The 144,179-nt window shown below is 36.2% G+C and overlaps 2 protein-coding genes across 7 annotated transcripts; both read right to left on the bottom strand.

The window, feature by feature from the left end:
* Positions 1-1,816: 1,816 nt before the first annotated feature.
* On the bottom strand, positions 1,817-14,502 carry LOC128991950 (oligoribonuclease). 6 transcript variants are annotated; one of them, XM_054415254.1, is made up of 7 exons: positions 14,348-14,502; positions 13,726-13,879; positions 11,547-11,698; positions 10,406-10,567; positions 9,897-9,990; positions 7,894-8,020; positions 1,817-2,656 (listed from the first exon to the last, which is right to left on the bottom strand). In XM_054415254.1, the coding sequence occupies exons 2-7, from the start codon at positions 13,823-13,825 to the stop codon at positions 2,485-2,487; spliced, it is 807 nt and encodes a 268-aa protein (XP_054271229.1). In that variant the 5' UTR covers positions 13,826-13,879; positions 14,348-14,502; the 3' UTR covers positions 1,817-2,484. The 6 variants fall into 6 exon arrangements, with proteins under 6 accessions (XP_054271229.1, XP_054271228.1, XP_054271226.1 ...); XM_054415253.1 differs by lacking the exon at positions 1,817-2,656 and adding an exon at positions 5,391-5,962 and having other exon boundaries at positions 13,726-13,840; XM_054415251.1 differs by lacking the exon at positions 1,817-2,656 and adding an exon at positions 5,391-5,962 and having other exon boundaries at positions 13,726-13,876.
* A 9,669-nt stretch (positions 14,503-24,171) lies between these two features.
* LOC128991541 (uncharacterized) lies at positions 24,172-102,122 on the bottom strand. Its single transcript, XM_054414517.1, has 5 exons — positions 101,966-102,122; positions 29,916-30,131; positions 29,115-29,252; positions 28,481-28,620; positions 24,172-27,818 (listed from the first exon to the last, which is right to left on the bottom strand). The coding sequence occupies exons 1-5, from the start codon at positions 101,972-101,974 to the stop codon at positions 25,526-25,528; spliced, it is 2,796 nt and encodes a 931-aa protein (XP_054270492.1). The 5' UTR covers positions 101,975-102,122; the 3' UTR covers positions 24,172-25,525.
* Between the last annotated feature and the right edge of the window lie 42,057 nt (positions 102,123-144,179).

The following is a 144,179-nucleotide window of genomic DNA, read 5'->3' on the forward strand; positions in this document are numbered from 1 at the left end:
GCAACCACAGAAAAATAAAGTGGTTTAAATACCTGCATAAAAGTTATCCAAAATGTTGCTCACGGCAACCGGTTTCAATCCACAATAGGGATCTTCATCAGGCCGATCAGGATGTCAAAACATTTTTTCTCTTCTTGCGAAGGTCGTCAAAAGGCGTAAAAAACATGCACACATTGCTTTTTACGCCTTTTGACGACCTTTGCAAGAAGAGAAAAAATGTTTTGACATCCTGATCGGCCTGATGAAGATCCCTATTGTGGATTGAAACCGGTTGCCGTGAGCAACATTTTGGATAACTTTTATGCAGGTATTTAAACCACTTTATTGAAATATTGGTTATCCGGAGGCTAAATCACAATGATCACAGAAAAATGTCTTTTTGTCAATTATATTCTTGAGTGTGGCAGATTGCGTGAAAATATAATAATAATATCTATGGTTCTTACCGTCAACGCAATCAGGGGTAATATTCCACTACGGCCGTTTCGGAGAAAACATTTAGAGCGTGTGCACGGCTTGAAAACTGATGACCGACTTATGAGTCGGTCGTCAGTTTTCAAGCCGTGCACGCGCTCTAAATGTTTTCGTTTTGTGTTTTTGTGTGTCCGTCCTGTACATATATGTGTATTATTTATTCAACCCTTGACGCAATGCAAATGAAGAAAACTCGTGTTAAATGTGACAAGACTATAGTTTAGTGTACCACTACGCACCTGACGATGGAGTCATCTCCGAAACGGCCGTAGTGGAATATTACCCCTGATTGCGTTGACGGTAAGAACCATAGATATTATTATTATTTTTGTCAATTGATTAAACAACATTTCATTGGGAACTTTACACTGAATATACCTTACAGTGTATCGTATTGTACACTTTTAACGGACAAATCTTAATAGAGTTATCTGATTAAAACATAGGGAATTTGCCAGTAGTTAAGGAAATTAACAGGAAAGCAGGCTTATTAATATCCTTAATAAATACATCTTAATAGAGTGTGTGATTTAAAATATACCATTACAAATTTTTAATAGACTTAACAGTATGTGACACACCCTGACATTAGAATCTATGTTCAGTTAGTTTTGTGTAGATATGCTGTAGGCAAAAAATAAACAAACGGTATCAGCAATCTGACACATACTTTCTCCCATTAGATTGTCACCTTTATCATGGGTAAGCAGTGGAAGTAACCACGATATTTTATAGGGAAAATCACCAATGTTTCAATAACTTTTGAACCATACTTTTTACAGCAGTGGTGGTTGCACGATTTTGTTTAGATACATAAGGATCATAATATGTGATGTTGAAGGGCTGTCAATAGAAGGGGATGAAAGGAGGTGAGGACAGGAGAGGAGTATTGTAGAAAACTGGAAACCAGGTTCTCTGATCATTCTCATGACCCTATTTAATTGGTCCTAAATCTCACGAAAGCGAGCCAATTAGGCATAATTTATTTTTAAACACAGTACCCCAAGATCAAGCTGTATTAAACAGAAGCACTGGTCTCTCCATGGAGGAAAAAAATCAATTGGAACTATTTGTCATCGTTCTTAATTTGGCTTAATGAGAGGTGCACAAAAGATTTAGCCGTACAAACAAATAATTCATTCAACAAATAGGTACAGTAAAGGTGTAATTTGCAGGTTAGTTTCCATATCTGGTGAGCTTTAACACCTAGTTGAGCTTTGTATATCAGCTAAAGCTCATGTGCGTTTATTTCTTTGTTGGGTTGATGTGCTTAACGGAGTATTTAAAAAAGAAACCACAAATGTTCAGCTATACATGGGCAAAAACAAGACAAAGTAGTACAAAACATGAAAAAATATTTTAATGGGTTACAAGAAAAACGTATGGACAAATGCATAATATTGTAGAGTATAGTTTACATGCAAAATAAATTAGCTCGCTAACAAACTTTTAAGATAAAACAAGAACACCAAAAAGGACACAAAGCGCGGATGAAGAAATGCCAAGACAGTAACAAACTTTCTTTGAGGAATGAGTTAATGAAAAATATACAAAATACTTTTAACTGGAACAATACAATTGGAAAAATGGTAACTTTTTAAGTCAGTCTAATGTTTACATTCGTTCAAACTTGTATATCTGCAGAAAAATAAAATACATTATCTGGTAAAATACAGGTACTCATTTTAGGTATTGTAATGTTATTTAGGTAAGGAAAACTTAATGTAATATTTTGATATTGGGATCTAATATTTATGTTATAAAATGATCAAAAGTAGTTCTCACAATGCTAATTCTGGAGAAAACACAGAAATTGATTTCCTTAATTAAAATAGGCTACACAAAATTTTGTAATAAATAATATTCTAGGTTTAGGTTGAGAACGTTGTAAAGTTAATTTGCACTGAAATAATGATTAAATTGATCTTTGAAAAATACTTGAGAGTACCGGGAATGTTTAGTTTCGAGGCACTAATAGTAAATGTTTACGCACAATTTCTCTGAAACGTCTCAACACCATTGCAACTGAGCGTTGACTGCCTCAGGTGAATCAATTTTTCTGAATATATGTTCTCTGTAAAACTTGAGTTCATCGATGCTCATTCTGATATCTGCTAAGGCTCGATGTTTTGCTATCTCCTTCTTGTTGGGTTGCTGATTATATATTCCAGGGTACCATCGGCTAGAACAGACAAAAAATTATTGGTGCTGGTAAACTAATCTTAACTTAAGGCCCACTAGATCGCAGCCACTAGATCTGTAAAATAGCATTGAAGGCAGGCCATCGGTGGCAGCGACCTAGTCACCAAAGAACTACGACGCAAGTTGATAGCTGCCACCGTGCTTTTTCAGTGACCCAACTCGTAGCGGGTCATTGTAATATACCAAGCCCTTCACATTAGGTGGCTGCGACCTAGTTCTCGGGGATTTGTTGTCTGACTGCCTTTCCTATACACCCCTCGGTCACTGATGTCCATTTGTTACAACCTACACACAAACCTGTGATACTTACTCGGTTCGTGGCTGTTTGTTTTGAGTTATAACATTATCTAGATTGTTTTGATTTTTTTTTTTCTTTTGTCCTAAGGACGCTAGGCACGAGCCTGGGATTGTTTTCCACATTACTTCAGGCTAGACCTAGGGGTTGCGGCATTATCACTTAGATAAAATCCATTGGTGACTTGGCGGGGATCGAACCCGGGACCTCAGGGACTGAAGTCCCGCGCTCTAACCACTACGCCAGCTCGCTCCCCGATTGTTTTGATTGGCTTATGTTTAATTGCTTGTTAACGATATGGATGAATAGGGCAATACAATTCAGGATAATTCAAGGGAAGTTTTTTATTAGCAGCATGTAGGCTTAGTGAATCAGAATCTGTTGGTAAACCAAAGAAGAAAGAAAACGTCCCCAAAGAGGAAATAGGAAATAAATTTGATTCCATCTTGGCTACTTTTTAGCGAGAAGGTTGCAGCTACTTGGTGGCAGTCACCATGTGTGAATTGACAAGCAAGGCTACGAGTTGTACAAGGCAGTGGATGCCATCCAGTGGCTGCCACCCTAGTGGGAAAACGGCCTAATACCTATCTCCTGGACTGAATAGGCTGAAATTTTACATAAAAGTTGATCTTGAAATCGGACTTGCCTAGACCAATTATATGTGTTTAAAATCTCCCTAGCCTCACCCTCGAGAAGGTTTGATGCAAATAGATGTATGCATATAAAAAATTGAAAAATGGTACAATCTCTTTATAACAAATGCTGTTTTTGGGTGCAGAAAATATCAAAACAAAAACGTAAATCGGTCCCGGGACCACCTAAGGTATATAGTTTGTTCCCTAATGGGTAATTTACTAATATTTCCTAACTGAAAAACTCGCTCAAAGCCATAATGTATAGAACTACTTTGTATGCTCGCCATTTCATTGAAAAGTATAAAGTAAAAAAAAAGCATCAGACTCTACTTAAATTTTTTTTTACATTCGGTTGATAATCGTTTTACTCTGCCATAAAACTGATTGAACTATGCTGAAGAATATTTCCAATAATTAATTGGTACAATTTAGTTAGTTTCTGTAATCAGGTCTGTAGGTATCTTCTTCCTATTCCTGTTGTAGGCACAGAGTGTTTGCAGCATTGATTTTTAAATTCAAAAAAGAGGAGTAATTTATGCATTGAGCCGAATCAAAGAAACACAGAATGGCAAATTGAAATGGAGGCTAACTGCCCGTTGTACAGGATTCCTTAATTATCGCTCCTTGGTTGCCTAAGGTTGCTTTTCTTAAAGTCAGGGATTTCTTCAAATGGTGTACTTAAGTGTTAAAAAATTGTGTTTTACCTCATGTTTGCAGGTCTTATAAAAAACACTACATATTTTTCGGCTTGAAAAGTAGTCTTACTCCTGGTTTTCATAATTTAATTAATTGATCTGTCAATAATAAATTAACATATTGTATAGCAGGGTAGCTGAGTGAATATAATGCTTGCCTTATAATCAGTAAGTTGCCGGTTTGATCCTGAGAAGTCAAAATCTTTTCTAAGGTTTGAAACTATGTACAGGCGGAATCGTATCACGTCGTAGCAGACCCCAAACACAACCGGAACAGTCTAGGGACAACCACAAGTGAAGTTTCCGATGTTGTGGCATGTCGTCGACAGACTCTTAGTATGCAGATCTAATGTGAATCTGATTCTAAGGTGTGCAAGCGGATCGATTTTCAGCGGCCCATCCCTTTTGAAATTCTGACTGCAAAATTGTCAGTTTTAAGGTTGGACTAGTACACATTTGAGTGAGTACCCTGATTGCAGTCTTACTTGCTTTTGTGTCTAATATATCTTTACAGTTTTAAGAATAGCTTGCTTTGTGGTTTGTATTTGTAACATTTTTCTCGACAAAAGCAATAATTTGAACCAGTTTGAGTATTTTTCTCTTCAACAGGACTTGCCAGAGCAGAAACCTTCGTCTTGACCAAAGACACATTAAGACGGATATTCACATGAGTAAAAATGCTAAGAATTTAACAAGGAAGATTTTTGACTGATAAACATCTTAAAAATACACCCTATAGGAGTTTTCTTCTTTCTTTTTTGACAAATAACTATGTACGGTAAATGAATATTGCAAATTTATCTTAATAACCTGATAATTCCATTGTTACAAAGAGAAAATTAAAAGAAAAGAAAGAGAAATTATCAGATGGAGGACACAACTTGGCGAGTTTTAATTTTAAATCAGGATAGAACCAGAAACACTCTGATTTCCAGGCAAGCATAATTTCCTCTCAGCTACCCTCAGAGATGAATAAAATCAAACTAAGGGTAAAAAATGACAACATTTCTCATTTCAATTAAAGCATTTCACTTTTCAGGGTCTGTAAAAATACAAAGTGATATTAAATGAGTTTGAAGACTTAAAATCTCAACACGTAAATAAATACTTTATTATGTCTAGTTATATATCATCTTTCTTTACAACATGTGAAAGTAAATTTTTCCCTTCTTTTCATAATCACCCATAACTGATCATAAACTTGAGACAAAAAACATAAAAGAAATATTGTTTGTTTTTTAGGTAGTATTACAAAATTGCTAATTTAGCAATAGTGGTATTGCATACAAAATAAAAAGTTACATCCCGAAAATAGGATGGGGTCCCAATAATATCCTATATGTGAGGTAAAAAAATATTTTCTCTATTCTATTCGTCAACAACCTCACAAATAAATTAATTGAGGTTAATTGAGACCAGTTAAACATTTTGGAAAACAAAGCTACAATGTTCAATAACTGATTCTTTCTAAAATTCTTCTGTTTGAAAAGCTTCTGCTTGTGGTTCTGTATTCGTTCATAACTTGATCGTAAGGAGGACGGAATATTTTTTTCTTGTAATACTTCAGCATTTCAACACTATTTTTGATGTCGTCCATAGCTCGGTGAGTCTGATTCGAGTAACCGATTTTAGCTATACACATTCCCTCAGAATACCATCTCCTAGAAAATAAAACAATTGCATGGCTTTAAGTTAAATTGTTGAGTATTAGAAGCGATTTTATCAGCGATAAATCTACTGTTGTTTTCTTAATCGAGGATAAGAGTTCCATGTATACGTATACAAAGATTGATAGGAAATATTTGACAAGATCTGTCCAAAATCTGGTGAAGGGTAGCTGACAAATAATAAACTAATTGATTGATTGGTTGATTGTGTTTAGAAACCAAAACTTACTACCAAATATCTTATTTATCTTGAAAACATACCCTATTGGAAATTTTGTTTTTGAATCATGTACAGAAAATATATTTAATTTTTCCTGGCATCAAGCATTTTTAGCTGTGTTTTTAAAAGTCATTTTATGAATATGAAGAGTGTCAGAGCATTAACTTTTGAATAGTCTTTTGGGATAGTAGACTTTTCAACAAGTGACTTTGGATACTGCAGGTAGACTTCTTATCCTCGTCAAAATCTGAAGCATCCCTGTTTTGATTTGCTTTACATTCAGTTACATTTGTAGGTGTGGTCGACTAAATGTTTATTTCTTATTTCAATACGGTGTGTGTATACTCTCTGGTCATTGTACAAGAACTATCAACAATAGTTCACATATTAGCTTGTTCTGTTTGGCCACAATGATTAAACAACGAGCTGTAATTAAAATAACACAATAATTAAATAACAGAAAAACTGAGAATATATTAAAACCCAAATATGACTCGCATTTCCTATTGAAGTGTTGATCTACGACTATTGATAGCTAAATTATCTGTATTGTTGTCACTGTTAAGTAAAAATAACCTCACACTTACATTGTAGTATCAAGTCCCGTGGCTCGTTAATTGGATAGTCTGTTTTAGAACAAGGTAGTTTTTTTCGTAAACTTGATAACTTAATGTTTATTTTACATCAGGGTGATAGCACTCATACCTTGGTAAACACATTTTACAAACTTATAATCGTTTAAGTTCAGGTGTCCAGCAAGCCTTTAAAAAACAAAAAGGGCTAGGTTCAAAAGTTTAAGGTGCCAAGTTGTATGTGCTAATCTCTTATGATAACGACGACATCAGGCTCCACAATTACAACCTTGAGTTTTTACTTGGCACGAAAACCCCGATGGAATGCTGTTAGGAATAGACATGTTCATGTTCACGTTTGGCAAATTCCCGATCCCATTTGAAGTTCTGAGACTTTTTCCAGTTCTTATACATTTTCAAATTCTTATACAGGTTCAGTGTATATTTGAAAAAATCTTTATATAGTCCTTAGTATGACATATTCAATTGGGTAATACCTTTGACTATTAATACAACAACTAGACATTCCATCCCCATGTTAAAGTTGTAGCCAGGTTTTTAATCAAATTTGTCTTAGTTGATGTGAGCTACCTACAGATTGCACTGATCTAAATTACTGATTTCTGCCGATTACACAATGGATTTACCAAGTCAAACTGATAAAATGACTTATTATGAGTTTAAAAAAAAAAAAGAGGTTGGCGGCCTCTTTTAACCTTGCATTTGCCCGTCCACATAGACTATGCGCTCGTGCGTGGATCGTTTACAGCAAAGCAAGGAGTGAGCCGGTACAGTACAAAGGTGAACTGTACTGATAAATTTTAGTGGCAGTGACCAGGATCCGAACCGACGACATCGCTGCCTTGGGCTTAAAGTCCGCCACGCTACCGACTGAGCCAACAACTCACTATAGCAAACTTAAACAACTAGCTATAGCAACTGTTGTGACCCAGCAACTATGCCAGTAACAAAAAATAAGGTACAAAATAGAGTTTTAGACACTAGCGCAATCTGTGACTGGCTCACACAACTACGTTCTTTTTTCGTAAAAATTTGGCGACAGCTGATCCATATAGATGGGATGTCTTCTTCTGTATCCAATAGTCAATGGTAATACTTGACCAGTTTTCTACCTGCATATCTCCTTGACAGAACTGACGTCAATGATGCGGTAATGCATGTGTTGTTCAAACTCCGGCATGTACTTCATTAAGAATATGCGATCCATGTAGACAGTGTTACCTCCCAACGGACATTTCTCTGTAATTAGATAGATGAAACAGCATTAACAAATACCTTATACAAGTCCAACTTTCCAAACTCCAATCATCCAAAACACAGTAATAAGAATCGTTCAAGAAGACAGAAGCAAATTTCAGCAAACCCAAAACCTCTAATGTGGTTGTGTACACATAAAATCATAATCATCCTCCAAAATCGCTGCAAAAGCGTAAATTTAATCTTGTAATCGCAAAATCTTTACAGACATTACAGGTAATAGTAAAAGCTAGGTTTGATTCCGACTATTTTCTGTAAAATGTCCCAAATTTCGGTAAAAATCCAACTATCCAAATTTGTGATCATCCGATTATCAACCAGGACGTGATTGAGCCATGCGAACGAGCTCATCTTGAAAATGAACGAGCATTGACATAAAACCACATTAGGACAGGACGACGTCTGTCGGGCCAGCTAGTTATTACTAAAATTGGTTTACAATGTCAGAAAAGTCAACTTGTGTTACTAAATTTTGTAGCCTACTCTTCAACTACAGTAGACTCCCTCTTATCCGGACACCTTTTAACCGGACATCGGCTTAACCCGACTATACTCACCGGAAATGACATCTCTTTAACCGGTTAATTTTTATCAGCACATCGGTTTAACCGGATTAGATCAGCAGGAAGTGGACGGTACTGAAACGACTGTTCTTGTGGGAAAGATTTCAGACCAGTGATCACTTGTCCAAATAGGCCTACGTAATAATCATTATTGGCTTATACAGTAAGCATTTAAATGGTCCGTTTTAACGAGTTTTTTGAGGACATCGGTTTAACCGGAAAACCGTTATCCAGACTGGCCTCAGTCCCGAGGAGTCCGGATAAGAGGGAGTCTACTGTATCTATATAATTAATACTCGACAACGAAATTTGTCGGTTGAACTCCTCCGCCATTTCTTAACCGATTTTATCCATTGACATCTCATTGCAATGAATGTGTTGCGTAGATTTGCAAACTGACCTTACATTTTTGAAAAAGTCCCTTGGGCTCTGCCCCAGTGCTTTTAAAGTTCCCATGTTATCCTTATGAAGAACATATTTGTTAACATTATGATCAGCTGGATATTTAATTGCTGCTAATATTTAAGCTGCAATTCAAAGAAATGCGCATACAAAAATGTAATCTTTAAAATTCAAATCATTGAAAGAACCCATTTGCAAATTATGGATACATAAAAAGTCATAGAACGCCGCCGACTAGAAGAAACAGAGATAGTATTTTTTTAAAGAATTTATTATCTATAATTTATTACTGCTGATGACAAGGGTGGTACCATGCAAAGGTTTATCAACAACGAAGATAAACATGGACAACCTTATGCGGCTATAATTGAGGAAATGTTTGTAGAAAACATTAAAAAGCAATACCAGGTTATGGAATTTGATAAAATATTTACAGGAAACGTTGATTACTGTTATGTACATCGCGAGTATCTCCATGAGTTACACACCGGTAATCTTTGAGTTGACTCTTTAAAAACTAATTATAAATAATGTAAATATGACTGTTATTCGTTTTGAAATAACTTCTGTAATACTTTGCAACTGCTCGAATTTGAGCAACATGTACACTAGTTATCAATAAAAACAGGATGTAATTTAGTTTTTAGTTACTTGACTTTTAATGAAGCTGGAAATTTTATTCAGCCCATATCGAAGAACATAAAAGTATACATGCAAAATATCTAATGAAAAAAAACCATAACTATGAGCCACTTAAGCAATGAAAGAACTTGATAAGGTTAAATAAAAAAATTGTATGTATGTTGGTTATTAATGAAATTTTTTGCCGAGACAAATAATTGTTATAAATAGCAACTATATATTTAAAATGTATTAGGGAATGTAATACATACTGAACGGTGTCCATTCCCGGACAAAGTTGAGAAGCTTTAACTCTGCTTCTCGCAGAGGAATTCCATTTGTCTGGCACTTGCTTGTCAACCCTGACTGAACAATTCATAATTATTCATCTGATTATAAAACATACAAACTACATATGTACAACTAGTACCGTACATACCACGTCATAGTACATACAAACTATCAGCTGTTTCGGAAAAGGTCCTAAAAGAACAGTTGAATGAACAAATCACGGAATACGCTACAATCAATTCTTTTTTCTGCCTTAGTTTTTGTCACTTAGATTAGAAGTGCCATTAAAGGATGCTATTAAAAAAAGGTCACCCTATAAGTTAAATAAGTTTGAATTTCTTAAAAATAAAAAGTCAATGTATTTGACAGTATTCAGCAAGTTACATCAGTTTTCTCGATTAAACTACATCCATTTTTATCAAAACTGGAGTCAACTTTGGGGATGGAATAGCTTCATAAATAATCAAAGGTAGGCCTAGAACACACTGACCTCTCCGTGCTGTTTCGTAGACCACTCGTTCATGGACGACATCACCTCAGGAGGATGGCTGATGCAGAGGTCAGGGCCCTCGGCTAAGATGTTCAAATTTCCGTCCGTCACCAGACACGCTACTTCCAGCACATGGTCTTTATTTGGATCCAGTCCTGTCATCTGGCAAAACATGTGAATTGTTTATAAAAAATGTATTCATTTCAAAAAGTGTTCATAAGGTTATTGGGAGTCACAAGCTGTCGTCTAACAAAATAAACCACGGGTAAATAAAATATGTTTTGTAAGATTTGTATTAGTGTTTTTTTGTATCAAACTTCTATTCAAACTGAAGAAAAATAAACACAAACATGTTCAAACAAAGTGTTACGAAGGAACACATAACTTAATGGAAGAATGGAGACAAAAACTTTGTTTACTATAACTTAATAGAAAGAATTAATGCAAAGTAGAGATACAGTAGAATCATCCAAATCAATTGGGAACGTTTCTCTTTTGAATAATACAAAATTTGGATACTGTAGTTGCATTTTTACTAATATTATGAGTATTTTACAGAAATTAAGCCAAGTCATGCCAATATAGTAGATGTCTGCGAAGATTTTGCGATTGAATAATTTGAGCTTTAGCCGCAATTGGAAAGAATGATTATCCGTGACCGCAGGAGGCGAAGATGATGATCACGTCCACTTGTTCGCGGAAAACATTAAGGTTTGGTTGTGGGAGACTTTGTGAAAGAAAAACGATGATGATGTTTCCGTTATGGCGGGAGACGATGATGAAGTCTACTTGATTGCGAGAGGGGTGTTGGATTTTTCAACGATCATGGCTTCTGACTTCTTTAATAACGATTCTTATTAGGCCTACTGTGATTTTCTTTTTTTAATTATTTCAGTAAGCCAAAGCGATTTGAATAATCGGCAATTGGGATAGTTGGGAGTTCTGATAATTGGAGTTCTACTGTAGGCTACGTAATTTTATTTGATATAAATGTCAGGGATATTAAAAAAAAATCTTAAGAGAGTGGTCCAAACCTTTTCAAAGTTTAAGGATTGCTGTACGGGATATCAGGATAGTGTGAAGCAATATTTAATATTACTGTGCATAATTCAATTGTAGGAAAAGGGATATTTAACATTACCTCCATATCCACCCAAACAATATTCTCTGCGCCTGTGCTGGGCGGAGGTTTGGGGACTGTGTACGAGCTCGAGTACTGGGGAAGTTCATTGTTTGTATGGTTGGTTGTATGCATGTTGTTCATCGTCCCTACTACTGCGCTGATCCCAGTCACTGCAACCAATCATCAAACTCACATGAAACTTTTAATTTCACACTGTATAACAGAAAAGAAGCTACTAAAGTATCTCTTCTGTTTATTCTGGATGTTACATAACTTATCATAAAGGCCAATTAACAAAGTAAACTATGTAATCTGACTATATGATAACAGTAATGTGACGTAATATCTGAAATTGTTAGATATAATAATTTACAAACTTAGAATAATGAGTATTTTATCAGTAACCAAACGAAAAGAGTGTTAGTGAACTTTACAGTCTTTAGAAAAAACGAAACTTGCATGTTAAAATAATACATAGGATATTTTTTCACATTAACTTTTTTTTATTTAATGTGTGATGTTTTAAAAACTTAGCTACGCAGACATTTTAAAAATTATCTGCGACTAAGCATTTTGTCAGAGGACAACTATCGCAGATTTTGTTTGTCTGCTAGAACTTAATGTTTTCTTCCTCATGCAACTTTAACTCTTTAATTTTCTATATGACTTTTCCAACAATGGAAAAAAAATTGGCAGACTCACACTGGACACTGGACAAAGAAGCAAAAATCCTGATTTGAGTTTCTACTCAAAGAATCTGCCTAAATAAGCTTTGCCATACACAGATGGACTCAATAGGTATTAGCTTCACACCCAGAGCCTGACTTGGGCCCAGTGCAAGCAAACAATCAGAGCGGGGCCCCTTACTATAAAAAAATTAGTATCCCAACAATATTAGCCAAAAAAAATACCAAAATGTAATACTAATAATCCACCTTTTTATGTTTTCAGTATTGATGTAAATTATAATTAATTTGTATATTTATACTAAACGGGTCTGAGGTGCGGGGCCGCACCTTTTTTATTTTGACAAAAGGTCAACACGAGAGAATAAAGGTTTTGCATGTGCCTAAGGCCGGTTCTGACACGTACCAAACCAGAACAAGATGGAAGTTTGACCGTCTTTTACGGTGTTATCTTCTGGCTGGAGAGGAAATGCTTTAGACCGTTCCGCCATTGAACAAACCTAGTGTTCTAGCACACTACTCTGGTCAACCTAAAGCCCAAGTAAAACTCAAGTCCTAGGCTACAACATATGTCAGGTAACTTAGAGCTTTCACCCGTTTTTGATAAGTAAAACAATACTTAAGTTACATAGACAGTTGTAAGTGTTTGGTTACCCATGCTACTCTTGAAGGACAAATAATGTTCAAACGTTAAGGCTACTTTTAACATAGCCTAGCCACTCGCTAAGATCAAATTCATTCAGTTTTATAGAATCTGAATGTGCTAACCTCTACGGTATTGATTTTACAAAGATCCACAATATTTTGGCAAAAAAGAACTAATGCACTCGTAAAACTAACAGAAAAATGGGCCTAGTTTAATCTTTAACAAGACAATAAGTTTAAGTTAGCTCTTTGATGGTACCAAATTGCTTAGGTATTGATGGATTCCTATCCTGCATCAACTGGCTTAAAAATCGTATTTTAGTAGGCCTACACTTTTACTTTACCCTGATCATAGTCATTAACAAAGCTAGGGTGTCTGGCTGTATTCTACACTCATTTTACGTTAAGATATGAAATTTAGTTTTTTTCTGTCAATGCCTAAGTTGGTCAACTTAACTTAGGCCTAATGATGAAGTCAAAATAGGCCAATCGTAAGAATACAAAAATGTTCCTTTTTAACTTTGTTTAGAGTTTATAAGTTGGTCTATTTTTTTAATATATAGGTACTTAAGACTAAAAGCTTTTGTCTGACAGGAACGGATATTATTCAGCGTGCACTAAGTTGGAAGAAAGATTATTTAGGCTAGTAGGCCTAATCAATGGCCTAACTTTAAAAAAGAATCATGAAGGCAACCTGTACCGAATGATTAAATTCCTAGCTCCCACAGCATAACTTATTTTGGAGTTGAGTGACACAAATCTTATTTATGTTAGATTAAGTTAATTGAAGTAAATAATTAAACTTATGCTAGGTTATAACTTAGTGAGCTTTAATAAAAATGTTTAAGTTTACATTTCCAGATCACCTGTAAAAAATTTTATATGCCACAATCGCCTGGTAGTCTTCACATTAGCCAGAGCTTCTCGACCTGTTTTAAAGTGCTTCAATCCTCTGGCAAGAAACATTTTGGTCGGACGTTTCTGTGAGCAATGTACTTAGTGTGTAATGCTGTCAGCCTACTGAATCAATTTGACAATCAATTTTAAACAAATATTGAAACACTATAAATCAACTCATAAGTCTTTATTGCCATTCAATACAACAAGTACAATAGGCTCGTCCTTTAAATAAATAAAACATGCAAAATCAAATCTATCAACAAACAATTCAAATAAATAAGCTCAAGTCAAAAAACAAAACAAGAAAACATGCACAAACCATGCAGGTGTAGGTAGGCTACCTGAAAATGGCTAAAACGGTTACCACCAGATTGCTTCCAATTAATACTCCATTTAATATCAGGCCAATAAGTTATTATTTACATCAGACTAATATAAAATTAGAAACTTTGATATTGTTTAAATACAATATGGAACTAGGCCTCTAGGCCTAGTTAAATTAACTTAGTTAGGCTACAACACACACACAATAACAAAAATCTATAACTGCAAAACTCAAAAGGAATAAGTTTTATAATTTATAATTACCCAATAGCGAAGTAGATAAATTCAAAAGTTAAGCAATTTATCCTAATTCTAGTAAATAATCAGCTTGTTATTAAATACTCATTAAGGTTAGGTTACATTCAGGTTTGTTATGAAGGGAAGGGAAGGAGGAAGGAGTGTCTCCGTTGTTTTGTTCCGTTCCGTTTCGTCCACTGAGCTAAAATTATAACTGGAGGTAGCACTGCCATGGCAGAAGTCTGTCAAGCAAGAGCGTGTCGCTGATTTTGTTAGGTTGGTATAGCAGTGAGTTTTTTTTAACCAATGACATGGCTTCTATAACTAGGTCTGTATAGCAGTGAGTTTTTTCATCCAATAACATGGCTTCTTTATAACTCACACCTCACGCAAACATGGCGGCTGGCGACACGCATCTTTGACATTCAGTGCTACCTCCAGTTAGAATTATAGCTCAGTGGTTTCGTCGTGTCGCCTGGTCTTCGACTTCTTCTTCTTCGGTATTTACTCAGGGGAGGTACGGAAGAGGCTACGATGACAGCTGTGGGCTTCTTATTAGCTGAGGGAACGCTATTACCGTAACAATACGGTTTGTGGACAACGGCTTCGGTGGGTCTAGTGGCTAGAATGCCGGGCTGGCGTGCTAAAGGTCCCGGGTTCGAATCTAGCTGGTTGCATTAACTTTTTGTCTCAGATTTTTTCATTATCAGCAAGTTTGGTTGGTTTGGTTCGGTTATGAAAGTTTAATTTTATTATTAAGTCATTATAAAATTTTAATTGAGCAATTTCTAGTTTTATTTAATAAACATAATTATTTTTTCTATTACTAATCTTTTTTCTATTATTTAATTATCAGCAAGTTTGGTTAGTTCGGTTAGGTTATGATAGTTTAATTTTATAATTAAAAAATTATAAAATTGAATTTGAGGCATTTATAATTTTATTTTATGAACAGAACTATTTTTGCGAATAGTAAACCTTCATTGACAAAGTGCTCTCTACTACAGCGCTGTTCGCGGAGGAATTTTGAACTAAATGCCTCATTCGTACCTCCCCTAAGTCAGACCCTTCTTCTTCTTACGTAAAAACTAAAAACAAAAACAACTAGGTAACAGACAGGCCACAGAGATACCACACACGATACACTTAACACAAACAGTCCCAATGAGTAAATAATGTGATCAGGATCAGATGGCAAACTAACGCCATTTTTATTAGCTACTCTTATTCGTAATATCAGATATATTAATATATTTACCATAAACAGCAATTAATTGCTAATAAAAATAAAGATCTAGTTTTTTGTTGGTTGTATAAAATAGGTACCGGTATTGCCATTTTCACATTTTTGTACTAATATCTAGTCCTCCTGATACGGTCAAAATATTTTACTCGTATTAGGCATGGTGGAAGGAAAAAACATATGTGTGTTTTGATTTGGTTGTTATTGTTTTTATTATTGTAAAAACAATAACAACCAAATAAAAACAAATACATATACTAATTTGACAGTTACAATCAGTGATGATCTTTTGTTTGCAATCCGAGTGACGTCAGAATATGTGGGAATAGCACACCTACGTTTTTTCCTTCCACCATGCCTAATACGAGTAAAATATTTTGACCGTATCGCGAGAGTGATCCATCCAGGACTCGTGTCTGTGATAAAAAGCTCTTTCTGGACCGAAGCCATCGCTCGGTCTATATTCTTTAGTTTAATTTAAGCATAAGCATAGGTTTAGCGAAACACAATAACTTAATTTACCTAAAGCTTCTATATATATAACATCCAATGTATGTTTGTATGTTTGTTTGTTTGTTTGTCCTTTATGGACTCCGAAACCACAAGAGAGATTGTAATGAAACTTTCAGTCATTATTAAGCATTATTCAAGGATGGTTTGTGTGAAGTCTGGTGCAGATCCGTCAAAAGGGCTCCACCCCAGTGGCTCTGGAGTTTCCCATGTTAACCTTATGAGTACTCATATTTAAATTGAATTATCTTAACAGCTGGTTCAACTAAACAATATGATTCTGTTATGTTCAATAGCATAAAATTAAAAAGTTAAATAGGTTTACCAACAGGGTGCAGCAATATATTTTCACTTAATTTATGACAACACCTAATTTGCAACCAAAAGGTGAGTGAGCGTAGCGAACGAACTTCAACCAGGACGTGATTGAGCCATGCAAACGAGCTCATCTTGAAAATTAATAAAAATACCTATCGTGATATTAAGTCCAAGAAGCCGAAACCTCCGGACAACAGGGCTGCTATATAGGACCAGGTCCTCTTCAGCCAGTGAAAAAGATTTATGTGATGTGTTCACTTGACAATTTCCATGAACTTATTATTTATAAATGGTAGTTTGTTTCTGTACCTTGATGATTTGATGTTATAGTACAGGGCAGTTATGCAAAAAAATACCCTAACCTAGAACAAATTCATTCAAGGGTAAACTCTTCTGGAATCTGTTTGGGACTTTCCACTTCAGTGAAATCCGCCATCTTGGAAAATGGCGAATCCTGTCAAACTTGCAAATCAAACAAATCAAACTTGCAAGGTTTTACGGACAATGTTATAACTACAAATTATTTGACTTATAATAGTCGTGTGGACTAAAGCTTTAAATTTCAAACAATAAACATATCTTTGATTATTTTTTGAGATTTTGTTATCTACATAGTAATGTTAGCTGTATTATTTTTAAGTAAAAAAAAAACAATGTAATTATGTATATTATGGGAAGTAAAATATCATTTCATTTCATATAACTTATGTGATATTATACCGACAATCACGCCAATGATAATAGTTTGAATGCACCAGTATGCGCGAATACCAAATGCATAGTATCGTATCAGTAATATGTACGTAATAGATTATCACAAACTTGTATATAAACACACACTATTGGATATTATTAATGGTGACCCGTATAGAATTACCCTACTATGCTGTGTAATCAAGTAGCTTCACAAAAGTCACTGCCAGTATCAAAGGATACTGAGTATGATCTGGTATGATCATAGTAAACAACCACTGCTTTAAATCGCAACAACTCTGTCAGCGAGTGGATGCATAGTAAGGTTAAATGTTTATAAGCCAATCATCGGTCTCAGGTACGAGACACGACTCTCAGCTTTGTAAAGAATAACAATGTTGTTTTAGTTATTTACTATCGTACTGGAGAATAGTCAAGTAGCTACTCAAAAATCTCTGCGAGTATCAACGGATACAGCATTTTCATAGTAAACAACCCCTTGCTTTAAATCGCAACAATTTACATTAACTTATCACTTATAAATCGTAGTTTCTTTCAGTTTAAGCAACATTTGTTTTTTTTTCTTGATAATTTGTTATTATTGTTTAATAAACACACATCTATAGATTTAGGCTCAGTGACACCTAGTGGTGACTAGACGAACTGTTGCGCGCTTTAGTTACGGGGTTACATGTTAGTAGCGCTAGCGTAGTCGTCAAACACAGCACGTGCCGATCTTCACGCGACAACGGCTTGTAGACGACGGAACAGTATCAGTAGTACTGTAATAAATTTTATAGATGTGATTGAATTTAACATGAATGAAAACGTGGTATATTTTCTTTACAATATAACAATTCTACATTTGAATCGCTGAGCTCTAAAAGTTTAAAAAATGAAATACAGGTACAGTAGTTGTTAGTAAAACACTATTATTCCATCGTTTTTGCATCTTATGAAAAAAAGACCAGAATACCTTGGCTCCTAGTATTTTTACTATAAATTTTGAACCAAAAAATAACTAGGATTGCTTTCATAGCAGTGAAAACCAGCTGAGCGGAGCAATCATGTTTCAATAAATAACCAAAAAAGTTTTATAGATATAATCGAAAATACAAATATTCCCAAACTCTGCACTGCTAGCGTTTATTACATACTTCCTACGTCGTGGACCATAAAATAAACATGACCGATGATTGGCTTATAATAAATAACTTTATAACTAGACTACTATGAGTTGAGCTGTTTTCGATGTGTTTACAATCTGCGAAACATCATATTTTCAACAGTGTAAGCCACACAAAACCATATTCCATTTAGGCTAGGCCTATTAATGTTCATTAACAGAACAATATACAGAATTACTAAAGGTATTTTATTGAAGCAAAATGAACAGACAGGTAACAAAATTTAAAAGGCCAAGTTAAAATGAAAGGGCTGACAATGGAAAGTGGGCTTAAGTTAAAATAAAGTGGAAGATTAATTTGAAATTTAGGGTAATTAGGTTCAAATGAACATTAGTCTAATTTAAATGGGCTCATCTCAGGGTAGGGTGTCGTACTTACTTGAATGCAAAGAATGAATGAATTAAATAATGTCCAAATAGTCCAAGTGTTTCACTTACAACATTCAAACGATTAAAATAAAATTTTGAGGTTGTCCAAAAGGTAAGCCCAAAATGTGCACTAATTTACTAAGTTTAGTGAGTTAAAATAAAAATGTATACTTAATTTTGGAAATAATGTTGAAACTGAGAACTCTTGAACTGATTAAAAGAACTGGTTTATATATTAAGCTGTTTGTTGATATTAGAGTAGAATCAGAGATGCAATGAAACATATACTGTATTTGCTATTACATTTTTTAGTCCTTGATGCTTTGATTATCATATTAGACTAGCTGTACCCGCGGGCTTCGCCCCGTTTAACTTCATAAGTATTCGCATGGCTCATTCACGTCCTGGTTGAAGTTCGTTCGCTACGCTCACTCACCTTTAGGTTGGAGCTCGTTCGCTAAGCTCACTTGCCTTCAGGTTAGCTCGTTCGCTACGCTAACTCGCCTCCAGGTTGAAGTTCGTTCGTTACGCTCACTCACCTTTAGGTTGGAGCTCGTTCGCTGCGCTCACTTGCCTTCAGGTTAGCTCGTTCGCTACGCTAACTCGCCTCCAGGTTGAAGTTCGTTCGTTACGCTCACTCACCTTTAGGTTGGAGCTAGTTCGCTGCGCTCACTTGCCTTCAGGTTAGCTCGTTCGCTACACTAACTCGCCTCCAGGTTGAACTTCGTTCGCTACGCTCACTCACCTTTTGGTTGGAAATTAGCTGTTGTCATAAATTAAAAAAAAAAAATAGTGCTGCACCCTGTTGGTAATCCTTGTAACTTTTATGCTATTGAACATCATAGAACAGAACCAACTTGTTTAATTGAAACAGCTGTTAAGATTCATTAATTCCTTTTAAATATGAAAAATCATAAGATTAACATGGGGAACTACAGAGCCACTGGGGCGGAGCCCGAAAGGGTTTTTGAGATAAGAATATGCTGTAATGTTAATCGGGAATGTGAGCTATCATCATGCCAAATTTCAGCCCAATCCGTCCAGTAGTTTATGCGTGATTGAGCAACAAACATACACACAAACTCACAAACTTTCAGATTTATAATATTAGTAAGATTGGTCTTAATATCTATATATCTAATTCCGTAAGCCCAAAATTTTACAATGAAATTGTGAGCGAACGGGAGGCTGTAGAAAGCTGGGAGAGGTCTCATTTTAAAGGTCTCGGCATGAAATTTTGGGGAAAAATATTCATTTTTCTTAATTAAGCACCAAAAGGTTGTTACGGAATAAAATAATTCACATTTAAATAACATGGGAATCTAGGTCATGTCTGCTCTGTTTACTTTAAAACATGTGGTTTAACTTTATTTAAAGCATATGGTGATATGTAATATCATTAATAGTCGAAGGTAATATGTACTGTAATGTGTATACTATTATAAAGCTGAAATAGACTTTTCCCAATTTTAAGGGTCTGGATTAGTTAATGGAGTACGATTGGTTGTGTTAGGTGTGTCTGAAAAAAGTGTAAAGCTAGAAGTAATTGCTGGAGTAGGAAAATGGAACATATTTTCATGCCAAAATAAAACTAATATCTACAGATCATTAGTTTTATAAGATAAAGCTAGTTTTATAAGCTTCTTGTAACGGCATAATATGCCGTTTACAAGGATTCAATTCCTATTGCGATTAGCTTTCGCCATTCCTATAATTAAAGCGCAAGGCCATCCCTTCATAAAAGTTGGCATCTATTTGGAAAAAAACCCATGGACAAGTTTATGTTGCTTTTAGCTGGGTTAAGCGGCCAGATGATGATGTTAAAATAGTACTAGAACCAAATAAAGACCAAGGAATCCACCAAAATGAATACTATACAATAAACGTTATTTTCAGAGAGATTTTGTTATAGAATTAGCATTTTACAATTTGGAGGATGACATTATCTTTATGTGTTTTATCGAAGTAAATTTATCTACATTCAAAGAAATATATATATATTTATATTTAATTAATTGTCATGAAGATTATTATTGAAAATGTTCCTTGGTGTTATTATAATTAGAAGGTTCAAGTTCATATTGTAAACACACTGCATGGACAGTCCTTTGGAATTTTTATTTTAAACAGAGCAGACATAAAAATGCATTATGCAGGTATGTAATAACTATTATAATATACAAAAATGTTTAACGATAATTCAAGGTAGGGTAACCCATGAGACTAATAATTTGTACAAAATAATTACTAGAATATATACCTATAGGGGCTATTGCCCCTAAAAGCCACGTGATGTTTACGTATTACATATATTATTAAGTATATATTATTATACATTTTTTATATATCGTATGTAACATATATGTATTATTTATTATTAATATTAAGTAAATAATATAACCCATGAGACTAATAATTTGTACAAAATAATTACTAGAACAAGCCACGTAGAGGTATTGTTACTCAAAATTAAAACAACAGGCGCCAGATTTGGCACGATGAGCATCGGATGAACATTAAGTTATTCCCGTGTATAGATTACCACTTTGATTTGGTGAAATTGTGACGCAAGGCCAAATCTTCACAAAAGTTGGCATTTATTTGAAAACCCCACTACCCATGGTCAACTTTATGATGTTTTTAGATGGGTGGAGGCCAGATGATGTTAATAGTACTAGAACCAAATAAAGACCAAGGAATCGACTAAAATGGATACTATACAACAAATATTGTTTCAAAGAGATTTTCTTACAAAATTAGCATTTTACAATTTGGATGATGACATTATCTCGATGTGTTTTTCTAAGTGATTTTGTCTATATTTAAAGAAATATATATAGATTTAATTAATAGTCATGAAGATTGTTATTGGAAAATGTTCCTTAGTTGTATTATGAGTAGAAAGTTTGTATTATAAACACACCGCATGCACAGTCCTTTGGAATTTTTATTTCAAACAGAGCAGACATCAAAATGCATTATGCAGGTATGTAATAACCATTATATCATAATATACAAAAATGTTAAATAATAATTCAAGGTAGGGTAACCCATGAGACTAATAATTTGTACAAAATAATTACTAGAATATTGGGGCTAATGCCCCTACAAGCCACTAGTAGATATATAGTTTCTTTAATACTTCAAAAGACCATTGATAAGGCACAACAATATTTCTAAAGTTTATAGCACATACAGCTAACTTTAGTTTTGCTAATGATTTATTGTGAGTGGAACTGAAGATGGAAGGATTTGTGATTTAACATGAAGAAGAGTGAAATAATAAAAAAAAATGTTCATTAAAATTTAATAGTTAGTATTTTTGCAACTGCAAAATTGAAATTAAACATGTCAAAATAAAGAAGGTGTCCAGATTTTATCTTGCTTGCTCATCTTAAATTAAAAGGTTGCCATTTTGATTAGGTGTGCGATATTGACCTCTGGTTTGTGCCATTTAATTTCTCATGATAAACTCTTTAAAATGAGGCGTCACATGATAGGTGTTTACATTTGAAAATTTGGGGCTGCACCCAAAATACCCCATTTTGGGGGCTGGGGCAAAGTTGGAACTTTGATGAAAAAGTGCAATTTCTTTTGTTGTTAATATGTGCCGAGTTTGGTTTTCCTACTGCAACGCGTTAAAAAGTTAACTGGGGGGTTCCAGACTTTTGCCTAACCCTGTATATATATAAAAAAAAAACATAAAAAGCTAATACTTTGAAGCTAAAGCTTACTTAAAATATTAGATGAAACTCGATTGCAAATTAATTTTTCCTTTGATATTGATATTTTGAACACATTAGCCCTAAACAATATACTGTTATTTAGTTACTGAGAAACAGATCATAAAAAAAAACAACAGATCTTAAAAACTTCAACAAAATACTAACATAATTATCTTGATTTTAAAACTCATTTTACGATTACAAATAGTGTTATGCAGTAAAACAACAATTTTTAAGCCACAAAATAATGTAAATAGCCATTTATTAGTTAAATAACCAAACAGTAAAGCACAACATTTCATTAACCATAAAATCATAGAAACAAAATTTCGTCCACAATACCCATCAAGTGTCACCAGACATGAACTAGACACGAAAACTAGCTTCAAAGCTGGAATTTTACCCTCTGGACTAGGGTTTAGGCAACTGAAGATATGTACGGCCGGGATTTTTACCCCCTGAATTTTACCCTCTGGCCAGACATGGAAATTGGCGTGAATAATTATTATTAAAATAATAATAGTATTAGAGAAACATGTTTAGGCAGTTAATAGCGGTAAATAATTATAGTTAACTGATTGTACATAAACGTACAAAATATTATGTACAAAATGAATTGTTATCACCAAACTCTCTATCTGGATAGGGCGTAAGATTACCGGGGTAAAATTAGGGCCCGTACGCTCTAGGTTTTATAATTCAATTTGTTATGATTAAACTCACAACCCTGAAAAGATACGTTAATTCTACCTTTAATTTAGCCAACTCATGATGGGCAACTCAAAAGTTCGTGGTCGGAATTTTACCCCCTAGTTTGTGACGTCAATTTTGCTCAGGGGTTAAAATTCCACGGGGATAAAATTCCGCTACCCCACAATTACTGTCTTTTGATCCGCATACATCAGTAATTTATGGAAACAGGAATTGAGGTTAAAAACATTGGATAGACTTGGATATAGAGATCATTTTCATTGTCAATAGTTTTTTTTTCTTGTTTATTAATTGAAATCACCATTTTGACTCAGAACCAGAACTATTAACATGCAGAACAGCATAACATATACAGTAGCATGTATTCTGTCAAAAGAAATGGGTAGAATTAAACTGAACGGTAAACATATAATTTTATTTTAAATTAATAGAACTCGCCTTTTAGAGAATTTCCCATATTTGTAATAAGATATTACCATAAGTCTCATGGTAAGACCTATACCTGGGCCTGCTTTACTTCAAAATTTAATCACACAGTTTCATAATTATTATTTATTATATTATTATTTAGCGCTACTCATATTGTACTGAATAGTCTAGTGAATTTTCATCACTTACCTGAATTAAAAAAATATATACTTTTATTTGACAAAAGCGGTGTAAATAAATTTGTTTCTAAGATTGAAGAGAGTTGTTTAACTATTTCATACCGTAGACTTGAAGAACCAAACTGTTCCTTTCCACGTTGCAAAGCATGGGTATAGCGGTTAGTTGATAACTTGAGTAATAATAATGTAGAGTAAAAATAATGTAATTTTGATTAAATTTTCTGGTCGTGTAAACCTACGTTCATTCAAAAAAGATGAACCTACGTTCACTATTCCATGATTTGACAATGGGATAGTGGTTTTCTGTAGCCAATTAAGTTTACAAATTTTCAATTTCAATTCCATTTGCTGTCTCTTGTACTATGTGAGTTCCCTTCACAACTAAATCAGTTTTTAGGTTAAACAGCTGGAGATGAAAGCAGTGCGCTGTTTTCTGTGAAAAAGTCAAGTGGATAGTAGGGTTGGGAAAAATAACCAATTCATTTAGACACTGTTTTAAACTGTATTTAAAAATGTTATTTGATTATATTACAAATATATTAATATTTTTTCATGTTTGATTTTAAATATTCATTGTATACATCCAAATTGATGTAAGAACAAACAGTTAATGAAGACTATCTTAGCATACCCAACCCAGCGGAACTTAAATCTAGGGAAAAATTAGTTCTACTTTGTTAAATTTTAGTTTATTTCTAGTGGTTTTTGAGATTACAGAAACAGAGGTTCGATAAATCTATTGACTCTAAATTACTAGTTGATTTTTTTGAATCTTAAATTTGACTACCAATAATAAGTGAATGGGCTTTTTCTAACAATCAAATGGAGAAGTTGGTTTTTGTTTTAATGGTAAATACGTTAAAGAAGTGGAAAGAGAATTGCAGTATTTTTGGAAATTCAAACATAATTAATTCAAATATTACCTGAAAAAGATATCAATATTGTACAAGAGTAAGACCACAAATTAAACATACATTTTAAGAATTCTTTGTAATAATAATTTTTATAGGAATTGTCCTCTCAACCTTTAATCCAGAATTAAATAACATAATAATTGATTTGAAGATAACTATTTATTGTTATATAAAACTGATGGGCCCAACTTAAACAAACAATTTAAAATATGATTTTTCTTATGTTGTAATTGGAAACAGTGGAAAAACGTATTGCTAGACAAAACTATACTGTATATAAACCATTTCATAAAATTAAAGATATTTATTTTTCTCATAATGGTAACCCCATAAATTAAAACCTTTTCAGGAATGAAGGTGCTCACTTCCCAGTTCCACTCAGATGAGGCGAGTTACAAAATGAGAAACTGAGCCCTGGAATGGTTTCTAGAACCATAATAGTCTTGTTAATAATTCCATACTAACTAAATCATCTCACATTAAATTAATTATCTTCAATCACAAAGATATCGACCATGTAAAACAGGGTTATCACTAGTGCTCATGTCATGGCAAAACTCTTCAATAAAATTATGTCTCCCTCTTAATTTAGAAGCTCTCGATGTAAAGCTATAATTTATTTATATCTTAAATCATATGTACATATTACATTTAGCTAAAACGTATTGATACATCACTATTCTAGCTATGAACGTTTTAAAAACTTATAAATATGAAATTCATTACAAAACTATGGAGGGGAAATTTACACATAGACAAGCATGTTTGCGGCTTAGCCACAAGAATACCTTCCTAAAATGATTTTGGCACATAAGTTAGTTTTGCATTTGCCACGACTGTTAGTCCCGTGTTACTCTGTCAAGGCTGTGAAAGTGTTGATCGTTCGACACATTCAGTAACATAAACCATTATTGTATGAGTTGCAAGGTTATTTGTAGCTCGCTTCACTGTCTGCGTCTCCGAACCATCCCTGGCTCTGCTTGTAGCTGCTGCTTGTTTCTCGGACGCTGTAGGAGGCCATCGTAGCACCTGCCATCCGCTGACTCCGCGCAGACCGTGGCGAGTGTTCGGGACTGCTGAGGTCCCAGGGACGTCCCCGTACTCCCCATTGTTCCGTGAACTCAGAGGCAGATCTGGCTAGTGACGGTTGACTGACGGAACGAACTAAGCTGACTCCATCTTCGTCCTCAGATCCTCTGCCGTGCCTGATGAGATCGTCATCGTCGTAGTAGCTTCTAGGTCGGTAATACGAGCTAGCGTCACTCATGTTGTCTGGCATGTTTCTCTGAGCAAAATCCACAGTCATCTCACTCATAGATCGTACATCCATTCCATCTGATCGCATGCTGGATCTGGATGTCCGTCTGGATCTGAGGATCGGATCAACTCCTGGAGGTCCGTTAGGGTCAGCTGTTAAAGTTCTCACTGACGAGCCTCCGTCTGAATCGTACTCGTAGAGTGTCGGCAGTGAACTCCTCCTACTACGAGTGTCCCAGTCAGCCTTTCTTCGGTACTTGTTGTTACCTGGAGCCCCCTTTTGATCGTACTGAGGTTTCTCAGGAGGAGCAAGAACTCGAATAATCACATCCCACTTTTGGGGTTCAAAGAGTTGTTCGTACCTCTGATCTTTTCTAATTCTCTCGTAGTCTTCTCTAACCGTAGCCTCTGTTAGAAGAGTTCTCAAAGTGGATTCGGTAGTAATTATCTCTCTCCACTTCTTACGATCTTCGAGAGTTAATGTTTCCTCCACTCGGTAAGTTTCACGGCGCTCTTCCACTGGTTGAATTTCCGGAAGTGGTGGTTCTAGCACTCTGATCAGAACGTCCCAATTTCTCACGTTAGGGTCACGCACTGGTATTTCCAAAGTGCTTCTATAACTTTGCTGTATGTCCACTTCATTGCGATGATGTTGGATCCTGTGTCGCTCTGGCTGAGGAGTGGCATAGCTGGAGAGAGATGATGTTTCAGAGAAGCTCTCCCAATCCGTAGTTCCTTCGTCTCCAGACGGTTGGGCGTCAGGGTTTGGATAGTTTCTAATAGTCACGTCCCACTTGGGTGGCGGAGGTTTGGGATGATATTCTGTAACCTGTCTCCTATGGCGCTCGATATCTTCAATAGTCCGCTTCTCAGTGATGGTCCTAAGGAAAACATCATCAACCACATGAGATGTAATCTCTGGTCTCCTAGAAACGACCTGAGGTTCTATCAACTCCTCAGTATGAACTTCCATCTCACTCGTATACATCTGCGCTGGAGCTATCGGTGGCGGTGGAGGAGCTCGCTTTTGATGTGACCGCTCTACAATTTCACTCATAGACCTAGTCTCAGTCATTTCTGTATTGAGGCTAGTTAGGGAAGGCCTTCTTCTGACTATATCAACGGTATCTTCATGAGTATAAGTTTCTTCAACAATCTTCCCAGGTTTTCTGATCACCTTGGAGTAGATAGGTGGTGGAGTAGTTTTTGCTGGAGGAGGATGAAGTTCAGGCACGTAAGTGAATGTCTGTACATTTGGTTTTGGAATTGATCTAACCAATTCTTCTCTCTCCAGTATTGTAGTAAGGTTTCTTTCCTGCATCCTCAAGCTTGCTTCGGATTCAGAAGGAGGAGGTGTCGGACTTGGAGGAGGTGGAGGAGCGCGTTTTACTCTAACTTGCACATCAAATTTGGGTTCTGGAGGAGGTGGCCTCTTGATCATAGAAGCAGCTGTCATGATTTCTGTCTCACTATGAGCAACATATCCTTCTGAGTACATACTGGAAGCTTCTTGATGAATGAAAGCTTTGTTCTCGTAAGAACCATGAGAGCTGACTGAGCGATGAAGACTCCTGGTATCAATATCCTCGACCTCTGAATGTGCAGAGCTCGGAGATTCTGATGGGTAGTCACTAGGTAGAGTGTCTCCTCCACTAACCAAAGCTGCATCTGACCCAGACGTACTTCCTGGAGCAGGAATTGCATGTGCTCTTGGTATTTTCAAGCCTTCAAACATAGAAATATTGCTGAGGCTTGAACCAGTCAGTTTGGTGATCTCAGAACCAGTTCCAGTTGAGAAGGGATGTCTTCGGACAACTTGAACTCTTCTGCGTTTGAGAAGGTAGTAGGAACATCCAAGACCGAGGAGAACCAGGGAAAGGAACAAGATTCCACAGATGATCAGTAGGATTTGAAATCCCTTCAGTGGAGGAGCTACTGGCAAGAGTGGTGCACTGGGTTCCAATCTGTAAGCAAGATACTCGTAAGAATAATTATTTTCTAAAATCTCATCATATCAATAATCATAGATATAGGTATTCCATAAGTTAAACAGTTTCTTGAACCACTATTCAATAAGTTCATCCTTATAAGATGGATATACATTTTTCCTGTAGCTATTTATCAGCTGTTTTTCTTGTTCGGTGTATTTACCTAAATAATTATGGTTCTAAAGTAAATCTGTGCCTTCAATATCAATAAAAATTGCATCAGTACCGTCTCAGACTATTAATATTTACTCTGAGGTACCATAGGCTACTATTTCAAATCAAGTATCGACTAAAAAAACTGTTTTGTGGATCAATAAGGAACTTTTTCTTTACTCTTGTCTCAGCTCAAGCAATTTTGTACATGATGAAAAAATATGACAAAGACACCCCAGCATCCAATTTAGGAAACAATAATTATATTGTAATTTTTGGTTGAATAACATTAATTCTCAATTTAATTAAATTATCTGCCAAAGATAGCGTGTATTTCAGGACACATGATCAATGCTTTTACATGTGGAGGAAATAATGTATCTTGTGTGATTTAAAACTTTTATGACTGCACATTGCTAAAACCCTAAAACTAATGTAGTCCATATCAATGGGTTTCATGCCATGACAAGTACTGTAACACTTACATAGCCCCAGGTATTCCAGCTGGTGGGGGTGCGACGGGGGGAGGGTAGCGGCAGACGATGGTGATCACTTCATCACCATCCATCTCCAATGCAGGATGAAAACGGACCACAATGTTGTTGGTGAAAACTCGTTGTGGATCCTGCACAGAGAAATTAAGTGTTTAGATACATGTATAAAATGTAGCCTCTATAATTTACTGTTGATAGATCTCCCTTCACAAAATTTAAGAAGGTTTCCTATGGGTTCCTCCACTACTTTTTTAGCTTAATCAGCTGATCAGCTGTCAGCCGTTTGTTAAGGTGAGGTGGAGGGAATGGAATCGCTTCTCCTCAAATCGCCAAATCCTCAAAATTTTGTGAACAGAGTATAGAAGTTCTATTTCCACATTAAAGTTGTAGCAGTTTCAGAATGAAAATGGACATAGTTGGGTTGAACCACCGAGTCCGTTGATATTAATTACTTATTTCTGTCTAATAACATTACTGTAGAAGGATTGTCTTTCCTTCACACTCATTGAGTCTTAGTAAAGTATGGAGAGGTCCCAAGGTTTAAAGTTCTTCATAGAATTCTTCTGTTTAAACTTATTTAGTGTTTTTTTTTCTTCTTTTGCAATTTACAATGTCAAATACTTGCCTGTTTGGTGCCGCATCCTTTCAACGGAAGATCTAGCCTTGCTGTCAGGTTCCCCCGTCCAGAGACCTGGCAGGCACTCGTTCGATCAAAGTCGGCGTACGCGATCCCGTAGAATGGCTCATCAAACTTCAGCTCTATCTGTGAACAGGAGGAAAATCGTCGTTAACACATAGTTAGTTTTGACTCCTGACACAATCAAACTGTAAATTTTGGGTAGCTTGTTCAAATACTTATTCACCACAGGCAAAAAGAAAGTTTTTGTAACTGTAAAATAATCCAATTATTATCTATTTAATTATTATCTATGAGGAAAACAGTGAATGACATGCGTTATTTTCAACAGAAATTCAAGACTCGCTTAGAGACCAATATGGTTTAAAAGATTAAAAGATATTGTCAAAGATGTTTTTAAGCTACATTGAATAAATGGTTTGATTCAATTAAAGGTCTCAAAGAATTCAATTTGAAGATGAGGTGGTCTGAAGTTAGTCTCTTCAGTTTTTGAACATTGAGCCTTGAGAATTGATATTTTTCATTAATGCAAACAAGTGAAGAAGAGTTTCACGAAAAGCTGTTGGCATGAAATTTTTTCTCCAATAGTCTTTGTCTTTAACTAAAAATCAGAGATTTGAAAAATTACCACACTTTTTCCAGCTGATAAAAATCAGGTGACCATCTTGAAAAACATATACACATGTCAATATTCTTTCAGCATACCTTCCTTCCTCTGTTGCAAAGCTGAAAATTGGTTCTTACGTATCTGGATGCTTATCTTAGCTCTAGGCTCAACTCAGTATATACCTGCATGTAGCCAGCCGCACAGTTCAAAGCTGCCTTGGTGCGGTTGAGGAAGATGACGGGTGCGAGATCGTCCAGCTTGGTGACTTTGCCGTCCAGCACTGTAGAGTCTGGAAGTCCCTCGTTGGGGAACTCTATGCTGTTGGCCTGGTCGGCGTAGTTGGACTGCGTCACTGCCCGTCCTGCCATCAAGGCGAGGAGGGTCGTCAGTCGCCACATCTGCAACAAGGTCTACGTTTAGTTTATGGGAAGAGACATTTTGATTGATTTGTAAGCTTTCACTGACAGTGTGAAATCCGCAGTGGTTTTTAGCGTCAACCGTGTCGTCAGTTGGAGATTGCCAAACATTTTGTCAAAATCAGAAGTTCAATGAAGATACCTGAATGAGTAGAGGAGTGAGAAACTCATGAGGATACTTTACAGAGGTTAGTTTAAACTTATGATTTTGATCATTTTACGTCCATTTGTTTTGTAAATAGATTGAACAAGAAAATAGCTTAATTTGCCAATTAGGTGTTACCAACATCAATGAGACTGGCTTTCAATGCAATTTGTTTATTAGGGTATAAAACGATTCCATGAAATTTTGAAATCATATTGAACATACTAAGATAAATTTGAGTACCGTACTTTCCTGCTTAGACTATTACCCAAATTGTAATGTTAGTACACTCCATTCAAATTTTTGTAATTTGCTGACGTTGGAATAACAATTAGTTTAACTACAAACAAATAATAAACAAGTTGTGCAAATAATTAAACCATTTGCTCCGTAATTAAATCAATTTTGATAAGGAAATAAGCAGGTAGGTGTACCTCTAGTCAATGGTAGAACATTGGACGCGAATTTAATTCGCCATTATCGAGATATCCCCAGACCTTCCCGTGCCCGACTTCCAATTGAGGCTACAAAGTCTCGGATAACCACAGTAATAATCCGAAATTATTTAGAGAAAACCATTACACAAGGCCCACGTTTCTGCTATTACACTTTGTTCTATTTTATCTGCGCCGGTTGTGGATCGTTTTGATTTTTCTTATAATAGTGGTTTTTTGTTTTCGCGGCGAGCAAACCGATAATTACAGGTATCGGCGTAACGCACGAGTGGTCGTCCTCGAACTGCATCGAATACCGAACATCGGATACCGAACATCGTATACCGTATTTCGATTACAAAATTTCGAATGTTAGATATCGATACGTCGATTGTTAAATGTCGATAATCAAATTCGATAATGATTGTGTAACTTATTAATCACAAAGCGTGACGTTTGTTACGTAGCAGCAACAATTTCTGTGCTTGGAATTAACCTTTTTAATTGGTCAAATCCGTCTAGATTTGACATGCTTTGGTGCGTAAACGTTTTGCAAAATGGGTTTAAGCGATTTAGTAAGGCCCAGATTTTATGGATTATGCCCTCAAAATGCATACTTTTTAGACTATTTGAAATAGCGAATTAGATTATGAAGTTTACCTAAAAACGTTAGTACGTAATAAGGTAGTAGGCAAAAGTATACGTTTTTATTTTCGTAAAATGTGTGCATTACATCTTTTTTTCTTCAGCTGACTTGTTGAACAATGTCCAGTAAATGATGCTCTTGATCGTAAGCACCAATTATTGCTTTCTCTCTAGACAGGCCAGATCGAATGCAAGTTAAACCAAAGCAATACTAAATGTTGCCTTGATTAAACCGAGAAACTATAGGGCATAAAAAAACCGATTTTGTGATACACGTACGTAGGCTACAGAGATAAAAGCTATTTTCCTGCAATTGAACTTGTAACTATCATTGTCCTTAGCAAAAGCTAGCCTAGCCTACTGTATGTGACAATGAGTCATGAATCTTTGCAAACTTCAATTAGTCATGAAGTTTACATTACTCAAGACTCTCGCTATCTTCAAACCCGAGCTCATGCCGTTGGCCAATTTAATCTTCTTCCACGAGATGCCTCCAGTTGCGTCGTCGTGACAGAGAGGTGTCGGTGTTGGGAGATGACACCGTGGAATGTGGCCATTGTGAGCCCACGTCTTCGCGCACCCAACTATTTTAATCGTCATGTCAACGCTGTTCTTGCTACCTTTTCTCGTTGCGTTTTTAAGACGCTGAAAATAACAAGAAGGTGCCAGTTTTGTAGGCTGCCAATGGTAGTTGCGTGATGAAGTCATGGTTAGACTTCTTAACAGTCTTTGATTCATGCTCTGGCTCTGTTGATAAGTAACTTAAAGTACGTAAACTTAATTTTGTGAAATATAATTTATGGCAAAGGTATTAACCCAAAGAGAGAAGGATGAGTAGAATGGAGTGAGACGCCTTACATAGCTCTGTTATGCAGCTGAGCCCAGTTTTAATTAATTTTAAACTGCTTGGCTTTTACAGGATCGAACCGGCAACCTTTAGTTTGTTTAGCGAGCATTTACCCATTTTGCGACCCAATATGTATTCACTTGATTGCACAAATATGCAAAAAAGAATTTCATGAATTCTATCCAAGAGGGATACTAGATTCCCTCCGGTTGCTATTTTATATCAATAGTATCTTGCAATACTGCGGGTATGTGGGGAATTTAGGCAAAATTAAATTGAAATCTAAAACTTGCAAAGGAAAAAATAAATTTAGTTTGGACCATGGGAATTGGGAATTTGGACTTGGGTTTTCCCGGTAGGCAGGTCCCCACCGATATCACTAGGAACAATGCAAAGTGTTACACCTAAACCTTTCGTCACGTTTCTTCGGTAACACTTGTCGAGTGTTGAGCTGATTGTTGATCAGCTGATAGAAAACATTGTGGGAGAAGAAGGAAAAGTGAGAGTGAGGAAGTGAGTTGCAAAACAGCTGATTGAGACTCCCTCAGTCCAGCAGAGGATGTGACGATGGCCATTAGTCAAGAGTGGGTAGTTTGACTGGTGAGCGAAAGTGGCAAAGGAAGTCAAACTGGACACTCGGAAGTTGACGTAATTCTGAATAGGAACAATAGATTCAAACAACACTTTTAGAACATTTCGTAAATTGGAATTTCACGGAGGTTTGCTGCATGGTAGACCGATGCTTTAAGCCGGTAAGATTATTTGTTTGCTATTAACTTTGTACTTTAAAAACCTGTAAAGGCTCTTGTTTTATTTGTTGAGTATAATGTTAATAAACTTATTCACCTAAGACTTTAATGTTGTATAGCTGTGTTAAGCAACCTTAAGTCTAGTAAAGTAATTTGTTTACCACGGAAGTATTTCCAGGGAAATCCAGAACACTTACAATTAATGCTCAAGGTCATAAGTAAAGCACAAGTAGTGTAGCCTAACTAGAAGGATTAATTACTTTACTTTGTTTGAACATTTAGCAAGGATTCTCTCACGTTAACTCTTCAAACACTGTTCATCAACGAAGTTTCTAAAGTGATTTGACTGAATCCGATAAAATAATCACAATAAGTGCCTACTTATAAATTATGGATTAAATTAAACCTACTCGCAAATGTATACTAAACATTGTCATTAGAAGATCCATACAAGACAGTAATCAATGTTGACACGCATGGCACAGAAATATTACTGACAAAATCACAGCTGAAAACCTTCCTGATTCACAGTTTTCATCCATTCACCATCTCCAGGACAGCGTTGGGCAACCACTGAAGAAGTGGGTCCGCCAGCTTCTCACGCAGCAGCCGGGTTAAAAGGTAATCTTCGGGGAAATATGACTCTCATTAGTCAACCCGGTCCTGATGTGTGGATATAACGAAGTGAACTGCACGATCCGCCCGATGCGATCTCAGATTGCTGCGCTACACGCATGTCAGTTCTGCGCATGCGTAGTGAACAGACACGGCGCGCGTCTGCGCAGATCTCCACACTGATCACACTGCGCTCGCTCGTTATAACCACGCATTAATCACTTTCCAAACCAGTTATTAGTCAGGGTTTGAGTAATTATGTAAATAGGAGGCGTTGGGCTGAAAATTTCGGTAGGAAGGAAGTGGGCAGTTTAAGAGCTGCGTTGAAATAAAATCGGTATGTTCAAACCATTGTAACTACTAGCCCAATTTTTTTTTGTAAATTTTCTACGCAATTCGGATTTTTTACCTGTTGCAAGGGAGTGGTCCAAACCCTTTCCAGATGTTTATAACATCCGGTGAACGAGTTTTTGCAGTAAAAATCAGAATATATTTTACTTTTGGTTCGTGATTTATACTAGAAATTTTATACTAAAGCAATATCAATTAAAATGTACCACTTTCCCACTAAAAAAAACATGTTTAAGGCTTTTGGTCTCATAAATTAAAAACAAAAAGCAAGGCATAAGATAAGTTACTAAACAAAAACACGTCGATTCAATTCTACAGTATATATGAAGCCTTTCAGAAATCAAGGTTTTGAAAACCTTGCATTTAGGTAGTTTGAAGGAGGGAAAGGAAGATATAACCTATTGTCACCCGAATTCAATGAAAATGAAATGGTAACAGATTCTGTGATAGGTGATACTAAAACTGCCTCATTGTCAAGTGATTTTCAAGGTCAAATGTGGTAGCAACTCTTGAAAGATATTGCCAAAATAATTCAAACCAATACTTAAAAATCGTAATAATATTCAATTTCCGTTATCACCCGACTAAAGATAATATGAGACAGAAAACCACAAAAACGAAATAAAGGCACTACGTTTACAATTTAGGGAGCTGATTATGGTATTGAATCAACTCACTGTTCAGCTCAGTTCAAGGAGCTGAGAAAGTGAAATGCCAAGGTGATCAGGTGCTGAGTTGTATTGGTTTGTATAACTGTAATGACGTAAGGTAGATCCATCTGGGCCACCACCTTGAGGTGGATCACTTTCATCCTTGCAATAAAACCGCGATCGTTAAAGATGATCGCATCGAATTGACACGGCTTCTACTCCTAGATTCGTAGCATCAGCGTCCACTAAGCGAGGAAGAGACAGCTTTGGCCTGTGTGATGATCTATGTTTTTCTTCATATTGTACCATTATTTAACAAACTAAGTTAGAAAACGAAAATGCTTTTCATATAAAGATAACCTCTCAAATCAATTACAGACTAGTTTTTGATTTTGCTAATTCAAACAAGCAGCTGTTTAGTAAGTGATTCGATCTTTCGTCTATTAAGATTGTGTTATAAATTTAGGCGGTTTGAGGGCAAGTGGCCCCACTATTTTCATTTTGCTTTATGTAGGTTCGTTTTGACTAACCTCACCAGTTGAGCTATTGTATTTAAGTGTAGGATCAAGTGCCTGAGATAGATTCCCCCCCCCCCTAAAACCACCTAAATTTTGTGAATAGTGTAAATTATACTCTTAATATGTCAACCTATTGAGAAGACTGCAACAATAAGCTACAATCGTTACATAATTTGAATACATGCGATTGCTTAGAAATCGATGTTTACAACAGCTGACCTTTACTCCCTAGGGACTAAACAGGCTTTTATTCGTTAGGGAGAAAAAGAGGAACTTTAAACTCACAACACATGTAATAATAATGCTTTGCAAACAACAGCGATACATACACAAATTAATAGCTGGATGAGTGGTTGGTTGCACAAACAATATGTCACCCAACAATTCACTTTTGCACCTAGCCCCCCCCCCCCCAGGGGCTCCCACGGTCTAGTTTCCACTCCATTAAGGCTCCTGTTCGCCCAATTTGTTTACATAAACCCACCGTGGACACTCCCAATACCGCAATCCAGGTAACGGACGACTCTGTGAATCCTCCTCGGCGATATATCCCGCGCTATTGCTAATCCTACTACACAATCGTGAAAATTGTAGATTAATAAAGTAAATTGTTACAACTAAATATATCGTAGGTATATAGTCGTACAACTTGTCAATAGATTACTACAATACTTCGAAATACCGAATTACGAGAGATCGCAGGGCTATTCAAAAATATGGACGTGGTTTCGTGACTTTGAATCTCGAAACGTCTAAAAAAATCAGTTTTGCACCATTAAGAAAAAATTTCAAAGTTTTATTTACATGATTACAAATGCTCAATGTGTCCCCCCCATGCTGCACGGAAATCATCTAAGCTCTCTAATTGATAGCCGAATTCGTCCCACACATGACAGCATCTCTTGTGTCACTGATTGTATGGATGTTTTCTTTTACTCACACTTCCAATTGAAATTGCCTAAGCCAACGAGTTATGCTTCTTCTAGCCAGTGGTTCAATACCGAATTCGATGCGAAAACCCCGCATCACTGAAATAGTAGACTCAGTTTTTGCAAACTCTGTCACATAGAAGATCTTATGTTGAATGATAGCCATCTTACTTACAATTTATGGTAATACGAAATAGCTGCCCATTGTTGAGATAACTTTTTCGGCCTTTACGGAACTATGGTAAAAGAAACTTTGAAATTTCCTCTTTTTAACGGTGTAAAGTCTGCACGATTTATACTTTTTGAGAGACAAAGCTATGCAGTTGGTCAGATATTTTTGAGTAGCCCTGTGTAAGTGATTCAGTCAAATTGTATGTATAAGGCCATTTAAAAAATAAAAATATAGGTATGTTGCACATCAAAATGGAGCTGAAAACTATTCGTATGGAAAAATTTCCTAGGGGCCCACAGGTCGATTTCCAATGGGCTACGTCTGACATGCTTCCAAAGTTTTAATTTATTTAATGAAACAGCTGGTCAATGCAAATAAATAACTCTTTGTTTATTTACTCGAAAATTAATGTTTGTGATGCTTTATTTAGATTGGAGATGTGAATTATTTTAGTAAGAGTTTGGTTAACGAAAGGTTGTATAAGTTTTGTAGAGTATTGCTCACAGTTTACTTTGTCATTTACATAGTGAAGAGGCTTGATTAATCGAAGAATTGTGGTAAAACTTCTCATTCATGAAGCATAATTTTCAATGACGTTATTATACTACACTAAGGTATGTAGTATATTCTTTTGGATCTATTGACACCAAAGTAGTTTTGAAAGGAAGTAGGAATTATACTTTTATCAGTTTATCTTTTCAATAGTTGCAGCATAGAGTTGCTGTATTTTTAAACACATCAGCACCACACGGAAATGGATGACTAGGTCACATTTTCTTTTCTTCCCGTTGCAAAGCACGGGTATAGCGATCATTGGGCTTTAAATAAATGCTCCTGACTAATGAAACCGCTGATCTTAGTCAGTAACAAAGCTACACAGGTCATCATTGTCAACCATTGTCATCACACACCATTCTACACTCATCCTTCATTCATATTTGGGTTAAAATACGCACCTACTAGTAGGTGTAGGTGGGGTCCCCATCTCAATGATTGATAATTGATAATTGATAATTGAAATTCTTGTATAGCTTGAAGCTGAGGCGATTGGTGAGATTTAACCCGAGTCCTCAGGGTAGAAATTGCAAGGTCTAAGCCAGCAGTTTCATGTTAAAGATATCCTAATTTATTTATTTTGTTGTATTGAAACCCCTAAACGGGTCTTTTTAAAAGGAGGGCGACCACGCTTTTACAGTGCCGTGTGGTGGTTTGGTTAAGCTAGGTTGGTTTGATTCAAGATAAGACAAAAAGGAAACACTTGCAAAATTATCCTTTTTCTAATTTACACGAAAAAGAGGAGCGAATAGGCCTGCCTGGAAATTGTAAAGACCTAAATTTGTATTTTTTCTAAACGTATTGCACAAAATCAGAACTTTTTTTAACCTAAGCCAACCAAACCCAACCTAATCAAATCAAACCAAACCTAACCACCTTAGCACACTGTTAGCGAGTGGTCGTTCTTTTCTTGAAACGATCCCTTCGCTTTTAACTTCTAGAACTACTGAGCTTTTGTTTCAAAAATATAAAAAAGACACATAACAAAAAAGCCATTTCTGTCACTTCTAACTGATCAAAGTGTTTTCTCGAACGCGGTGACACTCCGTATGTGATGTCTTCCCGTGGTAATCGCTCCAGATGCTCGATCAGCTGACCATCGATCACATCAGCTGTTCCCACACTTTCTGCCAATCAGCTGTTAGTTCCCGCCAATTGTTGGACCGTTCTTCCAGTGGCCACGGTGTATTATTGACAGTTTCATATTTCTTGCGGTTTTCAGTAACTGTTTTGTTCATGCTTAGAGATATGATTGTTGAAGATGCGTTATTTATTTAATTGCTTTACTTTGTTTAGTGTTCTTATTTATTTCCTGGCGTTTTTTACAACTTGCAAACACCTCTTATACACTTCCTTATATAGTTACTGTATTATCTTTATGGGTCAGCATGTCAAGGTTAGTTTCGTGCGATTAATGTAGAATGTTTTGTTCTTTACCACATGTTAATTTTTTTAATCAACTTTAAAACTATTTTAACTGAACAGCGAGGGTAAAATCCAAATCGTAAAATCTGGCACTGAGTTAAGAGTTATTGAAAAATAGAGCCACTCAAACACCACCAACATGAAACACACATAAACCCCCTAAAAATTATGAAAAAATACCTTTCATTCGGGAACCCTTTCGTTAACCCTGGTACACAACAAAATAACTTCAACAGGAAAGATTTTGAAAATTATATTCAAAATTTAAAAAGAATAAATTACTGAGGCATTGTGATCTGTGCGACAAAACTGTATACTTGTAAATCGGCACATCCCTTAGTAAATGTATTAAATTTATCAAAAGACTGACAAACAGCTGCCCGGAAAAGTTATGTTCGTGCACTACACAGCCTTGTATCTATTTAACCTGGATTGGAGCGTAACAGAGATATGATATTAATGGCCTTCTAAAACCAATAATGAATTTCTATTGCTGACTTTGCCTTCAATGAACCTCTCACCCCACTTGGTAGTTTATTATCCTCGTTTTTACCGGATTAGATTTGTTCGGAATTACCCGTCTCTAACGAAGGTTGATACAATCACTTCCACGTGAGTTATATTGAAATATATAATATTGAGGAATAGGAAGTACTAATCTGGTTGATTAGTAATGCTCTTTGCAACTGCATTGCATTTGATTTTTTGAAGGAGGTATCAAATTCGAATATCAGCTATGAATACCATGTGCGTCTTTGGCAATACTGGAGAACTGTTTTTCACTTTCGAGAGTTTTTGAATGTTTATGTGTTCCTGATATATTTTCACCAATAAGACTCATTTTTTGATAACTTCGATTAACTTGAAACATTTATTCCGTTATAAACAATTGTGTGTTGATAAAGGTTTTCAGAGTTAACTTATTTTATATGATCGACGCAAGCTTCGATCAAGCTTCACTCATTTGAAACTCATGACTAATCGTCGAATCGTCAGAAATAGTGTGTTACTTACTTGTGATGATACTAAAATGTTCGCAATAATTTTAAAAAAACACTAACTTACCAACATCAAAAATGACCTTTAAACCGAGTAGGTATTTCAGATTTTAAAATAGGACGATGAACATATTTGCAGTACCCAATATCAATGGTTTTCTTGGCTAAATCTATCCTAATAAGGATATACTCGTCTTTTATATCGAAAATAATCAACACGTGAGATGTAGTAAGATTCTACAATATTGGTTTGTAGAGTTTCTAAGAACCATAATGCCTGACATCATTCTTCTGTTAATGGTTGTAGCAGGGAAATGTTGGAGCCATTTCCTTGTCGGGGTGTAAGTTGTTGTTGGAAAGTCCTACATAAAATCCCATGTAAACAACAAACATCCTAGAAACAAGACACAAACAAATCAGCTATCGTGTTATACAAGTTGTCTTCATAATAAAAACAAGTAGGTGGCAGAATTTCTACAAACACCTTTTCAAGTCAATACATTAAATGAAATGAAATCAAGACCGTCTGCCAGGTTGACAACAGTTTAAGACAAACGTTCTTTTAATACGACGAAAACTGTGACACTTTTGTAATGACTTATAAAAAAATATATAAATAAACATTTGGCATGAGTTGTTTACTACAGAGTTTAATCCAAATCAATTTTCCATTTTAAAATTTTTGCAGTGTGGTAGTTTTGTCATTTCAGGCAAATAAAAGTTATAAGTGGGCCTACTATGACCCAAATATCAGAAAAAATGTTATTTGTTACACGAAATACTTAATGGTAAATAGCAAATGTATAGAATAAAATATTTGAATTTGTATTTCCATTTTCCATTGCAAATGGGAGTACAAGAAGTTCATGCTTTGTTATTTCATAGTTTGGTTATTTTATATGATTCTTAACCATACGGCATACGCTTTTATATCAGTTTATATCCTTAACGTACAGTATATGCCTGAAAAGACCGAACTAAAGCTCACTAAAATCTTGTTGGATAAAACAACAGTGATCTTTTAACCCAAAAGAACAAAATATTATAGGTGTTCTGCACATCTGCTGTAACAAGATAAACCTTACACTTATCAAACGTACTACTTTCCGAGGGAAAAGAAGAATACTAACAAAGCATAAACCATAGTCACCAACTCTCAAAACGTGACTGTAGTCACCCTTAACAGTTTTGTAGTGCTCCATGTATGCAATCTGAGGATTGCAATATACACTTACACTCGATTGTCGAGGAGAAAGTACACATTGAGGATTCGCAAGCATTCTTCCCGAGGAGGAAGCGAGAGGATGACCAATTGTATAATCGTAGTCAGTCACGGAGACGTCTAACAGCTAACAACATACTCACGGCGTACATCATTGTATTAGAATATACGGCACATCCACTAGACGGATATGGGAATGTGGTTCTGTGCATAATTGGAATATATGGTCTTTATGACTTCCTTAACGAAGGCCTTAAGGAGAAACCCAGAGCACGAACTTACTACCATGCTATTTCAAATGTTTAATAGCACACATTTTACTATAAATTTGTGGCTAAGTAAGAACTGTTGAATGCAATGTGTATTTAGAATTAGGATTTAAAGTTAATAGTTGGAAGTATAAAGACGAAAAAATCTAAGAAACTTTGGCGTAGAAAATTAGAAATCATTCATATGTCAAAAGGAATTGAATCTAACCAATATGGCTTAAAATTACTCGTAAATTGTACATCCTTATTAAGTAATGAATGAAGGTTTCTAGAGTAACTGAAACACTGTACGTTAGAATTCAAAGATAAAGAGAGTTCCAGTGTAGGCACTATAGGGAAAACTTAAACACAACAGTATCATTGAGAACAAAGATGAAGAATGATGCCACTGTAGACACTATAGAGGAAAATTAGCGCAACTGTATCGTAGAGAGCGAAGATTAATAGGAGTGCCACTGTAGGCACTATAGAGGAAACTGAGGCACAACAGTATCGTAGAGAGAAGATGAAGAGGAGTGCCACTGTAGAAACTATAGGGGAAACTGAAACACAACAGTATCGTAGAGAGCGAAGATGAATAGGAGTGCCACTGTAGGCACTATAGAGGAAACTGAAACACAACAGTATCGTAGAGAGCGAAGATTAATAGGAGTGCCACTGTAGGCACTATAGAAGAATATTGGCGCAACTGTATCGTAGAGAGCGAAGATGGAGAGGAGTGCCACTGTAGACACTATAAGGGGAACTGAAGCACAACAGTATCCTAGAGAGCGAAGAAGAAGAGGAGTGCCGGCGTAGGCGTTATAGAGGAAACTGAAACACAACAGTATCCTGGAGAACAAAGATGAAGAAGGGTGCCACTATAGACACTATAGAGGAAAATTAGCGCAACTGTATCGTAGAGAGCGAAGATGAAGAGGAGTGCCACTGTAGACACTATAGAGGAAACTGAGCACAACAGCACAATAGTATCCTAGAGAACGAAGATGAAGAGGAGTGCCACTGTAGGCACTATAGGGGGAACTGAAGCACAACAGCACAATAGTATCCTAGAGAACGAAGATGAAGAGGAGTGCCAGTGTAGGCACTATAGAGGAAACTGAAGCACAACAGCACAATAGTATCCTAGAGAACGAAGATGAAGAGGAGTGCCACTGTAGGCACTATAGGGGGAACTGAAACAGTATCGTAGAGAGCGAAGATGAAGAGGAGTGCCACTGTAGGCACTATAGGGGGAACTGAAACAGTATCGTAGAGAGCGAAGATGAAGAGGAGTGCCGGCGTAGGCGTTATAGAGGAAGCTGAAGCACAACTGTATCGCCGTGTCAGCAACCATGAATTATTTATGCTCTGCAGTTTAATTGCTGGAAATTACAGCGCGGCGGCGATATTTACTGAAGCCGGGTCAATAATAGTTGCACGTGCGCCTCTCGAGGTTATTGACAGGCGCTCGCTTCTCGCCTGGACCAGCTTCTGCCTGCACAAACATGCTCAGTTGTGGCTGTGCATTTAATTAGTGGGGATAAACAGATGTCTTTGCGTAAGAGAGAAAAGCCAGTAGTTGAATTTGGTTAGGACTCTAAAACCTCATATATTTTTTCCCCGCGCGAGTGAAGCCAGTGAAAATAAGCAAGCTGCGCTAAAAATATACATTTTTACTGATACACCGTTGTATCTGAAGACAAAGGTTCGTAAAAAGCAAGTTCAAAGACAATGACCAAGAAAGGCGCTGAGGACAATATAATGACGAGCAGGTCCACATATCAGCTGTTTTTACCTGTCGGTCTCATAATGCGTCTATTTATTTTTGAGCCGTGATGAGCATGTCCAACCTACAATTTGAAGTAACGATCTCCCAGTGATGCGTTCCGTATGATCCTAATATCCGCTATCTAAATGTCTTTCTCCAAGAGTGATTTCCTCACTTCTTTCTCATCGTGGAGATCATCAAAAAGAATCTTCCAGGAAGACCTTAAGCTGTAATATCCTTCAAACGTTGTTTTGATAAGGGTGATTTACTTTGGCCTTTGAACAAGAGCGTGATAAGTAGGAATGACACACTGAAGTTTATCGCCAGTTGACACACTTGACTTGAGGTTGTTAGAAGATAGGTTTGTCAATTATTGCGCTGCTGTTAGCAAACCATATTTTAAATAATCCACAAGTGAAAAAGAGCATAGTGGTCACCCATTAAAAACTGTGCAAATGTACCTGCAACTAAAATTATTGTTTTGAATACCAAGATAAGTTACCACCAAAACTGATCGGTTTTTCGTTTGGGCCAATTATTGAGCCAAGATTTAACTAGCTGACGTGACAGTGTCGAAAAGCCAAACCTCAAAGCAAAAAGATACATTTAGTCACCAAGGCTGTTGACATTACCGTGAACATTCATCAGTTCCGAGACCGAGATCGAACCATGAATCACCACAATCATTCTCCACGGCCCAAAGTTTAACCAGGGGGTCTGCAAGGTGGTAGTCTAATAATCAATTTTTACTTGGGACACTCGATTTCACGTAACCACCTCTGCGGATTCCGTAACTCTGTTTTCCCGTCTGTGGGCGTAACGGCCTTGGGACCCGGGTCAGCCCACTCACTGCCTACACTCTGCCCACCTCCAACCTCGGCCGCCCATCGTCCATCCGTCCTCGGGCAGATTTACTGTTGATCCTGGACCTGTAATGCGAATAATCAACGCCCCCTGTCTCCAACTGTACAAAGGTTCTACGACCCAGCGGCTGGTGTCTACTAAGGGGCATTCTAATGGGCTCGAATGCACATTGGAGATCGTTGGTGTACACAGGTTATCTTTATAGTTTCGAATTATAGTGCCGTTTCCATACAAATCACATCTTTAGCGAGTATGAACTATGTGAATATACTTAAAATCATACTTCATAGTAATATCTTCCTTAATCCTTATGTCTGTTATCTCAACTTCTCGTTCGTAATCTCCAACAAAAGACGTTTATAATAGTTTCTACAACCATACAAGAAAGTCAGATAGATTATTGTTTTGAGAATTCCCTTAATTTGTCATACAAGATCCCTATATGCTTTATTCTAAACAAAGACAAGTGGAACTCGAGGAAGTTGAAATTTGTGGAGTTGGAATGAGTACGACAAAAATTTAGAAGAAGCTTAGAGTATGGTTATACAAACTCTCTTTAGTTATTCGTACCAGTCCCATGATTGGAAATATATCCTGGCCAAGAACTAATATGGGACTTGAGGAACTAGGTAGAATCAATGGAGTCGAAAGGAGCACGACAAATTTAAAATAATTTTGATCTTTGAAGGATTGCTCTGCAAACTAACATAAGTTCCTCCTGCCAGTGGCGCAATTTCTGTATACAACAATATCCTGACCAAGGACTTGTGTCCTGAACCCCGCTCGTGACCCGCGGCACAGTCAGTCGGTTATCAATTGACCATCGACCAAGCGAGGGCGGAAGTCCAGGTTCTGGATGGTTGTCGATTTTCTGCACGGGCTGCCCCACCGTGACAGGACTCGCACCTGTGGCGCTTTTGTATTTCCATCCTCTTGGGATAATGGCTTTTTGAACGCATTTGACATTTTTCCCACCCTCGGCTTTATTATCATCGTGGTGGTTTAGTGTGTTCAGAGAATATGTTTGAAGGCTGTCCAAGTACAACCTTGTGTTTCAAGGCTAGTTACTGTACAGAGTACCTACGAAAACGATCTATCACAAAAAATAGCTTACAGAGTTCTTAAAACATTTGTCGGTGGGACTTACTTGCAGTTAAAGTATGTTTAGTAGTAATTTATCAGCTATGCAAGCGTTACACACTTATCTAACTCCACATGGCCCGTCAATGCTATTGTCTTTTCGGGACCGGTTCTGGAGCGGTGCCAAGCGCCCAACCCTTAAATTCTAGAACGTACATGACAGCATGTCTGTTTGATTTAGAATCGAAGACCGTAATCTAACCTTTAGCCATTTAATTATTGCGGGCTTAAGAACACTTGTCCATTTGTGTTAATTTACATCGGCTGTCTGTAAAGACAAACGTGCTTGATACACCGTCTGAAAATACTGAGTTGAGTATTATGCATCCATGCAAATATCACTTATATGACTTTCCTTACTTTTCTGAAAGCCACCCACTTCAAACACTTATTTATCCACCTGTTTCTACTCGATACAGACAAACAAGTTGGCTGGATAAATCCAGAGTAACTGTACCATGAACACTCTGATAGTATCAAATTGCAGATGTGATCTTCTAGTGCGGACACGGCCTGAACATCTGGGTTACTCTCTCCCGACAACAGACAGACACAATAGATGTGGAGGTAGTGACCGTGGCCACCAACACTGTCAGCAGAATTACCAATAGTTACGACCGAGGTTCTTGGTAAATGGGCTTTGAAAGTTTTTAAAACAAGAAAAACAGTTACGAACAAGGAAGAAAGGAAATATCTTTTTCAAGAAAGAGCTAGACATGCTGCAGAAACAGTTTAGATATTTCGGCGTTGGTGATCAATATTTTACCTCTCTGTCCTCAATGTGACGTCAGGATTGGAAACGGCAAGCACTATCAATTATGTTGGGCAAATTTAAATCGCCTCGAACTGAACTCAGATGTTCTTGATCATTGCAGTTATAATAAATGACCCTGACGTAATGTAGCAGGTTCTTGCCCTGGCTAAAGAGACAGCTGATCTTAGATAGTGTCAAATCTGTCATTTCATTCGACACCTTTGCCTCACTCATTTTTGCCTAAAATTTCGCATACTGTTGTAGTGGCATTGTATGGATATACTTCAGAAAGCATGGCAAGATGCGATATGAGCAAAGAAAACTTTTTAAACTGGAATATATTTTAACTTATTTAAATGCAAGGATAAAATGCAACTCTTTGTAAACCGCTTCTAAGGCAACTGATTTAATAAAGTCAATTTTTGGTGATTAACTTGAAAGTACTCAAATTCTCCTTGTCTACTAAGAGCATTAAAAAATAAACAGACTATCCAGAGATCACCGGATGTGTCAACCAACACAGATCAAATAAAAAAGGAATGTCACAACTTACAGCTGGGAGTGTCAACATCGGTGAGGCACATACCTGCAACAGAATATAGGTATTAGCATGACATTAACACACGCATCCTTGCAACACGACAGATAACAGCTGGCCTCGGTATGTTGGCCTCAATACTGCCTACACTCTACACAGAACATCGCGATGTATTGCAGTTGTAGCTATGATGTTGCCAACATAGTGGCAGAGATTAAAATATGTAAGGAGATACAAGTTGTTATCAAGTGTTTATTAGAGAGAAACCTACTTTGATACATGAAAAATGTATGGTTGTAAGTTGTAAGATGAAGTGGTTTTGGAGTTCTTTGTACATGCAACAATTGACAATTTTCCAGCATACAATTTTAAAAGAAGTTAAAAACTCTAAGATTGAGTTGGTTGGTAACGATTAATGTTTTTCTACATTGGAATTTTTTAGGGAACTGTCCAAATCGTGATCTTATTGTCGTTACCTAACGGCGACCTTTTGTTAGCATCATTATTTGTTAGTCCAATGGTGTCTGGGTCCAGTATTGTCTCCACTCGGAATCGAACCAGGAACCTTCAGAAATGAAGCTAACTCTTAAATCTGCCCTGCTATTTTGTGTCATTTGTCCCAACAATATTCGGTTTGTTGGCTCCACAATAAATAAATAAACATTAAGTTGTATTGAGCGTCTCCTCTTTTCATGAACAACAGCCAAAAGTGGGTTTGGTCAGAGATGCGCCATGTCAACGCTATTTTCCAAGAGTCGCAACCTTGCCATGATTCAGGAGTTCTGTACGCAACGGCGACCACATGATTGCGTCAGTGCAATGCACAGATTAGGAAACCTGCTTTAGTAGGCAGATGTAGGAAGCTTTGCTTAACACAGCTGCAGATGTTTGCCAAGACTGCTTCTTGTTGGCAGCGGTTTAAATGTCCTTCCACGGGATTTAATTTTATGACACCGGGAAGTCATATGGAGTATTACTTTCAGCTTGATTGTGGTTAAACATTATCAGTTTGGGCCATGCTTACATTTTGCTGCGTCGTACAGTACTTGGATAGTGTATGAAATATTTTCATCCCTGAACACATAATATATCGTGAAGGATCCCAAAATATGAAGATTTAAATATATTTTCATACCAATGCTACGGAAATTTTTTTTGGAGGAAATGTACCCTTATTTAATTTTATGTAGAACATGAACAAATTATGGAAACCCATTGGTACACCTTGCTGATACTATATCTAAATGGCATTGTCTTGTGTTGTGGTATCTCAAGCATGAACAAGGTCAGTTTACGTCAAAGGTTTTGTTTATATTTCACAATTTGAGTTGGTTTTTAAACTGTTTTTACATCATCGCCAAGCAAAAGGAACAATAGAGAGAATGGTAATTTACATAGTATTGCAAACCTACTTGTATGACAATGTTATACAAAAGATATGATATTAGAGCTCATAAGATAAGACACTGCCAACAGAAAATAAGACCCCTGAATCATTATTTAGATTTTCGATGCAAGCTAAACATTCTTCAAACGAAAATTCTCTCTTTCCATCCCAATTACAACCACGAAGCCAAATAAGGTCACTAAACGCGACAACCAATCAAACCTAACGTTCTCTCAACTCTTTCATCATATTGTGAAGCCAATTCTACAACGATCCATCACCAACCAAAAAATGGTCGTCAACTTTAGTGTGATGGATGAGGTAGAACGACAGGTCGTGTGAAGCGGTGCTGCACCGGGGTAACCTGATCTCAGCTGTCGGGTACCATCAGTGAGCCGAGAGCAGCGAAGCAGCAGACCGCGGTAAGAGTGACCGGACCAGTGACGCAACCCTGGGGGACACCAACCGGTCCCGCTCCCGCTGCATTATGAAACGCGCTAGTTACGTGCTGTATTGCACCTCCTAATTATTCAACAGGTTCGAGCTTGAACGTTGACGAATTAGGAGAATGATTGATTTGTGAACGAACTAGTTACGTGCTGTTTTGCACCTAATCCTTCAGGTCCATCTGAAACAGCCTAGAGAGGAACTTGAAGAATCGGGGGTATTACTTGTGACCATTGAGGTATGAGATGTGCCAATGCCTAACGGTCCCTTCCGCAGTGTTATGGGACGAAATAGTTAGTGCTGTTTTGCACCTAATTGTTCAGCAGGTTAATTGAAAGAAAACCCTAGAGGAACTGGAAGAATCAGTATGATTCATTTGTGACCATTGAAATGTCCAATGAGTCAATCATGCCGAACCCAATGTATGGTAAAACTATTTAGTTACATGGGTAATATCCCTCCTAATCATTCACGTTCATCTGAACGCAAATACCTACAGAAAAACTAGGGCCGGTCAGGAAAGTGATTTATTTGGAATTAATTTTCAATGAATCATTCTGTTGATAACTGGCGTTGAATAAACATTCTTGAATCATGGCAGTTTTACCAGTAAGAACGGTACTTGATTTAAGCAACACTGTTGTATCTAAGTTATTAAATTTACTATTAGAAACCTTATTGATGGTGAAATAATCCACAACGATGGCCAAAAAAGATTGTAACAAAGAGAGAATAGTGTATATTTGAGCTGAATTAGTTTCCAAAGAGAAATACTTAAACACTCAGTTTGGTAGTCTTGTAACCCCCAAACTAATAGTGAAATACGAGGGGAAAACGCTGTTGGTGTCTCATAGATTATACACCAATGATATAAATTGCAAGAGAGTACAGTGAGCCAAAAATAAACTTAAGAATATCAAATATATTCTTGACTAATCCAACACGTTTTCACACCAGAATTAGCATGTTACTTTTGTCTCTAACTATGCACGTAGCAGAGACTAAGTCTTAAGCTGTCTTTCAAAGAACAACGCCGGCGGTCTTAAATCCTACTTCACATCTTACAATGAATCTTGATTGGGTACATTGCTAGAGATTTGAGATCTGAAGAATGTTCGTTTAATTTTTGATTCAATACAGCATCCTCGCTAATACAAAAGCTTCCGTTCAACTAGGTTACAACTGATTGTTTCCAGACTCAGTTACTTTGTGTCAGCCATGTGTCGGATGGTACCCGCAATCTCCATTACCCGCCAAACATATGTTAAGAGCTTCGTGCAGCTGTGAGCTAGGGGCCTTCGACCACTGGTTGAGCTACGACTGGTATTCTGGTAATTGTTTTAAATGGTGGCAAACTCGCTGTAAACTACGTTCGAGGCGCGGTAAACGCTGTGAAGTATTTGAGACGTACATAAAGAGGACTGTTCTATGGTTGGGAAGCTTGATGGTCAAACAAAGTAGATTTTGCATACATGCCTATGCGGTTTTCCGTGCGCTGAATGCGGTTCTACTTAATCGATTTGCTCATAAGATGCATTTATTTCAATTGTAATACTAGAGTTCAGAAACGAGCCTGTATCCGAGGATTAGATTTAACGAGCCTTATGTAAACAAGGACGTCCTGAAGAATACACACCTCGTTTTGACAAATTGGGATGATGAACCTAAAGAATCAATTATTAGGAAACCAAATAATTCTTTTTTGGTTAGACGCTTAGTACACTCTGTAGACTAATATTTGCTAGCATTTTAAAACAAATAAAATAAACAAAACCGCCACAACTAAAAATCTTTAAAAAAATGAAAGCAGCAAAAATAATCAAAAAAAGTTGAAGATCCTAGTTGACAAGACAATGATACATTAGGGTTACCATAAAATCTAACAACATTCAACTTAAACAAAAATATGTTATTGACTAAGAACCAGCGCTATTTTCATCACGCCCACAGACATCTGCATAGCTTGGCTGTCACAAACCGCTATTCAAAACATAAACAAGACATTACAAATCTATTGAAACCGTTGGAGCTGTCATGCATCTCCCACACGTGCTGTTGGCGTGTGTGTGAGTGATTGTCAGTGTGTGCGTGAGTGAGAGGTTTGCATGTTTAGCCTCGTGCCTCTAGTTAGACACCGTTAGTCTCGCAGACTGATCTACGCTCTCGATAAACCAACTAGTCCAGAGTTAACCACGCAACCGATTACGGCTCTGGGTTGCCTGCTCTTTTATTAGCCTATTCTTTACTCTGACGCGGTCAGTAGTCTATTCAGGGTGATGTAGAAGCAGTGAGATGCCAAAGTACAAATTAGTGGTGGAAATGCTGGAATAAATGGGAAAATCACTCAAGTCAAAGGGTAAAGACAAACAAAACAAGCTTAACTTGAATCCTTGAGAAATGATATGGAGAGGTTGACTAAGACAAAATTAGAAAAGGATAATGAGAAAAATGGAAAAAAAATGAAGGAAATAGATGGGTGGTGACTAGAAAGGCTGAGAAGAGACAGGCCAGAGAAAACTTGGGGGTATGAGGTGGTAAAGTAGGTGCCTAAGATTCGGAGTATAATGAGTAGGAAGACGAAGAAGAAGACCTCCCAAATTCCTTAAGATCTGAAAATACCAACCCCGGTGGCTTCAGGTGTGTTGTAATTAAAATACTGAAGATGGAACATTGAATTGATGAAACAATTAGGTCATAATGAGATAAAACAACAATTTCTTGTATTATCAGTTTCACTATGACCGTACACTTCAGCGGCGCGATTATTACTCTATTAAGGCTATCAAGCAGGTACTTCAAGTGCAAGAGAATATCCTGGAACGTAATCTACTGAGTGTTTCTAGGTAGTCTGCCATTGCATACTTCTGTTGATACAGTACCCCACTATTCCTTTCTTAGTCTACACAAATCACCCGGCTATTTTCACTGCAACTGCACCAAGGCCTTCAACTTGCAGTAACTTTCAGGCACTTTTTATCGCGTAAATGTCTGACAATGATTTATCTTTATTCAGTTTAACGGTTGAAAGTGAACCTTGGTGGACTAGATGGCCTTGGGCGTGGTCGCTACAGGTACACTGGCAGTAAATACTGTCATTGAAATGCCCCGAGTATACGAGCACAATCCCACATAAATCTTTCGTTTGGCGTCTAAATTTACGTTTTCTATAAATTTAACAGTCAAGTTAATGCAAATATTTGACCTAGAAAAGATTTATTTCACGTAACGTTTGGTGAACGTTTTCGTACCTGTTCTAATGGTGATTTCAGCCTTATTCAAAGTTAATTTGCTTATTGTTTGATGATTGCACTGAATGTTGAAATAAGTTGAAGAAGAGCAATTATTTTTATTTATGTTCTAAAATATTTTCCCCATGAAAGAAATGGATGAAAAATCCTTCAAAGACTGACACGTTCTAGATCCATAAACAGGCCATCCACACACATTATCAACTCTACAAACAGCAAGCCCATGCCCTTATTTGATCAAAACCTAAACTAGATCGAAAGACATCCAGCAATGAAAACAATACAGTTATCGTACTTGTACTTGAAAATTAAGTAGCTCAACCCTGATCTAAATTACCGATTACCAGAAGTTGTTCATCTTACTCCGCCATCCTCCAAGATATGCCACGAAATTTTCGTAACTGACTTTTAAATTTGAACACAAACTAAGCTCTAAGGTCAGTGTGCCACCTCCAAAAGAAAAATTGCCTTTATGGCCCGATGATTTCTCGTATTCTACAAGTAAGTATCGATGCTTGCTAATTGAGCAGAGAAGATAACTCTAATCTCATAAGAAATCCCAGTCAATCCCCCATCTCGTGGACAGACGACTGGAGTTTCCGCGCATACAACGGCGAGGAGGCGACACACATGCAGATGATGTCCCGATACAGAGATGATGAAGAGATTGCGCCGCTTCAACCTCAGACTGATCCTTAACGAGGCTTCGGAATGCCAATTATCGTGGCTTTCTTACGCACAGTTCTCACGCTTCTCAATCGGACTGTAAACTCAATTATTTTGTAGCGAACTTCACGTGCCGTAACGTGATTATGAGAGGTAAGTTGAGGTTTTGAAATCTACAAAAGGAAAAAAAGGTTCTATTTAGGAACTAAGGAAGCTTGGTAACGAAGAATCTTCGTGCGGAGTGTTATAAATGTGATCCACTATGTTATTAGAGGTTTGTTTGAAATAGCTTCCAAAACATTTCTGATTTGCATGAAAAACTCAAAACATAATTGTTCAACTAAACTTCTTCGATAATTTTACCAATGAAAACTTAATTGTATGCATCCGTTATAACTAGACTCAACCAAGATACCTAAAGTACAACCTCTATGCTCTTACAACCATAGCATTTGAAGAGAACACTTGCCATAAAGGTAATGGTCAAAATACACACGGTGAATGTCATTGCTTTAGTTTCATAGATGATTACTTTTCCGAAAGGTGACAGTAGCAAGCAAGAAAACATCTACTCGAAATCTAATATTAGGCAGAAGTTTTTTGCCTCAAGAATAACACGTACCGGTATTGTAAATGAAGGAGTAATATTGACAATAATTTATTTGGCTTAAACATAGAAAATAATCTTATTTGCTTCAACGACATATTTAAATTAAAACGTCCATGATGTTTCCTCGATTAAAAATTCTATGTGAAAAGGTCAAGTAAAGAAAAAAGTCACTGCGAGACAAAGAGTTAAAAAGAGGCTGAGATAGCGCAAGTTCCTTGTTGTCGACGAAGATCATGTAGCCTGGGGGTCTCAGGAACTCAATCTGCTGTGAAATATGGCATCGGAGATAGCATCATCGGCAACATCGATGTCCAGAGAGTAGAACCATGACCACCGCGAGGAAATTGCGTTTACGACCCTTGGGGATTTGGAATTGGCTGTCAGTAAGTTGGCGAGAGCTTCCATTCAGCCCAGAGACAGATAAAAGACGAACGAGTTCGAATAGCTTAAGTAAAAATAATCATCTTGGATAATGGGGTGAGAGGAAGGGGTTAGGTTAGATTCCTTGCATGTCTACGAACATGTTAGGTGTTTTGGTTTGAACCACTTTTACTTTAAAGCCTTTAGGTTACATTTTTTTAAATGCCCCTGGCGTTGACACAAAAAGATTAAGAAAAAAAAATACTTTGGTACTTTGAAACACTGTTTCGGAATTATATACTTAATATCCTGCTGAGTAATCTCTATCACTCTTGTCACATAAGCTGTTTTATATTCAACTATGAACTTATGCAGTAACCATGGAAATACGGATTAAAACCCCCAAACCTTACTGAACCTTCAGATTTTCTACAATTCCCTTGCCAAAAACGGTGTGCCCCTGGGAACTAGAAAGTGTTTCCAAGTGGAACGGAGGTGACAGGAACGATGAAACACCCGCAGGTACAAGCAACCGATAAAGGTTTGGCGAAGACCTACTTGTCTACTTCTGGTTATCTTGAGGTGATAGTGTGGAGTTGACACATTAATTGCAATCCTTTTAATTACTAGGTGTATTCGTTGGTTCTAAATTAGTAGAAATAGTTGTTTTAGTTAGCTGTTCTTTTGGCCGTTCTCTTTTCGTCACGACCATAATTTATTGTAGTGTAATCATGTTTGTTTTATCATGTACATGTTTTGAACTAGACTGAGTAGCAATGATATTGGACCTTGTGTGACTATCCAAGTTTATCTAAAACGGAAAATTTATTCCACAGTATATTTGTTTAATTGTCACTTTCAATTACATACTTGCCAGCAGCCTGGTAGAGATTTAATTTTTATATTACCGAAATAATAAACATTTCCCGGTTCATGATCAAAATTATCACCCGCTCTGAGAAGGCACCCTTCGCAATTAGTCACGACAAGATTGTTAGTTCCACCTGCTTTGTGGAGGCAGGAAGTTGTAATGGCTACTGTCAAGGAGGGTTCGGCTTCAACCCCCAATTTGTTGGGGTAGATCAAGAATTTTGACTGGTCAAGCTAACTGCCAAAACCATTTTCACTTGTTATGGGACTATTTGTGAACGGTCAATCTACATCACTTGCCAGCTAAACAAAAATTAAATATTGTACAGTTTGATGAATAAAGCCAGATCAATGTATGTAGGTGCTCGATGGTATTATAAACTAGAACCTCACGGACTGAACATCCTGCATATCTTGTAAGGCTTCTCTACTGGGTGGCATTGGATAGTACCAGAAAAATCAAGAGTACTTCACTGATGGAGAAATATTCGAGTTTATTGAACGATCATGAAAGGAAGCTGAATGAAGTGCACCATCAAAGAGCTGAGTGCACTTTGATTCCTAAGACTGAAGTAGTAGATTTATGTGTTCTTTGATGAAAAACATTCGATATATGAATTATTTTGGTACCAAAAAGACCACCCGTTTCACCCTTTATGGCTGAATTCCAAAAATTAACATAAAAATAAAATATTTGATAAACCAAATGATGATATAGCTGAGGACAATACGTATCAGCGATTCTCAAGACACATTTATTTACCCCTGGAATCAGTCTTCCAACAATCAGATGTTTACCCAAATCACTCTGACGCTTTTAGTCTCCGCACTTTTGCCGTCACAATAATGGTCGGACCTTCTTTGTGCCCGTAGCCGAGAATGACGCGGTTGACGGGACAAAGCAAGGTGGCTGAGGCTGATCAAGAGATAGCCGTCGCATCATGATGCGCCACGGGCATCAAGAGACGAGGACATCAAGATGCACATCACGTAGCCGGGTAGTTTTGACGAGTTGACGTGCGACCGGGCAACGCATCGGATGGAATATCAACTGGGATGCATTAACTGAAGATGTTCTCGGGGTTTTCGTATTCGATGTAAATTTCTATAGTATGGGAACTACCTGGCTTGCCAACAGATTCTGAATGTATTCATGATATTGTGCTGGTAAGCGGAAAGTTTCATAGTACGTTACAATTGTGAATGGTCTCTTGGCATCTTATTTTAACTAATATGCAAAACATAGAAGTATATTGCGCAATGGTGTCCGGAAAGATGGGGACGAGGAAACTTAGGGACACGGAAACTTAGGGACAAATCGGGTTTTGAGCCGAGGGGGAGGCAAACAGAGGCTGACTAAGCTCTGAGAACTACTCTTTAAATCGTCTCGTTCTCTATTGTTATTGTACCTAGGTCTAGTTGTAACTACGACTTGTTGTATTTATATCTAGTTGTATCTCCCCTTAAATTTTTCACCTTGTTTAAATGGTTACTTTTGTAGTGCTTAGGGGCAACAGATTTAGTACATTGAAGTGTTTTTGTAGGGTTATTTTACTAATCACGGAGTAAACTCGAATTGTAAATGATTATTCAAGCAAATATTGTTTTAATCAAAAATACACTTTAATATTTCCAAAACAATAGCTTTAACTTCGTGATGATGTTATAGCCTCCAATTTATGTTATACGACCGTGAACATGGGCGAATTTCTCTCGTTTATATTAGAATTTAGGTCTAATTTATTCCTTCGTCAGTGTATACTGATTGAAATATTTATATACAAAATCAATATTGAATAGTGTGAAAAAAGATTCAAGACAACAAACAAAGAAAACTAACAAATGGTAGTTTAGCAAAAATTGTAAACAAGCGACGTTTTGCAGACCTGGTATATAAAAATCTGTAGGTTTATATCAAGTTTTATATTAAAAGTGTTACAAACGAAAAAATTACTCATAACTTTTATAAAAAAACAAAATAAATATAAAATACCTTGTAAACAATTGTAACGAACGTACGTAATTATATTTCAAAAAATACATTGGGCTATTTTCACCAATTTAGTGAATATAAGAAAAAAGAGTTTAATCCCGTGGCGGATCCAGCCAAGGGTCCCTTGGCCAGAAAATCTTTAACTATCGGGTAATATAATGTAACACATTTCGTTTTATTTTTACAAAGCCTTGTAAACCGATTTGAACAACTTAAAAATAATCACTAAATTTTCGTTGAAAATATATGTCAAAATATTCAATCTTGACCATGCGATGTAGTAACACTTCGGCCCAGTAACATTTCGGCCAAACTCAAATTTCTTAGAAAAACAGTATCACTTCGTCCCACTCGCTTTTACAGATGATTAAATAAGCTAATGGAGTAACATTTCGGCCCGACGAAAAATTGACAAGGGTTGAGGAACGCAGTTCAGTTAGTAAGAGGTACATGACCTGTATACTTTGCAACCACCCTCTGGTGGAATGTCGCCCAACCGTCACCCCTTGCATCCTCTGACCTCACATGACGGAGAATCGGTGGAATCTTACCTAACCTAACCTAACCTAAGCTAACCTAACCTAACCTAACCTAACCGAACCTAACCTGTCAAATATTTTGTTGGGACGAAGTGTTACTAGTGGGCAGGTAGAGAGTTGGACCGTAGGCCACATCTGAGGGTTTCGGGCCGAAATGTTACTGGGCCGAAGTGTTACTTGGGCCGAAGTGTTACGACACGGACCATGCAGTCCTATAATTTTCCCAGAGTAGGTCGCATAAAATATTGTCTTCTTAAGCGTTTCCGACAAAAATGACAGCGGATCAGAAATTCAGAGATAAAATGTTCATCAGACATGAAAGTAACCAAATATACCATGATCCGACGCAATGTGCAAACAAAAATACAATTTATTTCATAACGTTTATCGTAGGCCTACACAATCACAAAATATTTGAATTTTAAACTAATTACGTCAGCATATATTAACAATGTGTCATTACATTATATTCAGTAATATGGTTGCATAGAATGCGTTTATATTTTCTGTAATATATATTTAACTAGCTGTAACCCGCGGGCTTTGCCCCGTTTAACTTCTTAATTTTCAAGATGATCTCGTTCGCATGGCTCAGTCACGTCCTGGTTGAAGTTCGTTCGCTACGCTCACTCACCTTTAGGTTGGAGCTCGTTCGCTACGCTCACTCACCTTTGGGTTGGAGCTCGTTCGCTGCGCTCACTTGCCTTCAGGTTAGCTCGTTCGCTACGCTCACTTGCCTTCAGGCTAGCTCGTTCACTACGCTAACTCACCTCCAGGTTGAAGTTCGTTCGCTATGCTCACTCACCTTTTGGTTGCTAATTAGCTGTTGTCATAAATGTAAGAGAAATAATAGTGCTGCACCCTGTTGGTAATCATTGTAACTTTAATGCTATTGAACATCATAGAACAGAACCAACTTGTTTAATTGAAACAGCTGTTAAGATTCATTAATTCCATTTCTCATAAGGTTAACATGGGAAACTCCAGAGCCACTGGGGCGGAGCCGATTGGACGGATCACGAAATTGATGGTGTATAAACCTATTCCATGAAATTCTACACGTATGTACCAAGTTTCGTGGCAATCGGTTCAGCGGTGTCTGAGTTTATCACTGCAAAATACATCCTCTTTTATACTTATAGACTTACCCAAAATGCGTAAAAAAGAATCTAGCAAACCTAGGCGATTAGGCGGATCAATCGGTTCTTGACTGACTTTTAACATTAACTGTTAAAAATGGCTGGTTTACTGTTTGGAAATATTTAAATTATGATTTTGAAGTCAAATCCTGTTACTGTAGCTCTCTGTGAACTGAAACAGGAGAACGATTCGTTCTAAAAGAGTCGTTTCAGAGTCTAGTTCAGCTAATCTCTCCCTCCCCCCCGGTCGAACCCCTATTTGGCCCTAACTTTCCGTGTCCCTAACTTTCCTTGTCCCCATCTTTCCTAAACTCTGAGCAATACCATTGACTATAAATCCATTATTCCATGGTACCAATCATTATTGTATGCCAATTTATGCTGCTATCGAATTCTACTTCTATTATGAGCACCATTCCATATTCAGTCACTACTTACATTTTCTTTAAAATACAAATTGTGGTGTTTTTATGATGTATATTTATTAACACTTATATTCTTTAAATACAGTAATTATAAACACCTAACTAACCTAGCCGATAGACTTACTATCTAGTTCCTAATTACCTTAATTACAATATTTCTACTTACAGTAGTTACAGCTAAGTTATTGTCACTTACACCGACTATCACACTGCTCCTGGCTCCGAGCATCGCAAGAGGGTCCTAATATAGCAGGGGCTGCGGAATCTTCTAGGCGCCTTCCGACTCTCGAAGGCTCTCCAAACAGCGCGATGTCCCTCGCTGCGTCACACCCCTGACCGGGGTGCCGCGCCCCGAACATTCTGGACTCCCTTGAACGTTTCGCCCCTCCGTAAGCAGTATTTTCAAGTTTCCATAGACAATTCGATTCCTAGTCAAGCATAGCAGTATGATGGGGAACGTATTTGAAATAAATCCAAAATTACGTGAATTTATTAAGAGGTTCATGGAATGCTGCTCACAAATCGGAGGAAATCTGAAATTTGGAAAAAAGTACCACTTTCAAAAGAATTTTAGTAAGTTATTCCATTTAGGCAGTGTCAACATGAGTGAACCCGGTGTACACTAGATTTTTCATCTTTTACAAAGCTTTATCAACCTACAGTAAATTACATCTCTAGCCACTTCTTCACTAGAAAGACTCTCAGTATTTTCAATCCATGAAACTCCTTTTGCTATCATTGACTGTGAGTCAGTTGTTTATGGTTTTATGATGGAGGTACCGCACTTTATTTGTCCTTGCAGTAAAGTGTCGGGCCTCTATGGGTTGTAAAACGAGATGAGTTACTGTTTGTGGTTTGTTCGCAAGTCAAATATTATGATGAAGGGTATATATGACCATATGCTGTGACATTTATAAGTCTCTGACTAACCATAACGTCGTTTTGATGTTGGTATATGTACGCTTCGATACACTTGACTAAATTACGATATATCTGTTGTTTGCGGTTTACGATATATTATCTTATTTTTTAATAATTTTTCTTCGACTTCTTATCGGGATAATTGTTTAACGTAACCAACAACAGAAATGTCATACATAAATGTTTATGGTGTTAAAATGTAGTAAGTATGTATTATCTTTAATCATTATCTTGATTATTTTTCTTTTGAATGGTCATACTCCTAACTCTTATAACGAAATTCATTTCTCATGAGCGGTCATAAAGTTAAGCTCGCCTAATGAATTCACCATTTGCTGGAGTTTAAAGAAGATATGTTAAAGATATATAGCTGTGATCTGGAAGATGCTGCTTTATTTTATATCGTAAGCCATAACACTAATAGAAACCGGCTGAAATCTAGAAGGCCGATAAATGCGGTTGCTCAACAATCAGCTGACTGTAAAGTTCCCGCTTTCCTACATATGGACATCGTTTAGCAGCTGTTTGTTTACTGTTGCCGCCACATCTTCCCGCCGTTCTTGCCGGAAGCATTGCTAAGCGGCGACCTACACAATTAGCACACATCAGGAATAATTAACATGCTCAAGCTCTTAAGGGTTTCTCCATTTTAAATAGACAATGAATGAGTAACAGTGCTTCGTCTTTAGTGGTGAGCTGTCAGAGGAGATAATGCATGTCTATTCTTTAGTTGTAGAAGTCGAGGCGTTGATTAATGAATGCATTTTGTTATTCCAGCCGATTTCTGAGATGCTAGTCTTTCATTGGAAGTGGCTTTATTCAAACTCATCTTGTGCATCTTGGGTGAAGAAACATCATATGCATATGCCATGGAAAAGGTAAGCTATACACCTTAACACCAATTACTATTTTAGTAATACTATAAACTTGAGGTAAAACATATTTAATACACCAAGCCAGATTAGCCAAAACGTACCCCAGATGTTAAGTGGCAGAGAGGACTTGTTATTCCTAACTTCGCCTCGCAAATAAAGACATTTTCGATTTCATTTAATTTTATTTACTTTAACCCAGGCTGTTGATAATCTATAGTATCTAGATGTCATATTTATACATGAAGGACAATCAGTTACAATACATTTTCATACGTGTTCGAAAATGCACTATTCTGAAGTTAACCTTTCATTTATCTCATAATATTGTTTAGTATGGTCGAGTGTATTGTCTTCCTGGTGGACTGGATTCTGTAACTTTAACAGAAATATCTAATCGACATTGGGTTGTTAAACATATTTATACCCTCATCGCTCCTTTTGTGCAGAACAATAGTGTGACAAATGTTTTGAAGAGAAGAGTGAACTACAACCCATTTCAAGGAAAGGTCAAGGTCAATCTTGAAAAATAAACATCCTTGGTCATATTCCCCAATGCAAGAAGCTAGCTGAAACCATTTCTCTGATGTTATAACGCAGCAATCAAAGCTCCAGTGTTCACTCCTGACTGTAGCCTCAAGACCTCACAAGTCTTGACCTCCGCCACCGTTCCATGTAACAAGCCCATTACCGTATTTTAATTGCAGCTCAGCTCCAGCGGCGGATGATAAAAACCATCCAGTAATGTAACGGCTCCAGCGAGTGATGCAATAATTATCAGCCTCGGAGAAGAAAGGAGCGAAGCATGGGGCAGGTAACGGCGGGCAACTGGAGCGCGGATTTTGCACGTGTGTGTGGACGCGCACGTGTATGACCAACTATGTTCAGGATACATTGTTGCACGTGTGCACGTGTGTACCTTACGGGGCTTGGTTGGTCTAAACTCAAGTCCTAGAATCCTGTGTTCAAACCCAAACAATAGCCCAAAGGATTTTAGCTGTGTGAAACAATTCTGTTTATAGCTTATTATGACAACCACTACCTCCTTTTGGAAAGTTTGGTATCACTTCACCCCTTATTGATTACTCATATGTGCTGACTAGATTTGCGCTTGCAACTAAGCCTAGAAGTAATTTGCTGATGAAGATTTGGTCTGTAATACTGCAGAAGGATGTAACAGCAACAATTTTGTAATTATGATCATTCATGGGTTGGTTGTTTGAAGCCCAATTGTAGGTACACATACCAGAGAAAAGATAGGTCTCCTGTACAATATCAAGGGAAACTAAATTTGCATTTGGGATCTCCTTAATCGAAAACCATAAGAAAATAATCCTTTTCTTTGGATCCGTAGAAATCGAGAGCCTACTTAAGGTCCACAGATTATCCTGTTCGCACAAGCTGGTGTTTGTGCAATGCGCATCTGCTGCTCCATGTTTTATCAGCTTGCTAATCTCATCTGGCTACATGCGAATAACATTAGCTTGCCTTGTAAACTCAACAGTGGATTATCGCACGTTGGCCATTAAATAAGCTTTGTACTCGTGTAAAGTGGACTTTGTGGCGATAGTAACGGCTGAGAAGTTCCACTGGAAGATGGTGGATAAGTTGATCTTACTGGTATGGTGTTCAAGTCTTGGATGCCAAATTATCTACTCGTTCTTGAAGTAGGTTTAATCTTACATAAGATTGTTGCATACCTTGTTTCTCACCTAAAGATTAGTCTGTTAACCTGAACCCCAAAAAATCACTACGTAAGACTTTGGATGATGTAAAGGTATTCTACCAAGGCTATAATTATCGAAAAAGATATCACACAATGGATAGTAAATTAGTAAAGAACTCATTGCAGTTTTATGAAATGTTTGAAAAGCCTATAGTATGAATCAATGTTTCCAAAAATTGAACTATTTTTCGAAAACCCCATCAATCTTCAGATCAATTTAGGCCTACGTGTTTGCATTACACTCTCAGACAAATACTAAACTTCAGGAATGTCTTTTTTCCTGTCCTTGCTACAAAATTCAAAATTTAAGAAGCAATTTCGAACTTTTGTTAATTGTTAACATTAGATGTAAGGTGTTAAAGGGACACTCCATCAAGAAGTTTCTTCAAGAATTTCAGAGTCTTCGTATCCCTTATTGCCCATCAAATTTACCAGTTACTACGATAATCTGCTTACATAATCTTTGCACACCACTTTAATGCCATTTTGTCACAACTATAAAAGGAGCCGCAAGATCGAAGGGACGTAATAGTTACTTGGCACCCAGGGCGGTAAGGTGGGGCGCCCTGGCGTACTTAGACCAAACTACCGACGTTATATGCGTCTTAATAACGACGTGTATCGCGGGCGGATAAAGAGGTGTAATACGCGTCTGATGGCGACAGTCGGGTAACGAGACAAGCTCAAACGAGCCGGGTCGTTATCGTTATCGTTATAAACCGGTAGCTTCGTGTAATCGTTACAGCAAAATCTAAATACCGATATGCCGACTCAGAACTGTTTAGATGGGTGCTAGCTGACTCTGTTACCATTAAAGTGGTGACATTTATCGACCTGTGGCTGTAGTGTGGGATTTTTCTTCTAGACAGGAGATGGAATCTCACTAAACAACAATGACTTTAAGTTCTTTCAGTTAATTCTATACCCGGATGTCTGGATTTCGTTATCTAAATCAAAAATAGGATGTGTAAATACAGGTTGAACTATTCGCATAAGGTTGACTTCTGTATGTGCATAAGTTTTTGTAAATATCCGACAAACAATGCCTGATGGGATTTATGGAAATAATGTATAATGCTGCTCATGATGAGCTGTAATGGATTGAAACTTGTAGGCCTACAGCATGAAAAATGACTTTGTTTGGCACCATATGGCATACCTACGTAAGTAGATTTTCATATATAGGCTAATTGAATATTAAAGGTGTCAATGCTGTTCAATTTGAAGGTATCACCAATATCACGAATTAAAAGGAAAATGTAATTTTGACATGATCACACGCTGTGTTTTGTTCATCCCATTTTGTTCGTTTTGAATGAAAATTAGCTTAATGGTTTAGGGGAACCTTTGCGTGGTCGAGTGATCCTTTTTAGTGAATTTAGTGATCCAGAGTCTACTAATCCATGAAAAAGTTGCTACATAGTTAGTTCATAGATAGGATGTCTCTATACAAAGTCAACGGCTACTAGTTTCCCTACTATATGTCCATACAGGAAACAACTAGACTACCTTTCCAAGAGGATATTACTCCCGCCCGGCCTGGATACTTTGCAACAGCATCCGAATTCTCTCAGACAGAGGCAGCCTTTTGTGGTGCTGAAGCAGCTGTCTGCGTTAGCCGACAAAGTCGCTGCAGCCCGGTGTTGCTGAATTAATGAAGGTAAGGTAAGTTAGCGTGCGGCGCCGGTCGTGAGGCCAGCATCGCCAGGGGCGCCTGATTCTTTATTTACCTCATCTAACCTATCCCATCCTACAGTAAGGTTTAGCATCTTGCTTCCTTGTGCGTCGTCAAATCAGATGTTAAAGGTAGAGTTTTAGATTATAGTGTAAACTGGACATGGTTATCCTTGATAATTTTTAAACGGTTTTAAAATGTTCGGTCTTAAGAAAATGCTGCTCTTAGTCAGACACAAAGCTACTCAATGTATCTTACTTCTTTCTACTCTCATCCTTCGTTCGTATTTAGTTTAGGTTTATCTAGTTGCGTCTATATCTTAAAGTGGTAATAATAATACTAATGACTATTCAGATTTCCTTTCCTGTATTTGTTTTTCTTCAGAATGGTAAGTTTAAAGGAACTGCCTTATTAGATTATTGGAAATAACCCAAAATAATTCGCACTCTATCATATTATATGCTAAAGGTTGAGAAGAAATAGTGAGTTTTTATGTCAACCACTATAGGGGTTTTAGATCGGTTTCACCGATGTATTTGTAGTGTGGCTAACAATAGTTTTGGTAATCCTAATTAATGCTTTTCTGTAAATAGTATTAAACTCGTGGTTAAACACTCATGGTTTGTTGGTCCAAACCTAGAATTAACAGGAAAATTGATTAATACACGGAACATAAAATTGCGCAAAAGTAATGGAAGGGATACAAATAGATGATTAAGGGATTTGAGTGAATCGTTTCTCTATCGTTGCCAAACAAATAATTTGGAATATGATCAATGATCGGCAATGATGCTGAAATCGGGAACCAAACATATTTTTCTTGCTGGTTATATTGTGATTTTACCTCGTGATAAATGAATATGTCGTAACTAATTAACTTCGAATTTTTTTTAGTTATCTGCCAGCTCTCAAACAAGTCTGTTGCAAACAAAACTATTTTAAAAAGTTCCTTAGATTAGAACGACATCTTTAACACTTTATATATCCACTTTGTACGCAATAAGATTGTGTCGTAGAGCTCTCGCTCTAACGGTAGCACTCTGTAAAACCGTAATGATACTGACACGACTGTCGACTGTGCATTGGATATGCAAGCGATAAAGAGAATCGTCTTCACAGCATCAGATAGTATTGCTTCAGCAAGTGGAGCACCGACGATAGTATTAATACTACAAGTGAAGTACCAGCGATAGCAATATACACGCGGAGCTACCGATTTCATCTGACCCACAATTGAGTCGTGATTTTACTATTGGAATGAAGTACTCGATTATATATATATAAATGACAGTGGTGCATGGTAATTTGGATACAAAATTAAGAAACTTTAGTAGTTTCTGCTTGATTTCACTCGCTGCTGGTTTGCTATTTACGAATGAATGTTTTTGGGCTTTAGGCAATTTGCTCCATAAAGATTGAATCTTGCGATCGACATACAGTAGATGCTTTATGTTACAGTACATATTTTGTTTAAAATATTACGTTGCAAACTGTAAATAAGTAATCAAATGAGCTTCTAATTATAAATGGTTACAACAAAAAGTTTTATAACGTAAGATATCGTAGACTTACACTGCACTAGTGATTGATTCATTAATTGACGAAGATGACTATCTAATCTTCAAAAATGTGTCTGCCAGTCTACCATATCAGGTGCATGATATAATTTAAATGAGCAAGGCCTGGTCTCAACGGTTTTTGAATAAGAAAAACAAGTATATATGTATTCCATAGCAACAATTAAACATAAACTCATATTCTTTAGTAAATCACCCTAAAGCTTGTAAAAAAATGAAATTACCCCAATTACCAGATAGAATAATCCTAATTTTAATTATTATGTCAGTGGTTAAAATTTGTACCACCATCTACAGCCATTGAATAATAAACAGCTTTGAACCAAAGACAAAGAAGGTTTGCGTCACAGACTTGCATCCACAGACGTCCAGGGGGGCGTCTTCCTAAAAACGACGACTTCCATCTAGGGAAGATACGTCGTCTGCCGCTTGTCTGTGAGAGATGCCTTGCCTTTCATGGGCAAACTGGAGTTGGTCTAGCCATAGCCGGAGGACAATGTCTTGCAGCCAAGGACAAAGGCGGGGAACAAAAGTGAACGCTATTCTTAGACTGGAGATGGATTGTTCCGAAAGATGTAGAATTGTCTAAGGGAACCTCATCCTCATGATTTGCTTATAAAAGATATATAAATAGTGTTTACTTGGATAAATGGGCAATTTTATGATTTGTTAAGGAGAAATATGAGGTTGGTGGATACTTGGAGACACGTATGTCTTCGGGCCCTGAAATAACCACTATTGAATCAAACCGAGGTCTAGAAAATTTTCGTATGTAGTCATTCAGCGTCGCAGTCGTCCCGAGCCCATTTAGACTTGTGACTTGTGCTCTTAATTGTTTTAATATTATCGTCACCCATGTACAAAAAAATGTGTGTGAAAATATTTCATCACAACCTGGCGCAGTTTCCTGCAACAACTTAACGAAAATATAATTTTAAATCTAGTATGATGGAGAGCTGACGACCAGAAGAACGAAAAGCGTTCACAAAAATTGGATTGAAAACGTAGGTAAACACAATGTTCTACAAGTTTTCCTTCAGCAGCTAAAAAAAACTAAAAAAATCTCATATATGGCATTACCTTGCTGCTAAGCAATTGTAACCAAACAAATGTAACCTATACACGCTATAAATATCACGTAACAACTTATGCACCGGATCGAAGTGGAATCCAACGCTGCGAGCCAAAAAGACACATGAAACGTGAATAGCGGATCAACTACGGGGAAGCGATTCGTTACAGGAATGTCAAATAAGTAAATTATGTGACAGTTGCCGGCTATACTGGATGTCTTGTATAACCTGTGTTGACGGCTGGGAGTGTGGTGAATGCGCACTCCGAGAAACACTGTTCCGCTTTGATACTTACTCCAAACACAGCTGTTTGACAATAATTTGCAGTTATTGGCAAATATTGGCTGTTGTACCGATGGTAGTTAGTTTTTATTTGAAATAACAAAACAAAATCAATATTATTTAATCATTGGCTAGAAAGATTAAGAAAGAGTGACCAGCAGTTTAGAAGTTTTAGTTTTGTAGGGTTGGTAGTGGTTAGTGATAACTAGGTTCAACTTTGTCAGTTTTAAGTTCACTGGAAATATGGTCATCTAAGTTGTGGTTGCTGTAGAAAATTGTAAGTAGTTTTAATATTGTTTAGTAATAAGATTTTAGCTGATTTATTGTATATAGCTTTGTAGAAATCACTTTTGGAAAAAGATGAAAAGGAATGAATAGTTTTCAAATCAATTTTAATGCATTTCACAAGAAAAGAAAACAAGTAAAGTTTATACAGACCTGTTGAGTTTTGTTCTAGGAGAAGCACATTTTCACAAGAAGTTGTAAAGATCTTAAACCTACTTTTAATTATTAGAATTTGTGGAGAATAGTTTTTATCGGGTTTGTGTGATGTTTTCAGACAGATATCAACCACTTCTTGGTACTACCACTTCTTGTTCACCTTCTTATGATTGGTCCAGTAGCTTTTGCACCACTTCTAGTTGCTTTGCATGGTATCTGCTAGTGGCAGTTCTGACCATTAAACCAGTGTCTCTGATTAAAGTAAGATCTTTCCACTATTTTATTATTTAGTACAAGATTTGGGAGTAATAAGACCATAATGGATTTTATTTGGAAAGTGTATTTGGTGTAATTTGAGAACCGTAAAATATATATGTATTTGGCCTACCTTGTCTTTTAATTTATCTCACTTCTACTACCAGCTTGAATTAGATTCATCCTAAATTGAAGTATACTACCTAATTGGCTACAAGGTAGGGGTATACAAGTGCGCCACTCTGCTAATGAATCATTTAAAATTAAAGGCTGGTAAAAGTGAGAAATATGTATGCCTATGTTAGAAGAACTACAGCAAATAAATAGAGGCTGAAAATTTTCAACATGTCAAAATACAATTTAAATTATCTAAACAAAGAAGAACTTCTGTACGAGATAAGAATAAGAGGGGAAGAAACGAGTGATAGTGATGTAGACTCTTTAAGAAAAACTTTAAGATCTTGTATTAACCAGAATACCGATTTAACAAATTTAAAAGGTTCATACACTTTATCTGGGGAAATAACTATAATTGGGGAAAAGTGTGAACAAATTGATTCTCTAATTGAACAGTGTAGGGAAAATGTGACTAAACTCAAAATAGCTAAAATCAAGGCTAAACTAGTGCATGTACAAAACCGGACTACTAATCTATTACAATGTAAGCTGGATCCAGATAAGAAAGTTAGTTTAGACGAATTAAATCAGCAAATCTTAAATAGTTTTGAGCAATTTAAAACAATGCATACCTTCTCAGACCAGGAGATGGGGGATTTTGAAGAGGAGCTGAATAACTCTATAGTTGAGAATGAAATAATTGGGGAAAAATTAAATCAGTCTAAATCGGTAGTTCCACCAACTGAAAACTTCACTTCATCAACACCTCAAAAAGTAGAAATGGATTGTTTTCAACAAAATGTGCCGGGTCAAGTCATAAATAATCAACCAAACTCATGTACAGTTGTAAATAGTAGCCTAAGTCCTAGTAGCCTTTTTACAAAGTTGTCAAACCCATTTGAAATTTATTTAAAAAATTTTCCTGTGTGTAATGGTTTAGAAACAAACACATTGTTGCAGTTTTTGAGAAACCTAGTTACTGTCCGAAATGAAACTTCTTTATCTGAGCAAGATTTGTATGAGATTCTACCAATTTATTCTACAGCACCATTAGTGAATAAAATATTAGAATTCAAAAGGGAATCAAAATCAATTGATTTGTTGCATGCTAATATAATCACTACATTTTTGCCAATCACCTTAAGGGAAAAGCTGAAACAAGATTTAATTTTTCGACCTCAAAAACACCTTGAACCTTTGTCTATATATGTGCATGAAATAAAAATAAACCACCAGGTATTAAAGTGTGATTTAACTGAGAGTCAACTTGTTAGTTTTATTAAGAATGGAATACATCCTGATTTGCGCAACAAACTAATATTTGAGAAGAACCCTGAAACATTTTTAGACTTAGATCATCTTTGTATAAGTTTAAATAATGTAACATACAATGATTACCTCAGAAATCAAGGTTTTCCAGTTAGTAATAGTAGTGTTAGCAAGCCTTATCTATCAACTGATGATAAGCCTAGGATGGATAAACCTAACCCAGGAGTTCAACGACCTAAAAGTCACTACTCAAATCGTAACAATGAGAGGCCTGTTTGTTTCAAATGTCAAAGAGTAGGTCATATTGCTCGTAATTGTTACAGACCAGATCCAAAAAACTAGTTAAGCCAGGAAAAACACGTAGCCTAGACTACAAATCTGTTTTTCCGGACGGCAAGAAAGAATTCGGAAATAATAAACCTGTATATAGTTCTCATAGTCCCAATTTTAAGTCTGAACTGAGAAGAGTTGTTAAGGATTTTAATAAAATAAATTCACCTGGATTAAAGAAAGTAAAAGCTAAAACTGTAACACATTTACCCTGTATTTCTGTGGATTTAGGAAACAAATTAAGTGTGGGAGCTTTGTTAGACACTGGAGCTAGTCAAAACTTTATAAGCTTGGATTTATACAACAGATTATTGGGAAATAAATTAATTATGAGTGAAAATACTTGGCAGGGAACCATAGTTGCTGCAAACAATGAACCTTTGAACATAAATAAGCAATGTGAAACTTTGATTAAGATAAAATCATTTACCTGGAAACAAACATTTTTAGTGGTTGAGTTAAAATATTTTGACATGATTTTAGGATACCCTTTTATGTGTGCAAGCAAGTTAAACCTAAATATGGATCGACAAATGGGTTATTTTACATTTAAACCTGAAGATGAAATTAAGTTAATTCCAAGTACAAACCTGAGTGAATTAAGCTTAAGTAGTATTAAAGTAGGAGATGTTGAAATGTGTGAAGAAGCTGAGAAGTTAATTAAGAATTTTCCTACTGTTTTTACGGATAAGATAGGATCAGCACTTGATTTGGAAATTGAGCTTAAAGTGACGGATGATAAACCTGTTAGTATACGCCCTTATTTTTTAAGTCCACCCAAAGTAGAGAAGATGAAAGCTATAATTGATGACTGGATAAAACAAGATGTCGCGGAAGTTTCCACTAGTCCGTATAGCGCCCCTGCATTTTTGACTCAAGATGACAGACTTGTAATTAACTACTCTGAACTCAATAAGAAGTTAATCAATGTAGATTACCCGCTAGGAGATATGCAGAATATGTATCAGCATCTAAAAGGAGCTAGATATTTTACAGTCATAGATTTAAACAAAGCATTTTTACAATGTCCCATAGCTTTAGAATCCAGAGATTTAACATCTTTTAGTACAATTTTTGGTAAATTCCGTATGAAGAGAATTCCATTTGGATTGAAAATAGGCAGTAGCGTACTATCACATTATTTGGACAAAATATTTAATGACATCAAATTTCAGTATATGATTAACTTTTGTGACGATATAGTTGTATATAGCCCTGATAAGAGAAACCATATTGAGCACGTTACAGAAGTGATTAAGAGATTAGCAAAACACGGACTTACGGTAAATCCACAAAAAGTCAAATTCTTTTGTAAGGAAATAAGTTTTTTAGGACATATTATTAAACAAGATAGCATCACAATAGATCCCGAGCGAACTAACTCATTAATGAAATTTCCTGCTCCAAAAACTGTGAGGCAAGTGCGACAGTTTATAGGAATGTGTGGTTATTGGTCTAGATATATTCCTAAATATGCTGAAATATGTTTACCTCTGTTTGGGCTGAAAAAGAAAGGTGTAAAATTTAAATGGAACGAGGAGTGTCAAAATGCATTTGAAACCTTAAAGAGTAAGATAGCAAATCCGCCTATACTACAAATGGCCGATTTTTCTAAAGAATTTGAATTGCATACCGACGCAAGCGACCTAGCAGCTGCTGGTGTTTTATTGCAAAGAAATGAGGAGGGGAATTTAATGCCTATTGCTTACTATTCGAAGAAATTCACACCTACTGAGATGCGTTATAGCACTTACGAAAAGGAAGCTTATAGTGTAATATTGTGTGTAGAGAAATGGCATCAATTCTTGGAAGTAAGAAGTTTTAAATTAGTAACTGATTGTCAAGGTCTTAGTTTCATGCTCAAATCTCGAAAAAGCCGTGGAAGATTGTCTAGATGGTTTGAAAGGTTGTTTAGTCTTCCATTCACAGTTGAACATGTAAAAGGTTCGGAGAATATAATAGCTGATGCGTTATCACGTATGTTTAGTGGAGAGAAAGAGAGTGAGACGGAAATTCACGAAACTAATCTGTTAAGCAATATCAACAATGAAGTCTATTTTTGTAATGTGTTAAATGAAATACCATTGGATCTTAAGGACATTAAAGTACATCAAGAGAGCGATGAAGAGTGTAAGAAAATCATTGAAAGCATCAAGAATAAGACTAATAATGAAAATTATACCCTGAAAAATGAAGTTTTATTGTTTAAAAAGAAGATTTATTTGCCCAAGAAACTGTTTAGTGTAATATTCGCATTCTATCACAACTCATTAATTGGTGGTCATATGGGAATTTTTAGGACTCAAAGTAAAGTAAATGAAAGTTTTCACCATCCTGAATTAAATGAATTCGTAAAAGGTAAAGTCCGTGAATGTAAGATCTGTCTGATGTCTAAGTCGGAACAACGTAAGTTTGAAGGTCGACTGATATCTGTTCCTGTAACTCAAGCTCTAAACACTGTGTTTATTGACCTAGCTGGACCATTTCCCCGATCAAATAAACTCAATCAGTACATTTTAATTGTGGTCGATGCATTTACCCGTTTTGTATGGTTGTACCCTCTGAAGGATTGCAAGACAAAATTCATCATAGAAAAATTGAAGATAATTTTTGATAGTTTCTCAGTACCCCGAATACTTGTGTCTGATAATGCGAGTTATTTTACATCCAAGGAATTTAAGAAATTCATGTTCAATAACTATGTGGAACACAGAAAGCTAGCTGCGTACAGAGCAAACGGAAATTTGTCGGAACGATATTTGAGGGAGACTAATAATGCTTTACGGAGTTTTTATGGTAATCAACATGATAAATGGGATTCAGATCTGGGACTGATTGCCACAAGTTTGAATACTGCTGTAAATAGTTCGACTAAATCGACTGCTTTTGGTTTAATGTTTGCCCATCCTTGTAACAATGCACTGACAAACTTATGGAATGTTAATGACATTATTTCGGAGAAGTTAACTCCTGATCAAAGGAGGGAAAATTTGGAGAAAGCCATAAATAACGTCAGAAGAAGCATTGCCAGAAATCAAAGAAGGGAGAGATATAGCTATCCTCGGAGAAACCATCCATTTAAGTTGAATATGGAAGTGTACATCAAGACACATTATTTAAGTAATGCAGCGAATAAATTCAGCAAGAAGTTAGCACCTAGATACGTTGGACCTTACGTAATACGCTATTTTCTGAGTGATTCAACAGTACTAGTACAAAATCCTAGCAAGTTAGAAGACGTGAAGAAAATTCATATAATTGATTTAAAGAAGAGTTAAGTAGTGAAGAGGACCAAAAGTAACCAATGTATTGATGGAAGAGGAAATGTGAAAAATGGAATTAAATGGAAGATTACGGAAGACTGAAGCTAAATTGGTCTTTATGAAATGTCTGTAAAGTAGAAGTTAGATTTGTTTAGTTGAAATATTAATTAGTTAAGGGATTTTAGCAAGCTAAGAGGGAATTTGAAATTTTGTAAATTAGTACTGTGGGAGTTGTTTTAGGTTTTTAAGAATTTTTCAAAGTTTTAAAGTGTTTTTAGTAAGAGAGTGTATAAATGTGTATGTATTGGTGAATGTGTGAGTATTTGTGGCAGCAAAAGGTAGTATGAATCTGTATGAATCTATAATGGAGTCTGAACGTAGTGTATGAGTGGGATTTTTACTAAAGGACGCACAATAACATTTTGATTAATTTTGCACTTGTAAACAGGGAAAATAACACAGAACACAAAACACTTCACACGAAACACACGAGGGAACATAAAAACAGGGAATATAACACACTGGGATAAATAAATTAAGGGAAAACTAAAGAAAAACACAGCACACGCAAACGACATAACTAAACTAAACTGGAGAAGTGAAAGTTATTTGTCTTGTCTGGAGTTGATGTTGGGAGGGGTCAGTGAACTTTGAGCGGATGTGAAGAGTTCAAAAGAGATTTAAATAGGCTTGTTTAAGATCGCTTAAGTAATTGGGGGTTTTAAAGAAAGGTTTTATTTTAAGGTATAATTTTTGTAAATAGGATGGATAATATTTGAATTGTCATAGGAAAATGAAATGGTTCAAAATGAAAAATTGTAAATAGAAGTTGTTGTTTTGAGTAGAAGGTTCTGTAAGGTGCTGTAAACATGTGGAGGCTATTTGAACTAGGAGTTAGTGGTTGTAGAATTTGTTGATAGGTAGCGCTAGTTGAAATGTCAAACGGAGATAGGGTTTTATGATTTGTTTTGAAAGGTTTGTTTATGTTCTTTTGTAGAGTTGTTGTTTTAAAAGGAAATGTAAATATTAATTTTGAGAAAGAGTGTATAATTTTGTTTATGTAATTTCAAGTTAAGGAGGGGAAATTCTGTACCGATGGTAGTTAGTTTTTATTTGAAATAACAAAACAAAATCAATATTATTTAATCATTGGCTAGAAAGATTAAGAAAGAGTGACCAGCAGTTTAGAAGTTTTAGTTTTGTAGGGTTGGTAGTGGTTAGTGATAACTAGGTTCAACTTTGTCAGTTTTAAGTTCACTGGAAATATGGTCATCTAAGTTGTGGTTGCTGTAGAAAATTGTAAGTAGTTTTAATATTGTTTAGTAATAAGATTTTAGCTGATTTATTGTATATAGCTTTGTAGAAATCACTTTTGGAAAAAGATGAAAAGGAATGAATAGTTTTCAAATCAATTTTAATGCATTTCACAAGAAAAGAAAACAAGTAAAGTTTATACAGACCTGTTGAGTTTTGTTCTAGGAGAAGCACATTTTCACAAGAAGTTGTAAAGATCTTAAACCTACTTTTAATTATTAGAATTTGTGGAGAATAGTTTTTATCGGGTTTGTGTGATGTTTTCAGACAGATATCAACCACTTCTTGGTACTACCACTTCTTGTTCACCTTCTTATGATTGGTCCAGTAGCTTTTGCACCACTTCTAGTTGCTTTGCATGGTATCTGCTAGTGGCAGTTCTGACCATTAAACCAGTGTCTCTGATTAAAGTAAGATCTTTCCACTATTTTATTATTTAGTACAAGATTTGGGAGTAATAAGACCATAATGGATTTTATTTGGAAAGTGTATTTGGTGTAATTTGAGAACCGTAAAATATATATGTATTTGGCCTACCTTGTCTTTTAATTTATCTCACTTCTACTACCAGCTTGAATTAGATTCATCCTAAATTGAAGTATACTACCTAATTGGCTACAAGGTAGGGGTATACTGTATAATGTTGAATATGTTGGAAATCCTTATTTCCAACATCTAAAAACTCTATTTCCTTCCCTTGAAGGAAATAGAGTTTTTAGATGTTTAGGGAAGTATGATTTAATTGTAATTGGCAATCGGTCAAACCAGTCGTTGAAGTCTCTGAGGAAAATCATTATTTTTGGGAGGATTAGGAGGGTTTAGGCATTTATTTTGAGTTAAAGCAGTAATTTACTTCGATTGGGTGAACTTATGATTAAAATGAACAAATTTACAGTAACTCATTTTGGAGTTTTACGGGGTAAATCAAATGTATATTTAGAGAAGAATTATTGATATTAAGCAATCGGTCAAACCAGACGTTGAAGTCTCTGGGGAAAATCATGAGTTTCTGAACTATTATGAAATTCCTAGGCCTATTAGAGTTTGTTGCGTTTATTTATCAAACATTTATGAGTTTAGGTGTATATTATAAAACTAAATTCAATATTGCGTTGTTATTCAATTTTACGAAGGAAACTGGAAGAAGACAGACCCTTTTTTTAACTGACAATCGGTTAAGCCAGCCGTTGAAGTCTCTGAAGAGAATCGAGTGTTTTAAAAGTATTATGCTCAAACAACTGTGATAAAACAGCAGATCACTTACTATAAATGGTTTTAAGAGGGAAATAAAAAATATGACCGATACTAAAATTTCAAGAAATAATTTAAGTACCTGAATGTACTTGGAACAAGTCATTTTTTGAATGGCCAAACCGTAGGTACTGTAAGCATTGACTATTGGATACTGAAGTAGACGTCCCATCTATATGGACCACCAATGTTTTGTAAAAAATGAACGTATTTGTGTGAGATAGTCACAGAATGCGCTAGTGACTAAAACTCTACTGTAAGGCTCAAACACGGGGAGGTAAGGTATCTTACTTCTCTGTGGCGCAAAACAAATTAACCAGTTTAAAGAATGTTTTATGGTTACATGTATGATTAATACCTTATTGTTTTTTTCTTCTTGTCAATGATGGTCTCGAAATTTGTCATCATACTTAGATACTTTAATTATTATATTCCTCTCCCTTAACGGTCATATTTAACTCTTCTTTTTTTATTTTAATAATTTCTACCAAACTAGAACAATAATTTGTTCACTATCAAACTATTCTGTGTATTCATTTTTCCTTCAGTTATAATTTATGAATAGCTTATTACGAGATACGCCTCGGTTGGGTAAGCAAGAAGAATCGTAGCATCAGACTTTTAAAATTATATCTATTGATTTACAAAAAATAATCCACTCTTTGTTCATTTTGAATTACTATGATATTCAAGCATTGCCATTATAAAGTTAGGCATCACATCAATTGTTTCAACTCCTAAACTAATAACACTTACCTAACCACTAAATAGATAGTTACAAAGTTAATGTCTGTTAACAAGCCGTGTTTAGCGAAGGAAACACGTCTCCGCATTCCAAAGTGGTAAACAAACTACCAGTTCCACCTGTTTGGTCGTTGAACCGCGACCAGTTGATGTATCTAACGACCAACAGAGGTCACAGGTGCAAATGTCACAGGTTCAGATGTGTCACAGTTTGTGGCGGCAACGGTGACCAACAGTCACCGGTTGCGATGGTAACAGTTAGAAGGATGGCGCAAGCTCAGCAAGATCGCGTGAGGATGTCGTATCAGTAGAAGTTTATGGGAGTTCTCCACCTCATCGTGTGATGCACGGGGAAGATAGGGGTCCTGACAGCCAGTGAATCGTAGAGAAAGGCGAAATTGTTATGGGTTTCCTACTATTTTAGATAGTGTTAGTTCAATAATTTGCTGTGTTGAAATTTTGGGAAACACCGTCAAATGATCAGTTAGTTTGGTTATCATACATCTTGGACGAAAATCTAGACAAATATTCCTGCATCATTACCGACATCATTGCTGTTGAAGCTAACAATCCCTTTCATCTCACTTTCGACGTTAAATAACAGCAACAACGTAGAAAATTGGGTTCACAAATTTGAAAACCAAATTCATAACCATTTATTTTTTATGAACATTTGTTCATTGCAAGATATTCAATTTTGAATGTTCTTTAGGAAAAAACTTTTTGAATTTTATGGTGGATTGAACTTAGGGTCTCCAGAATTAGTTTGAAAAACGTCTAGTAGCAAATGACTATAAAGACATAAAAATATCCAGAGACTTCATTAATTGAACCAACGACTCTTACATCTTTCATTAAAAGTCTTAATGCTACAGGCTATCTTCCAATGTTGTCTCGAATATTAGAATATACCATTGAATACCTTGCAAGCCTAAACCAACAACTTAACACCTATCAGAAAACACGGCAGTAAAAGAGAATTGTTCACCAACAATGCAGCAGCGAGGTGAAGGTACTTCTATTATTAGTCAAGCAGAGTTTTATGAGTTCGTCTTCCCAGTTTACGATCGAAGCTGTGCTCTTCGAATCACCTGAGGCTGGAGAGAACTTCTTGCAAACTATTTTATGCAGGAATCAGCTCGTAAAAAGGCAGCCTCTTCAGCAGTGCTTCTTAGATGCATTCTCAGCTTAAGAGTACTTTGTTGCCTAGGGAGTATAGCTGGGTAGCAGAGTGGATATAGCTCTGGCTTACTAACTGGAAGGTTGCCGGTTGGGTCTAGAACAAAATTTAATAGCTTCTTCATGGCTAAAAGCTGGATTGAGATGATCATTGGATACTTATTCATTCGGCTTCTAAGACGGTTCTGGCTAAAAGCATATCTTAGTCAGTAAAAAAGCAACCACCCCATCTAATCAACATTGCATTAACCTTTTCAATAATCTTCGCCTCCTAACGCAACCTGACGTGTTGACGTCGTATCTAATCTAATCTAATTGTGGAAGAGTCCGTTTAGCACTCAAATACACATTAACGGCCTCTATGAGCCACAACTGAAGAAATTAATGACTGCGACAAAGCTGAAAGCATCAGTATTCACAATCCTCCCTAATAAAACAAGTTTGATCGATTCTTAAGAGAAATATGATTGGTTCTTGGTTCACAACAAATACTAATAGAACTTACATCTATTATTTACCAATTTATTGGAGAATAGTATTCAATTGAAGAAATACGAACCTGAAAAAAATAAAATAATATTAGACATTTTGTACAACATTTATTCTATCTTCAATAAAATACACAACATGGAATTAAAAACATCGTCAAAATAACGACTACAGCAATGCAATCAATTTTGAAACGTTAAAGAAAATACACAGCTAAAACGTGACAAAGGCGATGTTTTTGGCAAAGTTAGTAGAAGTACTCATATATGTTTCTGAAACGCGTAGTACGATGATCAGCATGCGATATTTCCACTTTCACTCAACAACCTCCATTGGCTCTTCTTTGAGGTTACTTTTGTAAATGGCTATTACCTTGGGTGAAGGACGAAGCGTTCAAACACTGGGTGAATTTTAAATTGCCTTTTTATTCGACGTTTCCTTGATATTATAATAGTGTTGTGGTGGAGTAGATGCACACGTTTGCTTTAGAAAATAGCTAGCAAGTGAATTTACTCAACTTTATTTTAAATTTTTGTCAAACGAAAGAGGTAAAAGCTTATCAGCAAAAAGACATGGTGTGGCTGGTCTATATGGCGGTCAAAGTACGAAACCTCTGCCCTTGAAATAGGGGTGGTTTGAAATTCTGCCAATCACTCATGGCTTTTAACTTAGTGATAAAGTTAATGTTTGAAGCACACCTTAAGCTGTCCAATAATCTAGGAAATAAAAAGACAGGTGTGCCAGCCAAGAAGAATTTACCCCACATATTAGTAATCAATGTGTACAAAAATACATATACAAATTAAATATTGAACCACAACATTGTAACAATATCCATGCGAATATTTTTGTTGTGTTAATACAAATAATGAGGGTGAAGCTGAGACTTGACCATAAATGTTGTACAGTACTGATATGATTTTCTTCAGTAGTTCAAGAAAATACTAACCTTCTCTGCTTCATTCTTGCCCCTTTTTCAAACCCAGGGAAAAGATGCTAGTAGCATAGAAAAATGAGTGTGCATAGGATATCATATACTGAGTTTGTGTCATTAACCTATTCAAAAATTACACATTGATGAAATATATCTAGGTCAACGCATTTCATAACACAAAGTAAATCAAGCAGCAAAGCATTGGGAAAATACGATTTCATTCGCATCATCCATCGTTTACTGTTCCCACAAGAAGATGGGAAGATAAACACGTTTTCACAAGTGAGCGAGCAGTCCGAAGTACCGCAAGCTTTTAGCACTTAAGCGAGCGTGATAAGCGAAAACTGCATTCGTGACAAGTGAGGTGACCCACCAGACCACGAATTTTATGTAAATCAAAGTCACGAATCGTGTTCGACCCACTGTGAACTGAATCATTCTTCCTTCTACCTGAGATGAAGATGAACTACATCACCTTGGCACTGGTTGTTGTAAAAGTTCAGAATCGTTTCAGGATGTTTCAGTAAAACCTCGTATCATCATGATCTCATCAATGAGAGTGGAGAAGCAACTGGACATATTTGATCCCAAATGAGATGGAAGGATGGATGTAGAATGGAGGATAACGTATTTTGTAGCTTCATGAACCTTTTTAGAATAAATAAAGGATAAATTTAAATAATAAATTGAAGGATTAATTTAAAGGATAAATTGAATATATTTCCTTTAATCTTTTCCACCTTGGGGTTGAAAATTTAGTTTTATGGTCTTTTCAGATAAAAAGATCAAAACGCTGGTTCTGGTACTTAGGATTCAAATGGCTGATTGGAAGTACTACAGTAGTAATATTATCTGTATATACATCCCTCTCTCCTCCTTTGACCATAACCCCCCCCCCCAAGCAAAAATGACTGTTCTATTCAACCAATGGCTATTTCCATGTAACATGTTATACAGTATGCACACGTATAAAATCTCCCTATTCATAAACAATCTATAAATATATTTACGTCCAGGGTTTACGACTGCTTCTATAACAGCAGCCCTATTATTTACCGGCTGCAATCTCCCAGCTTCAGACAACTACATAAACCATGATCGGGTTCATTGTTCCTTGTGTTCATAGCCAATTCCAAAAGTCAAGGAGATATACGGGCTTCTGCTCATTTCATTAGATGCTTCTCTGCACCGCCGAGACGGGTAATAGGTTAGTTTACGATGCAAGGTATGAGCAAAAACGATGTGGAGCTCTTGGAGTTTTGAGTTATAGCAGGATTAAATGGGAGGAGTAAAGTAGGATGAGGAGAAGAAGGATGAAAGTAATTGGTAACTGGAGGTGACTGCTGCAGACCTAAGTCATTTGAAACTAAAGAAGGTATTTGAACATTGTACAGTTAAAATGTTTTGGTATCTAATTGCAGCCTCTTCAAAGAAAACATTTCCGGATTCGCCAGAAACTTGGAAAATGCTGCGATTACGTAATTGCCTTCATTTATGTCTTAATTCGCTTAATTGACTCCAGAAGAGATATAATTAAAAGGCTCTAGGTATTAATGGGAATGTTAAATTACTCCAGTGGTTTTAATTTGTTCTACGATCGTTCTGAGCGTTTCTTGGAGACGGGGCAACAGCTAGGAGGCTTTGCGGACAAGAGTTTTAACATTTCTCATGAACTGAACCTATAACAGTATTGAAATATGATGAGATATTAGTGTTCTTCAGGTGTAATTTACTTTGACATTTCTGTTGCACAGTTAGTTGAATAATATTACGTTACGAATGTGGACAAATGAATTAGTCGGGAAAGTAATTTGTCCGAAAGATCATTTAGAATTAGTCTCTTGCTATTGAAAATGCAAATTTTATCGTTCGCCAAAAAGATGAACAGTGGCCGATTTTAATGTATTCACTCGAAGGAGCACTTTTTAGGTTATGTTCTAGACTAGGCTCTAAACCAAACCTACAGTAGCCTCACCCAACAGGATATTTCCAACTATGACAAAGCTTAATGGCTAGAGGGACTTCCTAACCGATATTTATCACATTTTGAATGGTTACTTATAACAATATTTCTTTTCCGACACAAAAAATATGACAAGCCAACCAAAGACATTGCAATAATTAGTTGCCCGTAAGCCCTACAATCACGAATATCTGGCTTCCCCGAGCGGCGTTTCTCAACCCTATTCATACGCAATATTAATTGGAATACTCTAGAATGAAGCAACCGATTCGTCGTGCAGATATTGGCATCACTGGGGCGATTCGATTGTTATCTAGTGTGTTTACGACCCTTGGGCCGCGAACTCGGACACGTACGAGAAAGTATTAATAAACACGGGCATAAATGATGGGGCCAGCGCAGTGTCCTTGGGAAAAGGAAAGTTGTCAGGCCAGATGTTAGCTGTAGCTTTGTAACAGTTACATCAGAGTGTAATTATCTCTGCGAGTGTGGTACCACTGCGGAAATGTAGGTCGCGCATACGCTGGACGGTGAGGATGAGCTCTGCAAGGAATATGGCTTGCAGGACATGCTGAAATTAGGAATATAGTGTATTTTGGAATACCATTGAGAAGAAAAGGTTCTTCAGGAAACCCAAGATAAGTTTGTATCATTTAATTGCCATCACAGTACTGTATAACGGATCAGAAGCATGGGAAGGACCAAAGACTTTAAGATCAAGATAGTTGGTTTGAAATGGAGTATTGACGGAAACCTTTGGCCAAATCCAAGATCAGGATGGATGGAGAACGAAGAAGAATTAAGAGTTAGGGACTTGTACACAGATAATGGGGAACTGGTAAAATCCGAGGATTGATAAGGAGGGAAGAACACTAATTATCAAAAGTATCTACCTGGAAATTCTGAATGACGAAGGAAGAAGATCACCAAACAAACCAAGATGGTGTGTGGACATTTTGCCAGTGTGCTCTTTGGACATTTTGCTTTTGAGTCAAAAGGAAATGTATCTCAATTTTTGTTAGTTTTAGCGACTTGACCAATTGTAAACAACTGCACGGCCCCATAATCTCGAACCTTGAGTCTTAACATCGGTACAGTATAGGCCTACTATATGCACTACTCTTCCAGCAGCAGAATACAGAACAGAGTGGAGAAGCTTTTCGGAGGATATGTTGAAAACTATAAATCTATTTTAGTTTTGATATCCAAGAAGGTCAGATATAGTTGTTGAGAGAACCAGTTTTATAAATGTTCTCGAGTTGATTCGGTATTATAGATTTCAAGGCCAACTTGTCGTACTCTTCTAAGATAAGTGATAATTTAGCATTACAATTAATTGGGTTTTGTATGTTATGCGTCAAAAACAAACGGGATGTTGTATTAAAACTGTTGTGCTAAAAGTTGCGTGCGCTGCAGAAAGGTCAGTTCAGGACAGCAGGATACATGTTGGTATCCTGGTCACGCCGCCGATGTCCTTCAGTCTAGTAACGTGTCTGCAAACTGCAAACCTTCACAGAGTACCCGTATACAAACCTACAGTCTGTGCAGAGAGAAAGTATAAGAATATGTCTGTTCAAAATCTGATTTGGACAAGGTCTTATCGTAATGATACGATGATAAAAGTCGTTAGATCCAAGTGTGACACTAACGCGAACCAATAAGTGAGTGTACATTGCTATTTCATGGTTTCCTTTGTATATACCGATGCAGATCTTAAGATAAGTTATGAGTAAAGGCAGATCGTAACGACAAACAATGGAACATTGCGTCGTCACTGTTTTTCCCACGTCATGTTCACTTATAGCTGACACTCAAGACCAACCTATCAATAGGTTAGCTACACTACATCACACTCTCAAAGATTACACAACTAATCGGTTTGCTTCAGATTTATCTTAAACTTCAGTTTTTAGTATTTTCGTGGGCATAGCTATCGCATTTTGACAGGCACATATACGAGTCTCTAAATTAAAAGTTATCTAAAGGTTCCAACTATATCTTCAGCTTTTCTTGCAGTTTCAACTTCATCTTGAAATCCAAGAACATCTCCTGTTCCAACTACATCTTCTTATCCCTATACATATTCACAGTTACTTATAATTTTGACCATATCTTAAGTACGTTCTTGCACCCTTTAAAAACTGAGAACAAGTGTTGGTCAAGGCTTCTGTCCTGGAACCCGGGTTCAATCCCGCCAATCACCAAGGATTTTTTGTACTGGATAATACAGTGAGTGAGCCTGTGATTCAGCATCAACTAAAGCTGAGGATTCACCAGTTCACAACTCAGAAGAAAATGCTCCTTATCTTACGCTAAGAGAACTTATTCACAATCAGAGAACTTCCTCAATAAAAGCCAAACGACAACAATAATACTTCACCAGCTAACTGTCCACAACACAGTTCCAGCTACAGTTTGTTCTGTGGAGCGAGCTCACTCTAAATGGAGACTTAACGGTTCAAATCCATCATTCCCTGTTCAGCCGTCACGTTCAAAGTGATGTCAATTAATTAGCTTCAATCCGCCATTCCCAAGGTGTTTATGATCACTTCTTTCACAGCCCCGCTAGGTTTGACCATTAGTGGTCAATCCATTAAGGCAGTTTCTTCATAGAGCAGGTTCTAAAGGTCATAGAAGAATGTTGTTCTTGAAGATAAATGACTCGGCTGTTAATAATAAGCACTGTGGGAATAGGTTTATCATGCAGCTTTGAATATTACAATAGCAAATTAGAAGAACATTTAGCAAATCATACGATACATTAAATTGTTTTCTTCTTTTCTGCTATACTTATTAGGACCATTTAATGGTACTGAAAGACAAATCTTCCCAAATGTTTGGAATCAAAATAGTTTTGTATATTACTGGTTCACTGTTCCATAAGTATTCATTGCAGATTTGTTTTATGTACTCTGGTGGTTTTCTATTATACAAAATCATAAAATAAGTCTGATATGTGTATATAATTTGAAAATATATATGAAAGTACATTAGAATTATTACTATTTAGTCATATTCCTTTATCTTTGGCAGTAAAATGTAAATTTAGCTATATTTTGTTCAGAATTTTCCCGATTTTTGAGAATATTGAACACAATGCTGAATCATTGGTTTTTTTTATTTGGAGTTTTATTATGGTCTGCAAGATACACATCTCTTGGTAATTTATTTCTCCATTATGAACTTTAAAACAATAATTGTGAATCCAGTAAGTCTTCGTTAAAGGTAATCTCGCAATAATGAAAGTTACAGCGAAATAAAATTCCACTCTAAAACATGATAAACCTAATTGGATATCCGTGTTTTTGATTATTTAATCTATAGGTGGAATTCCCTGTAAACAATCGTGTATTAGAGCCATTCAGCGGAATGAGTCTCTAAAGCCTTGGGTGAGTCCAGTGAGTCACTCGCTTTCACTTTCGTTCCCCTCCGTAAACAGAATGCGTCACATCTACTTCGTATGTTCCTTGCAGCTTTAAGAATCGGAACATTGCATTAGCATATGCCTTGGGCAAATTTACTACGAATTCGATATTAACACGGTTTAGTTTTTCCACAAATTGTAAATTCCCACGAAGATGTAAATTTAGGCGTTAAATTTATTAATCTAATGTGGATAAATTTCTTGAGAAGGTCTAAAAATATTGGTACTATGAAGAATCTCAGACCCATTCAAAATTGATAGTAGGAATAGAGTGCACAGTAGGAAATGTCAAATCCAAACAATTATCTAATACATTTACTTCTATCTCTTCATATGAATATTTATCCTGAATGTCAATGGAACTATGAGCCGAGATAGCCATACATAGTCTAGATCATGGGCAAAGGGGATGAATAAGAAATAACTGTTGCATAGCCGGAATAAGAGGAACACCGAGTAAATAGCATCGGGCCTATCATACCACCTTGTGTAACACCGTTACCGCTATCCCATACAACACAATCATCCTAAACTCACGAACCGGTCTGGACCGATATCTTGGTGTAATACCGTATTACACGGTATGAGGAAACGGAAATGATCCAGACCCGATCGTTGGGAAGTATTGAATTTGAATGGAGAAAGTGCGTTGATTCAAGCTTTGTAGTCCGCCATGTTTAATTGGACGTCTAGGTTGTCAGATTGGTGGACATTGTCCAGCTGTCATGACAGCAACGTGACGATTGCTTCGTAAACGCCTGTCAAGTCAGTAGATCGAATAAAATGGCGGGAAATTGAATCTAAATTGTGACAGATGTAGCATTTTGGTTAGTGCTGCAACAAGAAATTGTGAAACTTTGATGTGTGAGCTGCTTTTTGTTATTGCCCAGTGTGTTTTGGATTCATAGAGTGACTAAAATAATCAATTTTCATCTTCCTCATCGTGATGTTCCAGTCGAGAGAGCTGAAACCCTACTGGACTGAGGCTGTTTTAGGACTATGTTCTATTCTTTTTTTAACAAGACCCACTTCACTTCAATACTTCTTTGTTTTAAGTAAACCCACTGCCCTGACATAACGTGTATGAATTTCATTGGGTGTGAACTCAAGAAGCACTTTTAGTACATATACATGTCAAGATGAAGCGTCTGCTAGCTACTTTTTTCTGTAGTAGATATTTTCAAAAGTTCTAATGCTGGGAATTCACCACGACGAAAACATTCCCTTTCACGCACCCTATTGAATGTTTTTTGTCAGGACCTTCTGAGGTTTTCAATGAATGGAAAGCACCCCGCTGATTTCATCCTCTACAACAGATGTGTAGCAGCTCCTGGCAGAGTTGATAAGCTGATTAGGCCAAGGAGACGTCATGGTCGGGCATTGTGTTGGGTTCCGCCCCTCTGGCGAGGAGCAGGACGCCCGAGAAGCGAGGCCGAAGACGTTTCCGGACTGACACGGGTTATGTTCGTTGAGCTTCCAAATGAAAATGTTAATTACAACTTTTAAAACGGTCAAAGTTTTCCTATTAGTACATTATTGTACTGTTGATAGCTGAAAAAATAATTGTATGTTTAAAAGGTGTTGTTAGGGTTTGGACCAAATTCACTTGATTAACCTTTTTTTTATAATTTTCAAACAAATAGAAAGAAACAGAATTGCCACATATCAGTATTTCCAAAGCAAACAAATTACTGAGTAATATACTTTATTTAACTAACCACCTAGCAAACTACTGAAGTAATTCCAAGCAAGCAATAAAAGTTAATCCAACAAATTATACTCGTGATTACGAAATCCCGCAACATCGTAAAAGAAACGCAGCAAAACCACATGAAAAGCCAACAACCCGCCCATAGGTCGGTTCATTACCCTCGTGGAGTGGAGAAAACCGCAAATATTTCATACTTACAGCCTGGTTTTGACTTTGACCACTCATTCGTAGCGGGACTAGATGAGAAGACAAACAAAGCAGACCGCGAATGTTGATAATTGTGCGGCTAGGCGCCGTTACCTCAACATGTAACGTGAACATCACACAGTTACGTTAGCATCATGTCACGATGTAACGGACCTAACATGACTTTGTTTTCAAGATGAACCAACAGATGGTAACATGATTCACACAAATTCCTTTGAATGTAATTAGGATTAGTTAAATAGAGACATGAGTTCCAGATTTTAAATCATTGGATGTTGAAAACACTCTACCTATTCTGAAACTGCATATCATATAATCTAAGCGCATAGACTTAAATTTAAAGAACCGATAGTTGAGGGATGTTTATTCAAATCCAGACAATCTGGTGGTTTCTAAAATATCTAGCTATAAGAGACAGGAAGCCGATATGTATGAATTAGAGAAGAAACGTGATAGTCAGGAGTACCTGTTTGGTGAACCCAAAAGGAAAACCCTAGGCAGACCGAAAATGATATGGAAAGTCCGAGCTCTAAAGGACATTGATATGACTACTCCAGCAACAGAAGGCAGAACAGTGTGGAGGGGCATTGCCGGTGAAGAAAAAATGCTGAAATTTCAATGGCAAGGGACTATGGTAAAACTAACCCTGCTCTTGTTGATATGACATAGCAGCTGTTAAACCCCTTGATAATATCATCTACATAGTATCAGTTTTCAAAACAGGACTAAATAACCCAAGTCATTAAGGGTATCTTTACAAACATCAGATGATTTTTTTTAATATTCCTCTTTATGTTATTTCCTAAACCCCTGGTTTCCTTTATTTATAGCTTGCACCATATTATGTGTGTGTTTATCAAAGAATTGATCAGCAGTTTGGCAAACTCCTTCTTGTGGACTGAAAATGTGTCTGAAAGAATTTTGAATAAATAAGTGTTAGATGTTAAAATACCAATGTCTTTAGGAGAAGGCATGTCAGCTTGTAATTAACACTCTCATATCACAATCACCATCCCGTTTCAAAAGTCCATGTCAGGAGATAGCTCAAAAGAAAGGAAAAGACAGGTTGCAGAACACGACAGATGAATAGAGTTCAACACCATTCAGAAATTTCAGAGTTCACTGTCCTAAAGTAGCCAACGGTTAATATTGAAGGGTTTACGATGCAATTAAAATTCTATTATCTCCGCCACTATAACGTCCAGCTGGACAAGAGCCAGTCCATTCTCTGATCCAACCACTCAGTTATCCGCATTAGGACTGCTCCCATTCTTGTTTCTGCAATTTCCTTGCAACACCATATGTGGCCACGCCCGTATGTAATAAACAGCTGTTATACCAAGCTTCAGGTTACTTTTTATGGCTGTGGGTTCATGGATTGGCTCTAGTTAGTGGATTTGCATGGCAATGAAATGTCGAACTAACATTAGGTCAACCTCATCAATGTTGATTGAGCTTGTGACACTTAGAGGGGAACGTTGATTAGGCTGATTTTAGTCTTGTGTTGGACGCGGTGATTGCATTTTATTGCTGTGTTGATTACAAATGACATTTGTTTATGCAGTTGGATTGCAATAATAATAGACGAAGATTGTGCCAAGGTGGTGTGAATTGTGTGGGATCCAAGTGCTTAAAACATCTTCCTGCAAATTAACTTTAAAAAAGACACTCAACCTAGATTATATTTTTTGGATATGAGGAAAAACTATTATCTAATCATATAGAATCCGGATGCCTTATTTTGATACAAAACATTTGGTTACTGAATCATAGAAGTACGACTAGAACCAATTATGAGATGAAATTTGTTTACCAATCTAAAAAAGTGAATTTAAACTACAGCTTAAGATAGAAAGGCCATCAAAGATCTACTTGCCTAATACTTCTCGTGTTTCTGCAAAATTTTGGAGATTTAGATTTATGTCTCTTAACGGTAGGACCACTTTCCTAAAGCTGAATAATATTTTCATATCAAACTTGTCGTGTAAAATTGGATCACGAGGTCATCATGTGCTTCACAGTCCATTCATTACTCAAATTTGTCTACATAATCTGACTGCTTCATCTCATAATTTATTATGATGATGGAGGACAGGTTTTCAGATACAGCAACAACCCAGGTTTTTAGTAACGTTACATTTATGTCAACTACGTTAGACTGGTCCTTAAAAATACAGTTGGATGGGAAAAAATCATTCTAACCAAATCTCCTAGATAAAATAAAACTACTTAACCTGGACCATCTTGTTACCAAAGTTTGTTTTGATATAAAAGTAAATGAACACTTTATGTTTATTAAATTCACTCCATAAGAAAGTCATCATCATTATGGAGATTAGTGTAGATGTCCTGATAAAAATCCTGTGATAAAAATCATGACAATGTATTCTCGACTAGTCCTTTTATGAGCATACGCGTACGACGGATTAAGTAAAGTAAGGAACTAGCTGGTACGCTACAATAACAAGGCAACTCACGTAAACTAATTAGTTATTCATATCTGAAGACTTACTGTGAGGTGCTGATTGGAGTACAGTTGCTGACAGTTTATACTTGCTCTTCCATATCCTAAGTCTTCTGGATCATTTAGTTAGTAAACTCAACTTTGAACCACAAGTCTTACCTCTGAAACTTAAACTTACTCTTTGATGACCCAGTACAATAGTTTTGTCTTAAATACATAGCAGTTATATACCTATCATTACAGAAAACAGACAAACCCATGCCGAGGTAGTTGTACCTAGCCCATGACAGTTGGACCAAGCTCATGACAGTTGGACCTAAGCAACGATAGTTGAGCCTAACCCACGACAGTTGGACCCAGTATCCGTCTCAGTTCACGGGTTGGTTTCCTCAGTTCCGCTCCGCCTCGCTCGAGTCTCCCGGTTTCTTTGGTCGTGTTTTGTCATTGCTCCGGTGCAGATCGACTCCCACGTACAGCAAGACGTCAGGTGCCCTATCACCGCTGGAGCCACGGATCTTCAGCTTCACGCCTGTTGTTGTAACCTACTGGTCTACTCTGCAGTGGTCACCGCAGATTTGTCTCCAACACAGAACACGTTATTTCACCTGTCACCCGCATCTTCAGAGTGTTGGACCATCTATTTGCAATATTTGTAGCAAATTCTTTGTAAAGCGATATGATATTGTTGATTTCAAGAGTAATAGATAGATTGACTTTGGTGAAATTAATACATTTCAGCCAGGAACATCGACCACAAGGTCATTTTGCACAGAGTACTAACTTTAGTTAATACATTTATACATAGGTAATGTATTAACTAAAAAAATGCTGGTTGAGATGTACTTGTACAAGGCAACTAGGAAATCTCATTGCAATGAGTACATGTGTTACAATAGAGAAAAAAGAGAGCACTCTTCATTCTGTATTGACAGTAATGTTAGGCTGCATAGCCAATCAAAATTCTTATCTCTCTTGGGGATCCATTTTGAAGTCTGACAATTGAAATAAGAGATCTCTCTTAAACCTTGTTGGGATTACAAAAGTGCGTGATTCGACCACAAAGTCTTCTACTAAGAATGTATGATATGGCAATGAGGACAACAGGCTTTACTAAATGAGTGATGAACCAGCTGATCTTCGTTGGTAATAAAACTCTACAGATCGTCTCACACCATTCCACACTAATGTATCACTCATGTATCACTCATATTAGGGTGAAAAGAAACACGTTTAAAACGCTAGGTGGCGTCCCCATCTCAATTAATTGCTGAGCAGGAGTAATATTGATAATGTAACGCAAGAACAAACTTCTTCACAGTAACTGCACTAGAACGTGAACTTATTCAAAACCTCCAGTGCATTCAAGATAGGCCATGCTTGAACCGCAGCAAGCAAGGTCAATAGCAGTTGTTATTGTTATCGAGGACCGCAGACGGTGGCTGGGAGTGTGTCACGCCGGATTACAATAACAATAACACCATGCGTTGCACAACGTCCTTGGCTCCCGCCATTGTCAGCTGTTCCTCCTAGTCAGCTGGTTTCACTTTAATGATTTCCGGGGGAAGTGGGAACATATCAGCTGATCCAGGACTCCCAGCTGAGTAACACACAGACATAATTGGTGCGGTAACTAGGCATTAGCGCCGTGGGAGCTGTCTGCATCACGGTGGCCTTTGTTGAGGCAGCGGCGGTGTTTGTGTTCAAGGAGATGTAAATAATAACAAAGCTAATTGTGCTAGGGCAATATTTATGTGGCCCAAATATATTATGGGATTATTATTGAAACCAACTATACTTGGTGTAGCGTGTTCAGCCATACAGAGTGCAAAGGAAGATTCGTTTTGTGAAGCCCGTACTTCAATGAAGTACGCCGAATCAATTGTCACGTATTTTGAAGACACAAAAATCCATGGTACTTCGATACTTGGTTAGGAAGTGCAATGCATATATGCTCAAAGTTTTACTTAAATTATTTGTACATCCAAGGCAAGCAGGACAAGAAAAAAGATGCATTATCGTGCCTCATCAAGTAAATATAATTTAACAACCTTTCATTTAATGGTTCAAGGCAATTAGTGCCTTATTGTACAATGCCAACATTGTAGAAATGGGTAGTGAATTCCAGGATTATAACAGCTTTGATGCAATACAACTGACATAATGTTCTAGCCTGAGGATCCTCCACTTTTTAAGTTATGTATTTGGTTCAAAACATGTTGGACTTTGTTGCACTTAGGCCTAACAAATTATGATGTTCGCTGTTCAATCTAGTTATGGACGGTATTCTACTAAGCTAATAATCTTGGACATTATTCAACGCCTCATTCAACCCCAAAAGATTGAACTCGTTTCTTAACTTGGTACACTTACCGAAAGCCTTTCTCCAGCAACAGCCCAGACTGTGTCACTGTGCAGTACAGTTCCACTTGTCCACTTTACGACAGCCTCCTAATAGTACTATTAGCGCAGCGCAGTCGGAGGCCGCCAAAAGCGATGCGCGACGAATCAGTCCACAGCGCATGCCCCGGACCCACGCTGTGCGTATTTGGTTATCTGCTGGTGGGTAAAAGCGTGTAGAATCTTGCGCATTGTCGCCGCGACTAACAAGTGGAGCGAAACGTCACAAACAAACGTCTACTCTCCTTTTGGTCATCATGTAACAGTCGGAGAAACTTAACAGCTGTAATAAGGTCCGCGCTTCAGCACATTATTTGCAGTGAGGTTGCTTCGGTGATCTGCAATGTTTACAGGTTTTACAAGCGAAATGCAGTCATCGTCTATGTAAGAAAGCATTGTTTATCTTTGATCTATTTAAACAACTTGAAAGGAGTAGAACATTTGCCCTCTGAATACGTGATATGAATTGGTACTTTGTTCAAAATTACTGTTTCTCAAGTTAAAGAACAAAGTATATGAATGCTTATATTAGGTACAAAAATTTGGATATAAGTTTCTCATATGCCTGTAAAAGATAATTACCAATAAAAAAACAAATAACTTGTGCAAAAGCACTTCACTTCAAACTTTATCTGTGTTACAATTCCTCTCACGTTATCCTAATTTGGACTAGGTTTGTTATAACCAACATTTTCTGTTACAATAATATACGATCCCGGTTTAAGTATTAGCCTCTACAGGAATGTGAATCTTGAAGTTGTCAAGTTCTTTCTTATAATACAGAAGAAGAAAGGATGCACGTTTTACTTCATTTGCAGAGGATGTAGAAACCTTTTGTACTACCTTTAATGATTATGTCACTATCATTGTTCTACTTGCCCACGGTATATTGCTTCACGCCACTTTACAACATACACATTGCATGAATGAATTCAATTTACCGAGAACACCCAATAAGACGACAAGGAGTTAAGTGATTTTGCAGTAAAAACTGGAAATTGAAGACCTTGGCGTTGAATTTACACTCGTGCGTAGCGCCTTCCTTATTCGCCCAGTTCTTGCTGGCCGCTGTTGACTCAACCAACATAGTCCTCCAAAATAATTAAATTATGCTGGAAAAACATTAGCTGAGTACACTAAACAGGCCGATGCCGATTACTGTCGTGCAAGATGTTGAATTCTGAAAACGTTCGCAAAGATCAACCATTTTCAGAACTCATAATATTTATTAAAGTCGTCATTATCTTGGACATTTCTGTTGGGCCAATCGAAGTGTGTGGGTGGTCTTTCGTTGTCTCCTACATATTTTTGCGCAATTAGATTTGAAAGTATATTTTTAAAGAGTTTGTGGTGAGGTGTAAGATCAACCCGATAATGAATTGCTATTCACAAGTTAGGTTTAATTTGCTAAGAAAATAGCGTAATTTGTTTTTAAAGTAGTATCCATGAAGAAAAACTTTCTTCCAAAGCCATTTTGATTGCACCCTCAATAACGACAATCAAAAACAATATGAGAAATGATTTCAACCTAGGCTATCGAAGAGGGAAAACAAAGTCTTTAAACACTAAGTTCAATTTCATCGGGTTATTAGATATTGTTAATCAGCCTTAATGGAAGAGAATATACACTCAATGATCTACTCAATCATCTCCCAGAGTTCAACTTTATAATCAACCTAAGGACCCTGAATCCTTTCGACGTGATCTCCGTCAAAGCTTATATTATACAATCAGTCCAGTATGTTGTCCAGTTCACTGCTGACTTGATCAGCCACACCCTCGTCACCGTCCCACCCGATGACGTCATCGTCCCGCCTCAGCCTTGCCCTTTCCGCGGAATTCTGACTGATCGTTGTCCAAGAAGCATTCTACATATAACTATCTGGTTGAATCATAGAGTGACAGATTTAATCCTCGTTCATGGTCAGAACTGAATCCGCTATATTAAGGTTTTCAGAACGTTTCGTTGAAGATGTCTGAGTGTGATTTCACGTGATCCAATATCTTTGAGTTTAAATTCGTTCAATTATCATAGCTACCATAAGAGGATATCCCCATTGGATATTTTCTGGAAATAAAACAACACTAATTATTGATTCATTCAATAGCAGAGGTTAAGCCTACATGATGGCCATCAAAATCTTGTTCTCTTATGGTTTTATTTGTAGTCCAGTAGGCGTGGTGCACCTGGTGGTCCGGAGCCTTCTTTTAAGTGTAAGTCCAACTATTTAGGACCCAACGTGAAACTAGTAGGTGATAAATTACTAAAGGAAATCTTCTACTGCATTTCTAGTTTTTTATCTACGAATGAATTAAGGATATCGACAATTACAATTTTGTCAAATATTTGTAGCCAAATTCTCTAGGCAAATCATTGTATCACCATAAGGGTTACGTCCAAAAAGTTTCAATGCTGCACAATGTTACTAAACAGACAAATATGATCAAAACAACAAGTCATTAAAAGATGAAGACCATGTAACAGTTAACTAAATACCACTACGTCCTTTTATAAAAAACCCTTCCAGAAGTTTGAACAACGCTGTCAAACAATTGCACAGTACGTGTGACCGTGTGAAGTTCCACTCAAAAACAGGACAAAAACCGTGGGTGACAGAGACGTGCCAATACCTGATAACGGGAGGACCGCAGGACAGTCCTGCTCGGCTCCCAGGCATTCCTGCGGGTCTGGAACAAATACTTGTCACTGTCCTACGCAGGCGCATCTCGTAAGTCTGCGCAGAACGTCGTGAGACGCAGTGCGCCTGCGCTGTGGTCGCGACGTGAAGCTGCGCATGCGATCTGGGGACATTGATCGCGCTGTCGTTGACATTTCTGCACACCCAGACATAAGGGAATTTCCTCTTGTCGTTGCAACTGCGAATGATCATTGAGTTTGTCTCCAGGAAGAGTTTAGAATCTAATGGTTTTGTATTATTCTGTTGCATGTTGTAAGTTGGGTAACTGATTGGATATAGTGTCAGACAGTATGTGGCCGGTTACGCCCTGAGAAAAGTTCGTAGTTTTATTGATAGTTTAAAAACGATAGACCTTATCAATAAGCTTATTATTGATCGTTGGGCTTTCTATAAACTAGTCGTCATAGTCTCAGGCCTCTATAGGCGTTAAACAAGTGTATTATGGGTTTAAACGCTGTTTATATAATCCACCAAGAAATGAAAACAAACGTTATTTTAATGGGTTTGCTTCTAGACCTCAATGCATCTCTTCATATAACTGTAACAAACCCTCAAAAAGTTATGCCATTATTCTGAAACTATTGAGCTGCCACTTAAACAATCTCAAAACTCCAATACAAGTCAAAGAGTAATTCTTAAAAATATATCAATGAATTCCAATTTAAATGAACAACTAACAGAAATATCAGGATCACATAAACTTTGAAATTGTCTGGGAATATCTTTGAGGCACCGACGATGTTTCTGGTAAAGACGAGATAAGGACGAGAACATTTCCCCTCTATGGGAAGGACCATAAATCAGTGTTATCAGCTGTGGTGTCGATAACGACGTAGTAAGATGTAACAAGCTGTTGTGCAACCCTGTGGAAGACTGACTCTGCAGTCTGCACAGCTCGGATGACCTGGCTGATACGTCACAGAGGTGCCTCGTTAACAGGCTTTGTCATTTCATCGTCATTTGGAATTCGGCACATCACTGTTGAATTGACACATCATAACTAAAGAAATATCTGGACTCAGTAACCAAGCTCTAGCCATATTATTCCAACCTAAACTTTGGCTTCATTCATATTTGGTATAAAATACGCCCGGTTGAGACCCAATATTTTGGTAGTAAGTTACATGACTGGACAGTGAAAAAAGTTGTCGATTTCAATTCTATATAATCTATGTCAAAAGCACAGATATTTTTGGGAACTCCAGTTTGAAAGAAGGAAAAGGACCCTTTGATCCGAAACATAAGGTCGACTTTCCAGGGAAACTACCATTGGAAAACTCAGAGCACAGAGCTTGGCTGGGATTTATTATTACAAATAATGGCCTACCAAGAAAATTAATATTTCAACATATGAATGGTAATTGGTATTAATTACACAAGAAAAATAAAATAATTTCATTTGATGAAGTTGATCCTCTGAGCTAGGAATATAGAATATCACAACTACACTTCAGGGAACAAAGAATTGAAATTAAATAGTAACAGAATTTAGATGATATAACACCTAGAGGGATGATTCCAATTAAAGCTCAATTCTTGGCCCTCATTACGTTGCTGATGTCACCACCAGAGATTCATCTTTTTTATTCCTCAACCTTGCTTCACGCACGACTTGACCCCGTTTGTGGCTAGTCCAAACTGCCAACTCTAAAACATTTTCTTCATGTTTTCGAGTACCCATGTATCTTTTTGGTAATACTTAAACTAGAATTGACCAAGAAGACCAGTATAAATAATTGCCCAGATAAACTGCAATTTCTTGAACAATTACGCAATATTCCAGACGTAAAATCTCAGTAGCTATTGTGCCTGATGAAGAAGGGTGATTAAATAAGTCACATCCATCGTATTGCTTTCAAGAGAACGTATTGCATGATATAACATACTGATCAGTGTTGTAAATCGTATTCAACAAAAGATATTACCTTTGGGCTGACAGCGGCTAATTAATACCTCATAACCTGTTGCGTAATCTCTCTACAGAATGATTAAGTAACTCTAAAAGAAAGAAATGTATGTCATAAATACAAGTCGATGAAGAAATTCTTGGATCGCCCTCCAGGTTAGTCCATTGTGGAAGTGACAAACAATTAGATAGGGGCTAGAAAGTAATTTGACAAAGCAATTACGTTATGCTGGTCCTCCATGTGTGATTAGACAGCGGTGATTCAATTACTCTTAAGCTAAATACCAAATGAATTCTATGAATTTAATTAAAAGGAAAAGTCTAAACCTAAATAAACGTTAAGTTATTCATAAATAGGACAAATAATCCGTAGTCTCAACTTGAACATTTAGAAGAGCATAAAATGTGAATACCCAAACTCATTACTTCAGTCTTGTAAACTTAGGGGAATATAGTCTTGGAAATATTTTTTTTAATGGAAGGGGCAAATAGATTGTTACAGAAACCTTACTAACCTCTTATAATCTCGCACGACGGAAGGTTTCGTCAACAATGAAAACAGACAGTCTATACGAACTTGACGGATGGATCGAACATAATGGATTAAGTAAGAGGGAAAAAAACCAACAACTAGACCTACCTATACAAAAAACAGTCTAATTGGTTGTAGAAGGTTAACTAAACCATTCTATTCTTGGCTCTTGCGCAGTCAAATAGTTTAGTCTTTAACAAAGTCAGTTTATTGAACCGTGACGTACTTATCCTAATCCAAGGGATAAAAGTTACAAAGACTAAGTTTTCAAAAACGCCAAACTTCCCACAACTGATCATAGCCATCACACACATTGGACATAGTTCTCGACATCCCGTTAAAAACTGCTTGAGGTGGACGCGTGATCAACATTGAGCTCAACAGTATGCAAACGACTAAGCATTGCCTGAGATCTCCGGACCCTCTCGACGCTGTTTTGGTTTTGGCCATTCAGAAGAGAAAGCTTCAAGTGCTGAAGAGGTGGAAGTGAGTTGCAGTTGTTGAAGAGGTATTTATCGCATGATTGTTGGCCCCCATAATGCTCAGGGTTAATTGAATCTGCGCACACGTAGGTGGCTTTCGCACACGGATAACTGTAAATCACAATTAAGATGGGTCGATTAAGAGTGTGCAATTAAAGATGGACTTTGCTCGAAAAGATTGTATTTATGGTTGAATAATCCAGTGAAAGAAATTACAGCCGATTTGGCGGTATTAATTGCTTCAGGCTTAGAACGTTCTTTTGGAAATATCTCTTACACCCAATATCAAATTTGGTTAATATGGACATTTATTTGTATGCAGTAGTGATAGTGCTCACCCTCAATTCCGAAAGTCGATTCTGGGCTTGGATACCATTTGTCATTGTTCTATCAACTAATAATGCCATGTAACAACTGGTTAACATTTGATAGGAAGACAAGGCTAAGGATTGGTCTTAAAATAATTTAAAGTGCCAATAGCATAGACAACCATAAAACGAGAACAATTATATCTATACCAAATTCACCATTCAATAAATCTATTTTTGAGTTTTTTGTACCTTACAGGTCAGCAAATCTGTATTTTCCTCATTCTCTATAAAATGATCCTATGAAAGAGCAGTTTGAAAAAATTTCTTTCTCTTTCTTCAACAAAACTCTTGGACACTGAGTTTTCTCATGGACGAACGGATCCGGAGATAGTATCGAGCTGTTAGTGAAACTACTCGGTACAACAGGTGGTCACGGAAGTAAGCCTTTACACCAGAACAACCAACAATGGAAGAGAGATCCGCGGAACACAGCAATGATAACGCGTTTCTCTTCCTCTCATTCTTGGGAAATGCGAGAGGACATAAAGTAGCTACGCTGATACAGGTGTTATGTCCCTTCCGTCTCCCAACAACCAAGCAGGAAACTTGATTCAAAGTGGTCTGTGGAGGAAAAAGCTATACAAGCTGACAGAACGTCGGAGATGTCCTTTTCATGTCTTTAAGTTTTTGTGGCATGCTCTTGATTGAATGGGAAGTCGAGTATGGTTATACATTTCGCCTTCACACCCGAAGGTTACTGGATTCAACCTTAGGGTGTTTTCTGTGAAAATCGCCATTTGACATTAGGCTGTCTATTAATGATGATTTAACAAAAAATTGTCGCTAGATATGCTTGAACATTCTCTGTTTCCTTGGAAGGAAGATTTTAAAATCCCAAAGGTACCAGTTCACTTTTGAGTGTAAAGATTCGAGTTTAGTGGAAAAATAAAAGTAAAATATCGTTAAAATATTATTTTAGACTAGCTAATATCGCAGAGCCATAAACATAGAATAACAAAATCACTCATGACCCATCCATTCAAATCATGCTGCAATAGTAGTTTACGCAACGATTGCGTTAAGTGAGTCTTTACGACACGAGTAGAAAATTTAAGGCACGAGCCTTGGCGAGTGCCTTAAAAAAACTTCTACGAGTGTCGTAAAGACTATTAACGCGAGTTGCGTACACTACTTTACCTACGACCGTTTTTTAATCACTATCAATCTGGATTTAATTACTAACAATCACTACTGATAACTTTTTAGAGAGGTTATGTTTTCGTGTATTGTATTGAGCAAACACCACGTGTTAGGCGCTCTCTGTTGACTCTGACTGTTTCTCGATTGCCAACAAGAGTTGTGGAAAGACTCATTAGCAGCGGAAGTGACGAAGGCTTTGATTTATGCATTGTCTAGACAGCCACAGTTGAACAACTTCATCATTTTGGGACATACAGCTGTCTAAATTGAAGAATGGGTTCGTTGAGTGGTGTCAATGAGAATCTGTTTATGAGGGTTCGTAGTCTCAGGTGTAAAGAAAAGAGTAGGCTGAAGTGGTGCATGAATTGAAATTAAGTGTTGAAAATTACACATCAAAGAGCAAGAAAATTTCTTAATGCTCGACTTGATAAACCGAAAGACCTCCTTGCATCTTGCAGATATTCTTGTGAAATTTAGCAAAGCAATCACTGGGCCCATACCAAGGCTCTGCTCTAGGGCACTTTCAATTTGTCCCCACAGAAAAATCATTCTGTATGTGGAGATGGGTAAATGGAGTGGTGAAAATGGGTATACCGGTTTATAACCTAAGCTGAGAGATTCGTATGAAGGATTTGTAAACTTGGCAGGTATGAAAATAATTGTAGCTCACAATATACCATGAAATGAATTTAGTTGTTCAAGGTTACGTTATGAAAATTACACATCTAAGCGGTACATTTGTTCATGCGTGACACAAGAAACCGCAAGACCACCTTGCAGCTTGCAGACCATCTTGTGGGATTTAGTAAGGCAACAGTTGGGCATACCAAGGCTTTGATCTAGACTATAGAGCACGTAAAATTGTTTCTCGAAGAAAACTCTTTATGTCATTTGCACGAAAAGGATCATTTAGTGGCGTCAATGAGTATACCTGTTGATACGTGATTTTTATAAGGATTTGTAAACTTGGCAGCTATAAAAATAATGCTAGCCTAGTGTAGACCATGAAATGAATGTAGTTTTCCAAGGTTACGTTGCATTAAGGGTACTCTAAAGCTCTACTCTACACTTCAACTATTTCCCTCAGAAAACTCAGTTTGTAATTTAAATGAATGAAATCATTGTGTGGCGTCAATGAATATACATGCTTATGAGCTAGGCATGAAGGGTACCATTATAAACATTTTGTAGCTTAGCAAAAACAGTAAATAAATGCAGTGATCAAGGTTATGTAATGCAAAATTACTTATCTAAGCCTGGTAAATTTGTTCATGCATGACAATAGAAACCGCAAGACCACTTTGCAGTTTGCAGACCATCTTGTGATTGATTCAGCATGGAGTACGCCAAGGCTCTAGGGCACTTTCAGTTGTTCTCTATGGAAAACTCAGTTTGTGCTCCACAGTTGGTAGACTGTAGCCTCTACAGCAGTCAATTACAGAACCATCAACTAACGACCGAGGCTAGAGAGTGAAACAACGCCAAGGCCGGCTTACGACAAATAAGCTTTCCATTTTCCGCCGAATAAACATGTTTGTGGCCCACGGGCGGTGACCATCTACTTCTAACGACAGTAACGGATACGGGTAAATATGTTTTTTAGCCTAGTAGATATTGTAGTATCAATAATAAGTTATAAATAAAGTTTAAATTTGTATTGTGTACTCTATATAGCTTGGATTTTGGTTTTGTTTGATCTTTGTATTTTTGGAGATAAAGCAAATGTGTTTTAATCTGCAAACATGCTGACGGTGGCATCAAATTAAATAGAACCTATGGTACAGTATTTAGTTAAGTGAATGAGTATAAATACGTTTTAGCTAAACGTTTAGCATTTTAGAATCACAAAGCAGATGAAAATTTGACAAGCAATTCCTGAAAACACATGCTACTATAACAAACTTTTAAAAACGCACAAAAAGATTTTTAAGGCTGATCGATTGGCGTTTCACGAGGGAAATCTATGTCAAACATATGCGGGCAACATGCCAAGGTTGATCCTATAGTGATATTTTGGCAGTAGAGCAACCTATTGAAACCCAACACATGCTACCTAGCTTTCTATACGTCTATCGCTGGGATCCGTTATGGACATAATCCAAACAGATTTGAAGTTCCACTTCCAAAGACACATGAACAGTCAACTAAACAGCCTGGACATTTAAATTGTGTTTAGGATCTTCGTTTGTGTTTTAATGTATGCAATCCTGGACAATCATTCCTCCTAATTCATTTAAATAACCCTTAAAATCGCTGATCTTACATACATTAGATACAAGAATTTTAACTTCCGCACTAAAACTGTGTGATCACACGGATTCCTGCCCAAGAGGGAATGAATTGTTCGATAACTTATTTTGGAAAATTGACAAAAAAATTTAAATAATTCTTACAAAATACTTGTTAATATAAACCTAATAAAAAATTACAAACAACAACTCGTGACTTATGTCTCCTCTTCCTAGCAATCCTGTACAAAAATATACTTTCGAATAACTTATTTACATTTTTCCTCTATCTATGAATATTCGCGATTACAGGAAGCAAAGACTAGTTTTCCGAAACACCAATTTTCTCGGAACCCCAAGATTGCCTATAATCTGGTCCATAGGACTCTCCTTCAAGGATTCCAGGACGTGGTTCCAGCAGTGACGTCAGCACTCTGGATACCTGCCCTGAACTGGGAATGAATTATTCAGAACCTCAGCCCACACTATGGCGTCATCTGTTTAAATCTACATCCATTTCCTCGTTTAGCGGCTTCTAATTTTTAAATGAACTTTTGAACCTTGTGATGGATGAGTACGCGTGTTCCCATTTGTTTTGGCAGCTGCTGATAAACCTTGGGTGGATATTTTCAAAAGTGACATTTTGTTGGTTATTTTAATATCGTTTATGAATATATTGAACCGTGAGATGGAGCTTGTTGAAAATTATAAATAATAATTCTTTTTATTTTTACTTATGTCGTCAATTAATTCATCACTTAATTAATAAGGAGTGTTGATCTAAAATGTTGTGTGCATAGGTTGACGTATGTGTTGATTCCACTTTCTTCTACATTATGCACATCGGTTATAGATTATTCTGTGTTAGTACTGTCAGATCAACCTAGCATGAGATCAAGATCAAATAGGTATTATTAATCCAATAAGCTGTGATAAAAGGTATTAAAACATCGCCTTAAAATTGAATGGACGATCAATTACTTGTGTAGAAAAGAATATGACACAACACAGTTGTATGGTTGTATGCAATTATTCAATAAAGAAACAATGAGTTTTCTTGGATATAAAATACCATTCATATTTGACACAGTAAATATGAAGAGAAATATTATTTAACCAAATTTAAAACATTGGAATCGCGACATGGTGATTATTTTTTGGCGACAACAAACGTAAATTCTTCGACTGGCAAACGTAAATCTCGCTAGCCTTGCAAGCCCCAAACAAAAGACAAGATCTGCAAACAGATACGATTTACATTGATAAGTGACCTCAGTTCAAGGATAGATGCGATCGAGAGATGTGATGACCTTTGACCTCCCCCCCAGGGGTAAAGGGGATGAGATTGAAATTCTGTTTGTTTAACAGCTGGAAGTGAAAGTGTTATGAAGGGGTTGACAGATATAAGAGAAAAGAATCCGAAGTTTATATCAAGTTTGCTTTGTGATTGGTGAATAGCGTGGTAGGTATAATGGAAAAAGCGTAGTTTCAAATCCTAGAATTGGAGGTTTGTATACGGTTTGCTCTTTATATCCCGATAAACGGATGGCAGATAGAACGAAGAAGCTTTTTTCAGATAATAGATTCAGATGTTTGTATAATTTTTAAGAAAGAGAAACCGAAAAAGGGCACAAAGTAAGTACTTGGAATACTTGATCAAGCCCAATATCAAGAAATTCAGATGCAATATTCTTCCACTAAGACAACTAGAGAGGTTAAAAAAATATAAAATTAAGTAGCTTGAAAAGAGTCGAATGAGAAAAATAATACAGAGACAAATCTTACAGCAAAAGCTGAACCAAATGAATATCACAATACTCTTTCAAAAATTAGATAAATTTACCCTTAGTTCTCAAGGGTCTAACAGCTTGGTAGATTAAAAAGGAGAACGACTCTTTGCAAACACTACTTTTTCGAATTTCTAAATACAACTTTTATGCATAGTAACACTAGGATGATAATGAAAATGGAATAAAGAACAAGAAATCACTGATGCAGGAGCATAGGTCGCTGCATCAAAGACCAAAGATGCAGAGGTCACAGTTATTACCTCGACGAAGGAACGATAAGTTGTAATAAGGGAAGTGAAAGTACAAGCTAATGACCATAGCACCATAATCGTGGATTTCTCTTGCAAATGTTCATTGAAAGTAATGGGTAAGTATCTTAAGTTATTTCTATGTAATAGGCGTGATTATTCACTTTAATGGCGCTATTATCGTACTTAACTCTACAATCCAACGATTTAATCCCTCACGTGTGAGTGGGGGATGTAAAAGATTATCTTTAGGTTAATTATCGTTAAATTATTGTTTACTTTTTTACTGTTGTATTAAAAATAAACAGTCGTGTGAACTTTGACAAAAGATTATGTTGAGTTTTTAGATGTAATTTGCACTTAAACTATAATATATTAATTTTGCGAGTTTAATAACATTTTTAAAGGAAAATATTTGTTAGAAATAGAGACTATTTTGGTAAACGCAAGAATAAATATTTATTAAATGCATAATTAAAATGATTTAACGTACATTATGTTCGATGAGAAGTTCAGTTTAAAAAAATATATTACAGTACTTTAATATCAGTTTGGTTGACAATGTAGATCAAATTGAAGACAACTCGTTTCTAGGACATTAAGAATTCAATATAATGTTACTATTAAAAACCTTTAAACATATCACCAGAATTTTGTGATTGAAATAAAGCTTTTAGAATATATACATTTAAATAACTATTTAATTTAGTTTTTTTCAAACAATTTTAGTAACACCTCTTCATAGAATAAAAACTATTTAGTACACATAAAAGCGTATTTGTAGTTTTAAATTGTAGTGTTAGTTTTAATTTATTAGTAGGCCTATGTCTAAAAGAATTTATACTTCTTAGTATCAATTAAATATGAGTAGTTCTCACAATCGTTTCAAAATTTGAACCCAAAATAAGCCATGTTATGTTAACTTAAAAGATTATTATTTACAAAAGGTATATTACTGTATTTGTATAAAAAAAACCATAAACATAAAAGATGGTTACACTATAGATAATGAGATGAATTTGTATTATTCTACCAGTTACTATACAATATAATTGTGTTATTATTTAAATTAATGTATATATTTAAGGATAAAAGTTATACTACATGGTTAGTACCACAGTTCACCCAGTATTCATGTGTATTTTTTTTAATTGAAAAAATTGAGTATTTAATGATTATTTATATTTTATGACAATACATTTACCTTGCACACAAAATCAATTTAACAACACGATATCTGTTTAATACAATGTTTACAAAAATTACTCCAAATACAAATAAAACTCACCATTATCATATTGACGACCTAATGAGGTAGACGAGGACAGTCAGCAATCCATACCACACACACTTAGTACTATAGTACTACGGTACTATAGTATTACGGTACTACAGTACTACACTGCCCACCGCACAGTCACCGCAGCGGCTTGAGCCGTACTGAGTCGGTCTTCGGTACCGCCTTCTGCTCGCCCGACCGTTCTAGTCCCCCTCCAGAGCAGAATCTAGCGCCTACAGAATCAGAATCAGTATCATTTGATTGTTGGGTTAAAATGCTGTCGTTTGAGGTTAACGGATGTGTATTAGAGGTTCACAAGTGCATGTTAAGTCGTTTCATGGATTTTAGCGTAAATCTGAAAAAGGTTCCATTTAGATTACAAACTCCAGTATAATTTGGTTAATTTATCCGGGGGTTAAACGTGAAAATACATAGTACGGAAGTATATTGTGTCTCAAATTCTTATTAGATCTAATTTGATCTAAACTAATTGATCTAATAATGCCGATACCTGTCCTAATACAATGATTTAGTAAGGTAATAAGTAATTAATTTAACCGGATTTACATAAATGCATCGGTTACGTCAATTACAATAATACATAATACAAAGTGCCTTACCCTACATGTATTTAGCTATTTATATTTGTAGAACATTTACCTATGAATGGCTAGTAATACCCATGACGTAAGATCCATCGATCGTAATGTAAAAACTTTGGGGGAGCGAGCTGGTCTAGTGGTTAGAGCGCGGGACTTCGGTTCCAGATGTCCCGGGTTCAAATCCCACCAAATCACTAATGGATTTTATCTATGTGATAATACTGCAACCCCTAGGTCTAGCCTGAAGTAATGTGAAAACAATTCCGGGCTCGTGCCTAGCGTCTTAAGACAAAAAATGTAAAAACTTTTTGATTATTTGTAGAAGATTCTTCATTTCCGTGTTAAATGTTTATCAAGCTAGAATTAAAATAAATGTAGTAAAATTAAGCTACCGATAATATAGTCATTAGGTTGTCACTTGCTAGCTATGTACTGCTCATTCAAGATTCAAACGTATTTTATTGAAATATAAAAATTGCTAAAGTTCATCCAAATCAATACAACGTCTACACTGGTATCCAAAAACCCACTGTGAAAGTCTTTAAAAGTTGTGAAAGCTCATTTCGTATTTTACAAACGACGACGGCAAAACATTAGTGGGTTTTATGAGGCGGTAAGTGGCATGATCGTGTAAATCTCTTGTAGAACCTCCAAACGAAACGAACGTCCTTAGGTTGTGTAAAAACATACAATTAATCACTATAATAACTATATTTTGTCAGTGAATACATTAAGGAAGTTGAGTAAATGGCATCTCCATGCAAACACCACAATAATAAATAAACTGAAAATTCACAAGAAAATCTGTACAAGGAATGCCTTAGGTATAATTGTTTTGTTTTTTGTTAGATCTTCTCATCATTTTGTTAGGCAATGTGTTGGAGGGTAAATATATTTAATCTTCTTTATGGCCAAAGGTGGAATGTTTTTAAGGTGCTTTTAAATTTTTTAATTAATGCTGTGGTTTAAAAAAGGCGTTATTCCTCAACAGTTACACTCAAGTAGTTAAGGCAGTATTCTCTAATACCCAAACTACACACTGTCTAGTTTCTCTAATGAGTCAAACTAGACAAACGTTAGTTTACAATAATTATTCCAACTATTGAACATAGTATTTTATTTTACTCATTAAAATTAATTAAAAATAAAGACAACGATTAAAGTTTAAGTCAATAAAAAAAGGAAAAATAACAATATAAATGTATATTTTTAGGAGACTGATTAATCTACTAAAGGTATTTACATTGTATCGCATAACAACTGAGAGACCTGTACCAAATGGGCGGCTGTAGGCCTATGCCAGTGGGATGCTGTAGGCCTAGGCCAGTGGGCTCAGGTAGGCCGAGGTTGATAAGTAGGAGAACGTAAGCTGGTGGGTAAGTTCTGGCAGACGCTCAACACCTAAGCTTGAAATATGAATCTTCCGTGGTTATATTACGCGTATTAAGGATACACCTATAGAGTATTTACTCGACATATTTTATTTACTGGTACATGCATTGACAGCATAATGCTACCGAGATAAATGCGTAAGAAAAACTAGAGAGGATAAATACATCATCAGTTGTAATAGATAAACTATTACCGGTAATGAATAATTCATGATCTAACATCATCGTGTGGTTTATAAGATCTGAACCTGAAGTTTACAAATAGAATGATTGTGTGTGAAGTTTAAGTTTAGTTTAAATTATCTTAACTGATGTGTTTCTTAAACACTTTTACAAAGGAAATTTTGCAAACCCATCTCATCCTTATTTCTATAGTTTTACTTGAAACACCAATATAACTTTAATAGACTTCATAACTTTGGAGTGAAATATTGGCATTCACTTTCCTAGTACTGTAACTAGTAAAGGTACCTTCAGTCACAGAGGATTTAACCGTAGATTTTGTATCCTGATGCAGTTCTATTTATATTTATCAGTAGTGTTTGAACTTTTCACTAAAATATGACGAGAGTAAGTCACTTATAACATTCTATTCTTTCTCTTAGTTTTTGATACTTGAAAACTTTTTGGTACTCTTAGTAGCTTGAGTAATTAATGATAATTGACACTATATAGCACTTGTAATAGGCTATGTGTCTTTTTCTGTCCATAGCCAAAATTGCATTTGGTGAACACTTCCGAAAAGATCATTTTGACTTTTAAATAAATTGTTGAGCTCATCAATGACTGACGTTGTATCAACAATTTAAGCTACACCTATGATGATAAACTTTCACTTAGACCAAATAGTGGGTGGTCTAAGGAGGGACTGAGGAAGTAGCGCGAACTGGATGGACCTATTATACCGTAAACACCCTTGATTGCTCGGTCCGGAACTGGCGAAATCGGAACGAAAGCTAAGTTTGAACACACAATAGCCCAGTGACCGGGTCATACAGGCAATCTGCTGAGTTAGGTTGAATCAGCCTCTGTCTTCCACCCACTCAACACAACTCTCTCCAAGATGACAGTTTATTAAGTCTCAGTATATAGTCATCTTCACCTTTCAGTTTGGTTGATCAGTCGGTCCTTATTCAACATGATTAGCCTTTCACCCTCTTGTTATTGGTCTTCGTATTGCGTTCAAAGACTAATGGATAGTCGACTCAACTGGTGTAGCTGTGGTTGAGTTAGGTTAGGTTTTATTTCCAAATACAGACAATACTGTGAATAATACGAAATGCTTATTAAGTACATTGCTCATGCGTTTCTTCCGAAAACAAATTATGGAGACGATGAAACAGTCACGATGTTAGGGTGCTTTTGATGGCAATCCCTCAATACCTAGAATTAGGGAGGGTCTCTTAACCCAAGCTAGAAATGATTAAATAGCCACAAAGGGACAGTTATTGCAAGACCATGTAGCCATGAAAGGAATGGAGGAAATGGCGCTACTTTTCCCCCGTATCCTCCCTGAGTGCAGTCTTCTAACGTGAAATTAGGTAAAAGGGTAACCAAGTAAATCTTCATAAAAACTGAACATATGAGTTGACCTGAAAGTAAGCAACTTATTGCTTAAAGCCTGATTTACATCAAAATCGTGAATGGTGGCTTTCACTATAGATAGAACTAGACAATCCTTTCCCTTTTAACCGTGCCACCAGTTTTAGAATAAGAATGAACTTAATCGAGTTGAAAATACAAACGTGTATAATATAAACTACTGATTCATCTCAAAAAGATATGCCAACGTGTTGATCAAGCCAAACTGAAACGGCTATCAATTGTCCTTCTACAATCCTTTGTCACCAACACTATCACTACTAAGAGACTAAAGCTCACTTTCTGAGTGGCCCTTTGAACTATTTTCTTCTTCAGGAAAAATACCTACAGCTTGTCCATACAGATAGTATTTCAACAGAGTATTCAAAAGTCAATGGTTGAAGGCTGAAGACAACTGTGATGCAGAGCTACTAGTCTTTGTCAGACAGCGCGTCGTCTGCTGGTCGTCCTTGGAGTCTTTGCTAACTGCAGAATAACCAACATCGCTCATCTTCCTTCACTTGTCTCCATCAAGGTGACATTTGCGCTAATGCTGCTAGCTCTCTCGCTTCATCTATCTGTCAGTTTCATAACCCGGCCCAGATCCAGCCATTCACTGGTGTTAAGCCTCCTGTGGCTTTGAAGGTTATGTACTTGATGTCACGAGGTCTTTTTGGTGCTAGAAGAGATTCCTGATGAACATTTAAAGAGTGAGAAGTCGAAATATTCCGTTTGTAATTTTAGGAAAACATGAATTAATTAAAGAACCAAAAAGACATGAGAAAAATCGATTGATGGAAGACCGAGGATAAGCTGTTGGCTAGGCCAAAACCTGCTTAGGTTGAAGTGGCCAAGGTATGAATTAATTAGCTGAAACTAATGTTATAAATTGAAAAGTAGCTTTGAACAAAATCGTTAATTCTTTATGCATGTACATTATAAGTTGGAAAACATTTCATCTGCAAAATTTTCCGTGTGCGAAACTGAAAATGCTGTAAATTGTACTAGTGTTAAGATAAGAAGTATGATGTGTACAGGGTGTCCCGGAAGTAAACAGCCGAACTCTGGAAAATATCTCTATGGGTCAAAATAAAGAGAAAATCAAGAACAATATTTTTACAAAATCGCTTCTTTTAACCAGATTGGGAAAATACTTCAGAAAGAGTATGGAAAAACTTTTCTGGGCATAGTGTTAAATACCTAAATACTGAGTTTTAATTCAGCAAAGCTTGGCCCCTGAGTACCAAAACAATTTATTGTTGCTTAATTTTGCTTAACATAAAAACTTACATAAATAACATTAAAGACGCCATTGAACAAGGCTTGCTCTTAGAGTAATGCCAATGGTCTTCCTAGGGACAACGCCTAGTCCCTCAGGCACTTAAGGAAAAAATGTGTTTATATAAATAAACCTAACATATATAAGAGGTGATGGGAATACAAGGCGTTAAATAAAAGAACCATCACATCAAGAAAATAAATCACGAAGACGCCGTGGCGGTGCAAGCGGAAATGCCAATATTAAATTTTAATACTCCACTTAGGCGGTTAGGCCTAATTCTTCATACCTCTTGTAATTCGGAGTTTTAAGTTGTTACGCGAAATTATTTCACTGATAATCTGCAGATTAGTATGGATCTGGAAGCGAAAGGCGGTAAACTCACAGCTTGGCGGGAAATTGCCGTAGAATTATCGATCACGCTCTTCAACCTTCAGGTAATTGTAGTAATTTCGTTCAAAATCCACAAAACTAATTTTCTGCGAGTTAGGAATTCGATATAGAAGTGCGTGGTACCCGCGAACTCCGTTATACAATCTCAGCAACGGTTTATCGTGTTTATGTTTTGGTCGGTTAGAAAAGTAATTATGAGATTTCTGTTTGTGCTTGCGCTCAGGGTTTTTTGTACCTATTTGGCTGGACATTTTTTTATTGAAAATAAGGTTTTAAATTCTGAGAGAATCGAAATTTATAGGGGATTCAAGCAATGAATATTCTTGTCAGAATTTCGATTGCAATTACCATTACCTACTATATTACTGTGGGACACAAATATAAGATAAAAACATTGACTGCAGACTTTAAATACACTACTGGTCACAGATTTTATCCTCATGCTAAATAATTAAAATTAAATAATACAGTACAATAAGAAAACTTAGTTTAATTGGACCATCAACAAGGTGTATAAACAACTGGTATATCCATTTGTCTCTCTTATTCATATTCTTTTCTTTCATTATGCCAAAAACTGAAAAGGCAATTCACTGTAAATGATGGCATCGTTAATGTTCACATCAACTTGATCAAAATATGACAAATTGAAAGAGAAAATATATAGTTAATAGATACGCACTCTATGATGCTCATTGAACAATGTACACTCTGTAGGAAAAGCATCAGATGTCTTTAGACCATTGAAATGGGAAATCTACGTCAGTATCCAAAGGCATTATCATTCATTGAGCTACAGGATGGTTTGCGGAACGTGCCGATGTTAACCCCAATTAGGCAATAAACACTCTTGTTTTAGAATGAATTTATTGCCCTAAAGTGTTTAAGATGCCGTCCTAAAACATGCAATAAAACTGAAAGAAACCTCTTTGGTCCTGTTAGGAGAGCCATAGGAACTCTACGCTGACGGAATGTTAGCAAAACAGTCAAATTGGCATTGTTAATTGCACGCAATACATTTGTTTAAGAATGATCTGTTTCAAAACAGAGTATACACAAGAATAAATATCAATTGAATCTCCTCATCAATAAAAATGTTAACACGAATGCATTAGGACAACTCAGTAGGGTTGTCAACAACTCAAACATTGGTCAGTTTTTGGATAAATTACCTATTATAGAGCAGATCTTCAGGACTGACGTCTTACATATTAAACACAAGACAAGCTTCTCCCCGATTAACCAAAGAATTTGAAAAAGTATTATGGGCTCACAAGAAGACACAATAGGCATAGATGCAAGATTTGAGCCATTGAGAACATGGGAGTTTACAGGGCAATCTGGTGTCTACTACAAGTTATGTTTTGGGATGTCATCAATGAAATAGCCTTCATACCTTCACCAACTCTTTGATACAAATCTAATTACACCAATTTCTACATCTCATACCCATTTTCGATCATGTGCCTCTCCTACATCTTATCGTTAATCTCTCCTAGGTCTATGTCTCCTACCCCTACCACACTTCACTATGTGCACTCCACCATCTCTCTTACCCTAATCACATCTACTTCTTCATCTAAACAATCCTGTACTTTTCGTAAGTCAAATATTCCTCTGTCTCGGTTCAATCTACTAACCACTCCTCTACCACTCATCTGCCTCTTTACATTCACAACGTTCCAACGTTTCCAAAAGTTAGATTCGTAAAGCTAAGTTAGAGTATGTATGGTGGAACCTGTCTCCTGACTTCGTTTATCTGAGACTGACCCGGGACTTAAACCATTAGCAAGATCTCAGGTAGACAAAGACTCAGGAGACAGGTCCCATCATACAAAGTATATTAACGTTCAACAACTCAGGTCTAAAAACATGGACTGAAACTCATAAGTACAGTTCTGTATGCTGCCACAATTGAAACCTACATTACCACATCGACGTTGTTTTACTACTCCATAGAGTTATTTTGCTGACCACGAGTTATTTCTCACTGTTCGCTTGTGTTGTCAACCACATGCCGATTACATGTAGTTATGGGCGAGGGGGCAGACATGTTGATTGTTTCCGCCGCTTCTCACCTTGTGGGCTTCCTGACAATTCCTGGCAGACGATGAGACATAATTCTGCTCGACCTTGGGTGTAATACACATACATACATACATTCTCTCATCGCGTGCTTCCCTCAGATGGCTTCATCGAAGAAACCACTATACTTGTCTTCTTCTAGGTGAGCTTAGAGTGAGAGGAAACAGCCTCAATACACTCTCTGACATATCTGCAAAAACGCAAGGGTTTTAGACCACCTTCCCTTCACGAGAATCTCCGTCTTCTTATGGAATGTCACTGACGTACACTGATGAATGTTGTGTCATCTAATTTGCACCATCACGAAACTTTTTGAAGACCTGAGAAATGGAGTATGATTGATAATGTATATTGTCTATGGTTGAGGTGAAACGGAAGTATGCCTGAGATACTTCTCCATGAACCCAGCTGTTTTCGATCAGTGGGCTTTGAATAAATGGTCTTTGCTGAGGAACAGTTGATCTTTAGTAAAGAAGCTACACAGATCATCCACTTCATTCTACCATTGACTATTGACTCTCACTCTCCATATTCTTATCCACATTCAGCTTTAAAATAAACATCAAAGTACGAAGTGTGCGTCGCTGTCCTGAATTTAAATAAATATAAGTATTTGCTAGTTTACCTTATTAGGTTCAGTGACCTTTTCAAACAACATAAGCTTGACTGAAGCCTTTAGCTATCCCTTAGATTCTACGATAGAATCTTTACTACCGTGAAGACTCGTTCAGTATAATGATGTAGATTGTAGACGGTCAATCAAACGATATAAAGGAGAAGAGGTCAATATTCTGCGTGAGTCAGAACTCTAGGTGTAGGCTGCCTGTCGCTCCTTATAGGGTACGTCCCACACGTCCAGTACAATCACTCGGTCCAGTCTGCAGAAAGGGGTTCTGCAAGTTAAATTAGTTTGGGTTCAACAAGTTCAGATAAGCTGGTAGGGTAACGAATACGTAAAAGGTTATAGATTCAAAGGTTTCCCAACGTAGTTTATCAAGTTTTTGCATATAAAGTGAAGATATCTAGTGCAACTGCAACCTACAAGGGAATTTTCTCTCAAAGGAATCAGAACTATTTGTTACATAGCCCAGCCTACAAAAAGTGGTTAAGCATTAAAATGCCTCATAAAATATAATTTCTACAAAAGTCCAGTTTTCGCACTAGAAAGAGGTCCAACATTACTAATAGATGTTAGTAAACATATCTAGCTGCTCTATTGTGCAGCCTTTCAAAAATAGGTAATGCATTCAAAGCCATCACATTTGGTTTGTTTTAAAGTTCAGTCTACATGAAAAGAGTTTATGTATTCAAAACCATAATGTATAATCATCCCAGGAACCAATCGGCACAAAAGAAGTCGTTAATTCAAATCCATCATTTGTACTTGTTCCTGGGACCAGTCTACATAAAAAGAGGGTTAGCATTACATACAGGTCATAAGATCTAGTGGTTCCAAGGTCCGTCCTACACGAAAAAAGATTCAACGTTTAAAGTAATCATGTGTAGTTGTTGTAGTCTAGCGCTAGCGTGATCGAGGTGTGTTACGATTTTAGAAGTTTTGAAGTAACACATTTAATCACTTTATTTAAATTATAAAATAATAATGTTCATTTCAATCAATCTTTTTTAATTAGTCCGTGAGTAGTGAAAAAATAGATTTGTGCATTCGAAACAACGTTAAGCAACAACCATTATTTTATCCGGCGTAGAAAAATAGTCTGCTTTGTTCCAACTATTTAAATACTCTACCACAAACACTTACTGCAGGAATGCTGACAAGAAGTATAATCTTGCCTAGTATTACGTACCGTACATGATAGCTACAAGAGCTCGCACGTGGTCAATATGTTTAGCAATTTAGCTGAAGTTATGTGTGTCAATTAAAACTACAACAATCAATCTACTAACGTATTGCAAATTACGAAAGATTGTAAAACATCGTTAAATGGTTTTGCGATTAGTCAGCAGCAACGATCTATTAATTGGCTTTAACATGTAACCTGCAACCATTCATATTATATAACACATCATGTTCATTATTTGTATAATAAAGATGTTAACTAATCCTACAGTTATATACTGTCCTGAAAGATTGATAGTTTAATTTTGAAAATTGGTCTGTCGTGTACGGAACTTAAATGCAGGATGCTAAAAGTGATTTATAAAAGAAGAAACGATACATTCTTAACAAATAAAACTTGTATATACTTACCTGCGTTACTGACAGAGCAATCCTTATTTAAGTATATCTTTATGTTAAAACGTGAAACCGATTTACTCTGTCCCAATGATTTTTGACTAAAGTTCTTTTTGGTTGACTATTTTCTAAAAACTATTAAAGCAACTGGAATTTTAATAGATTACTGTATGCAGATGACAATCAACATACGAAATCACCCTTTCTTTCTACAGTTACTTGAATAAATTCTTAGTTAGCATTGTGCGTGGTACATACAAATTATAGTCTGTATGAAGGGACCTGTCTCCTGATCCTTCGTTTACCTGGGGATTGATCAATGGTTTAAGGCACGGGCCAGTCTCAGGAAAATTATGGGCGAGGAGCCAGGTTCCGTCATAAATACTATAGTGGTTGAACACGGATAGTTAGCCGTGAAAGAACAAAGAAAGAACATCTTTCTAACTTGATATATTTGAATTTATACTTTTATATAAATTGTAGTACAATTTCCTCCTTCTCTGAGACTTTAATTATTCACAACACATTAAATACACTTATAATAGATGTTTCATTGGTAACACCAATCGTCATCAGGGCAAAACTAAGACTGTCCAGTAAAAAATTACCGTTTATGTGTAAATTTATCGTGTGGGTGTAACCATAAAAAAATAAAGAATGTCAGCCGTGCTGTGGTTGCCATGGTTACCATAGGTTCTGGCGCACACCGCTGGGAGTGCCGTGTAGTTACGTAGCGACGCCGTAACAATGCGGTGCTCCCAGCGGTGTGCGCCAGAACCTATGGTAACCACAGCACGGCTGATGGTCTAGATTTATTTTTTGTCTATAATGTAACGTAGTCTTTTAGTTGGCACCCTTTTTTATTTTATGTCAAGTACTACCAGGTCCAAATGCACACATCTTCTTACAGAGGTTCAATCCTTGCATAACACTTCGCACCGCAGTCTCGTGATCCACAGTCGTATTGGGAAGCGTGTATTTATCGGGTCACGCATTTCTTCGGACACGACTATGAAATAGTGATGGATGGCTCAATTAACTGCTCTAAGAGCTTGTAATACCTGATAATAACACGGGGTCACTCGTCTGCTCACATTTCATTTCACTTCCCATCGCCACAATTTGATGCAAATTCGTCAAATTACCACCATGCTAATTGACATAATCACTAATCGCTCCGGTCCGTGGAAAATGAGACGATCTCTTGAACTAATGGTTGCGTTGGGAACTAGAATTTCCTAGGTGAGGAAAAAGGAAAATGGTTTGTGATTTTCTTTCTGGTTCTTTTTGGTGTTGACTCTTTAGGCCTTGAATTTACTGAACATTTGCTGAATTGTATAACGGAAAACTATGGGTGAGCTGATACAGAACAGGTTGTTATGATTGTTATGGTAAATTTGAAGTGACAGCACTAATACATGGAGACATTGCTATCTCACTATCCGTATCCTATTGAGCCACTGGTTATAGTGGTAAGACATGCAAATAAAGACTTTCTGTGTAGGAATACGTTCAGTCGTCCGAAGAGCTTTTTGTCAGAAGCTCGATAACAATCAAACCGTATCTAGACAACTAAATATCGTTGTATTGTAGGAGAACTGTTTGATTAGTACAAAACTAAATTGATGGAGTCGGAGTCAGGTATAACTAAAGAGATTTGTAGTAGAAAGGCATTTCCATGCTTATAATTTCTGAGCCCCACGCAATTTAAGATGTGGAATGATTAATTTGACTGCATAAATTTGACAAATTCTTAAATGCGTTTTACAACTACTAAACCCATTCGGTTGACTTATTTATTTTGGATTTGTAAATATAATTGGTTCAGTATGACTATGAAATGGGCCGGTCTATTGATTGTAGTGTGGGACAGTTTTTTTCTGAATGCTCGGGATCAAGTCCTGCTAATCACAATGGCTTACAACTACATATGAGATAATGTCAACCTTTGTTAATTATGTGCACGACTTATGGTGAATTTCTAATCAAAAACTCAAGTTTAAAACAAAAACGATTAGTCTCTCAGATAACAACAATTTCCATTCAAAAGAAATTTATCCATACGACAATCCTTCAATATATTACTACCCCAGCTAGTCACAACACTAGATCAACTTAAACGTTTTTTTAAACTCGCACCACTCACCAGTATTACAGCCAGTTTCGATTGCAATTGGCACTTGTTCAGTAGTTGATTCCTGGCTAAGTGTAATGAAGTTATTGCAAAACGAAATATAAATCTGCAAAGGATGCTGTCTGGTAGGCTGTCAATTATCGTTCCATTGTGGTTTTTAAGGTCTCGAGCCTTCTAGTGACAGGTGAAAACACGAAACCGTAGACTGTGACCGTAGACCACAGAGGTTCAAGGAACCTTTTCATGGTTGGATGAACTCTGTAGAGTTTCTTTTTAATGAGGAAATATTGACCAAATATTCTTATCGATTACAGCAGTGCAGCTATGAGGTAACCACACCTAAAGTAGTAGGGGCTGAATCTTTAAGCTTCTATGTAGTTTAAAAAACTGATTCGTCGTGAAAATAAAGCTATTCGTATAACTAGTGTAAAAGGCTGACTATGAATCAGTTTTTTCCATATCACTTCCACCAAGTAGTTTTTAATTTTTACAAAGTAGGTAACATTCTCTTATTATAAGGAAGATTTAAATCCCTTATAAATTATCTATTTATTTATCTTTGCTGTTTTTTTTTCAAATATTCTACCATGTTATATCAGATTGAAGGATAAGTAAATTCTGTTCTTATAATTTTTTTTATTTGTTACTCTAATATTATTAAACTGCCACTTTAGCCATACCGCGACCTTGTTGAGGAGGTCATGCTTCAGATCATGGTGGAAGGAAAAACATAGGTGTGCTATTCCCGTCATATTCTGTCGTCACTCGGATTGCAAACAAAAGATCACCTGAATTAAATGTCAAATTATCATGTATTTGTTTTGATTGGGTTGTTATTGTTTTTATTATAGCACACCTATGTTTATTCCTTCCACCATGGCTTCAGATTATCTAAAAGGGTGACAAATAGGATTGGGTGTTCACCTCTGATACGTCCTATTCAACAGCAAAGCCAGTTCTATTTGAAGTGTGATAAATTGTCACAGCTAACATTTATATAGACATGTTTCATTGTTAAGGTTCATTGTTGGTTAACATTGTCAAAGGCATGTTCACAGCAGTCCCCGGTAATGTTGAAGGCTGGTTCACAGTGCTCCCTGTGGGAGGTCTGCCTCAGAGCGTTGTTATCTCTTCCTCCTGTTTCAGCTCTGTTACACCCAACGATTACCAGTTCCTGTTTCTGCTGATCGATATTATTCAACGATCTTGAATAGATTAATGCAGTAAATCAGTGCTAAAAAAGTTTTCGCTGAAAAACATTTCTTTCTGCCTAAGGAAATGGACAATGCAGTTTGGAAAATAAATTGGAATCCCTTTTGCATTTTCTTTATTCTGCATTTTGCAAGTTCGCTTCTTGCACATAACAGGATTCGTTGATTTAGACTATATTCCTATTCTGGTTATGCGTAGGTTCCATCGTCTACAAAATTGGTTCTTGTTAAAGACACTTTACAACTAAATAAAACAATATAATAGTACATCATTATCCTTGTCTCATCTATATATATAAAAGGCAAAGCCCTCACTGACTGACTCACTCACTCACTCACTCATCACTAATTCTCCCACTTCCCATTTACCTAGGAGGCTGAAATTTGGTACACTGATTCTTTAGGCATTAAATAGGAAAACTAAGTGGTTTTTATTCTGATCGGACTCTCGGGCTCCGCCCCAGTGGCTCTGGAATTTCCCATGTTAATCTTATGAGTACTTATATTTAAATGGAATTAATGAATCTTAACAGCTGTTTCAATTAAACAAGTTGGTTCTGTTCTATGATGTTCAATAGCATTAAAGTTACAAGGATTACCAACAGGGTGCAGCACCATTATTTCTTTTACATTTATGACAACAGCTAATTTGTAACCAAAAGGTGAGTGAGCGTAGCGAACGAACTTCAACCTCGAGGCGAGTGAGCGTAGCGAACGAGCTAACCTGAAGGCAAGTGAGCGCAGCGAACGAGCTCCAACCTAAAGATGAGTGAGCGTAGCGAACGAGCTCCAACCTAAAGGTGAGTGAGCGTAGCGAACGAACTTCAACCAGGACATGATTGAGCCATGCGAACGAGATCATCTTGAAAATTAAGAAGTGAAACGGGGCAAAGCCCGCGGGTTACAGCTAGTGTGGAATAAGACTTGTAATTAAGGTTGACTTATTTTTTGAGATTTACAATAACATGTGATAAGTGGTAATATTTTTTTGTCCTAGGACGCTAGGCACGAGCCTGGGATTGTTTTTCACATTACTTCAGGCTAGACATAGGGGTTGTGGCATTATCACTTAGATAAGATCCATTGGTGATTTGGCAGGATTTGAACCCGAGACCTCTTGAACCGAAGTCCCGCGCTCTAACTACTAGACCAGCTCGCTCCCCCAATAAGGGGTAATATAAAATCAATGGTATTTTAACATGACACTTGCTATTACGTGACTTGTTATCGAGGGCCTAGTGTCAATGTTACACTGTATTTTTTGATTACTCGTCTTCAAGAGTAGAGCACAAATTGTAAAATCCTCAAACAGAGAGATGCATGAATTTAGTTGTAATTTAGTTAATATAGTCATACAATCTCATTTTTCTTCTTCACCCAGAACAAATTAGAAGCGGAAAGACAGACAATTCCTCTGATTTTACAGAATCAGGACCAAACTATTCCATCAACTAAGAGACCAATCAGCATAATTGCAGCAAATACAAGAGCATCCCGTGTAATCCAAAGATCTGTTCTTCTTAGTCTAAATTGCTACTTATTAAGTTCCCTATCGATTCTGCAGCCAACAATTAGCTAATCACAACCAGTTCACGCAAAACAAAAACTGTGTCTTGTGTGGGCTGAGGTGATTAGTTTATGCTATCATCGGAGATCACTGATTGTGAGTAATTGATGAATAAATTGTGGATGGATTACTTTATCCGGACCTCAAAGGTTTCTGGTCGTGCGACTGTGTTGATGGGTTTATTGAGGTGGATAGAATTTTAACTGTTATAAACATTGAGAGTATTTTTATTTCACCTAGGTACCTTTTTTGTTGTTTTGTAGGAGAATCAGAGTATCGATGTTGATGAAACTTTTTTCAGTGTTCTCTACAGGTTTGAAAATGTTTTAGTTTGACCCAAATTGGCCTTTGTCTCTAGGGATTAGAATGTAAGACGTTTACAAACCTTATATGGTGTGATTTTGAAAATATTTTGTTCCTAATTGCCGGTTGGTTATGAGTTATGTGTCGGTCAGTAGATTTTGTAATGTTTGAAACTGAAGCTGTTCTTTATTGGGTTTCAAATCAATAGTCATCGTAAAAAATTGACCCAGAACGCATACATCCACTCAAACTCAAACTCGAAAATTTTGACGAAAACAATACTTTCTCCATATACTATGTTTATGGGGAGTAAGTAAAAACAAGTGGTGTTTGTTTGTGTAAAGCTATCATCTCTTTCATTAAACCCCCATATTCACACCATCTTATAATCACGTTTTTAATACCCAATATACACGATACTACCTAACCTAACCTAAAAGTCATGCATAATTCCCTACTCAGTGCTAAATACATGTTTGTCTCGTTTAAAATACAGGTTTTACACTAAAACAACTTACATTACTGTACAATTACGTTTCAAGACTTAATGTACACAATACTAACTAACCTCACCTCACACTAAATAGCCCAGTCAATCTAGGTTTTTACCCGGAAATGCGAGATATAAAGCTAATTTTTTGCACAGATGTCCGTTATGGTATGTAAAATCACACCCTAAAAGTCCCCGCCCGTCCCCTGTTTGCTTCTTCCAGTATAAAGAAAAAAGGGGGGGGGGAGGGGCGCAACTTATTTAAACGCACATTGAACGCGATAGCTTGAGTAATTTTGGTCCGATTTTGATAAAATTTGGCTTGAAGGTGAAAGGTGGGATAAACGTAAATGAGTTGCAAAATCAACATAATCAGACCATGGGAACGGGTGTTTACGGGGGGTTTTATGAGGTAAAAATTGGGTTTTATGGGGTAAAAATTGAATTTTATCATTTTTGATCCTCAAAACACAACAATTTCTAATTTCTCTCTGAACCATTTAAAAAAGCTTAAATGATCAAATATTTTAGTATAATGAAGTGTTTTTGTAAGGTTATTGGTTAGGAAGAAAATTTAAAAAATTAAAAATTCCCATGTTATTCTTAAGGAGAGTAAGCTGTTGTAGTTTGCTTGTTTACGGATATATTTTGATCAAACTTGGAAAATCAACTTAATTTATAATAAGCTATTGATATTTTACTACAAACGCACTTCATTACCACTCCCTGTAGCAGCAAGCCTAGGTACTTGTTAGGCATAATGTTATTTCAATATATTTAATAAAAAATCCAATCGGGCAAATGGAAATTCACTTAGTCTGCAGGTTTGCTGCGGCGGGGGTATTTTCATACAAAGTTGCACGGTCCTAGATTTGCTTTATCAATGATTTTCGTCAACACTACTTTCTATTTTTTCCCTTAAAATGTATATTTAAGCTGGGAATATTATAAATAAACTCCAGAATAAACGTGGACAATGGTGTGAAAACATAACATAAGCATGGTATTCAATAAATAATATACAGGATACAGTAATATTAAAAAGTTTTACTATTACATTTTTAAGTACAATCAGAAAAGATTACTAACAATAAATAATATTTGTACAAAATATTGGATTAACCACCCTTAAAATATGAAACCCAATTTTTAAGAGTTACATATGCACAACAGTAGGTTAAGCAATTGTATTGAACAGTGTGTTTTATACCTATTATGAAACTGAACATTACTAACTATCAACGTATCTCTTCTTCCTCTAAATCAATTGTCTGCAGTGTGTTGTTGCAGTCTCTACCTTGGCAATGAGCACACATTGCCGAACAAGCTAATCCTGACCTTATGCAATCACACGATCGGGCACACTCTTTCTTGCAATCACATGTAGCGAAATTCAAGAGTTTATCAGGTGCCGGTGGCAAAGTCATAGATTGAGGTACAAGAACGCCGTCTTTTTCAAGTCAACCCCATGAACATGGATCCAGATCCTTCCCAAGCCATTTCTGCACTTGATAGTAAACCCGCAAAGTGTGTAAGCGTGCGGCATCCGAAGTAGGCGGTAAAACTGACAAATCAAAGCTTGAAGTAATTTTCTGTCTAGCTATCAGTTTATTGAACATAAAGTACCTTAGTTCATTTGATGTTTTGCACTTTGTATCTCCGTATATTGCAAGAAAGTATTGTTCTCCACATGATGTTAACTTGTCAGGCTGAGCAGTTGAATCTTTAAAAACATCTGACATTTTTTGAAGTTCCACACTTTTTTCCAACACTTTCCAGGGTACTTTTTCCCTTTTCTAAACGTTGCAGATGTTGTATCGCATCCAGAAAATGCGTGTGCAAACAGTATACAGTCTTTCATATTGCCTAAGTTACTACTAATTTCGGTTACTGTGTAAACTTTGTAGGAACCTTTACTGCCTTCTGGTTTGATGAAGAACAATGTATCTGACCTTTTAACTCCATGGACAAGAAGTGCTAGAAGATCAGTGTCTGTACCCACCACAGCTGTTTTCAGACCTTCAGAACACTGCTGAAGAGCTGTTGAAGCAATCAAAAAGTCAGCATCTGCTGCAGCTTGTAGAACTGAAAGGCCAGCTCGATCAAAGTGTGATTTTAGTTCACTTATAAGTCGGATTTTTATTTGCAGCATTACCGAGAAATTCAGCCTGAAATAATGTACTGAAATTATTTGTCCATATGTGGCAGGCTTGGGCCAAACAACATGATGAAGCAAATGTCCTCCGTCCAATACATAAACACAGTCTTTAGGCCAACTATGAAGGGTAGGTGTGCTCATCTCTATAATATCACAAAGTGCTGACTTGGCTGTTTTTCTGGACGAACCTTCACTGGGCACAAGCCAAAAAGGGTTCACTAATCCTCACCTTGGCTGGGCACATGGTCCACGCCAGGCAGATGGCGCGCGTCAATGAATTCCTAGAAAATCCCGAGTGACCAAAGAAAGTGCATGTTACATGTTATTCAAAACAAGGGTTAAGTTTATCCTAAAATCCCACCATTAGATGATTCAAAAGCCAAAATATAAGTGAAGTGATGTATCAAGAAAGAAGACAGCTGGCAACAACAATGAACCTCTTTTGTGAAATTCTTCGCTTGTCTATCAGACATGACAGATTAAGCACATTATAGCTTATTACGTTACTAGTCCTGAAAATATGTGTTTACTGGACGAAAAGTAAGTAAGTAAGTATTACCATACGAGTCCGGTAAACACATTTTGGACGAGTGACGTACGATAGTTTACTCTTGTATTAATTAAACTATGACTAATTTTAACTAGGATTAATTTTCTATTTTAGTGAGGGTCTCATCCACAAATATCTTCTAAAGTAAAATGTTATAAAAATATAGCTATAAGCAATAGAAGAGCAGTGGTCTATATATTCTTTTGTTTTTATTAAAATTTGTACTGCCACATCAACATTTAACGATAAGCCACTGTGAAAAATCAATACTGGTGAGAACTTTCAATTTTGTGATTATCAGACCTAGACACCTGAAGAAATTTATCAAAGACACATTCTTATTTTCAGTATATCAAACTAAACATGAAATATCCAAAAGTACAATGTTTGAAAAACTTTCTACAAATCATCAAGAACAATACAATACCCCCGCCACAGCAAACCTGTAGACGAAGCGAATTTCAACCTGTCTGGTTACATTTTTTCTATAAATAAGACATATTTATTCCCAATTTCAATAACATTAGATTTAACGAGTGTTAACGAGGTTTGCTACTACGGGAAAGGTAAAACATGTTTTTTGACCATACGTCAATAGTATAGAATGAAATAAATAAATTTGAAAAATTTTATCAAAATATATCCGTAAACCACAACAACAAAAGTAAACTACAACAGTTTTCATTTTCTCCATGAGACTGTGGTCGTTCCCGTGCGAGACGAAGTCGAGTGCGGGATTGCTATACGAGTCCGGTAAACACATTTTGAACGAGTGACGGACGATAGTTTACTCTTGTTTAAATGTTTAAATTTTAACTCAATCTATCTTGTCTTGGAAAAATATATAATTAAAAATATCGCTATGCCAATGGTTTTAATTATTAATTTTGTCTTAATTTTTCCATCTTTTCATAAATTGGGTTTAAATTTTGTGTTTGCATTATGTTAAGGATGTTGTTTTCATTTTTCTTGTTACTAGATATACATGTAATTCTTCTTTTACATTCATCCTTCCTCCTTTTTGTTCATATTCTAACATTTTGACACTATCTTTAATTTGTCCATAACTATGGTTATGTGATAAAATGTGTTCGGCGTACATTGATTTTTGAGTTGTTATTTTGTTGTATTTTACTGCTTGAATGTGTTCTTTGAATCTTCAAGAAATTGATCACCATATTTGTCCCATATAAAGTTTAGAGCAATCTTTGCAGTTGATTTGGTATGTTCCTGATTTTCCACATTTGTGCATTAGTTGTTCATAAATATATATATGCAAATGAAAACATTAGAAAACAATTAGTACCCTTTTAACTCATTTTATTATCAAACAACTAGTTTCAACACTTGGGCCATAGTCATGTTGATATTTTATTCAAATATAATAACAAATAATAAAAGGAATAATTATAATCATATAACTAACTATACTAACTAAGAGCTAACTTAGAATTTAGAGGATATTGATTTATTCTTTGTTTAATTTTGAGTATATCATATAATATTTCTGTTTTATTGCAATTGTAGGATTTTTTCAAACATCGGATTTGTTTTGTGGGTGTTCATGGTATTCAGTAAATTTTGAGGAAATCTTTAGTAATTTGGGTATATTTATGAAAATCCTCTTTGACATTTATATTACGATTCATTATTTTGTTATTCTAGAATTTCTAAAGTTCCATGTATATTTTTATATTTATGCCACGTTTCAATTAGGTGCTCTGCAAATTTTGATTTCATTGTCGTTTTGTTACCTGATTTTAATGCTTGTATGTGTTCGTGGAACCTTTTCTTGAATTTACGACTTGTTTGGCCAATGTAGGATTTATTACAGTCTGAACATTTTATTTGATAAATGCCGGATTTGTTCATACTGTGTCTTTAACTTGGTTGTTATATGTTTCATTAGAAATGTTTAACATTAACCCCACAACCAATTTCTCAAAACTATACTAGAGGGTACTATTCAATGGCACAGAAGTACGATATAAACTGACGCGACGTGACGAAGGAAAAATCAAACTAACACTGTGACGGATGGACCTCCCTTTTAAGTTAGAATGTGTCTCCTCAACAAACAGATATTTTTTTTCTCAAATATAATCATAGATTAATCTGTATTGCACTGATGAAATCGCGGAAGTTTTTAACTACAAAAGATCCACCAATACGATTTTAATACTATTTAAAGGTTCTTCCAAAAGAAGAGATACCAGTTAACATACTAATAATAACTCCGATGACGTACGGTATGGGAAATATTTTATTCATTGAATGATCAACCATATTTGGTAACTAACGCAATTAATAGCATTATTGTTTTAACACTTATTAATCTTTAAACAATGCTAATTGCTCAAAATATGTATAATTTTCACTCAATTTATCGCAGTTGGATTAATTAAAGTAAGCCTTGAAAGTAAACCGTCGATTTTGACGGGTTTCACTTAGTATCTGTCTATTCTGTTTAAGAGATTTAAAAAAATCTAAATTGTAAGAGTTTGTTAGCTCACAGGATCATGGGAGAGGGTTCAAATTACAGGTCACAGGGGGTTGGGAAAAATAGCGGATTATGTCCAAATCTACCAGATCATGAGAAATAATGAAAAATATGCTCATTAACATGTGATTACAAATGAATAATTGTAACTTTTATTCTACTTTTAATTCTGCTGGTAGAGTGTAGTTATAATAAATACAATAAGCCCAACAGTTTTAGTGGTTTGTACTTACAGTCTTACGTTCATTAGTTACGTCTTTAGTTCACTGGCTGGCTACGTGAGTTCTTCCTGGAACCGAGGGGGGCAGACCCTCCCTGCCAAAGATAAAGGGTGTGCCCAGCCAAGGCGTTTCAGTTGCCGCATGTGCCCAGTAAAGGCAAGCCCGTTTTTCTCATCGCTGCTTCGTTAAGGAGAGGTGGCCTCGGAGCCAATTCAAAGGCTATGTAATCTTCATAATCAGATGGTGATTTTAAAAAAACACTATAATCTGAGAAACAGTTGATTCGGATTCACTTCTATAACATCGTGACCTCTTACTTTGATAGTGGCATAAACAGCAGCAAGTGGAGTAACTTTACTTTTTCTTTTTAGTTTTACATCACCAAAAGTTTGGCCAGTCATTTGAGTCATTGCAAGAAGTCCTGTTTCTGTGGCGGTTTCCGGGTTTATTTTAGCGTCAGCAACTGTTCCAGTTGACAAAGAATCAAACCTCCATTTATGTCAACACTGAAAGGCGAATGTGACTTTAGCCAACAAAGTAGTTTGTATAAATCGTTATCATCTCTTGATTGCCGAGCATCTCGTAGCTCAACATGTTGTTCTGTAGTTCCAGATTTATATGACACAATTTTTCAAAAGCATTCGTGACAACAGAACAGGCTGGACGTGCTAGGACAAATTTTGCCAAGTTACTGTCAGTGCCGCCTCTTCCATGGATAAGTCCACCTGATACTTTCAAAGAACGCATGAGCTCCTGCTCAATCACTATATCTGTCCAGTTTCCACCCAACACAGTCCACCAGTATCAAATTATAAATAAAAAAATACCCCCGTCGCAGCAAACCTGCATACTAAGCGAATTTCCATTCACCCGGCTTGATTTCTACTAAAATATTCCCTATAAATTTTCAGATTTATTTCCTATTTAAAAAATATTAATTTTAGTGAGTAGTTAGGTTTGCTGCTACGGGAAAGATGTTGAGGTGTGTTTTTTCAATTGAAATATTGATAGCTTAGTATGAAATAAGCCAAATTGCCAAATTTGATTGAAATATATCCATAAACAAGCAAACTAGTACAGTTTATTTATTCTCCATAAGAATAACATGGGAATTTTAAATTTGCAATTTCTTTAATCTTCTCCGTAGTCAATGAACATTCTAAAAAACTTCAATATACTAAATTATTTGTTTTTTTAAGCTCTTCAAAATGGTCTAGAGAGAAATTTAGAAATTTAAAGTTTTTAGGGTCAAAAATGAGAAAAACCCATTTTTACCCCATAAAACCCCCCATAAACCCCTGATCCCATGGTCCGATTATGCTGGTTCGCGAACTCGTTCGAATAAATGTAGGTTTACACGTTTGTACCAAATTTCATCAAAATCGGATCAATTTTGCTCGAGTTATCGCGCTAACGGACACATATATATATATATATAATATATATATATATATATATATAATATATATATATATAATATATATATATATATACACGGCCGCACCCGGGAAGCCAGTCACATAAAATATACACTGGAAGTCAGTCAGTTGCACCCCCCAATATATTTCAAGACTATGATATATATATAATATATATTGGTAAATATCTTAAGCCTAGACCTATCTGAACGTATATATCTCATTTTTTCTTAAAAATACTAAAATATAATTACGTAAAAAATGCTATGCTAATGCAGTCACCACCGCATTTGCATGGGAAAGCCAGTCACGTAAAATTTGTGCTGCTAAGCCAGTCACTATATATTTTACCGCATACAACTGGAATGCAGTCACTGAAAATCCACCGGGTATCCTGTCACTTCAGTCACTTTCACCCCTGCCCTTCTACTTTGTGATATTTATTTGTTCTACAAGCTTGAAAATCCGCACCTCAAACAAACGGATTATGCTTCAGGCATTGAGCACTCTCATGACCAATCTTTCGCACTTCATTTTAATTAGTTGTCTTCCAGATTACTTAACAATTACTATTCTACAGATTAAATACCTAAATGCCAATGTAATTTTTGGTCGTCTTAATGGTCGTCCTGGCAACTGTGGATACAAATATGTACCGAACTAATTCGCAAGCGCAAGGTGGGAAGTTATTGCTTTATAGTCGCACAATTAGGCCTATTGTTGAGTCCTTGGAGGCAAGCGGCCATCTTGGATGATTTCAAATAGCTGCAAAATTTATCGTCGTAATATTTTTCAAACACCAAAGTGTTTATAATTTAAATAGCTAGTATACTGTGGGATTAGAAATGTTCTTTGTAGTTTTGAATTATTCTCCAAGGGAGTCCATAAAATACGCTAACGTTCACGGTCATCTTCTTGGAAAAAGGCCAACTAATACGAAAACAATATCCTGTGTTGCGCGGGCCGTAGCACACAAATAGTTTTCCCGCCTCAAACAATCAAAGGCGCGTGGAACAAGGCAAAATTCTTGTCTCTCTTGTGGCGTGAGGTCGGGGCGGGCCTAACGGGTTCCATTGATGGGCTACCCGGCTACCGACCGACCTGGGGTAGCGACTAGCGAGCCAGTGGATGGTTAAAGGTTCTGCCGGTTATTTCCATCTTATTGCTGGTTCTCGAGCTTTTTGAGCTCGTTGTACAGTGAAATCTTACTTCCCTATTTTATATAGCCACAATCAAAGCGATTTTTACAAGAAAGAATGAAGATATAGACTCAGTGATGTGTGGTTACTTAATCAAATCATGCTCCTTGATTGTTTACCCTTTTGTAAGAGCCAATAATCAATCAACTTATATTTCTTTATTTTTCGATTTATTATCTATATAAATTCAAGAGGTAGCCCTGTACCAGGTTAACACATATACCGATTATTTTTAACGTGTTTTCTTTGAGTTACGCCCCATGGGATTCCAAATTTTTACAATGTTTAGGGCCTACATTTTTGAAGAATGTAGATAACAGAATGTTTAACGAAGTCAGCTGTAAATGCTGTCAATGCAGTGCTTTGATTTTGCAGTCCAAAAGGTAGAAACGATTTGAATTGTGAAACTTTTAACTTTTGCTACGGGCTTGTTAATTGGAGATTGTGACTTTCTTAATTTAAGGAAGTAAACGTATTAACATGACGTGTTTGGAGTGGGATTTGAAATATGTGACGTGTATCAAACTTTTTCTCTTCAAAATCCTCTCCGATGTAAAACACAGGTATGGCAGCTAGGTTTATTAGAATTCAAAAGTTTTTTTATGATAAAAATTGTCCTCCAATGTTTAGAAATTATTTTTCGATCAAGTTGTTTAATGAATAAATAATTGTTTTGCCAAATTATGTTTCGAAACCAGGAACTAAAAATAGATCAGGAAATAGATATTTTAGTTCAGAAAACAAAGCCAATCAAATAGGCCTACTTACTTTTTAAATAAAAACACTGGTCGGATGGTTTTTAACTTTGCTGTTTATTTACTTCAATAAATGTCTAATAAAAATCACCAAAGGTACTAATCAATATAAATACAATTAGAGTTTTGTCTGTACATTGCTCAGAATCATCAATTTTTAGGTTATTTTTACGTTTTAAACATTCAAGAATCCGAAACAAGTTTCATCTAAATTATTCCGTTATCATCTCAATCATTAATTATTATCTCAATTCCGTTGTTGTCTATCTTCCGTCTGTCACGGTCCAAAGGCCATTTTACGCGGCCTTCTCCTGAAAAACGAGTGTACCTATCAAGATCCTCGAATCATTTTAATGTATTCACTGGATTGGCAAAAGTGTCTTTAGCTATTAAAATATGGCCTCACTACTTTGTAAAAAAAACTTACGGACGTTTAAAACCCAATTTTGTGCGATTTTTGTCAAGTTTTCTCACAATGTCATCATATGAAATAGCGAACAGCTGTTCGGATCAAGATTATTTTTCTCTAGCTGTCACTGATATGTTTACATTGAATATTGTTTACAAATACCGCAATCATTTCAGATCACGTTTCAAAAGCAAATCCAAACCAAGTTGGATTAAAACCGTTTTTCCTTACATAACGGATTTAATTAATCGCAAGTGCAATAATGTGTAGGGTAACCGTAAATGAAAATAGAGCTTCTTTGTGTATACAATTGATATTGAGTTTTGGGTTGATAACCGGGGAAAAGACCTTGACTCAGTGTTCTATATGCCTGGGAAACTTACATTTTTTACATAAGCGTTACCAATAGCTTACATAAAAGGTTTCAACTCGTTGACGGCACTTCAATGGTGGTTGTGTAAAGTGTTTAGAGACAACTGCAGTGGGTGATTGTAACAGAGGTTTACGGATTATGCTCAAATCGTATTTCTAATGTGTCTTCTCAACGCTATGTGCTGCTCGCTGGACCATACGTCCAATAGACCAATTGCCCATCTCTTGGGTTCGTAGGCCTAAACAATTATTCATAAGTTGGTAGCGCATATCACTCAGTGTTCCGTACGGACAGGACAAGAGCACCTTTGATAGTGAAATTTCCAACCTGAATGTTTAATGGCGAGGTTGAGGTATAGTATTTAAACTATATATCGTTTGGTTAGTTAGGTAAGGTTAACCTAACCTAACTAACCAAATGATATATCGAATTAAACAATCGAATAATCAATATTACTCATTTGGTTGTTTGTACCAACAGATATATCTATTACGCATTTTTTTTTACTTGAAACGGTCAGATACTGTATTTGTTTGTATATAATAGTTTGGCCAGCATATCTGAAAATATGCAAACCAATAGTTTTTCTTTATTTAGGAAGGTTTCAACTGCCCACTAGAGGATCCCCGTGCGTAGAACGGGCACACAGCTAGTAATTAATATTTAATTAATACATCTTATCTTACTAATATTATAAATGTGAAAGTTTGTGTGTTTGTCCTCAATCATGTAAATCGGTCGGGTAGAAGAGCCAAACGAACTCGGAAAATAAAAACCAATTTTTTAAAATACATATAAGACTAGAGGACCTATGCTGCCCCGCAGTATTGAAATAAATACCATTAATAAATAAATAAATATCAATATGCCGATGCTTGATGTGAAATCTCTGCGTGCATACCTTCAATTTGAGGCTTCAATCATGAAAATCGGTCGGGTGGAAGAGCCAAACGAACTCGGAAAAGAAAAACCAAAACTCCCATAAGCACATGGGAGCAAATTTAGTTTACGTATAAACTGAGTGATAAAATTCGCTAAAACATCCTGTAGGCCAAACATATCTTGAAAATCCTATTTTTCATTATCTACCAACTATAGCAGGCAAGATAAGTTTTAAAATGTGATACTTTTTTAAAATTAATCACTAACAGTGAAATACCACCGCCGAAGCAAACCTGCAGAATAAGCGAATTTCCATTTGCGAGATTGTATTTACACTAAATTATCTCATAAAAATATTTACATTCATTCCCTATTTAAATAACATTAGTTTAATGAGTACTAAGGTTTGCTGCAACTGTACGAGTTAAAAATCGGGGTTTAGATGGTTCGTTATTTTATTTCCAAAGTAGCGAGGCCATATTTTAATAGCCAAACTCACTATAACCAATCCAGTGAATACAGGAAAAAGATTTGAATCATAATCGGTAATATAGTTTTCTCGGAGTAGGCAGCGTAAATTTACATTTTGTCGGTACAGACAGAATGACAGAAAGACAGACAGACAGAAATTGAGATGAGACTCGTTTGAGCTTTCATAGCCTAGAAACGTAAAAATAACCAAAAACTGCATGATTCTACGCAATAGACAGACAAAACTGTAATTTTATTTCTATAGAAGAAGACAACATTTGCACAGTTTCAAGCACTCGACACACGACAAGCTGACAAGCTGGTCTGAGTCTGACACCATTGAATCACTGTAAGGGATGCGCGCAGAGGTAGAGGAACATTCAGATGACTTCTGAGAATTTCAACTTTCTCGTTTTGCAATGTGCCGTTATAGCCTTACTTGGAAGAGGGGGATTTTTGGACCACGAATGAGTTTGTTATGTTTAGTTTTAAATAAATCCGACCTCAATATAAAATAGCAAATGCAAGTCCGCAGTAACAAAAACGTTTATTTTTACGGAATAACTAAGTTCTGGGTCAAAAATAAGTTCTAGACCAGTGGTATAGCCAAGAAAAATCTTTTTCGCCATAATATGAGTACAAACTTTTGAAAATTTTACATGAGCCTTATGAAAAACATTCCGCCATTATTGTCATTTGTTTACATTTTAAGACATAACACGGCGTTCTGTACCCACGGGCACCTCAGCTTGCGCATGCGCAGAAAGCTCTTGAAGCACTTTCCGAGGTAACTGTTGTACTTCTGATGTGTGTTAGCTTCTGACATAAAATTTTGTCAACTAGAGACAGAGAGAAAGGGGACGACTCGACTTTGCTCCAGTTCATTAAATCGTTTGATGTATAAGAATTTGTATTACATTATAAAACTTTCCAGAGTAATGAGTTTCTAATCCATTAAAAGACCCCTTACATTATCCTTACATTATCCTCAGCTGTAATACTGTTTATTTAATACTTTTGCCAATATAAACGAGCGATACATTTTATTTTTTATTTTTAACGCTTTTTATAATAATTATTATCACTAAATTACTCTTTTCGTCAGTTATCGAGTCGTGTCGTTGTCAATAATGTCGTCTGATTCTGACTGATGTCAGATGTTACACTGAATCGGTCACAGGGATAATAATTAGTTGTAACCTACCACTAGCCTACCTAACTAAGTTTGATTGTTGCTATTTGCAGTGTGGGATGATTGCACTGGACAGTTTAGCTATCTATTTCAGAAAAATAAAGTTTAAAATAAATCAAACTCTAGGATCTGTTCTTAAGTTGTGGCCGTTTTGAGATGGATGCTTTCAGAACTCAGTTTAGCCTAGCCTGAACAACTGGATTAGTAGCTTGACTTAGTGGTCCATCCATGTTTAGTTTATTAACACTAATCAATGCCTATTCTAGATTATACGTGCCTTATTCTACTCCGTTTTAAAACTAATATACATAGGCATAAGCTTTAATTTTTGTATTAAATACTGGGTGCATCATTAAGGTAACTCGGTTAGGTTGCTTTTTATAAATGAATAATTTCATGAATCACTGATACCCTATATCATCCAAGTGTGCTCAGTACATAATGACACTCTCTCAAAAAACTGATCCTAACCCAAAAAAAAAAACAGGGTGAGTTTTAATTGTCCCCCCCCCAACTTTTTTCTACATTTTTTCAAATATCAATCCCAGACCACGTCCAAACATTGTTGGGTAGTAAGAACTTCATTTTGACAAGGTGGTCATTTCCGGCCGCCATCCTGGATCCGCCATATTGGATGCAAAATTTTTTTTCTAACGTAAAGGTGTGGTTGTGACCCATTATTTCGAACTAGATTTTTACCTTAATTACAATGCCGCAAACTGTTTTTAAAAATATGGATTCATTCTAAAGTTATGAGGGTTTTCTAAAACTTTATTTTTAGCCCATTATAACATTGTGCATTTACAAACTAAGACCATAATCTCAAAATAGTGCTAGATAAATATAAGTATACACTACCAGTAATTGTCGACCAATTTTCACTTGGTTATGACTGATGTATTTTTTTTGGCCGCCATCTTGGATCCGCCATTTTGAAATGTGATAAATTATTTTAAATATGAAGGGGGTGTTGTGACCCATCATTTCTAACTACTTTTTTAAGCTGAACTTAATTCCATGATCCGTTTTTCATTTTCATTTTTTGATTTTTAAATATTGACATTTTTACCAAACAAAATTGCAATATTTCATAAATAAAACATGATAACAAAAAATGGATTGCGGCATTGAGTTTAGCTTAAAAATTTAATTCGAAATGATGGGTCACAACACCCCCTTCATATTTAAAATAATTTATCACATTTATAAATGGCGGATCCAAGATGGCGGCCGAAAAAAAAAACATTAGTCTTAACCAAGTGAAAATAGGTCGACAATTACTGGTAGTGTATACTTATCTTTATCTAGCACTATTTTGAGATTATGGTCTTAGTTTTTAAATGCACAATGTTAAAATGGGCTAAAAATAAAGTTTTAAAAAGCCCTCATAACTTTAGAGTGAATCAAGATTTTTAAAAACAATTTGCAGCATTGTAATCAAGGTAATAATCTAGTTCGAAATAATGGGTCACAACCCCACCTTTACATTAGAAAAAAAATGTTGCATCCAATATGGCGGATCCAAGATGGCGGCCGGAAATGACCACCTTGTCAAAATGAAGTACTTACTACCCAACAATGTTTGGAAGTGGTCTGGGATTGATATTTGAAAAAATGTAGAAAAAAGTTGGGGAGGGGGACAATTAAAACTCACCCTGTATAGGTAGGTAGCTTTAGGCCTACAGAGGATGAGTGTTTATATTTATATCACTTATATTTATATCTCTGTGGTTAGGTTTTGGTTATGTTTGCCTTAATATGGCTATAAGCTTAGGACTAGATATAAAATAAACTCCCAATTAACTTATAGTGTAGCCTAGCCCTAATTTGTCAGTGTCAATGAAATAGTGCAATATCAAGGACAACCAAACTTGGATATACAACCATGTTTATACCTAAGGTTCCTTTTTGGTACTCACCAACAAGGATCAACCGTAATAGTTTTCAGTCAGAAAGTGTCCTGAGTTTCTGGAAAATTGTAACTTATTAAATAAAAAATTGAGGGTAAATTAAACGTTTCGGTTCTGGTTTTGGAGCGAGTCCAAGTTCTTGCAGTGACTAATACTTCAAAGGAAGGAAGGTTGGAAGATTTTCTTACTGCTAATAGCCTTTTTTGAATTCAGCGTGAAAAATACTGGGTAATTTCTATAGTTTGGGCCATTTAGGGGAACCAAACAAATTTTTAAAAACTCTTCTATCTGATCATTTCAGTAAACTATGATATTATTATATGAATAGAAGTTAAATAAGTGTCAAGAAAAAATATATTTTTGCAAATTATTATTTTTGGGGTAGAATTACATTGACCAAGGAATACTCTCAAAGTGTAGTGTAGTGATAAAGTTTCCCGAGCGAAGCTCGGTCCCCAGGTACTTGTTGTCAAACAACGCAATAATGTACGTTATTTCATAAAATTTGTACCTGAGAAATTTACAAATGGAAAATGCATTTCTCGTAAGTGTAAGAAAATCTTAAAATGATACGATCTTAAAACGAGCAATTCAGTATTCTTATTCAAAACACCAAACACCCGCCACTGGATCAAAATATGCCCGCACGGCGCAACCCGGCACGGTGGGAAGCCCCTCTCGTACAATTTAAATTACGTACATAAGCCAAAAATTAAAAAACATGATTTAGAACATTTTACTTTTTGTATACAGAATCCACTGTTTTTAAACTTACCTGACCAAAAAATAAAATAAAGTAGTAGCCGACAAAAATGTTCCGTGGAAATTTACCATGTCACGTTTCATAAAACATTTAAAATAATCGACTTTATTTGAATATTTAAAATGAAAAGTACCGGGGGACCTAGCCGTGGCTCAGTATGTTTATTTCGATTGTAAAAGATATATAAAGGAAACTCGTGTTTTCTTTATAACTAATTTCGGCTTTTATTGTTTAAGTTTCAGCGGAATTTTAATTTACTATGATGTAACTTTAAATGGACAATGCAACACATTGATTTATTTTAATCTTACACATTTCTGTTATTGTAAATAAATCATAGAAATGTTAAAAAATAAAAGTTGTATTTTTTTAAATGCGTTCCTAATGAAGGAATTAATATGCGATCACAGGTTAATACAGTAGCAATCAGCTACACAGCATGAAAACAGCACAGTGTATGTAAGGGGTGTGATTTATTTCTTGGTACTAAATTAAGTCATTCTTCAAGTATAAGTAAAACTTCAGCATGGGCATACTCTCTAACGTACTATCATATGATGGATTAGCTGAAGGCAGATAAGTCCGATTCAAGCTTATATTGCTTACTATAAAGATTGTTGTAATACAATTAATTTTAACTAGTGGTCGTCCAGTGGTCGAAAACTCGACCAAAAATATGTAATGTACAGGTTTCAAATGATTAAGCCTAAAGTTTTTTTTTCCTGTGAGAGTAACTAAGGACTTCTGGATAATATAAATATGATATTTATATGTTTCTTACTCAGGAACAATGCCGTTCCGGGACACTATATAAATGGACGTTAACGTGATTATAAATTTGCATTTTACATAGACAAAATACAATAGGTATTGCGCAACCATGATATGTTAAGTCATTAACCTTGGTTCACTAATAAAAACTACACCGTATGCTTACTCAAACAAAACAAAACTTGCTTACTGTACAGCAATAAATCACTTAAAGAACAAAACAAAAGAAAATGTAGACTAGAAGACTACTGATACCGTATTAATCCTAGGCTACTACTACATGATGTTTCAGAACAGAAGTATGGGATAAAAATATTAAATAACTCATAAACACCATAAAATCATAGTACTGTACTTAAGTCTTTCTGGTAATAACAACAGTGATAAAAATAAGATAAAGATAACAATGATGTAAAACGCCTCTTATTATTTCTCTCCCATCCACAAGTTGTCATGGTTACTAATCACCCAACGACCCAACCACAAAATATTGTAGTGTTGTGACAGCATACAGGAGCAGACGATTGTCAGTGTCAGTGCAAGATTGTCAGTCTGTAGGTGCGAGCGTATAGCTTGACCTTGACGCTACTGATCGATATTTCTCCGTTTTGCTTCCATCTTATTTTTCTCAAATGAACTGTAATATTTCAATAATTGGGAACCTACTGCACATAAAAATTACCGTAAATAGTTAAATATATCGTTCTTATCGAAATATTAGACTGAAAAACACAGTTCATAAAACATTTTCTTGGGATTTGTGAGGTTATATAATATATAGGCATCATGATGATGCGACTCCAGTTAAGCGAGGTTCTACTGTACAGTATTTGCAAGTTAAAGTTACAAATAGAAAACCCATTATGGTTTGTATTCAATGACCGATGTATTATAAAAAATAAATCATAACTTATTTTGATATTAATCAGAAGCATTCATTACAGCTTGCAGCACTTATTGGTACAGTATATATAAATATCCCAGTTACTATTACTTAAAATAATAAAACACGAAATTGTGTGGCCATTCAATTTTTATAAACACAGTGTTAAACATTTGACTCTGCAGAATACCGGATGGTAAAGAGTGTTTGGTTTAAAGAAAATAAAATAAAAATAGTTTAACCAGCTTTACTATTTATTTTGAAAAATAATAGATAGGAAACCATAAGGATAGGTATGGGATTGAACTGAAATAATTACAGGAAAACTTAAATCGTAAAGTCCACAATCTGTACATCGTTAGAGAGCGAAAGAGAGAGAGAGAGAGAGAGAGAGAGGGAGAGAGAGAGAGGGAGATGGAGAGAGAGAGAGAGAGAGAGAGAGAGATTTGATAAGGAATCTGAAAAGTAAACAAATAATCGTTTCTGGCGTTTGTTATATTGTACTCCCCTCCCCCCCGCATTTGCACTCGTGACCACTTTTTGTTGCTTCCCTATCATTCATCCGTCCCAAAATAGAATTCCTGTAATAGTTTGTTCGTAAAATTAAAATTATTATAAAAATCTTTTATCTTTCGAGTGTAGTTTCGTGGTTATTCTTATCAGATAGAATAATATCGTTGTCATATGTAATAGTTACTCCTTCGCGTTACGCAATTGCGTAAAAAAACAGTTCCCGTATCTCGGACAAGATTAACGTATATTTCTCGAGATAAAGAAAATCCGTATAGTTCTCGGTCTGTGGAAACACTGTAAATGTTGTACTAGGATATAAAATATTGTATAAAGGAGAAATTGACTAAAATTTCAACTGAAGGTGAAAAAAAATAAAAATAACTTAAAATATGAGATGACGGGTAGGATCAACCAATTATAATTAATTAATATTCGACGATCCTTATTAGAGGTGCATCATATTTATTTGGAGTATGAACATGTTTAAACATTAACACGTAGTTAATCACTATCCCAACACAAATAGTAACAAGGAGTAAACAAAGGTTACAGACTGCTGGGTGTTACCACTATAAAGTAGGCGAGGAGGGTGCCGTACTTGGCTACACTACTCCACGATAGGATAGAACACACGATGAGACAGTCTCCGCATTGGTATTGCAGTTACGCCTATCGACACAGGCAGCAGCACCGGTTTGCTGTTTCCATACGTATAAAATGCACGGGAAGCCATACCTGACTGGCTTTTGGGAGAGCTGACTGGCTTTCGGGCGGGTGACTGCCACACCGAGTAAATTACCAGCGCACTGACTGCCAAACCGGGTGGAGGCAAAAGTATATATATATATATATATATATATATAAATATATACTTTTGTGCCCACCCGGTTTGGCAGTCAGTGCGCTGGTAATTTACTCGGTGTGGCAGTCACCCGCCCGAAAGCCAGTCAGCTCTCCCATAAGCCAGTCAGGTATGGCTTCCCGTGCACTTTATACGTATGAAAACAGCAAACCGGTGCTGCTGCCTGTGTCGATAAGCGTAACTGCAATACCAATGCGGAGACTGTCTCATCGTGTGTTCTATCGTGGAGTAGTGTAGCCAGTACGGCACCCTACCCTACTTTGTAGCGGTAAAACCCAGCGGTCTGTAACCTTCGTTTACTCCTTGTTACTATTTGTGTTGGGATAGTGATTAACTACGTGTTAATGTTTAAACATGTTCATACTCCAAATAAATATGATGCACCTCTAATAAGGATCGTCGAATATTAATTAATTATAATTGGTTGAATCTTGATCCTACCCGTTCATCATCTCATAATTTAAGCTATTTTGATTTTTTTACCTTCAGTTGAAATTTTAGTCAACTTCTCCTTTATACAATATTTTTTATCCTAGTATTTACAGTGTTTCCACGGACCGGGAACTATACGGATTTTCTTTATCTCGAGAAATATACGTGAATCTTGTCCGAGATACTGGAACTGTTTTTTACGCAATTGCGTAACGCGAAGGAGTAACTATTACATATGACAACGATATTAATCTATCTGATAAGAATAACCATGAAACTACACTCGAAAGATAAAATATTTTTATAATAATTTCAATTTTACAAACAAACTATTACAGGTATTATATTTTGGGACGGATGAATGATAAGGAAGCAACAAAAAGTGGTCACGAGTGCAAATACGGGGGGGGGGAGGGGGGTACAATATAACGAACGCCAGAAACGATAATTTGTTTACTTTTCAGATTCCTTATCAAATCTCTCTCTCTCTCTCTCTCTCTCTCTCTCGCTCTCTAACAATGTACAGATTGTGGACTTTACGATTTAAGTTTTCCTGCAATTATTTCAGTTCAATCCCATACCTATCCTTATGGTTTCCTATCTATTATTTTTCAAAATAAATAGTAAAGCAGGTTAAGCTATTTTTTTATTTTATTTTCTTGAAACCAAACACTCTTTACCATCCGGTATTCTGCAGAGTCAAATGTTTAACACTGTGTTTATAAAAATTGAATGGCCACACAATTTTGTGTTTTATTTTTTTTTTTACTAATAGTAACTGGGATATTTATATATACCAATAAGTGCTGCAAGCTGTAATAAATGCTGCTGATTAATATCAAAATAAGTTATAATTTATTTTGTATAATACATCGGTCATTGAATACAAACCATAATGGGTTTTCTATTTGTAACTTTAACTTGCAAATACAGTAGAACCTCGCTTAACTGGAGTCGCATCATCATGATGCCTATATATTATATAACCTCAAAAATCCCAAGAAAATGTTTTATTAACTGTGTTTTTCAGTCTAATATTTCGATATGAACGATATATTTAACTATTTACGGTAATTTGTATGTGCAGTAGGTTCCCAATTATTGAAATATTACAGTTCATTTAACAAAAATAAGATGGAAGCAAAACGGAGAAATATCGATCAGTATCGTCAAGGTCAACCTATACGCTCGCACCTACAGACTGACAATCTTGCACTGACACTGACATACTGACAATCGTCTGCTTCTGTCTGCTGTCACAACACTACAATATTTTGTGGTTGGGTCGTTGGGTGATTAGTAACCATGACAACTTGTGGATGTAGAGAAACCAAAGAAAGAATAGAACAAAGAGAAATAATAAGAGGTGATTTACATCATATTTATCTTTATCTTATTTTTATCATTGTTATTATTACCAGAAAGACTTAAGTACAGTACTATGATTTTATGGTGTTTTATGAGTTATTTAATATTTTTATCCCCATACTTCTGTTCTGAAACATCATGTAGTAGTAACCTAGGATGACTACGGTATCAGTAGTCTTCTAGTCTACATTTTCATTTTGTTTTGTTCTTTACGTGATTCATTGCTGTACAGTAAGCAAGTTTTGTTTTGTTTGAGTAAGCATACGGTGTAGTTTTTATTAGTAAACCAAGGTTAATGACTTAACATATCACGGTTGCGCAATACCTATTGTATTTTGACTATGTAAAATGCAAATTTATAATCACGTTAACGTCCATTTATATAGTGTCCCGGAACGGCATTGTTCCTGAGTAAGAAACATATAAATATTATATTTAAATTATCCAGAAGTCCTTAGTTACTCACACGGGGAAAAAAGTTTTAGGCCTAAATCATTTGAAACCTGTACATTACATATTTTTGGTCGAGTTTTCGACCACTGGACGACCACTAGTTAAAGTTAATTGTATTACAACAATCTTTATAGTAAGCAATATAAGCTTGAATCGGACTTATCTGCCTTCAGCTAATCCATCATATGATAGTACGTTAGAGAGTATGCCCGTTTTACTTATACTTGAAGAATGACTTAATTTAGTACCAAGAAATAAATCACACCCCTTACATACACTGTGCTGTTTTAATGCTGTGTAGTTGATTGCTACTGTATTAACCTGTGATCGCATATTAATTCATTCATTAGGAACGTATTTAAAAAATACTACTTTTATTTTTTTTTAAATTTCTATGATTTATTTACAATAACAGAAATGTGTAAGATTAAAATAAATTAATGTGTTGCATTGTCCATTTAAAGTTACATCCTAGTAAATTAAAATTCCACTGAAACTTAAGGCTAAACATCCCTGAAAAAGTTGTGTTTCTGGCCCGATAGATAGCACTACCTCTGCGGCAAATTTGCACCACTTATAATTTCCGTATTTATTATCAGATTTTTGTTTTGTAAACGGTTTTGTAAATGATATGAATAAGACATTCACGCTATTTTGCTAATGTTTTTTAAAATTTATTTACAAAAAAGTTTTAAAAAGAATTTTTTTGCTATAATTATTTTTTTTTATCGCAGGTAGTCATTTTGTAAAGAGAAATTTTAAAAGAATTTTGCCGTTTTCAGATATTAATTCGGCCAAATGGTTGTATCGGAATCCTTTTTTAAAGAAATTATCATTATTTTTCTCGCGCTCCGGTCCCCTCCCCCCTCCCCCTCACATAGCGCAGCTCCAGTGCCAGCCGCTCTGCCCGGCCCTGCAACGCGACTGTAGCTTCATCATCTCACACACACCTCACATTCATACTCTGACCGGACACATGGACTCTTGATTTTAACAGATACTAGTTTATGATTTAAAAACAAGTATTTTCTGTAAGTCGGAAAGAGACAATAAAATTGAAGTTTTATCTGTACATTGCTTAGAATCATGGAGTTTTTGGTTATTTTTACGTTTCATAGCCTAAGAAAGCCTATGAATAAAACCTATCAGTAATATATAAAAATTGAATACTTGTGTCAGGCAATTAATATTACAGTAGGCCTAATCATAAATGTTGTTTCTTTAACTGAGAATGCTCATTCCGATGACTAAAATAGCGAGCTGTGTTAGCGCTAAAACAGCATTGCGAGAGTTGGCGCAAAACACTCTCGCACTCTAATTTTTACGTGTTCTTTCTGGACTCCAAAATAATAGCTTATGCTATGAAAATGATAAAACATTAGTGAAATATTTTTTCGTTCTACGTAGGGCCTACGGGAATCTTGTAGTAAGTTGAAATCTTATATTCTGAACAGGAGTTGGTTTGCATATTTAGTGTGCATTTTGCATTAAAAGAAGGCCTGTAATTGAAAGTTACTTTTCACACAGGTTAAAAGTAGTTCAAATACTACCTCAACCTCACTATTGCACACTTTATTCGGGTTGAAATTTGCATTAACAAAGGTGCTCTTGTCTTTTCCACGAAACAATGAGAAATAAGGACATTAATGCGTTACCAACAGACATACAAACAAAAATACAGAATTGAATTAGGGTATTTGCTACGCTTTAACCAAAGCAAATTACAAACAAAGTAATTATTTGAAAGTTTTGATAGTGTCATCAAATTTTATCATAATCGTTTTTAGGCCTAATCAAACTGTAAAATTGGTGTAAATCCGTTGGCAAATATATAAATAAGTAAATAAATACACCTCCAAGCTTTAAAAATTCATGATGGTAGGCCTACGCAAAAAAAAAAACATTTTCACTAATGGTTTTTCATTTTCATAGCATACTCTAACATTATGGAGTCCAGACAGAAAACGCAAAAATTGTACAGTAAGACATCAATTTAATTTAATAAGAAATAAGGTGCAGCACTAACGATAACTATAGTTGTAAATAGTAATGTGTTTGTACGTAAAACTGTTTCTTACTACTACCAGTGGTTCTAAGGAAAAGTAGCAGCACCAAAAACCAACGTTTACATTTAAGAAAAGAACTATAGTAGGCCTACTTACGACCAATTCAAACTGTCCCTCTAATTAAACTGTATTATAGGTGTTAATCCGTTGGCAAATATAAAAATAAATAAATACACAGGCCACAAATTATGTAACATGTAACGTTAACAACGTAAAGCTTTAAAAGCTCACTATATGGTTTTCTCAAAAAAAAAAACTTTCACTTGATGTTGTGCAGTTCAGAAGTTATTAATCTCCCTTTGTTTTACATTTTTTAAGTTTTCGAAAATCAAAGTTATTTTCCATTAATAGTATTATTTGTAAGCAACTTTTAATGTTAACATATTAATGACAGTTTGAAGAAACCACCGTTATCCAAACAAAGGTTTCTTAAGATTACGTGATCTCTAAACGATAATCGGTACATATATCTAGCAAACATTCGGAGGGAATGTGACAAAGAACGCACAAATCAGGGGTTTCGGACGTCAGTAATTTTGCTTCCTAAATAGGAAACGTACCGATATCGTTGTGGAAATGTAAGTAAGTAGACACCAAAAATGGCAGCCAGTGGCACATTGGAAAAGTGAGTTTAGCTACATCTGTACCGTTACGACCACAGCGAAATCAGAAAGATCTTCCAAGATCGCAGGAACATCCACGATCACCCACTGCAGTTCTGTTTTTATACTTTGCACTTTACACAACTGTCTTTGAAGCGCCGTCAATGAGTGGAAACCTGTTTTGTAAGCAATTGGTGACGATGATAAATAAATGTAAGTTTCCCAGCACTAATATACAGCACTGTTTCACAGTATTTTCCCCGGTTATCAAAACTCAAGAACAATCGTTGCACTTGCGATTAATTAAACCGGTTAAGTAAGGCACAACCAAGGCCGCACAACGTTTTTAATCTAACTTGGTTTGGATGTGCCACGATTACTAGAAAGGATGTGCTAACAAAACTTGATCGGAAATGGTTGCGGTATTTGTAAACAGCTTTTAATGTAAACATATCAGTGACAGCTAGAAGTGAGAACTAATCCAAACAGCTGATCGTTATTTCATAAAATGTACTAGTAAACATTGGGAGAAAATTTGACAAAATTCGAACCAAATTGGGTTTTTGATGGTTCGTTATTTTGTTTTCAAAGAAGCGAGGCCATGTTTTTATAGCCAAAGACACTCTCATCAATCCAGTAAATACGGAAAAATTATTAGAACCTTGATCGGAACTTTAGTTTTCTGGGAGTAGGCCTCGCAAAATGACATTTTGGCACGGAATAGACAAACAGACAGACAGAAATTGAGATAAGACTCGTTTCGGCTTTCTTATGTTATGAAACGTAAAAATAACCAAAACCTGCATGATTCTAAGCAATGTACAGACAAAACTGTAATTTTATTTATATAGATTTATATATTTACCGACGGATTTACACCAATTTTACAGTTTGATTTGGGCCTAAATACGATTATCATAAAATTATAAATTTGATGACACTATCAAAACTTTTAAATAATTATTTTGTTTGCAATTTGTTTTGGTTAAAGCGTAGCAAAACCCCTAATTCAATTCTGTATTATTGTTCGTGTATGGAAGCGCGGGAAACCGTCATCCACCGGTGTACAAGCAACACCCCAGCCTTGTTGTGAGGTGGAGGGGTAGCAAATGTGAGTGTGACCTTGGAATGAGTCACAGCGGCCCTGCCCTGCACCTGCTTCATGTCTCTCTCGCGTTTGTTATAATTACTGTAAATGTTTAAACAACGATACCGACTGAACCAGTCAAGCGATTTTAAAAATTTAAAAAGTAAAATTAATTTAAAATTATTGTCTTTAAAATGACTACCTGCAATTTTCATTTTTTATTTTGTAACACAATTATTTAACTAAAATTTTTTTAACCAGCAACTTAATTCAAATTTATCTTTAATGGCGTGAATTGTTATCTTATCCCGTTCACAAATCAGTTTTCAAAATGAAAATCGGATGAAAATTCCGCCAATAAACACCAACACAAAATGACTCCATTTTGGTGCTGCGACGTGGTGGCAGAATTTGGAACTAAACCTGGGATAAGCCGAAATTAGTTATAAAGAAAACACGAGTTTCCTTTATATTGCTTTTACAATCGAAATATACATACTGAGCCACGGCTCGGTCCCCCGGTACTTTTCATTTTAAATATTCAAATAAAGTCGATTATTTTTAATGTTTTATGAAACGTGACATAGCAAATTTCCACGGAACTTTTTTTGTCGGCTACTACTTTATTTTATTTTTTGGTCAGGTTAGTTTAAAAACAGTGGATTCTGTATACAAAAAGTGAAATGTTCTAAATCATATTTTTTTATTGTTGGCTTATGTACGTAATTTAAATTGTACGAGAGGGGCTTCCCACCGTGCCGGATTGCGCCGTGCGGGCATATTTTGATCCAGTGGCGGGTGTTTGGTGTTTTGAATAAGAATACTGAATTGCTCGTTTTAAGATCGTATCATTACAAATCCTATCATTTTAAGATTTGCTTACACTTACGAGAAATGCATTTTCCATTTGTACATTTCTCAGGTGCAAATTTTATGAAATAACGTACATTATTGCGTTGTTTGACAAGTAGCTGGGGACCGAGCTTTGTTCGGGAAACTTTACACTTTGAGAGTATTCCTTGGTCAATGTAATGATGCTATATACATTGCACCCCGTAGAAAAGGAAGAATAGAAGTTAGAATAATAATCCATCTATCCCAAAAATAATAATTTGCGGTATTTTTTTTCTTGACATTTAACTTCTATTCAAATAATAATATCATAGTTTACTGAAATGATGAGATAGAAGAGTTTTTAAAAATTTGTTTGGTTCCCCTAAATGGCCGAAACTATAGAAATTACCCAGTATTTTTCACGCTGAATTCAAAGAAGGCTATTAGTAGTATGAAAATCTTTCCACCTTCCTTCCTTTGAAGTATTAGTCACTGCAAGAACTTGGACTCGCTCCAAAACCAGAACCGAAACGTTTAATTTACCCTCAATTTTTTATTTAATAAGTTACAATTTTCTGGAAACTCAGGACACTTTCTGACTGAAAATAATTACGGTTGATCCTTGTTGGTGAGTACCAAAAAGGAACCTTAGGTATAAACATGGTTGTATATCGAAGTTTGGTTGTCCTTGATATTGCACTATTTCATTGACACTGACAAATTAGAGCTAGGCTGCACTATAAGTTAATTGGGAATTTATTTTATATCTAGTCCTAAGCTAATAGCCATCTTAAGGCAAACATAACCAAAACCTAACCACAGACATATAAATATAAGTGATATAAATATAAACACTCATCCTCTGTAGGCCTAAAGCTACCTATCTATATTTTTTTGGGTTAGGATTAGTACTTTTTTGAGAGAGTGTCATTATGTACTGAGCACACTTAGATGATATAGGGTATCAGTGATTTATGAAATTATTTATTTATAAAAAGCAACCTAACGGAGTTACCTTAATGATGCACCCAGTATTTAATACAAAAATTAAAGCTTATGCCTATGTATATTAGTTTTAAAACAGAGTAGAATAAGGCACCTATAATCTAGATTAGGCATTGATTAGTGTTTATAAACTAAACATGGATGAACCACTAAGTCAAGCTACTAATCCAGTTGTTCAGGCTAGGCTAAACTGAACTCTGAAAGCATCCATCTCAAAACGGCCACAACTTAAGAACAGATCCTAGAATTTGATTTATTTTAAACTTTATTTTTCTGAAATAGATAGCTAAACTGTCCAGTTCAATCATCCCACACTGCAAATAGCAACACTCAAACTTAGTTAGGTAAGCTAGTGGTAGGTTACAACTGATTATTATCCCTGTGACCGATTCAGTGTAAAGCCGGGTTTACACTATGTAGCAAAACCTGCTATATAGCAGATTTGTGTAACATCTAGCAATGTTACATAACATTTGCTAGAAGTAGAAAAAGTCACTTTTCAAAAGTGCTATATAACACTGCTATATGTAGCAGATTCTGCTATATATAGCAAAAATTGTGCTATCCATCGGGAGTCGGTAAAGATCAAAAGAAATGCGTGCTATATCTAACATTGCTATATGTAGCAATGTTATACAAATATTTTCGTCTAGTATCTGCTATATGTAGCATTTAGTGTCAACAGTTCAGAGAAGTTCACAGTTGTAGCCTCCTGTGTACGGACGTTTTTGCTCGGGGATCTTTGTTTACAATGGAAGGACTGTAAAGCGACAGTGCGTTGGATCGGGATGCTATTCTAAACTTTAATTGAACTGTTCCGTGGACAACCGGCGTTGTGGTCATACGTAAAACGTTTTTGAATCTACCACCGCCTTATTTCGCGTTTTAATTATGGATCGCTTCCGCTTCTGACTTCCGATCACCGTGATAGCTGCCTCGAACAATGTCTCTTCGGCTCGACATTTTCGATACAGAATGTAAATGAGGTTGTGCTACATATAACATATAGCACGGGCACCGGAATCACAAAATTGTCTGTAACTTTTTTGTATAGTAAAAGTTATATAGCAATGTTATATAGCAAAAGTTATATAACAATGTTATGTAGCAAAAGTTATATAGCAGTTTTTGCTACATAGTGTAAACCCGGCTTAACATCTGACATCAGTCAGAATCAGACGACATTATTGACAACGACACTCATCGTGTCGTTTCTTTAATTTACGGTATAATATAGTATAAAACATCTACCATATCCATAATAATGTTCTACCATTGCACCTAAACAGCAGAAAAAAGCAAATGACCAAATT

This window comes from Macrosteles quadrilineatus, unplaced genomic scaffold, assembly GCF_028750875.1.
Source record: "Macrosteles quadrilineatus isolate MER2022 unplaced genomic scaffold, UCM_ALF_1.0 Scaffold_4__1_contigs__length_99947679, whole genome shotgun sequence".
In the NCBI taxonomy this organism is placed as follows: Eukaryota; Metazoa; Arthropoda; class Insecta; order Hemiptera; family Cicadellidae; genus Macrosteles; species Macrosteles quadrilineatus.

Excerpts from the sequence above, each read along its gene's own strand:
- LOC128991950 (XM_054415253.1), bottom strand. The coding sequence starts at position 13,825 with ATGTTTCTTGCCAGAGGATTGAAGCACTTTAAAACAGGTCGAGAAGCT. Across the intron at positions 11,699-13,725 it reads GCATATAAAATTTTTTACAG|TGACTGGGATCAGCGCAGTA; the intron begins GTGATCTGGAAA and ends GATTGGTTGCAG. Across the intron at positions 10,568-11,546 it reads TTGTTTGGGTGGATATGGAG|ATGACAGGACTGGATCCAAA; the intron begins GTAATGTTAAAT and ends ATGTTTTGCCAG.
- LOC128991541 (XM_054414517.1), bottom strand. Across the intron at positions 29,253-29,915 it reads GTGCGGCTGGCTACATGCAG|ATAGAGCTGAAGTTTGATGA; the intron begins GTATATACTGAG and ends TCCTGTTCACAG. Across the intron at positions 27,819-28,480 it reads GCTGGAATACCTGGGGCTAT|ATTGGAACCCAGTGCACCAC; the intron begins GTAAGTGTTACA and ends TCTTGCTTACAG.